Source organism: Heptranchias perlo, chromosome 11 (assembly GCF_035084215.1).
Source record: "Heptranchias perlo isolate sHepPer1 chromosome 11, sHepPer1.hap1, whole genome shotgun sequence".
Lineage (NCBI taxonomy): Eukaryota > Metazoa > Chordata > Chondrichthyes > Hexanchiformes > Hexanchidae > Heptranchias > Heptranchias perlo.
Genome location: NC_090335.1, coordinates 66,717,769 through 66,839,664, shown reverse-complemented (window position 1 = coordinate 66,839,664; position 121,896 = coordinate 66,717,769). Strand labels below are relative to the sequence as shown.

The following is a 121,896-nucleotide window of genomic DNA, read 5'->3' as shown; positions in this document are numbered from 1 at the left end:
CTGAGGGACTGCCGAAGAAGAAGAAGATCTTAGGCTAGGGACTGGGCTCTGGACATTCCTGGTTACAAAATATTTAAGAGGGATAGAGTGGGGATAAAGGGAAGAGGGTGACAGTGTTTATCAAAGATTCTATTATTGCACTAGAATATAGGGATGATATAGGAGATGGTGAAAAAACTGAATCTATTTGGTTAGAGTTAAGGAATAACAAACAAACTGTTACTCTATTGGAAGTGTATTATGGACCACTGAACAGTAGTTAGGAGATGGAGGAAGAAATGTGTAGACAAATTAGAGAAATATGCAAGAACAATGGGGCTATAATAATAGATTATATTAATTATTCAAAGATAGACTTAGGTAAGAGTACTGTAAGTGACAATTGTAAACAATTTTACAACACCAAGTTATAGTCCAGCAATTTTATTTTAAATTCACAAGCTTTCGGAGGCTTCCTCCTTCCTCAGGTGAACGTTGTTGATTTCCAACAACATTCACCTGAGGAAGGAGGAAGCCTCCGAAAGCTTGTGAATTTAAAATAAAATTGCTGGACTATAACTTGGTGTTGTAAAATTGTTTACAATTGTCAACCCCAGTCCATCACCGGCATCTCCACATCATGTAAGTGACAAAGCAGGGAAAGGGTTTCTACAATGTGTCCGGGACTGCTTTCTAGAATAGTATGTTTTTAGTTCAACAAAGAAAGAGGCAATACTTGATCTACTTCAAAAAATGAAGTGGGGCAAGTAGATAAAATACTTGAGAGGAAAATTAGGCAGGGTGTATAGGGCGGCTGATTCTTTACTGCTCAGTTTCCACCACTGCCAAAAGTTAGAATCAGCCCTACAGTTTCAAAGAGATAAAAATGGAACTAGCCTAGATGAACTGGAAAGAGAAATTGACAAATAAGACAATGTACAAATAAAGGGAAATATTCGAAGCAGGACGACCATGGACATGAATAGACATATTCCAGTAAGAAATGAAGATGGTACAAGTTGGATTTCTTTGTATGAGTAATTAAAATTCAAATGAGATTTAAAAAGAGGCAAGGACAAATCTTGGGCTAATCGAAAAAAATCAAGCCAAATAGAGAAATTATAGAGAAGGAAAGAAGATTGGCAAGACTAAGAAAGGTTATGGAGAAAGAGAAGCAGGTAACGTAGGGTGAAATAGTAAAGGATTTTATATACAAACATAAAGTAAAAGAATATTTAAAGAAAGGGTAGTGCTGATTAGAGATGAAAAAGGAATGGGATAATGAATGAGTACTTTGCCTCAGTTTTCACAGAAGAGTGTGGTACTGGGATTGAAAGGGTACAAGAGGAGGAGGTTGAGCAAATAGATAGGATAACTGTAGATAGGAAAGAGTAGTACTGAAAAAAATGTTGGAATTCAAAGTGAAAATGGCATGGGGTGGGGGTGGGGCTGATGGCATTCATCCTAGAATGCTGAAGGAAGTTGGAGAGGAAATAGCAGAGGCTCTGATCATAATCCTTCAAATATCCTTGAATGTTGGTGTTGAGTTGGTGTTGGCTGGCGGAGTGAAATATTAGAATCTGTTTTGCGCAAAAAGGACAATTCTATAAATGAATGTTTTTTTGTGCAGATTAGAGGCACATTCGCCATGTGCAGGAGAACAAAGGTGTGGATTAGGAACAGGAAAGGAATTGGGGGACAGTTTAGAAAATGGGAGAAAATCAAATGAGGTTGTTGCAAAGTCAGTGAGAGAGACCTGGAATGCACCAATGCACTCCCCCCTCCCAAATTATTCCTTAATACAAGTGCAAAAAAAAAGTTTTAAAATAAGACCCTAAAAGTTTTTTTTAAACTATTGTAAATCTGAAATTTATTGGGAAAGAAATTATTGTCACAAATTTATCTTAACAGCAATTTTGCTCCCTAAAATTAAATGTTTGACATATATAGTTAGATAGATATATCATATGAAGGGGAAAAATTTGCAGGGCTATGGGGAAAAAGCTGGGGAGTGGGACCAGTTGGATCGCTCTTTCAAAGAGCCGGCACAGGCACAGTGGACTGAATGACCTCCTTCTATGCTGTATGATTCTCTGATTCTACGTGCTAGAGATCTGGAGGGTTGCCAATGTAACACCTCAGTTCAAAAAGGGAGGAAGGCATAGCCTAGGTAACTATAGACCAGTCAGTAGGTTAGCAGTTTGGGCAGATAGAAGTCAGATGAAATTTAATACAGAGCAATGTGAAGTAATACATTTTGAGAAGAATAAGGAGAAGTTGTATGCGCAATGTAAAATTAATAATGGATAAGTTTCTAAAGGCCATAATATGTGTTAAAATTAATAATGATGTATAAAGACATGGGCTAATTAAAGACAGACAGCTTGGATCCTTACATGTCCAATCATGTTTGACAAACTTAATAGAGTTCTTTGAGGCAATAATGGAGTGTATTGGTAAAGGAAATGCAATGGATGTTGTGTATATGAATTTTCAAAAGGCATTTGATAAGGTGCCACTTGGGAGGCTTGTTGATAAAATTGAGGCAGGTGGTATGAAAGGGAATGTGGCAGCATGGATAAGAAATTGGTTAAAGGACAGAAAACGGTGAGTTGTGGTTAGTAGATGTTTTTCAAAGTAGAGGGATGTAAACAATGGTGTTTCCCAGGGGTCAGTGTTGGGACCACTGCACCTCAATATACATATGGACTTGAGTATAGGGGGTACAATTACAAAATTTGCAGATGACACAAAAATAGGGGGCATGATTCTGTGAAGAAGATGGTAAGTGACTTCAAGAGGACATAGGTTAGCAGTTTGGGCAGATAGATGTCAGATGAAATTTAATACAGAGCAATGTGAAGTGATACATTTTGAGAAGAAGAATAAGTAGAAGTTGTATATGCAATGGCAAAACTTTAAAAGGAGTAGAGGAGCAGATATACTTTTTAAAAGTGGGAGGACATGCTGATAAAACTGTTAAAAGAAAAGCACATGGACTTCTAGGTTTTAGAATAGGTGTATGGAGTATGAAAGCAAAAAGGTAATGCTAACCCTACGCAAATCCTTGATTAGACCACAGTTAGAATACTGTGTCCAGTTGTAATCCTTTCCCATAATCAATAAACCATTTAAAAATGGGGGTAGATATCATAGATGTTCAACTGGTTATGATTAACACATGTAGCAGGTATATCTATATCCTAACAATGGACTATGAATCCAGGTATCTAGGCGCCATTGGGGTCAGGTCCACAGAGGCAGACTTTGCAGCTGGTGCACTGCCTTTCACGGATAGGTTTTCCAGAGTAATGCCATTATTAAGCAGCTTTGAACCACTCTGTATCAACCATAGGCAAATAGACTGCTGGAAAGGTCTAACAACCCTGTGACTGGGATTAAAAGATGTCAGAACTGTTGTTTGCATACATGGAGGTGCCATAAGAATAGACAATGCTCTCCTCTTTTGAGTTAATGTATAGGCACCGAGTTTGTGGCCCACTGCCAGCTATCACAGAGATATAGTAAAGGAAATCCCCTGGTAAGAAGAGTGTAGTGGAGTATGTGCTCATGCTGAGAGAGGACTTGACCATTCAGGAGAATCTGGAGCATGCACAAAGCCACCAGTAACTCTGATATGACCACAATATCAGAATCTGAGAATACTGGATCAGGCAAAACAAGCTCCAGGCTCATTGGGAAGTTCTGTACCGTGGTGGAAAAATGCAGCAATGTAAATCACTTGGTCAAGATACCATTCCAGTGGTTGTCAACCATAACTGCATCACGTGAATATGTTAAAACCTTAGCTCGACCATGAGGTAGTGACCCTATATGTTCTGTCCACGCTGGAGGATGGCAAGGATGATGATTTCATTCATTTGGTAGCCAAGAGCAAAGTTGGCTGTTCAGTGGGGAATGACGATTGTAGCTTCTTGTTTGTCACCTGAATGGAGTAGGCCGGTTGAGAACCTGTTAGAGTTTACAGCCTCTATTCTTGGGAAATCTGGTTATGTGTGGCAAGTTGTTCACAGAGTGGAAAATCTAGAGGATGCTTATCCAGCAACATGCACATCAGTCCCATATAGCATGCAGGAACAGAGAAGAAAGTGCAAGAAATGTTAGAAGCAGGAGCTATTGATCTTTTGGCAGAGCCCCTGGGCTTTGTCAATGCTGCTCACTTCAAAGAAAGGTAAAATGACACGGTTTTGTGTAGATTATGGGAGATTAAGCAGCTGATGCATATCCTATTTCCTGCACAGAGGGTATCCTTGTGAAGCTAGGGGTACCCAACAACTGTATCTGACCAAATTTTATTGGCAGGTTCTGCTAAGTGATGAAGCCATAGTGCATTTCGTTTATGCAACACCCATAGGACTGTATTGGTTTGTGGTTATGCTTTTTGGGATGAAGAATATGTCAGCTACATTACAGCGGCTGGTGGATTCCATCCTTATACAAGCTGGTGTTACGCGCTGATGTAGAAAGTTAATATAGTTATATTTTGCTGGAACTGGGATGAACACCTTCTCCACATTGAAGATTTACTGGCCTGATTCCAGAAGGCAGAGCTTATAGTGAAGGCAGAAAAAAGCTTTGTGGGCATAGTTGAGGCACTGTACCTTGGGTACCAATGAAAGAAAAAAGACTTGCATTTATAAAGCACATTTCACAACTGTAGGATATCCCAAAGCGCTTTTACAGCCAATAAAGTACTTTTGAAGTGTTGTCACTGTTGTAATGTAGGAAATGCGGCAGCCGATTTGTGCACAGCAAGGTCCCACAAACAGTAATGTGATAATGACCAGATAATCTGTTTTAGTGATGTTGGTTGAGGGATAAATATTGGCCAAGGCAGTGGGGAGAACTCCCCTGCTCTTCTTCAAAATAGTGCCATAGGATCCTTTACATCCACCTGAGAGGGCAGACGTGTTGGGGATAACCGAAAGACTTAGTGGATGCCATTGCTTTTTGGCATCATCTGAGAACAAAATGTCCAAGCATTTCTGAGAACAGTAGGTTATTACCGGAGCTTCATTCCAAATTATAACACAGCTACATCTCCAAGAGATCTAGGCTGGGAATAGCATTCGAACCAAATGGGCTGGTCAGCAAGCCGTCAAGACACCTTTAACAAGCCGAAAGGGTCGCTTTGCACAGATCCTGTCCTCGTCAGTCCAAGCTACATCTGGGAGTTTGCAATCCACATGTACCTGTCTGAGGGGGGTATGGGGACTGTGCTGAGCTAGATAAATGGTCAAGGGAGGGAACATCCTGTTTTTTTTACCTGCGCTGCAAGATGTTCCTGTGCGAATTGGCATAGTCAGTGATTGAAAATGAATGTATTAGCATGGTGTGGACATTGCAGATAATGCAGTGTATCTCCATGCATGCGTTTCACGGTATATTCAGATCACAATCCAGTGGTTTGTTTGAATTCAACCCGGGACAAAAACGCGCGTTTGCTACAATGGGGCATTGTGCTGCAGGCATGACATGCAAGGTCAGCAAATAAAAATACATATGGGTTACCTCACCAGGACTGACCCGTGGTGACAACTCACAGGCCGTGAGTACCCCGGAGAACCTCTTCAAAAAGGGGGCATTAAAGTGACAAAATCCATGATATGTGGATAGAGGCAGAACTAGTTTTGTACATAGATGTAATTAATATTTTGTGCTCTGTACAAACATTAAACGAAGGCTGATGAAGGGTCTAAGCTCGCTGTTTGGCTGTGGCGTGTCTAGTTTTCATCTTCAATTTCCCTTGTCCATGCAGCCCGATGTGTGAGCATGGATAGTGAATGTCAGCAATCTACTTGGTTATAAGTATCAGAGCCGCGTCCGTCCCGGTCCCAACCTGTTTTGGGTACTGAGAATAATTGCAATGACTTCTATTGCTGTCCCAGCCTGAGACTGACCAACAACAGAATCTAGAGTTTGAACCTGGGGCTTTACAGGTATGCGTCATTCAGCACCCCACTGTATGATTCAACTACCACTGGGTGATCGAACTCACTCACCATTTCTTTAAAAAAAAAATTAATTTAATGGGAGTGATTATGCCTTCATCAGAATTGCAGGTGATATATATAATATTGTAAGGCTAGCACGAGCTAATTAACGATTGATACCTGACCAGTTTCACTACTTATAACACAAGCAGGCTATGTGTGCAGTCTGAAGCTTGAGCCCGTTCCCCACGCAGTGTGTGCCAGACACATAACTCATGAGAACCGTGTCTGTCACGCCAGCTGATGCGAATGGAGTGAAGACCCGATCGCACGCCTGTTACAAAGCGACAATTTTAATTTATTGTGTGACCGAAAGCACTGTCCTTGCCAATATGGGAAAAAAAAAATACGAAGCCCGGAGGACACCTTTTAAGACCAAGTACATGGGATGAAATAAGTATTCACTGCGGTTTGGGAGGAGGGGATGAGGGTGGATGGTAAATCGTTGCCCCCCTCGGGCTGCAGAGGTGGCTTGTGAGTGTTTAAACTTCAATTATCAAAAAGACTCTCCCGTCGTTTAAATAACCTTCGGGCGATGGGTTCGCCCTGCAGCACGAGTCCGGAGGAGGGAAGCCCATTCTGTCACACCGTTTATATATTTCAGTGGGTTTGTAGGTCATCTTCATTTTTACTCAAACATTTTTTTTTTGTTTGAAGATGTGCAAATAAAACAGGCGCCTTACAATTTAAAAAAAAAATTAATAAAACTTCACTGGTGCAAGTTTATAAGAGATCAGCCTCTTTCCTCACCACCACCCCCCCCCCCCCCAAAAAAAAAGAAAGGTTAGTGTTCATGAACGAAATGAAATGGAGGGATTATGGTTTTTTTTGGGGTGGGTAAGTCTTATAAAAGTTTGCATCGATCTGTTACCAGCTCTTGTGACTAATACAATTATTGTTTTAAGGGCAAAAAAAAAAAATAGTGTAACCTTTGCAGAGACCAACCATAAAAAGCGCCCAGCAGGTTCCATGGCCGACCACTCCCTTTGCAACAAGAGTTACAGCGCTTGTGTGTTTTAAAAAAAAAGCCTCATTTAATTGACAGTTTCCATAGCAACAGGTCCCACCCTATTAATCAGTGCGTCATCCGGGGCATTGAGGCCGACATGGCAACATCCTTAGCGATAAAGGCCCCTCCTTTCCCCTTTGCTAACGTCAGCGCCTCATCCGGGGCATCCGATTTGATTGACAGTCTCTATAGCAACACGCTCCGTCCGCCGCCATTTTGTTATTAGAAGGGGAGAGAGAGAAAAAAAAAATTTTCACGGGCTTTCCCGCCTCGGAATATTTTTTTTTTGAAATTTTTTTTTTCCTCTGAAAATTTCAAAGGCGAGATCCGGAGATTCGGAGAGCGCGAGGAGAAAGTTGAGTTGTCAAAGGGTCGGAGGGGCCGAAGAAATCGGGTTGGCGAGGAGCGCAAGGAGGTGTAAATCGGGTTTGAAAAAAGGCGGCGCCGAGGAGGTGTTTGCTGTTGCGCAGGTTTGTAGTGCGCGCCATTTTGTGAAATAAAAAAAGAGAGGAAAAATAGAGAGAGAGAGAGAGAGAAGAGAGGGGAAAGAGGCACAATTAAAAAAAATAATAACTTACACTGAGGGACGAGGAGGATAAGACGAGCCTAAATTCTCGCACTGGAGATTTATTTATTATTTTCTTTCCCTTTCTCTTCCCCCCCCCCCCCCCCCTTTACCACCCCCCAGAAAGGAGGGGACTGTAAACCCAAGCGGCGGCTTCTCAGCAACGAGAGCGGGCCGGGCGACAGAGGGAGGGAGATAGAAGAGAAACGGGGAGAGGTTTGTGTGACTGTATTTCATTCTAATTCCTCAGCCAGTTTATTCATTTTTTTCACGGCAAGCGGCCTGACACTTATTTAAGACATTGTTATAATTTTTTTTTGGTTCGATTCTCTCTTATTTATTGACGTGTTAGCACAGAGAGAGAGAGAGAGAGTGAGAGGAAGAAGATGGACTCTTTTTTTTGACAGTGTTACTGTACTGTAAGTGGTACAGTATATGCTGCATACCCGAGTGTTATCCACAGGGCACAGCAATCAAGCATGAATTAGAAATTTACAGCACATTATTTTATATATATGACAGTTGTTAGTTATTTAGAGAAATTTTAATCAGAAATTCGGCTTGTGCTTGCTTAGGGAATATTTGGCTGGTATGAACTATCCGATGTACAGTTTAAGAACTCAGTACTGACACCCAGTCTATAGTTGTACATGGTGATTTATTTTTTTTTGCAATGGTCGCATCCATTTAAAAGAAGAAGGATTTAAAAAAAAATCCTGGTCGGGGTGATGTCTGATAAAAATGGCCTTTAAATGTTGTGCTGTAATAGACACAGGGCAAGGGCAAGCCATATAGCATGTTGAATATAATGAAAACGTTTTTAAAAATATGTTTCTAATATGCAGAGAGTGTACAGGTGATATAAACTTTTAACTTGTGTACAGGTGCAAGGTCCTGTGGCAAATTGTTCTACATTGAGAATTATGACAGGGTACAAATGTATGTTGAGATCTGGTACATCTGCAAACAGCAAACTAAAACAGCAGTAGACATAATTTAATTAAAATTGCCTTAAAGAATGGATGTTTACTTAAAGTGTTTCAATGTGGACTAACTTTGGTTTTTACATGTCCAAGGAAACATGTATAAGTTTTGTTTAGATTGTATTGCCAGTGAGATATTTAATCAATCCAATGAAAACTGCCCATAATTACCTTTTTGGGATTAACTTCTGGTCTCCTATGACAGGTTCAGCCCTGAGTCAGACTTGTATTAGGACTCATTTCAGTTGGTCTCATTTTGTAAAAAAGTGGTCCTTCCATAAATATAATCTTTACGATTAGTTTGTTTGATATACTCAGAATATCTTTTTCAGCAGAGGTCCTTACACTGATTATTGGATGAAATTGTGTTTTCTGGTTATGTATAGATTGCTGATGGGGGGGAAAAGAACTATTAAGTGCTAAATGTTTATACTTTTAAATGTGCGTAAACTTTATATATTGATCACATACAGAACTGATACTTTCATTTCAGCACCATGAAATATCAGTTTGTTGTGACATAGAATTAGATTGTCAGTCATGTGACATTTGATTTTTAAAGCTTGTGGAGTTGGAATAGCAGCGAAAAGTTCAGTCTTTATGGCAACATCTGTTTAGAAAGAAAGGCACTGTATGTGGAATTCTTGCATCCTTCTAGCCAGCATCAAAATAAGTTGGGCAAGATTCTGCTCCAGGCTCTGAATATTTACACTATGTTCACATACAGTTTGTAGATGACATGAAATTCAGAAATGTAGTAAACAATGTGGAGGATAGTAACAGACTCCAGGAGGATGTAGGCAGACTGGTGGAATGGGTAGACACATGGCAGGTGAAATTTAACACAGAGAAGTGTGAAGTGATACATTTTAGTAGGAAGAATGAGGAGAGGCAATATTACCAAAATGGTACAATTTTAAAAGGGGTGCACATACACAAATCTTTGAAGGTGGCAGGACAATTTGAGAAGGCTGTTAAAAAAGCATATGGGATCCTGGGCTTTATTAATAGAGGCAAAGAGTACAAAAGCAAGGAAGTTATGCTAAACCTTTATAAAACACTGGTTAGGCCTCAGCTGGAGTATTGTGTTCAGTTCTGGGCACCACACTTTAGGAAGGGTGTCAAGGCTTTTAGAGAGGATGCAGAAGAGATTTAGTAGCATGGTACCAGGGATGAGGGACTTCAGTTATGTAGAGAGACTGGAGAACCTGAAGAAGGTTAAGGGGAGGTGTTCAAAATCATGAAGGGTTTTGATAGAGTAAATAAGATCAAACATGTTACATTAAATATAGCAAATATACAAATACGTCACGTGTTAATATTTTATAAGTGTTCCCAGTGGCAGAAGGGTTGTTAACCAGAAGATACAGATTTAAGGTGATTGGCAAAAGAGCCTGAGACGACACGAGGAAACTTTTTTATGCACCGAGTTGTAATGATCTGGAATGCAGTGCATGAAAGGGTGGTAGAAGCAGATTCAGTCGTAACTTTCAAATGGGAATTGGATAAATACTTGAAGGGAGTTAAATTTACAGGGATATGGGGAAAAAGCAGGGGAATGGGAATAATTGGCTAGCTCCTTCAAAGAGAAGGCACAATGGGCCGAATGGCAGCTTCCTGTGTTGTACCAATATGATACTATGGTGCTTGGATATCTGATTTTTATTTTTATATCTGATTATGCCAGCCCTGGCTTAGTGGTAGCACTTGCCTCTGTCAGAAGGTCATGGGTTCAAGCCCCACTCCAGAGACTTCAGCACAAAATCTAGGCTGACACTCCAGTGCAGTATTGAGGAATTACTGCACTGTTGGAGGTGCCATCTTTGGAATGAGACGTTAAATCAAGGCCTCATCTACCCTCTGAGGTGGATGTAAAAGATCCTATGGCACTATTCCAAGAAAAGCAGGGGAGTTCTCTTTGGTGTCATGGCCAACATTTATCTGTCAACCAATCTCACAAACCGTTTAATTGGTCATTTATCTCATTGCTGTTTGTGGGACCTTGTGTGCAAATTGGCTGCTGCCTTGCCTACACTACATTTCAAAAAGTACTTCATTGGCTGTGGGACATCCAGAGGTAGTGAAAGGCGCTATATAAATACAAGTTCGATCTTTTATTTCTGTACACAAGAATTTGGCTTAATACATTCTAAACATTACTATATTAATGTGTCCATAAGTACACCACAATAAACTCTGCCACAACAAGTCTTTCAGCCTAAAGCTGAAGAATGGATTACTAATTGAGATGGCAATATAAATTGATCTTTGTTATGAATTTTAAAAAGTCAGGCTGGCAAAAATGTACATTTTCTAAATTATTCAATTGGTTATGATGAAACAAGTCCTGTAGAACATGCCACAGGTGAGAATAGATGATGTAAAAACTTGAAAATTTTGCCTGATTTTTGAATTTGATTTCTGTTGACGAATGTGAAGTCAATGTGTTGCAGTATGTACCCAATTGTTGGGTTAATGTTCTATGTGACACTAAGCTCTGCTCCCCTATTACTGTTCTGCTCACCAACCTTCATTGGATCTTTATTCACCTATGCATGAATATCAAAATCCTTGTCCTCATCAAATCTCCACCCTCATCAAGTCCCTCTGTGACCTTGCTTTACAACTCCATTCAGCCCTAGGTTCCTCTTGGCTTTTTCCGCACACTGAATTCTGGCCTTATTTGCGTGCCCCCGTCACTACTTTTGGCTGAAAAGCCTGCAACTGTTTTGGCTCCACACTGGAAAAGTGTCACTATACCCTTCTGCCTTGCTAACTCCTGCCCTTCTGTCAAAATCTCTACCTTTTTGATCTTCACCCTCCATTTCTTGGTGTCTGGTTATTTTCACTCCTGTAAAGCACTTCAGAACATCTTACTGTGTTGTTCTGGTGGTAGCACTAATCCAGTGGATACAGTGTGGTGGACTATTGATGGAGATTAGTTCATAGTCAGTATAAATAGTTGAAACCATATTGCTTACGGCGGTCTGTGTTCAGGAGAAGTTTTTTTTTACAGCATTGCTGTAGTGATCTGTTAATGAATCTCCATGTGTAGAAGATGCTGTTTTTAAAGTAAGTGTGTGTTTACATAGATTCACATTGTACCACAGAACTGACTTCCAGATTGCAAATGTACTTGTGCATATACCTCATACAAGAGAAATATGCTTCTTATTTGGCAGAACTCCATAAAATGGTACTTTTAAAAGCAAAATTGACTTGAGATGCTGTGTTCAGAAGGATGTCAGTATGTTAGTTTGTGTAATTTGTGTGTAAAAGACGACTGTTTGTGAACAGGATAAGCCATATGTTCATGCTTGTATGTTTTTGGTGGTGTAAGCTCTTGAGTTCCTGCAAAGAAAATAAAAATTAACATTACGGATGTGTGTTCCTTTTTTTCCTGTCAAAATTATTAAAATGAAATCATGACTTAATTACAAATATCAATTATCTGACCAAAACACTTTTAGAACTATAAAAATATTATTCATAGTATTCCAAGGAATAACATTTTTTTTGTGACCTCGGACACATGCTGAAAAGATGGTGCATCTGTAAAGCAGTTACATGCAGTACTCACTTTGCAGCAAAAATATTACTGCATGTCATCCAGGGCAATCCAATCTCACTGAGATAAGTCCATGTTTAGTACAAAAATCTGTGTGTGCTATATAGTATTGTACAGAGGCATACCATATTAGAATGACTTACACACTATTGCACTAAAATGTCATCTGTCGTACAAAAGCTGAAGCCTACTGGATATTCTGGACCATCATGAATGTGTTCATGTAGTCGTGTTTTCCTTAAGTGAGTCAGCAGTGCTGATTATGTCACAAAGACAGGACGTGAGAGTGGGATATGAATGAGACACTCGTGCGGATACAGTATAGGCACTTTAGATCAGTACGTTTGTCCCGATCATGGTTAAGATCTTTTCTGTTCGCCTTCATTTTCTCTCTTCTCGTTTCCTCTCCCCCTGCAACCCTATTCAGTAATATGACAATGTTATATTGGTGTTTTTTATTCCATCATCAGCACTGTGTTGTGGATTAGAAGATTCAATTTCTCATTCATCCCATTGGAGATAATTTAACCTGGTTTCATTTTTTTTCCCTGGGAATTATTTCTATCTTAGTTTTTCTTTGTAGAATCTTGAGATTTTACACCAAAAAACTTGCAAGGGTATGGGCATAGTATGTGTGTAGTTGCATTCATATTTTCATTAGGGTTTCAGTAAGTGTAATGGTGAGCATGTCACCAAGTTTCAGAATAGCTTTGGACATAAGAATGGTTGTCGGACTTCACATACTTGCTGATTATTTGCATAATATATTACATGAAATTACATGGCATGAAACAAAATTATGTCTGTAGAGTTTGGCAGAAACAAACCAATATGCAATTTTGGGATAGGTTTAGAATATAACCAGTCAAAATGCCACTTTCTAGCAGTTGTCTGCCAATTGAATAACATTCAGTGTGCTTTACTTTAGTAGACATTGTGTCCTAATTGGACACCAATATTGGTGATGGGTTTACCTATATTGGCATCTTGCACTTTTTCATCACGTTTCTCATCTACTGTATCTTTAGGAGAGTTAATTATTGTATGAATCATTGATTTTGTAATGCATATGTAAATTATGAATCTTGGCATTTTTCCTCCTTTTCAATATGACGTGTAGAAAAAGTCTAGAAAAACTGGCTGAAACACCCCTGCCTGTTAGTGGCAGTAGTTGCCCTTTTTAATGTTAGGATGAGAATGGTGGAAAGCTAAATAAAAATGTCTATCCATGAAAGTAGGGTTTACCATTCTAAGTAATAAAGTATTTACTGCTTACTTTAGTTATCGCAACAGGTGATCAGATCATTACCTGTCTAACTGCATTTAATGTATATTTGATGTACAGTTTTCTTGTAATCAACTGTTTATTTCACTGAAAATTTGTTGCACTTGCATCACAGATGCTTTTAATATCTTTCTGTAAATTATATGCTCATAGACTATTTCCAAATATGAAAGTACTTGAAAGGGGAAAAATCTTTCATGGTTATAATTTAAGGAAAAAAGATGAAATGCTGCTTGTGCCAACCACTGTTTTACTAAAGTTTTTGATCAACCAAGAGAAGCATAATGTGCTTTTAAAAAAAATTACATCAAACTTGTGCACAACTTCTTTGTCTCACGAACCTGCAGGCACAACCAAAATGGTATTAGGGGAGACTTCAAGACTTAAATCTAATCTTGAGTTCAATGCTGTTTATAAATTTGTTGATAATTAGACATATCCTTAACCCCTTTGTTACATGACTATCTTGTGATGTGTTCCTGCCAGCCATTTATTCTGTAATGGTTGTCTGTCAAATTTCACCACACCATGTTTCTAGAGGGACATCTGACTGATGTTGATCAGTAATATTCAATAATTGCCCCAGTGTTGGGAGAACTCATGGACTCATACAAGATTCATTAATAGAAATCATTATTTTTAATACATTTTTTTAAATCCTATTTGTTTTTATTAACTTGCATGTCAAAAGTGTTTGTGACTAAATATGAACCTATTTGTGCATCATTTATTTCTATCCAGTCAATTTTAAATTTTGTTGCATAAAACTAGGACAAAGAACCATATTTTGACTTAATTTTTCAGATCTTGTTGAATAAAATATTATAGATTAATGGAGGTGAGGGATTTAGTAGTTGTGTAAAACAACGAGGCTGATTTGGGTTGTTCCAGCATATAGCTGCTTGCTACAATGTAAATCTTTAACTTATCTTATGATGTAAGGATCGTTGTCAGTGATTTTAGTAAAGAGTAATGATGGGCAATTTTTATTTCTGTGAAAAATGTGTGGGATTGCAATGATACATTTTGCCATTCCAAACTTGAATTTTATCCAAAGAGAGCATTTTGAACTGTGGAAGACTGAGGTTAAGTACTGTTGCTTAGAGGTTTGTCAGTAGTGGTCTGAGCAGTTTGAATTGTTAAAAAGTATATTGCACAAGTGTGTGACTTTTGTTTCTCTTGCCCCCCGCGCCCCTCCCCCATATTCCACTTTAAAAAAAAATGTATTAAATAAAGAACAAATGTATTTATGCAGCACCTTATCATGTCCTTAGGCTATCCCAAAGGGCTTTACAACCATTGAGTTACTTTTGAAAAGCTCACTGTTGCGAAGGCAAGCACGCCAACCAATTTGCATACAAGATCATCTCCTTTCTCTTCGAGTAGTGCCTTGGGATTTTTAACAATGCCCTGAACTACCGGAACAGGAAAACAAAGCTTCAGTTTAACATCTCACCTGAAAGATGGTGCCTTCAGTATTGCACTGTAGTGTCATCCCAGATTAGGTACTCAACTCCTCGAGAGGAGCTTAACTTGATTACCTATGAAGAAAGAACTTGCATTTATATAGTGCCTTTCACAACCTCAAGATGCCCCAAAATGTTTTACAGGCAATGAAGTACTTTTGAAGTGTAATTACTGTTGTAGAAAACACGGTAGCCAATTTGCACACAACAAGTTCCCACAAACAGCAATGACAGATAACTGGTTTTAATAATATTGGTTGAGGGATAAATATTGGCCAGGACACCGGGGAGAAGTCCCCAGTCATCTTCAAGTGGTACCATGGGATTCTTTTACATCCTTGATGGGGCCTCGGTTTAACATCTCATCCGAAAAACGGCGCTTCTGACAGTGCAGCAGCCCTTCAGTATTGCACTGAAGTGTCAGCCTAGATTTTGTGCTCAAGTCTGAAGTGGGGCTTGAACCCATGACCTTCTGAGTCATGGGGAGAGTGCTACCAACTGAGCCATTATATGCATAGCAATACAATAAAACTCACATCTGTAAATGAGGAAAGAAATCACAATTTATGTTCTCACCTGGGGATGCCACAGTCATGATAAAATATAAAGCTATTGTATAAGACAATAGATTTGTTTACTAAAACTTAGTTTAAAAATTGTCAGTTATCAAAGTGTTCAAGTTACTTCATTAAAATCTGCCAGTTGGGCACACAGTGTTGTCCTAGTCTTCAGAGGTTCCTTTGGATTTATGCAAAAAAATACAGAATCCTAGCACTTATAAAGTGACTTGCACTGGTAATATTTTTATTTGAGCTATGCACTTATTAGCTCGTACTAAGTACAGTCAGCTAATTGTGCAGCTTTCAGTTCTTTCCTTAAGGTGTCAGGACAGTTTAAAATTATATTTATGCTTAAGTAGGGTTTCTAGGATTCACAATGCTGTGCTTCAATTCTTTTTTAAAAGGCTAGCTATTGTCTCATTTTCATCCTTTGTACAAAGAAATGGTATTCGTATATTATATGAAGTACCCGAGGTTCTTTTTGTACTCTACTCTGAATATGCCCATTAACATTCTAAAGAAATATTTCCATTCCCAGTATTTCACCTGATCTTATGAGATATCCCTCTTCGAATAATACTGGTGTTTTACCTCATCAGCACTATAATGAGATGGCATTCGAATCGTTAAAACCGCAACATGAGACTTGAATCTGGCATGTTAGGCTAAACGCCCTTTAAGCTTTGACTGAATCATGCAGGACTACCATACATCCTCAAGTAAAGCATGTGCAGCCTGATTGGGATGAAACCAGAGCACTGTGTGCATGCCTTGTTTCTTGCCGTGTACATATTAATATTGGTGCCAATTTGCTGGTCCTCAGGAGGCATTCGGACTTGTACTAGGAACAAGGTTGACCCCATTCAGTTTATGTTTAATGGCTCAAGCTGTTTACACTAGAGTTGATAGAACGTGAAAATGCACACAAGCCCTGTTTTTTTTGGAGGCTGAGAGAACAAGCGAAAAGGTGAGGTCATGGCAGTCCGAGAGAAATTGGTGCACTTTTATTTTGGCTATAATTTGACACCAGATTTACACTGAAACTTGGATGAAATTTGTTTGAAGTTATAAATGTGCCAAATGCATAGATCATTCTCCAAATGTGTAAAATGGAACTATAAAAAATGATTTGAGTATATAAACAGGTATGACCCCCTCATACCTGTTTAGTATGAGGGGTCATACTTTTTCTGTTGTTGTTCTGTATAATGCTGTTTTAATACACATTTACACAAGGAGAAGGATGAATGACAAGAATTAGCTTTTCTTCTACCAAAAACTTAATTCGCTTAGGATCTTAGTTTTGTTATTTCACACTAGTGATTTAAACATTGAAATTAGAGTGCAGTGGTTTAATTCTGTTGGTATACCAGTTTGGCACAGCTTAGGTTGGTAGGATGCAAGTACACTAATTATTTCTGCATGATGTGTTTGTGCTAGGTTAATATAATCAAGCCAGTTATCAAACTGGCAGTTGTGTATGTAATACAGTATTGTGCATTCATTTGTTTTGGTCTGATTACTGGATAGTTGATCAATGATTTGGCTATAAAGTGAACCCTAAATAAGCTGAAGGTTGTTTAATATGACGTTGGTGTGACACTGGGCTTGTTGGCATTATTACAGAGATTGTAACTGCTCCCAGTGTGGAATGCTGCATTTTTACATTGCTGGGTCAACCATTTTGAAAGCAACAGTGTATGAGATGATGGCTGGCGTGACCTTGTCATGGTTGATATTCTGCTATTGGCTGTCCTAATTTTAAGAGTGTTCAGAGACTATTTCCTGGTTTACATTGAGAATCACAGACAAATCTAACATTTAATATTTTCACTTTTTTATCCAAATCAATTGGTAGATTCATTCCAGGTTATATGTAAATTGGAAATAGAGCACAATATCACCTTTTGTGAATGTTGTTTTCATGTTACCCCAGTAATCCATTGAATATTTAATTTCAAGTTTTTCGGTTTGAGTGTAACTTTGGTCATGTTAGTTTTTTTTTAAAGTTTAGGTATATTTCTGTGCAAGTCAATCTCATTCATACCTAATTCCACAATTTTTAAAAATAACCAAATTGTATCATGTTTTAGTAGAAAATTGTCTACTAGTCATCTTTGAGTGTGTTGTGTACTAATTTAGTTATGTTCGTTTTAAGTCAGTAGTGGGTCATTTCATTAAATGCTTTTTACCTTAAATTAATTCATTAGTTTTTTAAAAATGAGAATGAGAAACGGCCATTCAGCGTATCTTTCATTTGTGTGTTTTAGGTCCCCGGTCCAGGACCTTCACTGGCCGCTTTTATCTCCCTTGCAAGACTAGATTAGGTCTGTCACCCTCTTTATAATTCATAGTTTAAAGATCTGATTCTATCCTTACTTCCCTTCAGATATTATCCAGTAAATATCTTTTTGTAAGTGTGCTCATTATGATGGTACGTAGTGCTTCAGCTACTTTTTATTCCACAGCTTGGAAAGTCAGATCAGGACTGAGTTCCCCATCACACTGGAATTATAACTAATTTATTTATTTGGGCTTTGGCTGTCATTTTTTTTGAGATCCAAACCCACCTGGATGAAGAAGCTTGGGCTAGGAGTGTTGAACTTAGGGCCAGTAATGAAGCTTTGGACCCAGTTACTGATGAGTTTAAGATTGGAAATTGAAGGGAAATCTACATTCTCAAAATTTATTCTTAACTCTACAATTTATTTAAAGCAAAAATTCTGTTTTCAGACCTTGCGAAGTCCTATTAAACTAAGCTTTGAAGTATTGAAGCTTTGTTGCAGCCCTACTTCAAACTGAGAATATTTTTGCGATGTAATTGAAATGTCAGTGCTTTACTACAGTCATGCTTGTACTTCATTACACCTGTATATTGTCAAATGTAAACATTTTAGTTTCCTATGTGGTTTTCAAGTGGCAATTGGAAAGCCATGTCATAATAGAAAAGCACAAAATCTTTAAAAGACTATACAAAATTTTACTTTAATGGAAAATGGAATATTTTAGGGATTCACGGGCTAATTTTCTATCTGGGCGGGCTAGAATGCTGTGGTCCTGCATCTTACCTCAAACTTTCAGAAAACCGATGACCTCTTGGATTAAGATTTTTTTTTGTGTGTGCCAAAGGAGCCAACAATCCAACAGCACTTCCTAAGTACATATTTAGTAGCTGCTGCCAGTTCTAAATAAAGCTACATGGACTACAATTTTTTACTGTATTTTTTTTCCTAATAATGTATTCCTGTGGAAAAGGGACATATGTTAGTTCTAGAAGAAGGATTTTAAAGTGTCAGTTTCTTTGCATGCTGGGGGCGGGTGGTGAGGGAACTCGTTTGAAGTTACTTTAAATTTTCCAATCCAGGTTAAGTTTGTAAAATAGGTTTTCTCATATCACTCTGAACTGACGCACAGACTTTGTTTTTATGTAACCTACAGTTGAGGTTTTATTGATTCAAGAAATGGAATGGTCAGTTGGACCCAGTGACAGAAAAATATTTGTCATGGAGTATTACATAAAGCATTTAAAAAAAAACTTGCAAAATTTTGGATGATTAGATCAATAATAGCGTCCTGGTAAAGCTGGTCTTATCAGACTGCAGTGTCTCTCGTATTCCTTCCTTCATTTTCCAGTTTTCTGCTTGCCTTTTATCATAGAATCATAGAATCAGAAGTTACAACATGGAAACAGGCCCTTCGGCCCAACATGTCCATGTCGCCCAGTTTATACCACTAAGCTAGTCCCAATTTCCTGCACTTGGCCCATATCGCTCTATACCCATCTTACCCATGTAACTGTCCAAATGCTTTTTAAAAGACAAAATTGTACCCGCCTCTACTACTGCCTCTGGCAGCTCGTTCCAGACACTCACCACCCTTTGAGTGAAAAAATTGCCCCTCTGGACCCTTTTGTATCTCTCCCCTCTCACCTTAAATCTATGCCCCCTCGTTATAGACTCCCCTACCTTTGGGAAAAGATTTTGACTATCTACCATATCTATGCCCCTCATTATTTTATAGACTTCTATAAGATCACCCCTAAACCTCCTACTCTCCAGGGAAAAAAGTCCCAGTCTATCCAACCTCTCCCTATAAGTCAAACCATCAAGTCCCGGTAGCATCCTAGTAAATCTTTTCTGCACTCTTTCTAGTTCAATAATATCCTTTCTATAATAGGGTGACCAGAACTGTACACAGTATTCCAAGTGTGGCCTCACCAATGCCCTGTACAACTTCAACAAGACATCCCAACTCCTGCATTCAATGTTCTGACCAATGAAACCAAGCATGCCGAATGCCTTCTTCACCACCCTATCCACCTGTGACTCCACTTTCAAGGAGCTATGAACCTGTACTCCTAGATCTCTTTGTTCTATAATTCTCCCCAACGCCCTACCATTAACGGAGTAGGTCCTGGCCCGATTCGATCGACCAAAATGCATCACCTCACATTTATCTAAATTAAACTCCATCTGCCATTCATCGGCCCACTGGCCCAATTTATCAAGATCCCGTTGCAATCCTAGATAACCTTCTTCACTGTCCACAATGCCACCAATCTTGGTGTCATCTGCAAACTTACTAACTATGCCTCCTAAATTCTCATCCAAATCATTAATATAAATAACAAATAACAGTGGACCCAGCACCGATCCCTGAGGCACACCGCTGGACACAGGCTTCCAGTTTGAAAATCAACCCTCTACAACCACCCTCTGTCTTCTGTCGTCAAGCCAATTTTGTATCCAATTGGCTACCTCACCTTGGATCCCGTGAGATTTAACCTTATGTAACAACCTACCACGCGGTACCTTGTCAAAGGCTTTGCAGAAGTCCATGTAGACCACGTCTACTGCACAGCCCTCATCTATCTTCTTGGTCACCCCTTCAAAAAACTCAATCAAATTCGTGAGACATGATTTTCCTCTCACAAAACCATGCTGACTGTTCCTAATCAGTCCCTGCCTCTCCAAATGCCTGTAGATCCTGTCTCTCAGAATACCCTCTAACAACTTACCCACTACAGATGTCAGGCTCACCGGTCTGTAGTTCCCAGGCTTTTCCCTGCCGCCCTTCTTAAACAAAGGCACAACATTTGCTACCCTCCAATCTTCAGGCACCTCACCTGTAGCTGTCGATGATTCAAATATCTCTGCGAGGGGACCCGCAATTTCCTCCCTAACCTCCCGTAACGTCCTGGGATACATTTCATCAGGTCCCGGAGATTTATCTACCTTGATGCGCGTTAAGACTTCCAGCACCTCCCTCTCTTCCAGTACACTCCTCAAGACATCACTATTTATTTCCCCAAGTTCCCGAACATCCATGCCTTTCTCAACCGTAAATACCGATGTGAAATATTCATTTAGGCTCTCACCCATCTCTTGTGTTTCCGCACATAGATGACCTTGTTGATCCTTAAGTGGCCCTACTCTCTCCCTAGTTACTCTTTTGCCCGTTATGTATTTGTAGAAGCTCTTTGGATTCTCCTTTGCCTTGTCTGCCAAAGCAATCTCATGTCCCCTTTTTGCCCTCCTGATTTCTCTCTTAACTCTACTCCGGCAACCTCTATACTCTTCAAGGGATCCACTTGCTCCTGATGGCTCATCCTATCTTGCCATCATTGGTGGTTCCTCTTCATCTCACATGGACTTAATGGTAGGAGCGCTTGCTTAAAATACACAACTGATTTAAAATACAGTACAATAATTAACCATTGCAATATTTTATAACAGCCATTATATTATTGAATTTTATTTGACAGTTTAGTTCCACTTAATTCTGAACAAGAATATTCCTGTGTAATAAGGAAATGTATCCAAAGATAACTGAAAATGGATTTGTTTGCATATAAGTCATATTTTTCCAGTAGACCAATTGAGTTTGGAGGCAGTGGTATTACTTTCCAACAAGTTAGTGTTTTCATATGTGCACAGAATACATTCCATGTAAAATTTAATGGCAGGGACTTTTTCGGGTACAAATTTAAAAATCTGTTTTGTTATTTGCACTTGGAAATACTTGTACTTTGTATTTTATTCATTTATGTATAATTAATCCCATTTTAAGCATTCCTGTTTATTTTTAGTTTTAGAGTAAAATTTGTGTTAGATTGATATTTGTAGAAAACTTGTGTGAACTCTACTTTCTTCAGAATTGCCTGTACTTCTTAACTGTTGGTTTGATAAGCCAGTGTCCAGTATAAATCTGAAAAAACTAAGTACATACCTGGTGAGCACTGAACTTTGCCTTTGATCTGTGCTGTTTTTTTTATCTCCCTTTTGGGCATATGATTGTGTAGATATACATTAGAGAGCTACCACCTTTCCTGAATGCAGGTAAAAACTGCATTCTAAATAGTGATCATATAAATATAACAGATTGCATTCCTTGTCAGTAACATTTAGAACAGAATGCTATTGTAGATAACAGACCTTACCCAAAAATGAGTAGAATGGTTGCTTCCTATTTGTATATTGGCTTATATCATCCTGTTCCTCACATCATAGCAACAAATGAATATTGCTATATTGACTTGCGTCCCTTTGTAATATCACTATTGGGTATCCCCAAAGTGCTCTTTGGATAATTTTCCATGAAAATGTAGTACTATTTGTGTTTTGGTTACTGTGTCATGTAAGGTTTATTTCCATTATTGGTGGAATGTATGCATCGGTGTGTTGTTAAGGGCTGTCACAAGATTTTTTTTTTGGAGGGGAGTAGGAGAAGGAGAGAAATAGTTATCAAGTAAAGTAACCTTTTTCACTTTTTATGAATGGTTATTAATTCAACGTGGGTCATTAGTTGGTGATTTTTTTTAAAAATCATGTAGCGAGAGGTTAATGGGTATAAGATTATTAAATTGCACTATAGTTGAAAGGCAGGGAGAAGCCAAATAGTTGCAGTGGATAGGCAGGAATTGAGCTTACTCCTTGTTATAAGTCGGATAGCCTGGTGGTGAAGGATAGAATACTAGAGCCTGGTCTTCAGTTGTTTCCAAGTCTTTATTCACAGAGCTCCACATTACACATACCACACCCTAGATAAACACACACTCATATATGGATACAAGAGGGTCCCAATTGATACACACCACCTGAATACAATTAACACTAATTGATATCACATGGATACAATTAACACCCCTGCCTAAACACTTGGAGTAATCTGTAAAAGCTAGGGAACAAATGTAGACTAACTTGAAACGGTTAGTATTGAAATTAATCACATTTTATTTGTGGTTGATTAGTGATCCAACTAGCAGTCAATATATAGTACAAAATGTTACTTGTTCCCTAGTGTAGTTTTTATCACTGTTTAGATCTTGATTGTCTGGTGCAGAACTATGGAGATATTTTTTTCAAAAAAAATCTCTTGTCATAGCAATTCCAGATTGATATTACCACTTACTGTTTGTCTATGGTTATAGTGATCAGATTTTAATGTGGCTGATGTTGGCTTGCTCTAGCAATATGTGTATAAATTATTCTTAGGCATGAGAAATCAGTACAGATGTTCTGTGTGCCTAAATATATACTGAAGTAGGATTTATTTTCTTTCCAATTTTTTTTGTCTCACCTTTTTTTCTCCTGAAAGTGATTGCTCCTTTTGGGGGTACCGTTCCACGGGCATGTGATAGCTTTTCTAAGTCACTATGTCTCAAGTGTGCCTTGCTGTAAATATTGGCAACTGTTGGGGGCTATCACAGTCAAGCCTGATCCTGCCTTGCCTGTCATGTCAACACATGACAGTCCAAGGATTAAACCTGGGACTTTTTGGTCTGCATGGCTCAATGCCAGAGATAAGAAATTTTAACTTGAGATTTTATGTGCATCTGTTTGTTTTAGCACCTTCGTAGAGTGCCAACTGTAAAAGGTTAGCTGCATTAATGATAAATAAACTATGCCATCCTACAGCTACCCTAAACATGAGCTTAAATTTCATATTGAAATGCATGACCTAATCATGCAATAATCTAATTGCTGCTAAAGGGCACTCACATATGCTGTTTGAGTAAAATCTATGGTTAACCTTGTGCTGACAATTTCTCCTAGAAGTATCTCAGAATTTCTTGTCTTCTAGTTGTAGAAATGAAGGAGAAAAATTACTGACCCAAACATAGTGGGATAAAGTTTCCACTTTGGGTGCAATCGGGAAAATGCGTCCGAAATTGTGCTGGTTAAGTTACAGTTCAAGTTTCCGTTATGATGTATGATCACACATGTAAAATTTTTCATGGACCAGCTCAATTAGGCATTGTAATAGAACGTAATTTTTTTTTCTTTGCATTAAAAAATATTCAATGATGTATTTGAGTGGTAACATGGTGCAGTTTTATTAATACATCTGAAAATGGGCTTATCACAAAAAATAAGCATTTTTAATGTGTCCAGTCCTCCACCAGCGAGTAACCTGATTTTAACTATACTGAACCATTTACTCGATTCATTGGTGTACACTAGTCAGTTTCTTTGGCAAATTAAATATTTTTTGATATGTAAAAACGTTTAAAACGTGCCTACACACCAAAGAAAATGAGCGCAATTTGAAGAGCCTTCCCTAACCAGCGCAATTGGCGGAAACTCGCAATGTTGACCTGGGGGTGTGGCCAGTTTTGTGGTCGGAGCCTGATCCAGGCAAATTGAATCTTAAACCAGTGTAAAAGTTTGCGGAAACCCTTAGAGTAAGTGATTTTGGGCGTAACTCACTCACGTTTAAAATTCCACGATCTTATGAGCTGGTTCGGCCAATGGCCCTGGAATCTGGGCGCGAAACAAGTGGAAATTCTACCCCAGTAATTTTAGATTGGCTATGTGTGGTGAAAATATTTTAATTTGATTAATTGAAGAAACCAATATGGATTTGGCATTGTTATATGGGTTTGCCTTGAAAAATAGCTAGTGCACTTCGATTAATCATTTTTTGTGAACAAACAAAAAAAGGATTTTCTTTGATCAGTTGTGTTTCAAAAGATTTTAATCAAATTTCATAAATGGTTCATCATACAGTTTTTCTTAGACCAATAAAAAGCTATCACTGCCTCATATTGAGTGTTCTTCCAGTTGTATAGAAACTAAAGTATTTTCCAGGAGAGAGAGAACTAAGAGCATAACTCTCCTGAATTTACTTTTACGTTGGTTTCCCTGTGAACTGGTGGCAAAGGGGAAGCACAGGCTGACCATACCATGATGTTTTGGCAAGCATACATATGCAGAATATTGACATCATAGTGTCAATATACAGATATTAGATATCTTTGTGCCTAATAACTCCATGATCACCACTGAAACCTGCATTATTTTTACTACCTCTTGTTAGACCAGTAGCAGCCAGGAAGACCCACTGAAAAGTATGTTTTCCTTGCCACTGGTCTCAAAGTTTTTACCTGGCCACTGGCAGTGCAGAATAATGCTACAGAAGCTAGTGGCCAACGGACAGTAGAAAATCATCTTAAATGACAGTGTGGGAAAGTATTTGAGATCAAAGTAGCAATAGAAACAATGAAATATTACTCGGGTGTGAAATATTTGGACAATCGCTAAGTCATGTATTAGCCAAGAAGTTAGTAATGAGTGAGATACATTCTACATTGTCAGTTCATAAGTTTATATGGAGAAGCTTTATGATTCTAAAAGTTCACTTTAACATATTCTTTCAGCAACACCTCTTGTCAAATGAAAAGTTCAGTAAGATCAGATTTTTACACTTGTTCAAGGAACACTGCGAGTCATGTTATCAGAATTTCTCTTCGACCCGTATTTTAGTATTGATGTATTGCTGTCATAAAGCATTGGTCACAATTTAGTCTAACTACAACTGTTGCTAGCCGATGGTGTTACTTCATTTTTAGTTGTGATGGTGTGGTCGAACACCATGTATTTGTGTTGTACTTGTGTATAAGCTCTAATCACTGTTTTATTTTCAGTGGTTTTGATGCCAGATGGCAGCTGTGAACTTTAATAGGAGTTTTTTTGTTAATAACAGTATCAAATTCATGAGTGTGACCTGTTAGGATGGTAGTAAATATACATAGAACAGTAGGAACTAATAAGGACTAGTTTTATTTGTCTTTCCCCTGTCCCCTCTCATTCTTGTCACAGTTGTAATGCCTACTAAACCTGTTAGCATGGGTTGCCAGATAAAAGTAATTATGAAGAATGTTTATGAACTATGTTGGATTTAAAGCGTAATCTAGACACATCACAGTTGAAAGAAAGATCGTCTTGGACTTAGGACACGTGTCTTTTTTCTCGCCATCCTTGTCCAAACCAAATTTCCACAATGTAATGAATGCTCTGTTTAGATTTTGTGACTGATAGGATTCCACTTTGGTGTGAACCCCTCACATCAGCATGGAAGTTTAACCCTCTGGAAATGGAATTCATATTTGTACGATACTAGTAATGGTAATATATTTTCCATGTTTGCACTGCTGCAAATAACTGGTACTAGGCATGAGACTACTGAAATCTGAATGGGTACCAATGTAAGGGAGTCATTCCAAAGTGAAAGGGAATAATAAATTAATTGTGTAAATGGGTAAACCGGTGCTTGAATTTGTGCAGTTGCATTAAAATCCCTAGTGTTTGACTTGCATTTATGTAGGCAAACACAGCACAACAAGGCCCTAAATACAAATGAGATGAATGGCCAGTTATGTGGTGGTAATGGAGGGAGGAATGTTGGAATGTCTGGATACAAATTGTTCCTCTTCAAGTAGTGCCATGCAAGTTTTTACATTTATCTAAGCAGGCAGATGGTGCCTCCATTGAACACCTCTTCTACATCGGAGATGCTATTTTTCAGCACTCCTTCAATAATGTCATTTAACCTAAGGTGCTTCTTATGTCATCTTTAGTACCTTACGTAGTGTAGTCCATTGGCTTCTCAGAGCCAGCTCCCCAAATAATGTCATTATCATTCTGATTAAATGTAAAGAATCAAACAGAAATGCAGGGAAAATGGGTGTCACTATTTTGTAATTCCTTTTTTTTAATGTAAAGAGATGTTTATGCTCGTAGCACCTATTGAGTTTCCATACTGAACATTAGATTGATGAGGAACAATATTAACTAATTAATAGTGTTAAAATTAGTTATTTTCTCACTTTTGTGATGTCAAAATTTCCCAAGCATGGAAGCTGCTAACATTTCATCAGGATTCGTGTCACTAATTCCATCTCTTCCAGTTGTATTTTTGTTTTAATTTCAAATTTACCTTTTCTTTAAGTTGGACTTTGAGAAATAAGGTATAGAAGAGCTTGCTGTCTTCTCCCCTCATAACCTTATTTCCCAAAAAAACAAACTAATCTTTCTTGTGGGTATGTGAGCAACTTTTACAGATTAAAAAATTGACTAAAACTGGCTCTAAAAACCTTCTTTTGACTAGTGAACCCAGAAGAATTATGACTGCATGGTGCCATCGTAGAAGTGAACAGACCTATCTAATGTATTGGCTCATTGCTAGCATAAAAAATTTAGCCCATTTTTGGATGCTGCAAGCATTACATGCACGTAATTTCACTTTGCTTTACTATATAGCAGTGTAGAGTTGACAGGACAATTCAACATTGCAAGCTCTGCGTAATCGAAACAGGTGCTGGTTTCAATTCAGTACCTGCAGTGCAACAGGAACATTATATGACTTGTAGTACTCAACAGCTAGTACTATTTAAACGTGGACTAAATCTGGTCTTTATGCAGGTGTTCTGTCTGGCTTATTGGCCATCTGTTCCTACAAAACCTTCCCTCCTGCAAGTTATGATACTTGGTACTTGTATATAGCAACTCAATTTCTATCCAATGCTGTCAAGTTATTACGCTCAAGTCCTCATAATGGATCAGTTTGTAAACACACGGTATTATAGTGCTGAGCCTGTTGGGTTCCAGATTGGACTCCCTGGTCACTGCTGAGTTATTCGGTATATGATGAAGCAGAAATGCAGGCACTAAGCTTGAACTTGCGTGAAAGAGAGAAATACAGTCAGAGTTTCCATTTCTGATTGCTGTCCAGTGATCCCTACCAGAAATGTGCATGTGTTGGATGAGGAGAATATCGAGGGTTGGAGTTGGCTTTGATAAACTTTCCTTACCTCCTTTCCCCCACAGTGGTTGATTAACTTACTGTCACTCAGCCATTTTGTAAGCCTAAAAATACTATGTGGGTAACGTACCAGAAAGCTGTAGATGCCTATGGAACCAGCATGAGTAAGACCTTCAAAAGAGAATTATGTACCTAGAGTGACTCTGATGAAGCTCACTCCAGCATACCATTGACCTAAGACTGTGAGCTTCTACTACTTTCACTACAGCAACATGATAATTCATTTACACTTACTAGATTTTAGCTGTTTTTGTGTTGCGTTTAGTGGGATGCTTAGGCCGTTGGCTTCTGTTGCACAGGTTCACCCAGCAGCAGCAATGGTGGAGTTTTTACCGGGTCTTCCTAGCAGCACGCCTAAGAGAATCTGGCAGATTTACTTTGGGGTTGCTGACAGCTTTGCGAGAATCACGCATTGGAAGTTGGCAGCCCTAGCACACTACTAAGTACAATGTAAAAGCAGCTATTGTCTCAGTCACCACATTAGTATCTTCTGTTTCTAGGAGACACTCCAGGAGGCAGATTAGAAGTGTGCTTTCTTTTGTATGTCGCCCCTGTCTTCAGCCCCCACCACAAACTTAATTCTGTTACCATTGATGCCGTTCTATTCCTTGGGAACTCTCATGCTGAAACTGACTTGGTTCAACAGAACATTTAGATTTCCCTCAGCTGAGCTTTGAGCATCCTATCATATCCATCACTAAGACAGCCTACTTCTACCTCTGCAACGTTGCCCACTTCTGTCCCTATCTCTATCCCTCCGCCACTGATAGTTATACTTACCGTTGTCACCTCCAGACTTAATTACTCCAACGCTGTCCTTGCTGACCTCCCATCATCCATAAACTCCAACTTGTCCAAAATATGTATTTTTGTCCCGCACAAAGTTCAGCTTACCCTGTCCTCGCTGACCTACACTAGCTCTCCATCCCCCAATGCATTAAATTCAGTATTCTTGTCTTCAAGTATAAATTTCTAAATGGGCTTGCTCCACCTTATTTCTGCAATCTCAACCAGCCCTATTTTCCTACCTGAATGTTCCATTTCTCTGACTCTGGTCTTCTTTGCATCATCCTCTTCCTTCACCCCCACTATTGATGGCAGAGCCTTTTGCTCTCCCTAAACCCCTCAATCTCTTCACCTTCTCTGACCAAGCTTTCAGTCACCCCTTCTAATCTTTCTCTACCTAGTTTGATGTTTGATTTCCTTATACCAATTTGTGAAACACTTACGATACTACTTTATGCCTTTGTTTGCAGACACTGCTGTAAACCATTAGAGATAATGGACCATGTTGCTACAAGCAGATGTGAGATCTTTTAGGCTGCATTTAAATGGTCACTGTTGCATCAGTGCAAGTGGTCTGAGGTGGACATCAATGCAGAAGTGGTAGTTTAACTTGTAAGACTAACGAGCACTCTAAAGCCCCAAAATGTGAGACCCTTGCTAGGAGATGTCTCTTACCAATTTTGAGTTCCCAAAGAATGCAGTATAAGTCTGGGCTTGAGGTACAAGATTCAGCTATAGCTGAATCCACTTTGACTTTGTAGCAGGTCAAGCAACTATTGCCTTTTGCATCCGTTTTTTAAAAACAAATGTTCAAGCCTAGCTATCTACAAGATGACTTTAGGGCTAATACATCTGAAATAAATTGTTTATAGTCGTAGCTCTGGACGCTTGAATTATGTAGAAGAAATTTGGGTTGACTGGACTAACTAACTGACTTTACATTGTTGTAATGCTTTTGAAATCTGAAATGGCTTTTTTGCTGAACAAGTTACCTCTTCCTCTCGGCACCAAATAATTTTTCATCAGACATGTGGTTCCATAGGTTTTGCAGCACTTGTTCTTTCTCTAGACAATTAATATTTTGGTTTTGCCTTTGTTCCTACTTTGGCACTAGTGAAAACTATTGCAGTACTTTAAAGAAATCATTTTTTTAGGCGAGTGAGAGAAGACATACTTTCTACAAAATTGGTGCGGATTTCAAAATGATTGCACTCTGATGATTTAAGTATCTTGGGCATTTTTGTCCATGATAAGGATCTAATTATGACTTTGAAGGCTTATGCCAGTAAGATGATCACAATACCAAAAAGGACGTAAATTGGTCTGGAAGATTCTATGAATTAACTCATGAAGTATACTGGTTTGGAGGGTGGGGTTGGGTGAAGAGAGAAGCAATGTGGATGAACAACTTCTTCTGCCTGATAAAGAAGCTAAATACTGCAAAATGCTAGAAATTTGAAATAAAAGCCTGAAAAAGCTGGCTGACCCCGTATTTTTCCATTCTTTTCAGGTTTTTGCCTGCGTTGATAAAATAATGTGAAATTTCGTAGGTGGGAGGCCTTTTTAAAAATAAAAGTTGTAGGATCTCCTTTATGCTAGCAATGATAATTGCATTCCTAACAAAAGCTTAAATTCAAGATACTGCTAACTGTTTTGGCTATTTCCATAATAATGAAAACTATAATCTTCCATAGTTTTACTGTAAAATAAGTTTTTTTCCCCTGAAATTCGAGAGGATTAAAATCTGTGACTATAAGTAGAGATGTTCTCTGCCAACTTAACATTGCATCTGTAAGGCTCACTTTTAATCTTGCTTGACCCTGTACCATAATGTCTTCACACTATGGCTGCAATTATACCAGCCTGAGATCTTTAGCAGTGGAGGGCAAAGCTCAGCTAGCAAAGTGTATGCACAGATCTGTTTTTTAATGCCAGTCGACTGCGAGCAGGAGAGTGCTATTTCGTAAGATGACTGTGCAATACGTTTGTAACGTGCCCTGGAGGTCCAGTGAACAGCCTGAGCATTTATTAAACCTGATTTCATACTGCAGAGGAGTTATATTCCACAGGATGCCAAGCTCAATTGATGAGGTTTGTGTTAGTGCATTCTGGAGTCAGATCAGGGTCTCGACTTATGCTGTCACGTTCACATTGATGTGCACCCAAAACCACTTTGCACGTACCAGTCTTTGTATGTGTATGTATTAAAATAGCATCACTAAATTATCACTTTAGGATTGATGGCCAGATTTACATACCTATTAAACATATGTTAAGCAGATTTGTTTGTAAATATTAATACATAGAGAATGCTTCAACTTGACCAGCATTTTTCAGAGAACTATTGAATTTTCACAGTCAAAATTGATTGGGACAGGTAGAATAAAATTTAAAATGGACAAATTAAACCACACAAAAGCAAAGAATACAATTAAACATTGTTGCCAGAATAAGAGCAGCATTTGGAATAAGATGTTTGAGTTAGAGGTGTATTTAGTGGTAGGCAATTATGGTTGAAATCCCAAACGCATGGCTTTCCTCCATAAGGTGGGAGTAAATCCAATGTAATGGGGTACATGATGTTTAAGGAAGGATAGAAAAGATAGTAGAGTAGGAATGGTAGCTTTAGATCTTCAGAAAAAGATGAAGTGGGGGATGCTGAATCAGTATCCTAGGAGAAAATGCAAAGCAAATTAGTTTGGTTCAAATTAACAAGCAAGTGGATGACAAGGTTAACAATAGGGTTCTGCTGTAGACTCCCTAGGCGGGCTAAGAAAAATGACAATATGTAGCTTCCCATAGGGCGTACTTGGCCGTAAAAAGATAGGACAGGTTTGGTTAGCTGCTAAAAATTACAACAATGCTGCAGACGCCAGATCACCTGTGAACAATGTCACAGATGAACTGCCTGTAAGCACACAAGCATAAGTACAGACAATACATTGTAATAATAAGTGACTTCAATTAACCCAATTAAAGTAATGTCCAAGTGGAAGTGAGCTAGAATCAGAATTAGCGAGTGTTGTCAGGAAGCAATCGTATACCCTGTATGTTACTACAAGTAATTTGCATCAAGATTTACTTGTTGAGTGATGAGGGCAACCGCCACAATAACCGCCTTTTGGGATGGTCACTTATTCATTTAACTTCCCTGTTTTTTTTAGTGGTCCTTCTCAGCCAATGCCTTCTTGTTACCAATTCGCCAATCAGTGGAAACGATCTTTCATTGTTTACTCTCAAAACATGTAATAATTTTGAAAATCTCTATTGGTTTCCTTTCAGTTTATCTGTTCCGGTGAGAAGCTGCAGTTTTTCAAGCCTTTCTTCACAACTATAACCTTTCATTCCTGGTATCATTCTAGAGAATCTTTACACTTTCCATCACTTTAATATGTTTCCTGTAATTAAGCACTAGAATTACAGTGCATGAATTGTGGCCAAACCATATCTTGTACAAATTCAATACCACTTCTTGCTTTTATATTCAAACCATGTATATAAAATCCAGATTACCATTTTCTACTTTGATTTCTGCCTTTGATAATCAATTTGTACCCTTAGATTTCTCTGGTTCCTTCTTGGGCTTAAGAATCTTATCATTTTCTTTCACTATTTTTCCAAACATGTGCGAAGAACATTAGAAATAGGAGCACGAGTAGGCCGTACGGCTCCTCGAGCCTGCTTCGCCATTCAATAAGACCATGGCTGATGTCTACCTCAGCTCCATTATGTGACTTCATATCTTGCTGCATTGAACTGCACCTGCCATCTATTTGCCCACTCCACTAAAATGTCTGCTCCATAGTCTTCCTCACAATTTTCCATACCTCTAATTTAGCATCATTAGCAAACTTTGATATGCATTTGTTCCAATGTCATATCAGTTGAAATAAACTAAAAAGAGCTACCAACATAGATTCTTGGGCACGCCACTTGCCACATCCCCTCCAATTTGAAAAATGTCCATTTACATTTAATCTTTGTTTTATTTACCTGTCTTTTATGCAACTATTCTATATTATACGTTCAATTTAATATGGTATGCCTTAATTTTCTTAAGCCTCTTGTGTGGCGTTCCCTTTATGCTCTGAAAATTACCATGATTTGTCCGTTACAAATCCTTTCTGACTGTTTCTTGTTAGCCTTTCTCATGATTTATGGATTTTGGATATTTACTCACAACCGAAGTACGACTCACTGGCTTATAATTTCCTAGCTATCCATTTCCCCTTTGTTGACCTGGGGGTAACATTTGCCACCTTCTAATTGTTTAGTAATATTCCTATTTACAAACATTTTGGAAAAATATAGTTAGTGCCTCCACAATCTCCTCACTAAGCTGCTTCAGTATTCTGTGAATCTACTTTTAGTTCTGTTATTTTTTTGTTGATCGCGTTCTTCTGAATATTTATTATCTCTGTAGTAGCTCTTCCAGCTAGCTTCTTGTCAGGTACTCCTTCAGACCCACTTTCATCTTCCAGTGTAAACACTCTCCAGTATAGAGTGTCCCATCCTTTCTTTACCTATTGTTTTACTTTTGTGCTTACAAATGTCCTTGTTATTTCCCTTTATGGTGACTGCTAATCTTCCATAATGTAGAATAAATTCTGAATCTTACTCCAAAATAAATTAGAAAAGGAGGAACAGTGGGTATAAATTATACTGGTGCTTAAATAGTTAAATAATGGTTGCATAAACTTGGCTTGTATTCCCTTAAATTTAGAAGGTTTGAGTGTGATCTAATTGAGGTGTTTGAAATGATAAAGGAATGCAATAGGGTAGATAGAGAGAAACTTTTTGTTTCTTCTGGTGGGGGAATCCAGAACAAGGGGACACAATCTTAAAATTAGAGTTAGGCCATTCAGGAGTGAAATTGGGAAGCACTTTTTCACACAAAAAGTAGTGGATATCTGGAACCCTCTTCCCCCAAAAGTTTGTGGATGCTGGGTCAATTGAAATTTTCAAGACTGGGATCGATAGATTTTTGTTGGATAAGGGTATCAAGACATGTAGATCAAAGGTGGGTAAATGGCGTTGAGGTATCGATCAGCCATGATCTGATTGGATGACAGAACAGGCCTGAGGGGCTGAATGGCCTATTCCTGTTCCTTCGTTCCTATAAATTATTGAAAAATTGTTTTAAAACCGAAAATAGGAAGAGTGATTAAATATTTGGCACCATCTCCCTGGCAGGTCAGTGGAAGCAGAAAAATGAAAGTTAAAAAAGCAACCAGATACTGAAATGGAAAAATTGGAGGACTGAAATGATGAACTTTGGGTTAAATGGCTTTTTTTCATCCTTGAGTTTTTGTTTTGTTTTTATGTTCTGAGATTTAAACCCTCTCTTACATAACGCTGAGCAAGGGTGTATAACTATTTTTGGGACCTGTTTTGGAGGAGGAAAACAATTCAGTGCGTATCAATCTTTTCCTCACTGAGTGGGTCACTGAATAGTTGGCTTGGGGATTTTTCCATTTTGGTCTTTGGGGTGACACTTGGCCCAAGTTTTCCTTTCTTCTCTTCTCACCCCCCCCCCCCCCTTAAATTTAGCATTTGCTTTTTCTTATGGGCTCCCAGAGAGGGTCTGTAATTTAATTTACTTTGTAATATTGCACAGGAAGAGGGAAAGTTAGGGTTGAACTATGCACAGATTGTCTGATCAGTTTGCAATCACACACCTGCCAATAATGTCATGGTTTCTACCGACAGTGGATCGATGAGACTATGTCATGTTTGCACAGCTTCAAGTACATTCAGCAAAGTCCGAGGTTGGCTGCAATCAGCTGAACTTGAGGGTTGTCTCTGGTTTAAAATTCCTATTGGTTACATGCTCACAAATAACATGAATCCTATAAAACTAATGCTCAAACAACATTCCAGAAATGAAAACTGGACTTTTACATAAAGGTGTATATTGAAGGCAATTGGTGAAAAAGAACATATAAAAGAAGTTTCCTGTGTGTGCAAGTGGAGTGGCCATATTTCAGGCATTTACTTAATCTAACAGTTGCATTTCTAGCATCATTGAATGTACTGACTTGATCTAGCAGGTTCATAATTTCAGATGTGGAATTGTCAAAAGTAGAACAGAAGTGGGAGTAAATTTAATATAACATTTGTATTAAGCGGTTTGAATGCAGAGGTTTAAAAATGTTAAAATTTAGGAAAGCATAACACAACATAATCACAAATGAATATATTCACAAAGGAATGTTTGTGGAAACAGTCTTTGAATTAATAGTTGTATTGATGTATTCTTCATTGTTGCTAAACATGCAAACTTTCCAGATTGTTTCATTCACAAAGCCATATCTTAACAAGTCTGCTTATTACAGAGTCATATTTTTGAGTGGTGTTGTTGATTCGTATCTTAAAACATTTTGATTCGCTCCAGGTGGACTTGTATGGGTGCATACATATTTTTAACATTATGGGCATCCCATTTCTCTCCATCAAACATAACAGCTTGATGAGAAGCTTTAGAAAATTGTAGTTCACTGATGTTGTCTTTTTTAATGTCAGCATATTGTGGAGCTAGTAACTAATTAGCATTTAGTCACTACTTTTGGCACATTCTGATATTTTAAAATAATTTCTACATTCCCCCCTCGCATTTATTAATTCATTTTTCTCTTTGTAGAGCGCTGTGGTTTTGCTGCTGGATCCTCCACAGAGAATGATATGAGACTCGACAGAAGAAGACAATGCACACAGGTATTTTCACCTTTACGTTACTTTGGGTTTTGTCCCTGAGGCAAGTACCAGGAAGCAACTTGAATCAGCAAAATCTTGTCTTTGTACATCAGATGAACTGATTTGCCTGGTCAAATCAGAATTGATCATACCTACTAATTCTTAACTTTGCACTTGATGGAAAAGTGTAGTGTCATTCGACACAACGAATGAAAGGCCTTGGAGAGGGTGCACAGGAGATTTACCAGAGTGATACCAGGGATGAGGGACTTCAGTTATGTGGAGAGACTAGAGAAACTGGGAATGTTCTCCTTAGAGCACAGAAGGTTAAGGGGAGGCTTAATAGAGGTATTCAAAATTATTAAGGGTTTTGATAATGCAGATAGAGAGAAACTGTTTCTAATGGAAGGAGGGTTAGTAACCAGAGGACACATTTAGTATAATTGGTGAAAGAACCAGGGGAGATGAGAATTTTTTTACACTGTGAGTTGTTAGCAACTGGAATTCATAGCCCAAATAGGTGGTGGAAGCAGATTTAATAGTAACGTTCAAAAGATAATTGGACATATATGAATAGGAAAAATTTGCAGGGCTGTGGGGAAAGAGCAGGGGAGTGGGACTAATTGGATAGCTCTTTCAAAGAGCTGGCACGGGCACAATGGGCCGATTGGCCTCCTGTGCTGTATGATTCGTTCTTAGCTCAGGATGTATCTGGTTGTTTGAGTCAGTAATTTCTGTCCTTGCCATATTTACTGTACAGTATTTTCCCACACCAGAATCATTGTGTAACAGAGCAAACCAAAGCTTAATTGGGATTGTGTTCATCTTTAACAAATCTGGCACCCCTTTTAAAATAGTTTCAAAAGCAAATTAGCTGAAGTATGTTGGATTGCAGTGGTGTATGAATTTAAAGCTGCAACTGAACTTAACTCCATAATCAAGTAATATGAATTAGATCTACTGGTTGCATTAACTGCTGTCTGTACTTTTGTGTTGAAATACAGGTGCAGCATGATGTGACTTTTGCTGATGCAGCAGTGTAAGAGCAATTCCAGAAAGTGTTTATGTTGGGGAACTGGAGCACTGAGAGACTAGGTAGCTGTTATGTGGTGTCTGGTCTAACAGGAGTTGCTGATCCTGCCAGAAATCTAATGGAGCCACTGTTGCCAGAGACCCAGACTGTTTGAGAGAAGCAGCTGCTGTGAGGGAGATGTGGGTGTAGTTGCACAAAACTGTTCTATAGGAAGAGGAGGAAAATAGCCCCTTCTGGGTAACTGGACCCTGGAAGATGCTGGAGAGAAGAATTGGCTGCAAAGGATACAGTCGCTTAGATTTTTAGAAATTTATTTGTAGGTCTATCGTGTTCATTTTTCATGTATTAAGCAGGTTCTGACAGGCTAGAGAATGTTGCACTAATTGCAAAAATGGGGTGAAGATAATGTGATTTGTGGAGTGCAATATGTTACTAACTTCCCACACTGCACCTTTGAATATCTTATTCTAAATTATCATGACAAAGATGCTAATAAGATTAGTTGTATCACTAACCCGAGCCAATTAGTAGCACTCTTAAGTATATGGTGCTTATTTTACTTGTTGCAGAAGAATCTAAGAATGTTTTGTTTGTTTTTTTACATTCAAACTTTTCCTGAACTTTTTTCCCAGTCCAATAAAAATTGTTTCAATTACAATGAAACATAATTGCTCATTTTGAGTTGAAAACTGTGGGTTCAATATGCAGACATATCGAGCAGTAAGAGAACTTGAACATTAATAACAGAACACATCCATTTATAAAAGCGAATATAACAGCTGCTCTTTTTTTTCCAAATGCTTTAAATACATTCATTTTGACTGGTAATAGCGTAATGTATTGGTAATTTTGAACAGGAAAAACCCACAATAAATGTACCATCTGCTTTCCCCCTACCATATTAACTATGATGGATCTGTAGAAAACGTTTTAAAAAGCCGTAAGTCAGGATTTATTTTTGCTAAACAAATTAATCCTATTGTGTTTGCATAATATTATACCAGTTTAATAGTGATCTTGTTCATAACAGTTATTGGGACTGTACTTTGTAGTAAGAGTTGTGCCCAAAGCTTCATAAGGGTGGTGAGTTTTGAAACTGTACATATTCATTTGCACCATATGGTGTCCATTAAATCTCTTGAATGTTTCTGAAGTTTGAGACTCTTGCTTTTATATTCCAAGTATAACTTGAAATTTTCAGTTGAAGACTAGAAAATAAATTGTCACCTGTCTATCCAGTAGAAATTAATGGTGTAGGTTGTTAAAAGTTTTGTCATACACAAGAATTAATATTTGTGCTGTTTGAAAAAGGTAGAACCCACCTCTTGTGTAAGCTGTACATTCATGGTAGTTGGTAAATGTTCAAATCTAGCTTTTTTTTTTGAAAGCTCGGGATGTAGATGACACTGGCAAGGCCACATTTATTGTCCGTCCCTAGTTGCTCTGAGAAGGTTCTGGTGATGGGGCTCCCACAATGGTGTTAGGGAATTCCAGGGTATTCACCCATTGACAGTGAATCCCTGGTGATGTATTTCCAAGTGACAAGATGTGTGCCGTGAAGGAGAACTTGGAGGTCATGGTGTTCCCACAGCATTGCTACTCTTATTCTTTTTGGTGGTAGAGGCTGCATGGGAGGGAGTAGCTGTTGCAGTAACCTTTGGAGATTTGCTGCAGTGCATCCAGTAGATTGTACATACTGCAGCCACAGTGGAGGGGATGGATATTGAGCCGAGTGAACTGCTCTGTCCACAATGGTCCAAGCTTCTTGTGTTGCACCTGCACCCCATCCAGGGTAATGGTAATACTCCATCACACGCCTGAGCTTTGGTAGATGGTACATAGGCTTTGAGGGCTCAGGTGATGAGCCAAGTATCCAGCCTTTCCCATGCTCTTGTTGTCACAGAGTTAATATGACTGGTCCAGTTAAGCTTCTGGTCACTGGTGAACCTCAAGGTCACGGGATCCAAGGTGAGGTAGCCAATTGGATACAAAATTGGATTGACAACAGAAGACAGGGTGGTTGTAGAGGGTTGTTTTTCAAACTGGAGGCCTGTGACCAGCGGTGTGCCTCAGGGATCGGTTGGGTCCGCTGTTATTTGTTGTTTATATTAATGATTTGGATGAGAATTTAGGAGGCATGGTTAGTAAGTTTGCAGATGGCACCAAGATTGGTGGCATTGTGGACAGTGAAGAAGGTTATCTTGGATTGCAACGGGATCTTGATAAATTGGGCCAGTGGGTCGATGAATGGCAGATGGAGTTTAATTTAGATAAATGTGAGGTGATGCATTTTGGGAGATCGAATCGGGCCAGGACCTACTCCGTTAATGGTAGGGCGTTGGGGAGAGTTATTGAACAAAGAGATCTAAGAGTACAGGTTCATAGCTCCTTGAAAGTGGAGTCACAGGTGGATAGGGTGGTGAAGAAGGCATTCGGCATGCTTGGTTTCATTGGTCAGAACATTGAATACAGGAGTTGGGATGTCTTGTTGAAGTTGTACAAGACATTAGTAAGGCCACACTTGGAATACTGTGTACAGCTCTGGTCACCCTATTATAGAAAGGATATTATTAAAGTAGAAAGAGTGCAGAAAAGATTTACTAGGATGCTACCGGGACTTGATGGTTTGACTTATAGGGAGAGGTTGGATAGACTGGGACTTTTTTCCCTGGAGAGTAGGAGGTTTAGGGGTGATCTTATAGAAGTCTATAAAATAATGAGGGGCATAGATAAGGTCGATAGTCAAAATCTTTTCCCAAAGGTAGGGGAGTCTATAATGAGGGGGCATAGATTTAAGGTGAGAGGGGAGAGATACAAAAGGGTCCAGAGGGGCAATTTTTTCACTCAAAGGGTGGTGAGTGTCTGGAACGAGCTGCCAGAGGCAGTAGTAGAGGCGGGTACAATTTTGTCTTTTAAAAAGCATTTGGACAGTTACATGGGTATAGAGCGATATGGGCCAAGTGCAGGCAATTGGGACTAGCTTAGTGGTATAAACTGGGCGACATGGACATGTTGGGCCGAAGGGCCTGTTTCCATGTTGTAAACTTCTATGATTCTATAAGGTGTTGATGGTGGTGCCATTGAAGGTCAAGAGGAGATGGCTGGGCTTTCACTTGTTCAAGATTGTCATTACCCAGCACTTATGTGGTACAAATGTTACCTGCCACTCGTCAGCCCAAACCTCCATGTTATCCAGGTCCTGCTGTAGGCTGGTATGGGCTGCTTTATTATTGGAGAAGTTGTGAATTGAAAAAGTATTCCAGATTATGCTGGGCCTCTATATTAGTAGCCCCAGTGTCAGAAATTGCATGATCTCAATAGAGCCAGAAAATTGTGTAACTATTTGGTGTTGAAACCAATGTGAACTGTCTACACACACAGTGGGTGAATTCATCCATTGTCAGACTTTAGAGAACGCCCAGTGGAACAGGGGTTTGTGATTTTATATCAAAATTGAAGAAGACTGCAGAATGACTGTAAAAGGAATAAAAGCAATCCTACTGTTTTCCCTCCTCCCCTGCCAAACATAGTGTTTGCATTCTGTTTGTCATACAAAATATACATGTTTTGTAGTGTTTAAAATGTTGTTGTAGCAATTTGTAGCTTCCTTGTGTCTCAATTTTTTTTGATAATTAGACATTAATAATTAGGTAACTATGATTTGTCAATGTATGTAATGTTGAGAGCAGGTCTTGCTCTTGTCACCAATGGTAACAAATGGTACAATTTTTGGATATGAGCCAGTTTTATCCCTGAATCAGAAGATTTGTGGGTTCAAGCCTCACTTCAGAGACTTGAGCACATAATCTACTTTGACACTTCAGTGCAGTACTGAAGGAGCATTATTGCCTTGTAATTTAAGTGTCTGATAAGTGTAGTAAAACCACCTGAATGTATGAATATTGAGGAAGAAGTTAGGGTTAACAGAACCTAATATGGCATGATCTGCTAGATAAGGGAAACATTTTTTAAATACAATTTTTGTAAATGAATGTTTCCCATAATTAAACAAATGCAAAGTGGGAGATACAAAATACCCATGCAAGACTGCATGTACATCATAGAGACACTGATGTAGAAGGCTCATGTATGAAGAATGGCCACTGGTCTGCTGTTACCTGTGCAAGTGTACTTAGAATCATAGAATGGTTACAGCACAGAAGGAGGCCATTTGGCTCATCGAGCTCGTGCCGGCTCTTTGTAAGAGCAATCCAGTTAGTCCCATTCCCCCACTCTTTCCCTGTAGCCCTGTAAATGTTTTCCCTTCAAGTATTTATCCAATTCCTTTTTGAAAGCCACGATTGAATCAGCTTCCACCACCCTTTCAGGCAGTGCATTCCAGATCATAACTACTCACTGCGTAAAAAAAGTTTTGCCTCATTTCGCCTTTGGTTCTTTTGCCAATCACCTTAAATCTGTCCCCTCTGGTCCTCTAACTTCACCAGGAGTCACCACCTTTAGAAGACAGAAAATTTGGGAATTTTTAAAAATAAAGATGTACTTTTTAACAAAAAAGCTGCACTTACTTACATTATTATCCAGTGCAGTTGATCAATTATGCAAACATCAAAGCTGTGGCTTTTGAAGTGACCAGATCCATTGGGAGACAAAGAGCTGTCCTTGTTTATTCAACTAAAAATTAAATTGGTCCTGCTGAATCTATATCCCACTAGTTTTCTGAGAACAAATTGCTGATTTAAAATGATTAGCTACTCAATTTTAGGAATGTTTCTTCTCTAAATTTCCCGTCCAATTTTTTCTTGTGAAGGCAGCAATAGTTGCATGAGTGGTGGTGGCTTTTCAATACTTAGACATTTGGGCACACGTGAATAAACATTAAAGGGTTTTTATTCTGTTTGGATAAATGGTGGAACTGATAAATTCTAACATCCCCATAAATGCACATTGGATAGTAATCAGTAGAAGTAACTCCATCCATCGCTCTCCTCTTTAGTCCAGGAATGCTAAAGCCAACTGTATCTCCTGAATGCTGGAATGGTGGAGACAGACTAACATAGTGCAGATCAGAGACTATCCTGAACATCTATAGTCCCAACAGCGGAGTACAAGACTATGTAAACTATGTTACTGCTGCGTCATCAGGGATGGTTGCATTTCAGGAGTATTGGAAAGAAAACCAAGAACTTGTATTTATATGGCACATTATCACATCTTCAAGATTTAGGTGCTGGCCTTGGCTCAATGATAGCACATTCATCCCTGAATCGGAAGATTTGTGGGTTCAAGCCCCACTCGAGACTTGAGCACATAATCGAAGATGACACTTTAGTGCAGTACTGAGGGAATGCTACGCTGCTGGAGGTGCCATTTTTCATGAGATGTTAAACTGAGGTCCCATATACACTCTTGGATGGGCCTAAAAGATCCTGTGTCAATATTTGAAGATCTGGGAAATTCTGCGTCCTGATCAAAATTTCACACCCAGTGAATTGTTTTTGAAGTGTAGTCATTGTTACACAGGCAAATAGGGTAGACAATTTGCACACAGCAAGACTTAAAAGCAGTAAATGAATTTGAGTGACCAAGTAATCTGCTTTTTGACGGTGTTGATTAGCCAAACCTAGCAATTTCTCTCCTCTTTAAATAATGCCATTGGAAATCTTTCATGGCCAGCTGAATAGGAATAAGGGGCCTTGGTTTAACATTTCACGCAAAAGACTGACACTGTAGCATTTCTTCAGTATTGTACTGAAGGTTATGTGCTCAAGTAATGGAGTGGGGCTTAAACTCTTAACGTTCTGACTTGTGCGAGAGTGCAACCAATTTATTAGGTTTATGAATTTGGCTCTTAGGGCTATGTGTTGTTCCAATTCAATTTCTTCAGTAAGGATGTTTCCTCAGTTCTTTGCCTAACTGCTAGATGGAGTGTGATCTTAGAAAAGAAGAAATAATTCCTACCAATCTCCCATTTGGGATGCCCCTTTTGCTTGTTAATACAAGTTAAATGGCATCTAATAATTTGGGGGGGTGGGGCACGAGGAAGAGAGAAAGAGGCAAGATGAAGAACACATTATTATTATTATTCCCCATTATTTTGGTTTTCTGTTTTGTTGTGTGAGCCCCTAAGCAAGCTGATTCTGCCTACCTCCAGGTCAGCCGGAATGACAGACAGGATAGTGAGTCTATTGCTGTGGGATGCTGAGTGTTGTATTGGTTGCTTTTCCATGAGCTGCTTTGATATTTGCAGTGAGTTTGCACATTGGTGGGAATGCACAGCTGCAATCTGCCCACCAACAGGAACCTGCAGGAGTGTGCTTGTAATTTTAAGATATTATACTTGTTTGCAGATTAGATATGTAGCACTGTCAAAAGCTTTAGTTAAGGCATACTGCTCCTACTGGGTTTATAATGATTAAAAAGATGCTGCACTACTTAATGCCAAATGTAAAATCACATGCCTAAACTGCTTTAGAATGTGATATTACCATCCTAAACTTGTAGTGGTAGTTCAGCTTCTCCAAAAACCATTTTGCATTTGAGTCTCTACTTGTACAAGCGTTTTGATACCAATGTGTTCTGCTGTCATTGCAGATGATCAGATACGGTATTGGATAATTTTGTTAAGACTCTTCCGGATCAATGAGTACTATTTGTTTGGCATCAGGAAGTGTTTTATTTATTAAGTGTTTTCCCTTGGAGGGAGGGCAAAGCACCAATGCAATAAATTTTGAAGTATCGAAGATGAAAATGCCAGCATGATGTTGGCTTTAGTCTCTGCAGGTGTAACCCTAGTCAGGAAAAAGTATACTGATACCGTTCAAGCTCTTTGTACTCTGTAATGAAAAGGTGTGGAGCATGACTCCAAACATATATATTTTGATTTGCATGTCTCTGTTTTCACTACACGCTATTATGGTGAATTAGCATTTTGCTGCTGGTTTGTAATCCGTAATTTATGGAATTTCCGATTGTGTATATAGTTTATTCTGGTAAAAATTGTAAATATTCTCCTTTGTATCTTTGCTAGCTCCTTGTTGCTACTTCAGGGGTTAAAAGCAACTTGGAATTGTGACAAAGCACAATTTTAATTTCTTGTTTACTTCTTGTTTTCCTATTGGGCACCACTAGGCAGCTGTACCTTAGCAACAGAAGTATTTTATTAACATATCTTGCTATGATTTGACCAGCAAGTTTGAAAGGCAGCCAATCGTCTGGTGCTGTTGCTGTGGTAGGCTATGCTAATTAGGTGCTGTTGCTGGGATCAGGGTGGTTACTTTGTGCAGTTCTGCTGCATTGTGTTGCCTGGCAGAGAGACGTTGATAAACGAGCAGTTAATGATCTGCAGCGGTCCTGCTTACTGCAGGCAGGCGGAAATTTAAAAGTAGGACTGAGAAGATCTAACTGCAGGGCAAGTGTTTTCAGAAGCTCTGTTTATACACCACATCCAAGCTTCCGAATAGTAGTAATGTTTTCCCCGTTTTGTGTGTGTGTGTGTGAAAGTAAAAACACATTGAGGTTTCTTTTATTAAAGCTAAATTTAACTATGAAATTTATGCATTAGCTTTAGCCATCCTTCCATCTCACTTTTAAAACATTTTACAGGGTAATAAAGTACTCAGTGATTATGTCCCGTTCTTGTCGTCCTCCTCCCCCCCCCCCCCCCCCAAAAGACATTTTAAAAAAATTATTTATATCTGCAGATTTGTTTTTTTTAAAAATTGTGCAACAAATCTTGTTAACCTTTGGTCTTTTTTGTGCTTAATTTTTGTTAATAGTATGAGTCTGAGCCAGGAAGCTTAAATTGGGTTACAAGTGTGCTTCTGTACATTTCTGAGGAAAGGAGGAGTGAACTTGCATTTATATACTACCTTTCATGACTTCAGGACGCCCAAAGCACTTTCACAGCCAATGAAGTTCTTTTGAAGTGTGGTCACCATTGTAATGTGGGGAAAGTAACTTTGGAAAGCCACTTGATGTGTAACTAGAATTCCAAAACCCTTCAGCAAAATTTCACAGGAAAGGCAAGGGTTCCACGTAAGCTTAGTGGTGGAAATTCAAGGTAAAACTTGGAAATGCATAAGAAATTGGTTGACGGCAAGGAAGAGTGGGCACTTATTAGGGTAGGGATATTTGGGGGGGGGGGCGGAAGTACCAGTAAGCTAGATAAAATCTTAAATGGATGGAATAGTGGCAGTTGAATATGAAGGAGTAAGGTATTGCATGTTGGAAGAAAAAGTGGGTTACATATGTACTCTACAGTGTTGAATTAGCTATAATAACATTGAAAGATCTAGGAGTGTTAGTGGACTTGGCACTTAATATGTCAAGTCATTGTAGAGCAGCAATCAATAAAGTGCATGGAATGCTCAACTCTTACTACTAAATCGGTACAGTATAAGTTAGAGGATGAAATGCTGAAACTATAGTGTTTTGTTGAGACCGCACCTTGTTCCATTTTGTTTATGAAGACACGGGAAACATTGAAGCTTTGGAGGCAATGCTGAGAAGAACTGCATGGCTGAATTTCCAATTTTGGAGAATTAAGTTTTGAGGCAAGACTAGAGAAATTTGTACACTTAAGCCTTGAAAGGATCTGATCACAAGGAAACCTTAGATATAAAGAGTACAGAAAGGGTAAATTGGAGCACAATTTCGAGATAAACTTTCACAGCAGGACAAAAGGCCAAAGTGGTAAAAGGGAAATTCAGCATTGATGTCAGGACGTTCTTTCATGCAAACTGTGATGAATATTTGAAAAGTAGTGTAGTGGAGGCAAAAACCTTGTAATAATTTAAGACACAACAGTTAGATGTTCTGTTCGGGGGTAGAGTCCGTAAATTGTTCTGCAGTCGTGGATTCAGATGACTTTCTTCATCAATGTTTGTCTTCTGATATATTCTCCCTGTTACTGTTGCCAGAAGCCTTTCACGAAGAGAATGGGATGATGTGATACAAGTAAAAGTAGTGATTCATGTGTTTTTGCTGTAGTTTTTGTCTTCACGCTTTTTAATTAAATAGCTGAAAAAGAATTTTCATATAGTGTCCACCTGATCCATGCAGTTAAATGCTTTAATGATCGTTTAATTTTAAATTGGGTCACTTTTTTGTTTAATTTCAGCCCATTTTGTGTCACTTAATAACGGTTTGCTAAATGTACAGTAGTAAATATGTCCAAAATTGACCTGCAACTAATCTATTAAGCAAATTGTGTGTTGTTAAGTAGAATATATGGAGAGGACTGGTGGATTATTCAAAATAAACCCTTTGTGGGTAGCCTATTTATGCTTTTGAGTTATGCGGTTAGAGCCAAGCAATTTATTTTGCATAGTCATTAACATATATCCTCTATATAATATAAATGTTTTAAAAAATTTAGTATTGTCCTTAAACCACAATTTTAAGTGATACTTCTTCCAAATACACATTTTTCAGACTTTTTAAAAAGCCCTTATGCTTCTAGTTCACTCAACACAAACTGTCAAGACTTAATTATTCTTTTTATCTGTATATATTGCAAATATATACAGTGAAGACTAGTTACAGAATTTAAATTGCTCGGCTTGACCATTGAGGGAATCCACCATTGCATCCTCTGAATAGAATCCAAATCATCCAAGTCGTCATCCCTAACTAAACTGTTCTCTAGCAGCATTGTCAACAGATGATGTCACCCCCATTGACAGAATCAATCACACATGCCTCCTGAAAGGATACTGTTGTTGAGTTACTTGCTCATAGGACAGCTCCAGACTAGAAGTGAAAACCATTTTAGTGTTGTTTTTGAATTAGCTGAACTATAATGGTAAATGCTGTGCTGCACAGTATGTCATCTTGACTTCAGTTGAGAAAAATGATAACGACTGATTGCCAGCTCAAATAATCAAATGGATGTGTCAGAGTTTGTAGGGAGAAGTTTGGATAAAAGTAGTTCTTTCTCATCAACGGTGACAATCCTTTATTAAAATTCTTCAGTGAAGCCATAGTGATTCTAAAAATCTTTCAACCAAGTAATGGTCTTCCTGAAAGTTTTATATCTGGTATTTTGAAGATTTTTTCCCCCCAAGATTTTGAATTATTTTGTTAAAATAAAGGAACAATATAATTTGTCTTATAACTGGTTTTAAATTATTGGGTAGTGTCATAATATATAAATGCTCCTTATATTCAAAGCCTAAAATAGGGAGCAACTGTTCAAATACTCCGCAGTCTAATTTGCTTGTAGATGCGGTTTGCAGTTCTACAGCTGCCCAGCAACTAAGAATTATGTGAAACTCTTAATTGCTTGTATCATAATTAAAATTAAGGGTATTCGCTCCAGCAGTATATTTGGGGGAAAATAATACAGGTTCTATCTTCAGCATGAATAATCTGACTACTTGGCAGACTAATGTTTTAAAATTTGTATGCGTGTTTGTAAGATTTCTTTTTAGGTCTTTGTATGTGACTGATGTGATCCAGAATGAAGATTTTAAAATGGGGCACAGTGGGTGTTTGTGGGCTCAGAATTTCACTGGGTATGCCAAGATGGAGTAGAATCTACTATCAATTCAGTCATTTTTTTTTATTTGAAAAATTAAGCACTTTCGAATTAAGAATAGACTATATAACAATATGGCAAGTGTTTGTATTCATAATTGATTGCAACTTGATATTTTTGTCTTGTTCATTTAGCAGCTTAAATATTAATCCTGTGTTTTTTCCCTTGTACACACAAAACCTACGTCCTAAATATGTCTGACCTTGCACAGTTCCTTTACTTGGCCTCCGAAGGCTCCTTTTCTATCTTGGCTCACAAGTGTTATGTATTGGTTTAGATTTTGCATTAAAGAATTGGAACGGGCAGGATTTATTAAAGCTAGCTGGTTACTTTTTCCCCCTTTTGATGAATGCCACCAACTATCTCCATAAAGGTGCGGGAAGAAAAATGATAATTCCCGAAAGTTGATTGAAGTACAACAGGATAAACGACTATTTGACCAAGATGGGAAACTAGTAAGAAAAAGAAAGCAATAAAGAGCAAATGATCAAAATAGAGGGGTAGAATTGAAAAAAATTAAAACAAAATATATGGAAAGGTTATTTTCCAGTTGTGCTAGCAGGGAGGTGGATATTTTTTCAAATATTTTTAAGTTGGTTTGTCTTTAAAATAAAACTTTTTTCCCTTTTGAAATCTAGAATGTCATCGACTAGTTTCTTCTTGTATTTTAACTGATCTCATCAGACAGTATATTTTCAGCCTGCTTAAAATGATGCTTGAAAGCAGCATTTGAATCAAAATCTTCAGAAAAATGCTCCAAATGCCATCTTACATACAAATCATTATAAAAAGAAAAGCTGGGAGGGGTAGGGCCATTCTCCATTTACATCTTTTATCTGAGTAATCTCATCTCTGCAAATTAGTGATTGGTCATAATTTTAATTTTTTTTTCGAGTTTCTCCCCCTTTTCTGAAGTCACTGACTTATTCTGTGGTGCATGGGTGTCAGCAGCTTCCAGCACTAAGTGGCCATTCTTCATGTAGAAGTCTGCAGATTATATGTTAGTAGGCTGTTCAGTTGGAGTTTTGCATTATGCTCACCTGAACTTCACGTGCAAATGTTTTAGGGTTTACTTAACAATCTGTAGGTTTTGTTCATGGGGGAGGAAGTAAGCAGGTTTCCTTTGGAATCAAGATGGCATGCCTGTAATGGAACCTTCAATTGCAGATTCATAGAAATACATAGAATTTACAGCAGAGAAACAGGCCATTCGGCCCAACTGGCCTATGCTGGTGTTTATGCTCCACACGAGCCTCCTTCTTCATCTAAGCCTATCAGCATATCCTTCCATTTCTTTGTCCCTCGTGTACTTATCTAGCTTCCCCTTAAATACGTCTGCTATTCTCCTCAACCACCCCTTGTTCCAAGTTCCACATTCTAACCATTCTCCGAGTAAAGACGTTTCTCCTGAATTCCCTATTGAATTTATTGGTGACTATCTTATATTTATGGCCCCTAGTTTTGGACTCCCCGCCCCCCCCCCCCCCCCCCCGAAACTGGAAACATCTTCTCTACGTCTACCCAATAAAACCCTTTCATAATTCTAAAGACCTCTATCAAGTCATCCCTCGGCCTTCTCTTTTCAAGAGAAAAGAGCCCCTGCCTATTCAGTCTTTCCTGATAGGTATAACCTCTCAGTTCTGGTACCATCCTTGTAAATCGTTTTTGTACCTTCGCCAGTGCCTCTATATCCTTTCTGTAATATGGAGACCAGAACTGTTCACAGTATTCCAAGTCTAATCAATTCACTCGTATGATACATCAGCAAGGAAAGTCCAGAGTTCTCCAGGGTGCTGTTGATTATCCAGCCAGGCCGGCTCACTCGTAGAAAGAAAGGGAGCTGGAATTCAAACCTCCTGGTTCTATATAGTCGTGCAAGCCAGTGCCCTAATGGGGAGGTTGGACCTGATTAGATAAGATGTGGAGATGCCGGTGATGGACTGGGGTTGACAATTGTAAACAATTTTACAACACCAAGTTATAGTCTAGCAATTTTATTTTAAATTCACAAGCTTTCGGAGATTTCCTCCTTCCTCCTCCTTCCTCAGGTAAATGATTAGATAAACAGAGGGAAGGTTACCTGTTCTCTGTGCTGGTAAGCAGCATGGTTTTAGTTGATTAAATTCCAGCAGTATACCTGGAGGGTCCCTAGGCATTGACTTTTCCCACCTGCACCTAAGCACACTCAATTTAAATTGATTGTATCCTTACAGGAACAGTGTGCACATCATATTGGGCAAATAGAAACTGCACTTGTGGATTTATCAGTAGCTTGAAACATTGTGATGGGTTTCCATGCTACCAAATGAAAAAGATTTCCAACCCCTCCCCTGCCCTTGGGCTAAATTCCAATTATGCTGACGCCAATTTTAGTGTCTGAAACTAGCTAACGTCACAAATCAGGGATTAAATCTAGGCCTTTGTTGATTTGCACTACCCAATATCTCACTGGCAGTAGATACATCCACTGAGCCATCTCTGGAGCTTGTATAACTTTAAAAAAAAAATTTATTGACTAAAACATTTTTGCGACAGGGTTTTCTTTTATTAATTCACAGGATGTGGGCGTTGTTGACAAGGCCAGCAGTTATTGCCCATTCCTAGTTGCCCTTGAGAAGGTGGTGGTGGGCCTTTACTGAATCACTTCATTGTAGATTGATACAACTGAGTAGCTTGATAGGCCACATTAGAGGGCAATTAAGAATCTACCATGTTGGAGTCACATATAGGCCAGACCAGGTAAGAACAGCAGGTTTCCTTCCCTAAAATAATTAATGACAATCGGACAGCTTTATGGTCTGTTTTATTGGTAACTGCTTTTTATTTCCAGATTTTTAAAAGAAACAGAATTCAAATTCTCAAACTGCCATGCAGGGATTTGATCGTGCATTCTCTGGGTTATCAGTCTGAGCCTCTGAATTGCTAGTCCAGTAACATAACCACTGTGCTAGCTTAACGATATATCTTTGCATAAGGGAACGCAGGAAATTTTTTTTTTAATAAGGGGAAAATTTTCAGGGCTGTGGGGAAAGAGCATGGAGTGGGATTAATTGGATAGTTCTTTCAAAGAGCCTTCACAGGCACGATGGGCCAAATGGCGGCCTCCTGTGCTGTATCATTCTATGATTCTATGAATGTGCAAAGCTGGTTGTCCAAGGGTTCAGTAAAGTCAATGTATGAATGTATATTTAAAAATCCTATGCTTGAATTATCCCTCGAAGTCCAAAAGTTAATAAGAGGATATTTATTCCCAAATTAAGCTGTCATGTAAACTTAATGAGTTTGAAATATTGTGTAATGTAGTTATACTGGATATAAACCCTACACACATCTGTACTGCGATTTCTGATTTTAAAGCGAAATTAAAAAAATTGGTACCAGCATGGCTACTTGATTTTGTCAGAATCGCCATGCTAGTCTTAGGAATCTAGAATTTCAATTGTTAGGGATTTGTCCAAATGACACCCAAGGATACAAGAAGAAATAATGGTGTATAACAGGAATCTTTGATACTTATGAGGTAATGGATCTTATGAAAGTAAACATTTTTCATGGGTGGTATTATTGAAGTTTAAATGGCTAATTTCCTTTTTCTGCATTGATGGTCAATCTAGATACATTTACCAACAGTATTTTTGTTCATATCAGATTTGGATTTTAGCTCAATTCCTGGTTTTCAAAAGGGAAAAAACAATTCTACATAGAATGTACAGCACGGAAAAGGCCATTCGGCCCAACTGGGCTATGCTGGCATTTATGCTCCACACGAAACTCCTCCCTCCCTACTTCATCTAACCCTATCAGCATATCCTTCTATTCCTTTCTCCCTCTTGTGCTTATTAGCTTCCCCTTACATGCACCGATGCTAGTCGCCTCAACTACTCCTTGTGGTAGCAAGTTCCATATTCTAAGCACTCCCTGGGTAAAGGAAGTTTCTCCTAAATTCCCTATTGGATTTATTAGTGACTGTCTGTCTTATATATTTACGCCCCCCTAGTTCTGGTCTGTAACATTTGCTGATCAACTTAGTTCAAATTTGTGATCCAAAAGAAAATCGAAATGCGGTGCTTCATCTTGAACTTTGATTATATCATGTCATAGAGAGTCATAGAGTTATACAGCACGGATAGAGGCCCTTCGGCCCATCATGTCCGCGCCGGCCATCAAGCCCAGTCTAATCTAATCCCATGTTCCAGCATTTGGTCCATAGCCTTGTATGCTATGGCATTTCAAGTGCTCATCCAAATGCTTCTTGAATGTTGTGAGGGTTCCTGCCTCCACAACCCTCTCAGGCAGTGAGTTCCAGACTCCAACCACCCTCTGGGTGAAAAAGTTCTTTCTCAAATCCCCTCTAAACCTCCCGCCTTTTACCTTGAATCTATGCCCCCTTGTTATAGAACCCTCAACGAAGGGAAAAAGCTCCTTAGTATCCATCCTATCTGTGCCCCTCATAATTTTGTACACCTCAATCATGTCCCCCCTCAGCCTCCTCTGCTCCAAGGAAAACAAACCCAATCTTCCCAGTCTCTCTTCATAGCTGAAGCGCTCCAGCCCTGGTAACATCCTGGTGAATCTCCTCTGCACCCTCTCCAAAGCGATCACATCCTTCCTGTAGTGCGGCGACCAGAACTGCACACAGTACTCCAGCTGTGGCCTAACCAGTGATTTATACAGCTCCATCATAACCTCCTTGCTCTTATATTCTATGCCTCGGCTAATAAAGGCAAGTATCCCATATGCCTTCTTTACCACCTTATCTACCTGTTCCGCCGCTTTCAGGGATCTGTGAACTTGCACACCAAGATCCCTCTGACCCTCTGTCTTGCCTAGGGTCCTCCCATTCATTGTGTATTCCCTTGCCTTGTTAGTCCCTCCAAAGTGCATCACCTCGCACTTTTCCGGGTTAAATTCCATTTGCCACTGTTCCGCCCATCTGACCAACCCATCTATATCTCATTGAAACATACAAGATTGAGGGGGCTCAACAGGGTAGATGCTGAGGTTGTTTCCCCTGGCTGGAGCGTCTAGAACTAGAGGGCATAGTTGCAGGATAAGGGGTTGGCCATGCAAGACTGAGATGAGGAATTTCTTCACTCAGGGTTGTGAATCTTTGGAATTGTCTACCCTGTGGTTGTGGATGCTGAGTCATTGAATATGTTCACAGCTGAGATAGATTTTTGGGCTCTAGGGGAATCAGGGGATTAGGCAGGAAAGGAGTTGAGGTCAAAGATTAGCCATGATCTTATTGAATGGTGGAGCTGGCTCGAGGGGCTGTATGGCCTATTCCTATTTACGTTCTTCGAACCTGGTCATTTACCTCATTGCTGTTTGTGGGACCTTACAAGCACAAGATGGCTGCCAAGTTCCCCTCCAGGTGACTACACTTCAAAACTACTTCATTGGCTGTGAATCACTTTAGGACACGAGGCAGGGAAAGGTACTATATGAATGCAAGTTCTTAACTACAGTGAAGATTGAGACATGACAAACTTACACAAATTATTTCCTGAGTGAGAATTTGGTGTTAAATCCCTTATCATATGTGGTGATTAATTGACAACGGTCTCAAAGCTGCAACAGTTCTAGAAGATAGGATATGTTAGCACAGCTATCTTGTATTTTACCTGCTTTGAAACACCGACTTTGATGATAGAACCGTTGAGGACATGGTACCTGACTATACGGTTGCAAAGTCATCACAGCAGCAAAGTAGCGGACCAATAATGGTTGCTCCCATCAATTGCTCAGTAACAATGACAATTTCTCTTTTTGGAGGCGGGTGGGGGGATAGTGTTCAACAGTTCTGATAATCCTTGAATATTGAGGAATTTGAACCTGCTATAACTTTATTATACTGATATGTGGTTCAGTTACTCTGGAGTAGCAGTATTGTCTGACAAATCAAATGGGGACTAAAAATTAGTTTGCTTTTATATTCTCCCTTCTGTTTGCTGATTCATTCAGTATTGTGAAAGCACTTGAGGCCACTGGCCAAAGCTCACAACGTCTCCACATTTGGAGGTGATGAGAGCTTTTCCTGGATGGCATACTGTGTATGTGTTTGGTTTATTGTGCCTGTGAGAGTTTCACAGGTTCAATCCCTAGTTTATTATTCCAAAATAGATCCCTCTTTGTGTACAGACTTTTTTACTGTTTCTCTTATCTTCCATCATGTCTCTTCAATGGATTTTTAATTATCTTCATTTCATCCCTTAAACAGTGAAGTGTTCAACAGGATAAATAGTTAATGCCTGTGTGAATAAACATTACTATCCTACTACAAGCAACACTCTGGTTATCTTCCAGAGTCAGCTATATCACAGATTATATGGCTTGTGGCAGGGTCAAAAACATTTTTTTAATATAAAATTGTTAATCCATTTTCTCTCCCTCCTCTCCTGAAGGTGCTAACTCTTGCTGAGGTATTTTTCACAGGTAGCTACAGTTCTGTACCCAAATGGCCATTCTTTGACCGTTATGGCAGGCTATTATATCGCAGCATGTATCACAACAGAGCCTGATCCTGTCCAATTGCATATGCAGCTTGGCTGCCACTCTTAACCTGAGTTCTATGACCCCCACATTTCTTCTTTGGCTACTTCCTTTCCTCCAGCCCTGCCCCTTCTACATCCCCTTTTCTAGTACCATGAGCCTCTGATTCTTCTCCCCAGTCAGCATCAGTGCCTAGCCAACCTTTACTCCCGCCAATTCCAGACTCCAGTCCCTCTTGAATTACTTGACAGCCTCCCTCTTCTTCCCCCTTGGTATTCTCCACCACACATATTGCGAGAATGCAAATTTTCTCATGTTCTGTTTCCATTGATCAGCTCACTCCTTACAGGTTATTCCTCATGTCAACTTTTCCATTTCCCTCCCCACCAGTGAGTCATCAACTACTGTCCTCCACATCGCCTTATCGTTGATGAATTTATTGACCTCCTGACACTGACCAACTTCTCTCTCTCCAAAGCTTCCCCATCTGCCTGCATATTGCATTACTTCATCCATCCAAACTGCAGTGGTGGTATAACTGATGGTGTCAAGTCGAGACTCTGTTGCCACTTCCCTGGCAATTTCCCTTAGCATCTTCTAACTCTCATTTATAATCATCTACCACCTTCCTCCTTCACACTAAGTGACTCCGTATCCTCAGTGATTTGGATCTAAACTCCTTGATCCCACTCTCTTCTGACTTCTCTTTTCTCCTGTCCGTACAATAATCTCACCCTTCACATGAATTCTCCAATTTACAACCACTCTATTGATCTTGCCGTCTTATGCGGCCTCTCCTTCTCCTGAGAGCTTGACCATAGACTACTATTCCCCCACCATTTCCTTGCTTCTTTTAGCACCCATATCTCTTTACCTTCATCCAACCCCACTACCTTCATCCTTTGTCTCATTGGGAAAAAAATCCCCAGCTTCTTTACAATTTCATCCTTAAACTTCCAACTCCTGTGGTCCACCACCCATCATGACACCTTTGGTACTGTTGACCTGCTCAACTGTTCCTTTTGTCTCTGTTTTCTATGCTCTAGTTACCACAGACTCACCGACTGTCTCCTGCTGTTAGTTCCCCCTTGTACTGTCCTATCTTGGCTCCTTTAAGCCTGAGGGCTGCAAACCTGAGTGTACCTGGCACACAACTGGTCTAACAATTCATCACTATATCTGTGCCAATCACATTAAGCTCTAATGTGCCTCATTCCACTTGGCCTAATTCTCCTGTTGTTTATGAATTGTCCTGGAGGACAGAGTCAGCCCATGGTTCCTTTTCTTAATCAAGTCCTTCTTGTTCTTCAGCTCCAAATGAGGCGTGAACAGATCATAAAGAAAGTACTTGAATTAATAAGCATCTTTCATGTCCTCAGGACCTCCCAACTGCACCTAACACCAGATGAAACTTAAACAGGTCATCTCTGTCCTTGTCCAACTCCACTGTCCCCCTCTCCTCCAGTGTAACAATTTCAAAATCCTTGTCTTTGCCATCATTTGGCTTTCATGTCCTTATTTCATCCTACCTCTTCAATCTTCTCCAGCCCTACATTCCAGCACACACCTTTCACTCTTCTAACTTAGCTCTGTTGTCCATTTCCCTTCCCTTTGCTCCACTATTTATGGCAGAGCTGTAAGACATCTTACCCCTACACTCTGGAACTCTCTCCCTAAGCCGCTTTACCTTGCTGTCTATTTTCCATACTTCAAAAGTCACCTGTAAATTTAGTCTTGCTTTTGCTGTCATCTCCTAGTTCCCTGCTCTATGTTCATTGTCTCTTCTTTTAATGTGTTTTGGGCATTTTCTTTTCTGAAATGTGCCATATGGTGGTGGTTGTGATTATTGTTGTAAAAATTTGCCTGATCCTAAATTGTATTACTTAGCATATCAGTTTTGTTGACCCAATTTCGGCTTTCAAACGTAAGTTCTTAGCATTGTTGCAGCTGATTAGATGCTGATCATAATCTCAGTTGGTTCTTTAACATTGTTGGGAGAGCGGTAAATGGGAAACCTAGTCATAGGGAGGGGGAGAAATTGTTCAGATCATGACCGTTAAGAGATTTTGGTGTTGGGTAGTAAATATGGTTCAGGGCATTGAGAAAGAATCCAATGACAAGCTTGGAAACTGACAAATGATGGACATGAAAGCTTTGTTGCCAACAAGGCTGAACCTTTGTAACAGAACCAGCCAAGTTAATATTGTTATATTAGCTTCTTAAATAAACACTTTTGTTTGACAAAGCAATCTCATTAGAGTGCAGACAGACTCCTGCCTCTGAAATTAGGCTTGGTGTTTCCAGACCGCCTGGAAGAATGTACCAAAATCATATTTTTCAAGTATTTCAACTAAGTATATTGTAATTTTTTTATTAATCTTGTACTAAGTCATTTTGGATCTCAACACTGTAAAACAGAAACTAGTTTGTCCTGTAATTTATATTCCGCATACAGTATAACCTATTCATAGATTTCTACATCAAAAGTAAAATACTGCAGATGCTGAAAATCTGAATAAAAACAGAAAATGCTGGAGAAGCTCAGCAAGTCAGGTGGCATCTGTGGAGAAAGAAACAGAGTTAACATTTCGGGTTGAAGATGAAAGTTCTGACAATAGGTCTTCGATCTGAAGTTTCTTTCTGCACAGAGACTGCCTGACTTGCTGAGCTTCCTCCAGCATTTTCTGTTTTTATACCATAGATTTCTACAACTGACCAAGGTTATATTCAGAAAACTCAAATATTTGTTTATGGCAAAAATATGAGCATTGGAAAAATATGAGTTAATAAATGAAAGCCAGCACAAATTTGTTCAAAGAAAATCGTGTTTGACTAACTTGATTGAGTCCTTTGATGAAGTAACAAAGCAGGTTGATAAGGGTGGTGCAGTTGATCAAAAGCAAAATACTGCAGATGCTGGAAATCTGAAATAAAAACAAAGTGCTGGAGAAGCTCAGCAAATCAGACAGCATCTGTGGAGAAAGAAACAGAGTTAACATTCAGGTCGAAGACCTTTTGTCAGAACTGAAGGATGTTAAAAGAGTTAGTGATCAAGCAAGTACAGAGCCAGGAAAAGGGTAGGGGAGGAAAGAACAAAAGGGAAGGTCTGTGATAGGGTGGAGGGCAAGAGTGATTAAATGACAAAAGGGATGATGGTGCAAGGCAAGGAAGGTGGTAATGGGACAGGTTAAGAAAGAAAAGATTGGTCAGGAGTAGCTCTAAATGGCAGCAGCAGAACCATTAGCAGCACTAGCTGCCCCAAAAAATGGGGCCGCACAACACCAGGTTATAGTCCAACAGCTTTATTTGAAATCACAAGCTTTCGGAGCTTTGCTCCTTCGTCTTCACCTGACGAAGGAGCAAAGCTCCGAAAGCTTGTGATTTCAAATAAAGCTGTTGAACTATAACCTGGTGTTGTGCGACTCCTTACATTTGTCCACCCCAGTCCATCACCGGCATCTCCACACCAAAAAATGGGAGCAGTGGTTATGATCTGAAGTTATTGAAATCAGTGTTGAGTCCGGAATGTTGTAAAGTGCCTAAACCAAAGATGAGGTTCTGTTTCTCAAACTTACGTTGAGCTTCATTGGAACGGAGTAAGAGGCCGAGGTCAGAGTGGGACAGGGAATTAAACTGGCAAGCGACCGGAAGCTCAGGATCACGCCTGCAGACAGAGCGGAGGTGTTCAGCAAAGCGATCACCCAATTTGCATTTGGTCTCCCCAATGTAAAGGGGACCACCTTGTGTGCAGCAAATACAGTATACTAAATTGAAAGAAGTACAAGTAAACCACTCCTTCACCTGGAAGGAGTGATTGGGGCCCGGGACGGTGGGAAGGGAGGAGGTGAAGGGGCATGTGTTGCATCTTCTGCGCTTGCACGGGAAGGTGCCATGGCGAGGAGAGCAGGTGTTGAAGGGTGGTGGAAGAGTGGACCAGAGTGTCGCAGAGGGAGTGGTCCCTTCGGAATGCAGAGAGGGGAGGAGAGGGGAAGATGTGTTTGGTAGTGGGATTGCCCTGGAGGTGGTGGAAATGGTGGAGGATGATACGTTGAATGTGGAAGCTGGTGGGGTAGAAACATAGAAAATAGGAGCAGGAGTAGGCCATTCGGCGCTTCTAACCTGCTCCACCATTCAATATGATCAGGGCTGATCCTCTATCTCAATAACATATTCCCGCTCTCCCCATACCCCTTGATGCCTTTTGTGTCTAGAAATCTATCTAGCTCCTTCTTAAATATATTCAGTGACTTGGCCTCCACAGCCTTTTGTGGTAGAGAATTCCACAGGTTCACCACCCTCTGAGTGAAGAAATTTCTCCTCATTTCAGTCCTAAATCTCCTACCCCGTATCCTGAGACTGTGAGCCCTCGTTCTGGACCCCTAGCCAGGGGAAACATCCTCCCTGTATCCAGTCAGTCTAGCCCTGTCAGAATTTTATATGTTTCAATGAGATCCCCTCTCATTCTTCTAAACTCAAGTGAATATAACCCGAATCGACCCAATCTTTCCTCATACGACAGTCCTGCCATCCCAGCAATCAGTCTGGTGAACCTTCGCTGCACTCCCTCTGTAGCAAGTATATCCTTTCTTGGGTAAGGAGACCAAAACTGCACACAATACTCCAGGTGTGGTCTCACGAAGGCCCTGTATAACTGCAGTAAGACATCCTTGCTCCTGTACTCAAATCCTCTTGCAATGAAGGCCAACATACCATTTCCCTTCCTAACTGCTTGCTGCACCTGCACGTTTGCTTTCAGTGACTGGTGTACAAGGACACCCAGGTCTCTTTGTACATCAGTATTTCCCAATCTATCACCATTTAAATAATGCTCTCTTTTTCCTTCCGAAGTGGATAACTTCACACTTATCCACATTATACTGCATCTGCCATGTATTTGCCCACTCACTCAACTTGTCTAAATCACCTTGAAGCCTCTTTGCATCCTCCTCACAACTCATGATCCCACCTAGTTTTGTGTCGTCATCCAAATCCATTGATATATATTGTGAATAGCTGGGGCCTAAGCACTTATCCCTGCGGTATCCCACTAGCAAAGAGAGGACATGAAAAAATCTTAGCTAGTAAGATTAAAGAAAACCCAAAGATGTTTTATCAGCACATTAAGAACAAGAGGATAGCTAAGGAAAAGATGGGACCTATCAGGGATGATAAGGGTAGCTTGTGTGTAGAAGCAGAGGATGTGGGTAGGGTTTTAAGTGAATATTTTGTCTCCATATTCACAAAGGAAAGGGATGATCTGCACGTAGTAATTAAAAAGGAGAGGCGTGAAATATTGGATAAGGTAAACATAACGAGAGAGGAAGTACTAGAGGGACTGGAATCCTTGAAAGCTGATAAGCCACCAGGGCCGGATGGATTGTTTCCTAGGCTATTAAAGGAAGCCAGGGAGAAAATAGCGGATGCTCTGAGGATCATTTTCCAATCTTCACTCGATACAGGGGAGGTACCGGAGGACTGGAAGACTGCAAACGTAGTACCATTGTTTAAAAAGGGTATGAGGGAAAGGCCGAACAATTATAGGCCAGTCAGTCTTACCTCGGTGGTGGGCAAACTATTAGAATCAATTCTGAGAAATAGGGTAAATTGTCACTTGAAAAGGCATGGTTTAATCAGGGATGGTCAGCATGGATTTGTTCAGGGAAGGTCAAGAGTTACAAATCTGATTGAATTCTTTGAGGAAGTGACCAGGAGGATTGATGAGGGTAGTGCAGTGGATGTTGTTTACATGCATTTTAGTAAGGCATTTGACAAGGTCCCACATGGCAGACTGGTCAGAAAGGTAAAAGCCCATGGGATACAGGGAAATGTGGCGAATTGGATCCAGGAAACAAAGGGTAAAAGTCGATGGATGTCTTTGCGAATGGAAATCCGTTTCCAGTGGTGTGCCACAGGGCTCAGTGTTGGGTCCCTTGCTGTTTGTGGTATATATTAATGATTTGGACTTGAATGTAGGGGACATGATTGGCAAATTTGCAGATGACACAAAAATTGGCCATGTAGCTGATAGTGAAGAAGATATCAATGGGTTGGTGGAGTGGGCGGAAAAGTGGCAAATGGAGTTCGACCCAGAGAAGTGTGAGGTAATGCACTTCGGGAGGGCAAACAGTAAAAGGGAATACGCAGTAAATGGGAATATATTGAGAGGGATAGAGGAAGTGAGAGACCTTGGAGTGCATGTGCACAGGTCCCTGAAGGTGGCAGTACAGGTAGATAAGGTTGTGAAGAAGGCATACGGAATGCTCTCCGTTATTAACTGAGGTATAGAATACAAAAGCAGGGATGTAATGTTGGAACTGTATAAAACGCTGGTAAGGCCACAGCTGGAGTATTGTGCGCAGTTCTGGTCACCACATTACAGGAAGGATTTAATTGGTCTGGAGAGAGTGCAGAGAAGATTTACAAGAATGTTGCCTGGGCTTGAAAATTGCAGCTATGAGGAGAGATTAGATAGACTAGTGTTGTTTTCCTTGGAGCAGAGGAGGCTGAGGGGAGACTTGATTGAGGTATACAAAATTATGAGGGGCCCAGATAGAGTAGACAGGAAGTACCTGTTTCCCCTAGCGGAGAGTTCAAGAACTAGAGGACATAGATTTAAACTGATTGGTGGAAGGATTAGAGGGGACATGAGGAAAAACTTTTTTACCCAGAGGGTGGTGGGTGTATGGAATTCACTGCCCAAATTGGTGGTAGAGGCAGGGACCCTCAACTCTTTTTAAAAAGTACCTGGGCCTGCACTAAAGTGCTTTAAGCTGCAGGGCTACGGACCGGGTGCTGGAAGGTGGGATTAGAATGGGCACCTTGTTGTTCGAGCTGGCGGGGACACGATGGGCCGAATGGCCCCCTTCTGTGCTGTGTCTTTGCTATGGTTTAAGTATGTTTTTTCTTACATTATACCTATTAGCATCAACGTATTAAGCAAGTCCAGTGACAATACTGGTCTATTCCGCTTGTAACTTTTTTTTAAGTGAAACTAATTGGATTAGTCGGTTCTGTAGCAAGTTTCCTCTAAAATGAATGCATGGAATAACTGGCTAATTGCTTACCAATTGCTGCTCATGTGTTGCAGTACTTAGTTGAGTCAGGTAAGTTTACCTGAATTAGCACTCAAAATATTGTGTGCATTTTTCAGCAACACTGTGTGTGTGTATATATATATATATATATATATATATACATATTATATAGCAATGGTTAAGTCAATGTCAAGGCCACAAACGGGCACTATCCAACTGCACAAATTGTTGGATATTGCCCCTTTGTGGCCATCTGAGATTTGACTTGACCATTACTATACATGGTGTCACTGAATTCACTAGGGTTACCTACATATTGATCTGGCAATGTTTAAAAACAAAATGTTTCACAATTTTTGTTGTTGCAACCAGGACAGTTAAGTATTTGCTTCAGACAGTGTCAATCTCTTGGATGAGAACCTGTACAGAAAGCTCCCACCATTTTCTCATATTATTCTCTGGATCCAAACAAAGGAGATGGTAGTAATTGTTGTAACTCCATAGCATGGGAATCAGTACTTGCCTAAATGAGGCAAGCGTCCAAAACTAGTACAAAATCTATGTTAATTCCATGGAATCCAACATCTGTTATTATCAGGGATGTCCAAACTACAGCCCATAGATCATTTCCAGCCGTTGAACCCTGAGCATTCTGGCCCACGAAGCGGGACAACTAAATTTTTATTTGCACTGGTATTTCTCAGTTGCTAGTTTCACCTTTTTGAATTTCACTGCCCTTGCGGTTTGGAAAGGGCAGTTCTTAGTGTTGTTGCCTCATTGATGATCGATCCTAAATCATAACATCTAAATACGTTTGTATGTGTAATTTGAGATGTATGCAAATTAATATTGATTTAACTTTGTGAATATTGATCTAAATTTGATGTGGTCCTCAAAACTCCATTGTGGATGTTTAGGCTGCCCATGAAGGCAAAAGGCTTGAATGCTCATGTTCTTTATACTAATTGGGTAAGAGGAGCAAAGAAGATTAATGTTTCTTTAAAATTGCATGCTTCTGATGACTTCACAGTATGCACCGGAGAAGGCACAATTGCTGCTTTGCCAATGATCTGTTTTAATTTATTGGCATTCAGAACCAACTGTTTGGGATGGAGATAGAGAATAGATGGTTTGCCTATGTAGTAGATTAACACTACAGTAAGAAAAGGCACTGGTGCTGACATCAAACTTTTTGGCCAGACATCTAGACTATATAGGGCGTGCAACTCAAAGCCCTTCAGAAATGGATTCTTGTGGTTCCCCCCCTTGGCAGGGAATGAAATGTTAAATGTATAGGCAATGTGTGCCTAATCAAGATTTTACCAATCCCGCACTCATAAGTTGCACATTAGCCCACAGTTCTTGCTGAAAATAACATGGCAAACAAGTAGTGCTTTTTAAAAACGACCAAGTAATGTTTTTAAGAAAAAACAGTATTAATTGCTAGCAGCTAATATGCAAGAAATTACAATATTCAACTGCTACTTATGACTGGAAATTGATTGAATCAATTTATTGTATTAAAGTTTAGTGGTTCCAGTCTCTCTCCTGTCGGTCCTTGTTTTGTGAGGAAGCGCTTGTAAGACCTGTGGCAGCTGGCATAGTAGAAAACTTTTCTTGCCACATAATCTTGGTTCTAGATGTGTAGCAGCACAGGTTATGGTCTTGCTTGAGATGGGCAGCTTCAAGTAGTTGCCCACTCTTGACCAACTCACATTGCTCCAGAACTTGAGGACATCTCTTACTCTTAAAGCTTGTGGCATTCTTTGAGCCATGGCAGATGATGCAGACTTTGGGGAGAATGTGAAAAGATCGAACTGCTTGGTCAAGTCCAGAATGAGCATGCAGTACCCTTGTTTGCTTCTTGTCAGGCTCTGATGAACATAAGAAATAGGAGCAGGAGTAGGCCATACGGCCTCTAGTCTGCTCCCCCATTCAGTCAGATCATGGCTGATTTTCGACCTCAACTCCACTTTCCCGCCTGATCCCCAGATCCCTTGATTCCCCTAGAGTTCCAAAAATCTATCTATTTCAGTCTTGAATATGCTCAACGACTCAGCATCCACAGCCCTCTGGGGTAGAGAATTCCAAAGATTCACAACCCTCTGAAATGGCTCTCCACTCTCTGTGCATGGACTTTTATCGGCTGCTGAAAATAGAGAGAAAGGGAAAACTCATTAAGAACACTGAATATAAAGAACAAGTTATCAAGCATTAAAATATTATATAAGCCAAAGATGTACAAATGGAAAGTGAGACTTCATTTTTAAAACTGCAAGAAATTGTAAGCTTGTTCATTCGCTTGAGTTTGTTTGACTATTGTTCAGTTTTCATAATAAAAATATCACATAAATTTAAACATTCTGCCTACCTGCAACGGATGCAGCTTCATGCTTCTCCTGGGCAACTAAACGCTGTTCCTGTTTTGATGAATTAGTGAAATACTAGTAGCATTTTTGATGGCAACCAGTGTTTTCGGGCATAGGAATGTTCCATAGATTATGATCTTGCATAAAGCACTTCACTATTTCAGCCTGATTTCCGACCAAATCTCTACACTATGTAAAAATGTTGTCCATGTTGATTCAGTGAACGGTCTGATATCTCCAACAATATTGGAGATGTTGACATAACACCTTTTAATTGAAGAATTTATCGCTACCAAATCGGCCATAATAAGGAATGCTTTTTTGAATTCTGAAGGATCACTTATAGATTCTGAAAGCTCATTCATAAACAGATCTGTTTCTAGGTTCTGCTGCTGTTTGTACCACGTAGCATGGTTTTTTTTTTGTCATGTGCTGTAACTCTCTAAAACAGCACTTCTCATTGGTTGATACGATTCTGATTTACCGAATTCATGATTTAATTAGACAAACGGGCTGGCTCGATCATTCATTTTAGTAACCTAAAACGATTTTTTCCAATGAAATGTACACGAGAATGTGCAAACCAGATACGCAGGATCAGTTGGAAGGGTAAATCTTACAATATTATCGCGATTTCAAGGGGCTTTCAAATTCTGCCACTGAGGGGACCACAAGACTAAGAGCTACGATTGGACACCCGACCATCTAGTATGTTTACTTTATTCCTCCAGTCCAATGGTCTTTTCAGATTAACTACTCTATATCCATCCATCTATGTTAAAAATTGTTGTGTCTGCAGTATTGTTGTGAGCCTCTATTGTTCCAATTGGTGTCCCATGGTTAGCATGGACGAATCAGATTGTCAGAAAATAAATTCCATCTGTTTTCAGCTTTCATTTCCTGCGGTCCCCAGTTAATACTCTACCCTGAGCTTTTTGCTGTCTCTGTCCAGCCTCTCCTCCTGGGAATTGGCTCTGCAGTTGGGGTAAGCTATGGCCACTTATGTGCTGCTTTCTATTAAGGCCTACCCTGATTGTTCTGGCTCTGCTCACTCCTTCCATCACTGTTGTTTTAGGAGCATCCAGGTTCCTCACCAGTCTTGTCTCCATGCTTGCTTCCTGCTACTTCTTCCTAGTACCCTAGCCTCCTACTAAGGCCTCTATACCTCTACTCCCTTCCCTGGCTGTGTGCTCCCTCATGCTGTCAACCCCTGCTGAATCCCCCCATATTCCTCCACTCCCCTGCGTACCTTCTCTCTGAACCCCATGCTGACAAGTCCACTTCCCCTCGGAATCTGCTGCTTCTGCACTCCCTCCCAGCCTCCGTCTTCCTGCTCCTTTCCATCTCCAGCCTCAGGGTGTACAGCCTCATCACTTCTCCAGCCCCTAATTCCCTCCCTATCCAGCATGTCCCTTTGCTCCTTTCCAGACTGAGCCTCCAGTTTTTTTCACCTATGCATGTTGCAGTAGCCCTCTATGCCAGTCAGGATGACGTCTATGGCTTCATTGTGACAGCGACAGGAAGATTGTCCAGCCTGCAATAGACGTGCATTCCATGCTCCATTCTGGTTTTTCCCCACCCCACAAACCTAGAGATAGAGGGATAACATAAAGTGTGCAAGACCCATACTTAAAGAAAAGACCGACAGGAAGTGGGACATGAGCACAGAGACATAAACAGGAAGTGCAGCAATTTTTGTTGTGGTCCATGAACAACACCAAGGGAGATAAAATAGTTGAAAACTATTAATCTTGCACGTGGATGATTCTCTAAGAAACTCACTTAGGATCTTTTTTCAGGACAGAATCCAACATTTCAATTAATTCCAGCTCAGAGTTTAATTTTCATGTCTTTTTCATGCTTTTGAGTGAAACAGATCTTCTCATGATGCTCAAAAGCAGTGCATCATGGATTGAGGACCAAATTTTCCATTAGCTCGATGGCCGTCAAATGTTTTGTATAAAGTAATCCATGAAAAATGTCTTTTTGTGTAGCTTTTTCCAGGTTTTTTTTCTGCAGAGGAGCTTTTTTAAAAATAGTGGTCACTGTTTCCACAGTTAACCCGATAAGTAAAGGTACCACCCTATAGCTGTACAGATCAGAAGGTTCCAGGTTAGGTTCCTGGTCTCTACAATGTTAGCTAGATGATATCTAGATGGTGCTGCAGCATTCGGGACCCAACAAATGGCCTCAGCATTTCTGGACTAGGGAGAGGGTAAGGGAAAATCAGCCAGAGTTTCCACTCCTTATTGCTATCCTGTGACTCCTGCTGAAGTGTATTTGTGCAGACGTTGGATGGAAACTGGATTTGGCTCAATTTTGATGTCTTCCAGAGTTGAATACTTGCTGTCCAGGTCTAAACATGAAGAAAGAGTGAAGTACTGGAGGGCTCCTGTGCAACTGTACTCCAGTAAGAGTCAATGATTACAGGAGAGGTTATTAGAACTAAGGTTAATAACCAAGTAACAAAACAACTTCTGATTAATACCCTTATAGCTTTTCATTTTTTTTCTTCCTCAGGCGGAGAGACCTCAGCATGCAAACCTTCAACCGTTCGGCTTGCACCTTCATTTTCCTTTCATGCTGCTGGCCTTCAAATGGCTACGCAGGTGCCTCATTCTCACCAGCAATACAGTGATCGTCACCAACAGACTATAAATGACCAGCAGGTGCCCGCATTATCCTACACTGACCAACTTCAGCCAGCCACAACTAATCAGGTATGGACCCCAGTTTGAGATCATGCATTGCAGATTTACTTCTGCAATGTTTTGCTAGTTTCAGAATCCATCAGATTTATTGATGAACTAATATATTTTCGAGGTCTTTGAAAATCAGGCAGAAAAAAGTACCATATGCACTGGATTTTTCAATTTGCACCTCGACATTTATAGAAACTATTAGCTCTTAAAATATTTCTAAGAGGTTCAGATTTTACTATCTCTTTTTCCTGATTTTCATAGACCTTCAGAATAATGCACCTTTTGAAAGTACAGAGAATACTTTTCCATTCTATATAGGGATCATCTGATGAAATTTAATGGGGATTTTCAATTTCAACTGTTGACTGAAAAAATGTTTGTTCTTGGATATCACCTTGAATGCACTGCCTGAAAGGGTGGTGGAAGCAGATTCAATAGGGAATTGCATATATACTCAAAGGAAAAATTTGCAGGGCACGGGGAAACAGCGGAGGAGTGGAACTAATTGGAAAGCTCTTTCAAAGAGCCGGCACAGGCACCATGGGCCGAATGGCCTCCTTCTGTAATGCAAGATTCTATGATTACAAAACAGCCAGTTTATTAATAAGTAAAGTGTGGCCAATCTTTTTATTTCACGATTATGATACATAAACTTTCTAGCATGGTTTTGTTGTTATTTATGTACAGTGACTTATGAAGGCATGCTCCTTGTAAATTATAAATATTGTCCTATTTCAGGTGATGCCTGATGTTGTCATGTTGCAGCGGCGAATGCCCCAAACTTTCCGCGACCCTATCACTGCTCCGCTGAGGAAACTCTCTGTAGATTTGATCAAAACGTACAAACACATTAATGAGGTAAAGCTCATATTTTTAAGGTGTTCTATTTTTGAACTGTATTGATAAATTTCCTGTATTTGACGGTAGACATTGAAATATCTGTCACTCATCTGAGGTAATTCTACTTGTGATTTAAACCCATCCTTAAATAACAAGTGACTTATTCTCAGAGAACTTCTAATATTCACATTTGAAGGTGCTTACTAGTTTATTAAAGAATTGATTAGATATTTTAAATTAGCAGTGCAGTACTTACCACCTTCTTCACAGTTCCAGGCTGTCCGTCTCACTCATTTGTGCAAATACAGCTAGTGGGTCAGCGATACCGATTGCATTTACCTTTGAACTGTTTGGTATTGCAAGCTTTCTTGGAGCAGTTCAGGTATTGGAAACAGGTTCTGGATCGACCCTGATTCTCACCAGCCCTTTGAAATTTGAAGAACTGTTCAGCCAGGTGATTTTGGAGGTGAGATGAGGATATGTCTCCAAGGATTGTGATGGGAGGGATCTCCTGATCTACAATTTGACTGAAATGTTTCTCTGTTGGTTAAACTATTCTAATGGGAGGTTCAGATGTTCTGGAGCAGAGCTGTTGCTTTCAGCTCAAAGAAACCAGATAATTTTTGTGCTGTTAGAGGCAGAGCCTGGAATCTGTTGTCAGTGGGGAGTTATGAAGAAAGGAAGGGAGCAATACAGAGAAATAAAGTCAATATGTGAGGCATACAGAGTGGGAGACATATATACAGAAAGAAATGGAAAAAAGGACAGATATGAAGAGAAAGAGAAACAGTCAAACACCGAATGAAGAGAGGAAACAAGGAAGGAAAGACACAGCAAAAGGGACAGAGAAAGAATGATGAGAGTTGGAGATAGAGATAAAGACAAAAAAGTTTGCTGGAGGCATACAGAAAAGGAAGAACGAGTGAAAGGTTACAGAAATACGGAGGCACATTTTATTTTTACCTTCACTTTTCTTTGAACAGAAGTTCAGCCAGTGATTATATTTATGAAGACATTATTCATTGTACATTAAGTTTATTATTTGAATGAATACCTTAGAACCCATTATTTTGGTCATTCAGAATAAAGGTAGTTTGTGTATGACTGAATTATTTTTAAAATCAAATTCAATTTATATATGGTTTCCTGTAATCTGGTCACAAACCAATGTACCATTCTAGAAAGCATAAGAATCAAAACATATTTTTTACATCTCCTGCTTCAGAAGAAAACCATTATGACTTTTTTAATGCTGTACTTGATCTTTACTGCTATGAGCCACATGTGGTTTTAAAGTGTGGCTTTGATCATTTCTTAGTGCATGGGAGTAGTAGTTCATCCCTGACTGAAAAAATGACACACATTTAAAATTTGTAAAAAAAAAATTCTATGGTTGTGTTGACTACACAAGTGACATAAAATATTAGTCTTGTGATATTATAGAAACAACCTCGGAATGTTACAATTGGTGTATAAAATTACATGAAAATAATGTCTGTGTTCTAACATAAAGAGAAGAATGTAATTTTCAGAATACAAGGGGGTAAAATGTACTTTTATGTTGGAATTGCTTAACCACTGCTTAATGATCATGACAAACACATGGGATTCAGGGTTATTAGAAATGTGCCAAGGAAATACTGTGGATAGGTGGGCTGGATGCATTGAAGCTCTTCTCCTTCCTGAAACTGTTACTATGACCTTTTCGAGAAGAATGCATCCCGGTGGCCCCACCAGTGGCCTAATTGTGTAGAGGTACCATTAGCGTAGTACTAAGCCATACGTTCAGCGCACAACGTCCAAGATTCAGTTTGTGGCCCCTTCAGTGTTAGTTGACAAAACTGGGATGCTGCCACTGCCTTAATGCATTAGTGCACTGGGGCAGCTGCAAGAATACTTTCTTCTTGAAAAGGACCTCCATAAACATTTCCCAACAGCAGCCAGAAGGCCCATGACCGGTGGTCAGTTTAAAAGGCCTCTTAGGGCGTCAGCTGTGTTCTTGCTTCCATCCTGTTTCCTGCACACAGCCCATCAACTTAAAGCGTATTTGGGGTGTCCTTGTCTGGTGCCTAAGAAGAGATGGGACCTGGAAAATCGGAAAAAATTTTTACTTGTAATATTATGTATTTTTTTTTAAACTGGGTGGTTCCAGGCAATTTCTGTTGCAACTCGGGCTTGTTCCAAACACTCTTTACTTGTGCTCACTGTAAAAGGTAGCTCCCTATAAACCAAAACTTAATCTTACATGTGGAGTGAATGGGGATGTATTGTGCCTCGGATAATAATCTTTCCTTTTGCTATGAAGCTATATTGGAAATGGTATGGGTTGCCCATTGTACATTCCTGACATCTCCAAAAAGGTGGAAAAATACCATGGTGTCATCACACGTTTTTCCACTGAAACTGCTAATTTGAATGTCATACATAATTTTTTTTACAGAAGCAAGAATAAAACAGCAGGTGACATTGCAGTACAGTACTTAACCAGTGCATTAGAATGTATTTCAGAATTCTTAGTGTCTGTTTTTCAGAGTCTTTCTGCTAATGTTTGGATGGTTGTTATACTGGGGCACTAGGCATCATAAAGTTCTGTTTTGCTGCAGTGACTTTGGTTTCGGTTTATAGGAAGCTACCTTTTACAGTGAACACATGTAAAGAGTGCTTGGAGCAAGCCGGAATTGCAACAGAAATTGCTTGGAACCACCCAGTTCAAAAAAAAAATATAGTGATAATGCAGGTAAAATTTTTCCTATTTCCCTGGCCCCATCTCTTCGTAGGTGCTGGACAGGGACAGTACATCCCAAGTGCGCTACACCTGTCGAGACCGAAGTATGCTTTAAGTTGATGGACTGTGTGCTAGGAAACGAGATGGAAGCAAGAACACAGTTGACTGCCTAAGAGGCCTTTTAAACTGACCATTGGTCATAGACTTTCTGGCTGCTGTTGCTAAATGTTTTTCAAGAAGAACATATCCATACAGCTGACCCAGTGCTCCAGTGCATTAAGGCAATGGCAGCAGCCCAGCTTTGTGACATGCAGTTCACAAAAGTGAACCAAAGATGAGCTGCTACATCAGGGCCTTATGACTAAAGAAGCCATTCATATCACGTGTTCATTTTGAGACAGTGGAATATTCCCCGATGGGGCAGCCTTACAAAAAATGTTTCTTGTCTCCTCATAGTGGCAAGTTTGCGTACACTGTCTGAGGAATCAAGTTAATTTTGTCTTGAAGTGGGTTTGTTGGCATTTAGCATTTAATATAGGCAGAGTGAGTCTCCTTTGCAACTAGAACCCATACTTCGGACAGCGTCTGTATATATTTATCCGCACATGCATAAACCCAAGAAGCCAATGGAAAACCCTCCGGAAAGCAGTTAACAGAAACCAGCTTAAATTTGTCAATATGTGATGCCTTCAGAGTTGTATATTCACAAAGCAAGGTCTGAAGCTAATAGGACAAAGGAAGACTTAACAGAAATGCCAGGCAAGATTTCCATTTTAAAAATCCTTGGTCTCTCTGTAATTTAAATTAAAAGATGTAGCAAATGTTTTATAATTTGAAATGGAACAAATCCCCATTGCTGTTATAATGATAAATCATATCAAAGGGTTCAGGTGGCATCACCATCTGAACTTTCCCTCAGTTTATAATTTCAACTGAACCTCTTACCCAATATTATTTTCTTGAAATCATTCCCACTATTCATTGTTTTCTCCAGTGGCTTGACACAAATAAATTATGTTGCATACAGTTTCTTCACAAAAGAAATTGCCAGTGTATCAGATGTGTAAGCAAATTCTACCCAGCTTGGTATGTGAGAAAACAAAGCACCTAGCCTTTTGACAAATCTAGTCATTGTTGGTTCTTCCTCATCAACAAACGCATGCTTCGAGCTCAAGTATAAAGGCTATTATTTTGTGTGTTTCAGGTGTACTATGCAAAGAAGAAAAGGCGGCACCAGCAGGGTCAAGGAGATGATTCAAGTCATAAGAAAGAAAGAAAAGTGTATAATGATGGCTATGATGATGACAACTATGACTACATTGTCAAAAATGGGGAGAAATGGATGGACCGTTATGAAATTGACTCCTTAATTGGGAAAGGGTCCTTTGGACAGGTGAGCACTGAGTGTTATAGGTGAACTAATTGCCCTTTAGATTGAGTTTTCCACAGTGAGAAAATAATTTAAATCTGAGCATGTTCAACTGACAAGATTACAAATTGCATCCACTAGGCATAGATTGGCTCCTTTTTCTCCCCAGGTATTCACCCTCTTTCTGCTAGTTGTAATATTTTGTGCTGATCTTTGACAAGACAATGAACATCAGGAGAATAATTTTCCTTTTCACCCCTCCGCCTCCTACTTAAGTTGAAACGGTGATTAGGTTCAGTTCTAAACTCGAATTGCAGTGTGTTTCTTGTTGCTCATGTGACAGCCGTGTCTTAAACGTATAGGAATGTCAATTGAAATGTTAACCAGCTGCTTTCTCAGATTACAAATTTTCTACACTATTCCTACACGTAAAAACTATTTTATTGCATCAGGCTGTTGCAATTCCCGTCTGGATAGAATTACCCAAGATAAATAAAGTAACTTAAAAACAAGGAAAAATTTCTTAGATCCTGCAGGGGATCACAGAAGATAAGACTTCCTAATGTCAATGGTCTGAGGTCCTTTCAGTTTCAAAATGATTTCAGTTCAGAGTTCTGATCTAATAGCTGAAGATGACCCTCAATTCCACTCATAGTATTGTAAATGTAAATTGCTTTGCTATCATTCTCTATTGGCATTTAACATCTTTGTCAGTTCCAGCTCGTCATAGTGACCAAATGCTTTTAGATTTAGTTACTCTTCGATGATCTGTCTGTGTTCTTACCTGCATAGATTTTGAAAAACTTGGTAGGTGCTGTCTCAGATGTGGGACATGAACTATGGCAGGAAATGGTGTATACGTTAGTGGAACTTAACCCAGGCCTGTTGCCTTCTTTCACACTCCTAGTTCAACATCCAGCATACACCCACAGACTTGAGGGGGAGAGAGAGTTGAGGCTTTCATATCTGGATCTGACTTCCCTCATATTAAACTTTTGTTGATGAATGTTCAGCATTTCTTGACAGAAAGATCTTTTTTAATTTAGTCATCAGTTTGACCAAGGTATCACCTCGTGAACACACTTCACAAAACAAGTTATTCCCAAATCTCTTAATCAGCGATTGCTTTAGTGCAAAGCATACATTGAAACTGCTAAATTCCAGCTTACAGTGCTAACGTTTAACTTTGGGGGCATAGTACAATATTTCTGTAGGATGCTCAGATCTGTTGGGTCTCTTTTTTTTCAAACTCCTAACCTGATAGCTACTGTTTTCCTCTTTACTCAATGTTATATGATGCCCATTTCTCACTGCAGATATCTTAGTATGCTGTCTCTAGTAGGACATTACAGACCGTAGCACTAGCAAACCTTCTCCAGGTTTAGCCTCAACTTCCCAAAGTAGCATTTTAGAAATGAACCCTTTTTTATACTTGGTCCAAAGTCCCCTGAGGCACAATGTTTTGATAGATGAAAGTCATGTGGATTTTGCATGTTCATTAGTATCAACTCTACTCTCTGTTTCACTGCAGAGTGTGAGACTATTGGATATTAGAAACCATTTCAAAAGATTATGTTGTCTGTTTAAAAATAATTTCCTTATTTGAGTTATAAGTTCAGAAGTTTCATCTCATTGATTGAAGGTGACTGTTTTGTGCCTCTCAAAAGCTTTTGATTACGTTTTTGGTTAAGAGGAGCTCCTTTTTCCACCATCCAGTGCTATAATAACTTCTGTGGGACTGCAGGCCCTTATTTGAACAGATGTGTTTGCAATGACAAGTCAATACTTATTTGGATATTCTCTAGATAGTAGGTATTTGGTTGGTATCCACAGATCTCCAGAATACATACTTATTTACATGTTCCATTGGAAAAAGCAAGATGATTCTTCATTTTTATAGTCAAAAAAAGTGAATTGTGGAAAAAAGCATTTTCAAAAAGAATCCACTGCAAGCCATCATTATTCAGCCTACAGATACGATATCAAATGGAATGTTAAGTACAAGACTGGGTCTTGTCAGGGAATCTGGTAACAATACCAGATTTAGTTTTGTTTCATTTAGAATTGTCTTATGTTCAGTCAGATCATTATTGTGAAGTATAACATTTTGTACAAACAAATCTCTCCAGATAGTTTGTTAACCCTTCACTCTCTTGCTTTACTTGTAGGTTGTAAAAGCGTATGACCGTGTGGAACAGGAGTGGGTAGCAATAAAGATCATAAAGAACAAGAAGGCATTCCTAAACCAGGCACAGATTGAGGTTCGGCTGCTTGAGCTGATGAACAAACATGACACTGAGATGAAGTACTATATAGGTAATGACAAACTATTTTGCTTTAAATTTACATGCAGTTATTATGTTATGTATATTGTGCCCAGTATGGATAAATGCAAGTCTAAAATGTAGTTACCTCTGCTTGATGTGTTGCTCAGTTCAGTGCTTGTAGTAATTCTGATACCAATTATAAATGCTAAGGTCATTTGAAAATTATTATTGAATTATATTTTATAATGGCTTCTACTAGACTTAGTTTCTCAGGTACTACATAACGATGTATATTTTTACTTGTCCCTGTTCCATTTAATAGTTATACTGGTCACTTTTAAAATTAGTGCCTTTTTACTTAGCTCACCTTATAAGATACTTACTTTCAACTTAATATAAAGAAATGTTACATATACAAAGAATGAGAGCAGTAAAAGCTGGTTTATCTAAATGCAGATTAAAATGGCTCAAGCTGCGGTTTCCAGTAAGTAGCTGGCTTAATTCTTTTCAAAGTTCAGATAGGGACTTCCAAAAGACGGCAGTCATGCAGTTTTCTGGAAGTTTGTCTGGCAGATTTTTTTACTTTTAACTTCACAAATAGTCAAAGACCAAATCAAATTCTAAAGACATTTTTGAACAAATATAACAAATGGTCACTGTTAATAGCTTCCCTTACAGATGTTCCTCTAAAACAATAACCTTTTTAGATTCTGGGTTACTTTTGCAAAACTGGTGTTCTAGAAACTACCCGTCATTACTTCCTTTTAATCTTGTGAATTAGTTATTTAAATATAGATATGGTTGGGCTTTGACAGTGACTGAAGAACTAACGAATCCAGGGCAGCCATTCTTGACAGTTATGTCAATCTTTTCAATTTAACTGGCTGAAACCAGCTTCAAAGACTCTTTTTTCAGCCAATCAAAAACAACTTTTTGAATGTTGCTTCCACCTAAAACATGGTAGGAGCCAGATGGAAGAAGGAAATGGGTAAGGAAAGTGCCCATTTTTGCTGAGTTTGGTTGGATTGGCAAGGATGAAAGTGAAGTTAAAGTAATTGAGATAATGAAAAAAATGACTAAAGAAATAATGGGGCAAGCAGAAGTGTTCAAAAATGTTTTTTTTAGTTTATGGCAAAATAACAATAAAGCATCTGAGCAGTTTTTATTACGATATTGTTTACTTCAAGGTCATAGTGTGAGGTGAGATTTTTTTAAAAAATGGTTGGCCTGGCAAGGAAAACAGAATTTTTACCTAAGTACCTTTTTGACGTGCAGCACTGGCTTCCTGTCAGTCTGCCTCAAATTTATGCTTTCATAAATAAATGTGCAAGAACTTTTAGTGTTCTGCCAAATGTAATTTAGACCGTGGTATCCTGTTGAAAATAGGCATGCTGGGAAACCTTTGCTTGAAGAATCATCTTCATGCTGCTATGAAAATAAAGTACATTGTAGTACAGTATATTGCAAAGAACACTTGCTTTTTATGAGCTGAATGTGTGGAGAAACCTTTCCCTATGGATTGTAGAAATCAATTTTTGAAGCAGTTTTTCAAAGCTGATCTCTAGACGCATTCTGTATTTTTAAGACTGGCAGACGTTGGGTTTCGTTGAACTTCAACAAACAATTGTTCGGGTTCACAGCATGAGTCAGTTTCTTTTTGGTAACTTGTCTGTTTTCAGTTTTAGTGAAATGTAATTAACAGTCCAATCCATACACTGCATTTGTACTTTTTGAAATGCTTTTCAAAGCTACCTGAGTTGATGTGCATATTTACAGGAATATTTTGTGACCGTTGTTTCTTTTTCTCATTTTATTTTTAGGTTGTCTTTGATCTTTATACTTAACTTATTGTCTGGATTGTTTCTGACTATAAGGGGCAGAATGTAAATCATTTTTCCATCACAATTGTCAACTATAACGTATTTGATCAACACGATAATTCAGTGCATTAGTCTGAGTGGGGAAATGTCTTCTTGGAAACATGGAGAAATAATGTATTTATTAACTTCAATAAACCATATCTTGTACAAATTCTCCAATTGTACAATATATGCAGCATGTGTATAGTAGCTACTGACAGTTAACAATTGGATAATATGTAATTGTTTCGTTTTTGAATAGTTGCATGAACAATGTGCTTAAATATGCATTTTACTCCCTCCTCTACAGTTCATCTGAAGCGACACTTTATGTTTCGAAACCACCTCTGCCTTGTCTTTGAGATGCTGTCCTACAACCTGTATGACTTGCTGCGCAACACCAATTTCCGTGGTGTTTCCTTGAATCTTACACGGAAATTTGCGCAGCAGATGTGCACTGCTCTGCTCTTCCTTGCTACACCAGAGCTCAGCATTATCCATTGCGACCTAAAACCTGAAAACATCTTGCTGTGTAATCCCAAACGGAGTGCTATCAAAATAGTTGACTTTGGCAGCTCCTGTCAACTTGGACAGAGGGTGTGTATTATTACTTTATGGCTTTTACATGCACTTTGCTGCTCCTAAGATTAGCTTTGAATTTAGGGCACGCTTGCGTTTTGAGGAAATGGACCATTGCTGGTAAATATAGATACCATAGTATCCAGAAGAAACTGATTTATTTTGACCTGATAGAGATTTGGTCTTTTTATAGGTAAAACTGTTATTTTTTTAAAAACCAAAAGCTTAGAAAATACAGCAAGAATATGCTTTTTGAAAGTAGTTGCAGACCTGCAAAGAGTTGCTTGCTACTCCTATTTATGCTCTTACATAGGTTGTGTAAAACAATACTTCAAACTCCTCCGTAGATAGTTGTGTATATACATATGGTTTTTATAAACAAACCATATAAGGGGAGGAGTTTTAATTACTGGCCTCCCATCCAACTATCATTTTACGCAAGAATGGTTCCTAAAACATCACTGCTAGTCACAAAATGATTCTATGAAATTGTTTTCACAATCCTCATCATGCAGGAAGTCTCGAGCGACTTTATAATAAGGAAGAAATGGATATGGTGGACACCATGGAGAGGGAAAAGAGAGAGTGATAGAGAGACTAGGAATGGAAACCAATGGCACGGTTGAAGAGTGGAGTTTTGAGGTTTTTGAAAGTGGGAGGGCAGGAGGGAGTATTCCAGAGGACAGGAATATAGCGGCTGCCAATGATGGAGCAGAGGAAACGAGGAGAAATCTTGTGTTAGAAGAGCGAAGAGTGCACACAAGTATGCAAGGCTGGTGGAATCACCAAGAAAGGGAGGGGCAAGGCCGTGAAGAATTTTGAAAACAAGGATGACAATTGTGAAGTTGATATTCTGGAAGGGAGTCTGAGCTTGGAGAGGATAGATATGATAATGTGGCACTTAGTGTGGGTGAGTATGCTAGCTCCAGTTTTTTGGATGAGTTGAAGCTTGTGGAAGTAGAAGGGCCTTTGGGTAACTGGGATTTTGGTGGTAGAATGGGAGAGATGGGGCAGAGACAGGCAATATTGCAGAGCTGAAAATAGTTTTGGTAACGGTGTAGGAGGAAGCTGAGGTTGAGCAGGATGCCATGGTACCGTACTTCCTAACTCAGTTTGAGATGGCTGCTGGGATGATTGCTGGCTCACGTCAGTATCTCAGCACCTCTGGCCCAAAGAACATGGCTTCAATTTTGCTGATTTTCAGTTGGAGGAAATTATGGCTTGTACAGGTCTTGATATCAGATAGGTAATTTGTGTCTGTGGCAACAACCTTTGGTTCAATGGAGGAGGGAGCAAAGTAGAACTAGGTATTGTCCTGATATGTGGAAGCTGACTTTGCTTCCAGATAGTAGACAACGAAGAGGAAGGGGGCCAAGGATGGACCAGTGGCATGCAGCAGAGTTACCTGTGTAATCAGAGGAGGAGAAGCCATAGACAGCAAAATAGCGCCTGCGTTGTCATTTAAAACTCTCAGGAGAGATTAATACTTGAGGGTGGAGTGGTCAGCTGTTGAATGTGGTCAGAGATAAAGGAGGATCCGAAGAGATAGGGAGTTACACGCGATGTTGTTTGTGATTTTAACCAGTGCAGTCTTAATACTGTGGGTGAGACAGAAGCCAAATTGGAATCAGGAGTAGAAAGAGAGGTGTGAACGTAATTGCACGCCACAACATATTACATGACTGGGGCAGAAGGGAAGTTTTGAGATGGAGCAGTGATTGGAAGGGTTTAAGATAGATTCCTTGAGAGGAACGATGACGGTGGTTTTGAAGGAGGTGAGAACATTGCCAGTTGAAAGAATCAGTTTGATGCGCATGGGCATAAGGTTAAGTTCGGTGGGCGGAACCTGGCATCATGGGTGGGGAGTCGACTGAGCAGGTGGAAGGCTTTATGGATGAGATAAGTGAGCTCAATGGAAAAGGGGGGAGAAACTACAAATAATGGAATGGGGAGGGGATCACAGTTAGCTGGAGTGCAGATGAGGGAGCTGAGAGTTTCAGACAGTCTGGAGCATCGGTGCAATCAGGTGGCAGTAGCTGCAATGTGGATGGGCTTCATTCTGGACTGCTTTAAATTATGTCTTTTACTTGAAATGTAAACTTAGATTTTTACCCTAAATTTTATCTTTTGATCAAGAAAAATAATTAGAAATAATTTGTATTTCAATCAGAATGATTAATAATTATATTTCCAGGAGTTCCAGTATTAACTGTTGTGTTTTTATATTGTAGATATACCAATACATTCAGAGTCGATTTTACCGTTCACCAGAGGTGCTGCTAGGAATGCCGTATGACCTAGCTATTGACATGTGGTCACTAGGTTGTATTCTGGTGGAGATGCACACCGGAGAGCCTCTCTTCAGTGGAGCTAATGAGGTAGGAAAACAATTTAAAACAAAATCATACCACGTAACAGGCAGTCATAATACTGGAAAGGCAAATACAGAGAAAGGTTGTGTGAAAGGATGAGAAAACCCAGATGCACTGTTTTCTTTTAAATGTGTATAATCTGTAAAATGCAGTGGATCTTTCTTTTGACAGTTTCATTCTTTGATAGAGTTGTACAAAGTGCTATTGCTTCCTTACTGCTAATCAAGTATGCAGTAATCTTACAGTATACCTTAATCCTACATTATATCTCTCTGAGCAGTCATGAGCAGAAGTGATAAAATAATTAACGTGTGTCTTGCACTCATGTATTCAGTGGCTTTTTTTGTTTTTTAAGAAAAGGTTATGGCCTTGCTGTTGTAGGTGCATCCCCTACTTGGAAATAAAATTAGATCAATCAGCTGAGCTGCCCTTGTTCACATCCCCAGCATTTGGCCATGGAGCAATTCAGCAAAGGCTTTGGTATTGAAATAGTTTTGCCCGCGGGATAGCACATGGCCTGGAGAGAGAGAATCTTTTTTAAAAGTCATTTCGAAGTTGCAGCAAGCCTTTTTTGTGATTACAGTGATGCTTAAATGGGACATTTTTGAAAGGGCTTGCTTTGAACTTTTTTGTTTAATTTTTTTAAAAACATATGCCTGCTGCAAAAGATTTAACTTGTCTTAAAGTGGAAGGCAGGTGTTTTGCTTCACTTGACTGGCAACTTGGGTTTTTATAGCTGTAACACCCATATGAGGCCTGCCTGAATGTTGTATGAAAAATAATACTTATATATAAAGTGCTGTTGTATGCATTTCATGATTTGCTAATTTAAGCCTTCCACCCTGGGGGGTCAAGATTAAACACGCAATTAATAATGGATATAATGGCTTGAGAGTTTGCTAATTTGTCATTGCACCTGGTTACAGGTAAGGTCCTAGATTAGACATGCTTTTCAGAAGGATCAGAAAGGAATACAGCATATCCATTTTTTAAAGTAATCATAGTTTCCCCTTTTAAGAAAAAAGGCTTTCATTTTCAGACAAAAATTTTATTTGCCAAGTATTTTGAAACTTGACAAATTTATCACATTGGTGACTACATTCTTCTTTCTTGCTGGTTCAGTATCAAAGTTTCCCAGTAAAATAGTCAGATGTTGGCAACCGTACCCTTGTGGTGCAAAACATTGCCCATACTAATTGCAGGGGACAGTTTTTATTTTAAAAAAATTAAATGTAATGAGTAATTTTTCCCTCCATAGAATCCTGGCCACTTGAGTTACATTTTCTCTGTAGAGATGATGGGAGTGAAGAGGGATCACTATTGATATGAAGAAATACTGTTGTGTTGCATTCTGTATTTTTCTGTGACACATTGATACACTATTCGTAATGACTGGAAGAGAATTTTTAGTAAATCATGTAGTATAAATATCCTCTGATGAGGTTGTAGATCAACATGACAAACTTGAGTAAACTATTAAATGATTTTTTTCTTTTAAAGTGGATAAACAAATGGCCAAATTTGGATGACTTCAGCTTTAAATTTGATTGCCCCTTTTTAATCAAAGTGTGCATTTTCTCTGCCCATTTCTCTGCATCAAGTTGGTTCAGCATCCAGCTTCAGTCATATACAGGATAAATAGGGATTTAGAAGTGTCTGTGTAAAATTGTAAACATGTGTAAGTCTTATATCCATAATAGTCTACTGTTGTAAGAGGTTTTTCGCACGCTCTATCTCTGTCTCCTGGGAACGTCCTTTACCCAAAGAGCGGTTAGAATGTGGAACGCACTACCACAAGGCAAATAGCGTAGTTGCATTTAGGGGGAAGTTAGATAAACACATGAGGGGGAAAGGAATAGAAGGGTATGCTGATATGGCTCGATGAAGGAGGCATGTGTGGAGCATAAATGCCGGCATAGACCAGTTGGACTGAACGGCCTGTTTCTGTGCTATAGTTTTGATGTAACTTAATGGGGGGGAAAAAGAAAAATTCAATAGGACCTATTATTGGGTGCGGGTAGCACGATCTGCTATTAACCCACGCCCATTTCTTCCTGCGCAGGCAGGACAAGACTTTGGTCCAGCCTTAGTACTTACCTTCAAGCAGCGTTGGAAATCAGCATTGACACGAGGATTCAGTGCAATTTGCACTTTCCATCAGCAAGGGGTGCTCCCATCTCTTGGAGGGAGGATGTCACTTAAAATCTCTTAAAGGTAGCCGGTAGCTGTTGTTTGCCAAAAATAACAGTCTGCTGTCTGCACGGAGTCAGAATGGAGATCAGACATCGCACACACAAAACTCAGATGTAGGTCCCGTCCCTTTGTTTACACACTGATTAGTTATGTTCAAACATTGAATAAAGGTTACGCACTACTAAATCCCACATCCTCCAGTCTGCACATAAGACCTCACACCAGATGCTGATCTGAGTTTGCACCGGGCCTGTGAGAGAGCGTGCACCAAGGTTCTCTGCTGATGTACTAGAGGCCTTAGTGCAGGAGGCGGACAGAAGGAGGGACATCCTATATCCGCGGTGGGGAGCAAGAAGCCTCCAGACATATGCTCCTGAGGTAGGGTGGGACAAAGTTAATGCCAGGTGCATAGCACCACGAACATGGATGCAGTGCAGGAAGAAGTTCAGTGCTTTGACACAAGTGGTCAAGGTGAGTGAGGTCAACTGTCAAGTGGCACCTCCTACCAACTACACCACTAGCCGCATTCACTGCTCCAAGTGCGACACCTCCATCACCCACGTAATAACAGACTCTTTCCATCAGTACTCAACTCTTCCAATTGGATGCTTCCTCTCACCCTCACACATTACCACTGTTGCAAGCCACCCACCCACAACTCACAGGTCGCACACACTGGCAGCTATTCAACAATGACAGGCACATCACCCAGACACATGTCCCTCTTTTTTGCAGGAGAAGGTGGCGCATAACGGGAGGCAAGTGGCAGTGGCATTTAGCCCCTCACGCCTGTTCCGCCATTCAGTGAGATTGTGGCGGACCTGTGACTGAACTCCATATACCCGCCTTAATCCCGTAACCCTTAATACCCTTGGTTCACAGAAACCTATCAATCTCAGATTTAGAATTCATAATTGAGCTAGCATCAACTGCTGTTTGCAGAAGAGCGTTCCAAACTTCTCCCACCCTTTGCGTGTAGAAGCATTTCCTAACTTCACTCCTGCACATTCTGGCTCTAAATGTTAGGCTATGTCCCCGCATCCTAGTATTGAAGTATAGGAGACCTCCAAAAACAGTTACAAATGTCTCGGCAGCCAGAAGCAATAATCCAGCCACTAACCTGTAAATCCTGCATGGTCCCTTTAAATAGTGCTAGTAGGGCTCTTCCAGGCACTAAGACATGTTCAGATGGTCAGGGTTAAGACTGTGCGTTGGGTTGCGCGTTAGACACCATTTTGGGACTTATCACTTTAAATCAGCTTTGCACACTGTATCCATTTTCTCCTTACTTTACATGCAGCTGGTGTTCAGTATTTGCGCATGAGCTATTACCTATACCAAGATGGCATCCGGCGTACGTCATGCTGGAAACGTGCATGCGCAGCCAAGGCGCCATCTTGGATGTTCAAGAGGCCGTGTAGCGCCAAAACAACGGGTGCTACAAGGCCCAATTTAGCGCCCAATATATCTTTCCATCTCCCATTATCTCTGTCTATCTCTGGTGGGGCCTCTGGGAGGAAAAAATGTTGAAAATTAAAAAATAATAAAAGAAGCCAAATCATAACTAAAATCTTGGACTCCACTGATGGATGTTTGACATCAGTCTTCATGCTCAAATGAGCTGTAATGTAACGTGGATTTTGAGCCATTTACTGAAAGTATGTATCCCAGACATTTGAGTTGGAGTTGCACTTTTTCCATGAGCATAATAGAAGTTAGAAGGGCATTTATTGGATAATGAACACAAATGATGCAGCTTTTTGTTGCATAAATAAAATAAATAACATTCATTTCGTAGCTTTTGAACAAACAAAACACCAGTTAAAGCAAAAGTATACACCTCCTACACAAACCTATATGACGTTAACGGTAGTGACTTTCCAGGAAATAGTTCTATTTATAAACTTGTGGATCCCTTGAAGAGTATAGTGATTGCCAGAGTAAAGTTAAGAGAGAAATCAGGAGGGCAAAAAGGGGACATGAGATTGCTTTGGCAGATAAGGCAAAGGAGAATCCAAAGAGCTTCTACAAATACATAAAGGGCAAAAGAGTAACTAGGGAGAGAGTAGGGCCTCTTAAGGATCAACAAGGTCATCTATGTGCGGAACCACAAGAGATGGGTGAGAGCCTAAATGAATATTTCACATCGGTATTTACGGTTGAGAAAGGCATGGATGTTAGGGAACTTGGGGAAATAAATAGTGATGTCTTGAGGAGTGTACATATTACAGAGAGGGAGGTGCTGGAAGTCTTAACGCGCATCAAGGTAGATAAATCTCCGGGACCTGATGAAATGTATCCCAGGACGTTATGGGAGGTTAGGGAGGAAATTGCGGGTCCCCTAGCAGAGATATTTGAATCATCCACCGCTACAGGTGAGGTGCCTGAAGATTGGAGGGTAGCAAATGTTGTGCCTTTGTTTAAGAAGGGCGGCAGGGAAAAGCCTGGGAACTACAGACCGGTGAGCCTGACATCTGTAGTGGGTAAGTTGTTAGAGGGTATTCTGAGAGACAGGATCTACAGGCATTTGGAGAGGCAGGGACTGATTAGGAACAGTCAGCATGGTTTTGTGAGAGGAAAATCATCTCACGAATTTGATTGAGTTTTTTGAAGGGGTAACCAAGAAGATAGATGAGGGCTGTGCAGTAGACGTGGTCTACATGGACTTTAGCAAAGCCTTTGACAAGGTACGGCATGGTAGGTTGTTACATAAGGTTAAATCTCATGGGATCCAAGGTGAGGTAGCCAATTGGATACAAAATTGGATTGAAGACAGAGGGTGGTTGTAGAGGGTTGTTTTTCAAACTGGAGGCCTGTGACCAGCGGTGTGCCTCAGGGATCGGTGCTGGGTCCGCTGTTATTTGTTGTTTATATTAATGATTTGGATGAGAATTTAGGAGACATGGTTAGTATGTTTGCAGATGACACCAAGATTGGTGGCATTGTGGACAGTGAAGAAGGTTATCTAGGATTGCAACGGGATCCTGATAAATTGGGCCAGTGGGCCGAAGAATGGCAGATGGAGTTTAATTTAGATAAATGTGAGGTGATGCATTTTGGGAGATCGAATCGGGCCAGGACCTACTCCGTTAATGGTAGGGCGTTGGGGAGAGTTATAGAACAAAGAGATCTAGGAGTACAGGTTCATAGCTCCTTGAAAGTGGAGTCACAGGTGGATAGGGTGGTGAAGAAGGCATTCGGCATGCTTGGTTTCATTGGTCAGAACATTGAATACAGGAGTTGGGATGTCTTGTTGAAGTTGTACAAGACATTAGTAAGGCCACACTTGGAATACTGTGTACAGTTCTGGTCACCCTATTATAGAAAGGATATTATTAAAGTAGAAAGAGTGCAGAAAAGATTTACTAGGATGCTACCGGGACTTGATGGTTTGACTTATAGGGAGAGGTTGGATAGGCTGAGACTTTTTTCCCTGGAGAGTAGGAGGTTTAGGGGTGATCTTATAGAAGTCTATAAAATAATGAGGGGCATAGATAAGGTCGATAGTCAAAATCTTTTCCCAAAGGTAGGGGAGTCTATAATGAGGGGGCATAGATTTAAGGTGAGAGGGGAGAGATACAAAAGGGTCCAGAGGGGCAATTTTTTCACTCAAAGGGTGGCGAGTGTCTGGAACGAGCTGCCAGAGGCAGTAGTAGAGACGGGTACAATTTTGTCTTTTAAAAAGCATTTGGACAGTTACATGGGTAAGATGGGTATAGAGGGATATGGGCCAAGTGCAGGCAATTGGGACTAGCTTAGTGGTATAAACTGGGCGACATGGACATGTTGGGCCGAAGGGCCTGTTTCCATGTTGTAAACTTCTATGATTCTATGAACTTATGAAGATAAAATATCCACTTAGAGTACTTTTCATCTCCCCATAGTTCAGAGGTACTTGTTGAAGGCCAGAACCCTTGATTTATGAAGCAGAAATGTTAGGTAATTGCTGTTATGCTCTTGAATGTGCTTTAAAAAATTTAAACTTGACTTTCCATTGTAAATGAGTTCCATAGTAATCATGACTGGAATGGCAAAAAAGCCCATCAAAATATACAATAATTTTATGCAAAATAAACTTGAAATTTTATATTTGCATTGATTTGTGAGCTGACAAGAAATGGGCATTTTTATTCTGGAATGGGGTAACTCTGGAAAATTGAACATTTTTGGGACATTGGATGGGAGTTGAAATTGTGATTTACGATATTGTTGCCATTATGCAAAATAGACCTTGTTCTGCTTCGTTTTTGTAGGATTTCAATTTTTTTTCCATTGATCAGTTCAAGTTGAAAGATTTGCCATTCATGTGCAACTAAAATTTTGTGTCAAGTTCTTTGGTTAGAGTTTGTTAAAATGTGCTCCCTGTTGGGACATTAACTATATTTAGTTTTGATTGGCAAAATGTTGACTGAGTAAAGTTATGCTGAGCATTAGCTATGCTGAGCATTAACTATGCAATTCCACTTCAGATTAATATTTAGAAATGAAAACAAGGCTCCAGAGATTAATTTAGCATTAACACAGGTGTGTGTGTGTTTTCCACTGATCATCATGATTGAGCTTATTTTTTCCCTGTCAAGAGAAGACACATTGTCTTAACCAAATCCACTAAATATAAGCTTTGGTAAGGTATGACTTTTTATTGTGAGTAGACCTTCATAGCTTGCTCAACTGTGACCTGATTTCTGTTTCTTGACATTACCATTCCTATTCTCTACATGTCTCCTTAGGTGGACCAGATGAATAAAATTGTAGAAGTTCTGGGAATCCCCCCATCTCACATTTTAGATCAGGCTCCCAAAGCACGGAAATTCTTTGAGAAGTTGCCTGATGCCTCATGGACAGTGAAGAAGACCAAAGATGGCAAGAGGGTGAATATCAAGAGTAACATAAAAAAAATTGGAAACACAGTAAGGAATTGAACTTATTTTAAATACAATTCATAATAGTTATATACAACGTGGGGTGGGGCAGGGGGTACTTTTTTTTTCATTTTTTAATCCTTTAAATAGGAGAGTGCGGTGATCTGAATTGTTAACTTCATTACCGCCATTAATGACACTCCCAGAACTGCTGAACAAAAAGTTCAGTGGTATGATGTGAGTAGGTAAATGCTAGTGTTTAAGCTCATTATATATTTCTAAATTTGTTGTAATAATAAAGTGAGCATGCTTTTTGTTTCCTGGGAGGTTTGTTTATTCATTGCAGCTAGATAGTGGAGGACAGACATTACTGTACTGATTAGTTGTTAGCGACAAAGATATTTGATGGAATACTTTGACAACTATTAACTCCTGGCTTTAGCCGTAACCACAGATTTTCTTAACTTAGATGTTAAACCATATGCTAAAGATTATAATCATGATGGAATGAAGTGTGTTTCTGGCAGCACACCCAAATGCACACTTCTATGGAGAAAGTTTGGAAATCCAATGAAAGTTATTGGTAGGATTTTCCTTGCTTTTGTGCTACTTCAGCGATGGTAATGTGGCAGGGACTCTTACCACTGGATGCCTGCCCATTTTATAGTCTGCTATGTGGCGCCAGTCCGTGTAAGCACCCACCCATATATGGGCAGGCATGTTTAAATTAGGCGGTAATGGCGGAGTGGTGGTGTATGTCACAATTTTTGCTACTGTCACCTTTGCAACTCTAATGTTAGTGATGCTGGTATGCAGAAGGTGTCTGGTGTTGGTAGGGCAGGTAATGCATGCAAAAAATGTAAATGATAACATTAGTGTTCATAGTGAATGCATGCGAAACTGATGGCATGAGATCTGAAATTTGAAATCTTGTTTGAAAAATGGTGCTGGTGTTTATAGCTGCTGAAGATGTTTGACTCCTGCAACAGTGGCAATTTTGTGTTGGCCCCCCTTCCCCTGGCAGGGATATTATAAGCTGAAAATATCTAAATGAGGCTAACCCTGGGAAATTCACTGCAGCCAGTCAGCTTAATTTAATGCTAGTGACTTGTATGTAAAATTGTGACACCTGAATGTAGCTATGACTGCAGTAGGGAACTTCATACTATTTCAGTGAATTCTAGTTCAGCTGTAACTTCACATTGTTTGTAAATACATTTTATGTAAGTGCTTCAAGGGGAATATTACTGGAAGGAAAACTACTTTTAACATGTAGTTTTTGCTCCACTATGTAGTGTTTTTAATAATGGGAGGGGTGAATTAATCACTGAAGACCTCATCTGCCCGTTAGAAAAAATCTAGTTCCCTCATTGACAACAAACCAGAAAAGACCTCCTCTGTTCACTTACGCAGTCTAACGATGATTGGCTCTCATAGTATTTATCTCAGCTTAGCTGCTGCTTCGAAGGCATCAACAATGCAAAAATTTAGTACATTTGGGTCATCCAAAGAGCTATTTCCTAGCTTTTATTATTTCTCTCTAGCTACATAGCGAGGAGAGAAATACTTTTCTCTGTCACGGCTAGATTCCCCTTTTAAATTGTTTTTAACCTACTGAGTTTGTTTGCAAAATGCTTTTTTTATATATAGATAGAAAACTGATGTTTGTAGAAACACACAAAATTGAACATTGGAAAGTGGAAGTTTATTATCTTAATTGATGGGATTTTTGAAATTGGCTTCATAATTTTATACCCTTTCTGATTGTTTCTGTCCATTCACCAACACGGCTAAGATCTTGGCCTGTGATCTGCTTCCAAGCATCTGCCAGTAATGCTCTACGACCAGCTGTTGAAGGTACGAGAGTGGTTCAGTGTGACGAGCAGATTCTAAGTGTCTTTTTTAAAAGAAACCTTCTTCCTCCGTATTGGGAAGTGCGTAACTTTTGCTTGTTGCCTCCTTGCAAACAGCATAGCACAAATCTGGGACTTGCCACGTACATAATTGCAAGTATAAATTCATGCCTCGTCACTTGGTGATGCAACATGTTGGAGCACCAAGTTGCTGCATGGTCCACATTATTAAGTTTAATTCTGATTGTGGAGCTGATGTCTTACTGAAGCCCTCAAAATTCAGCTTACATTGATTATACAGATGTGTAAGATAATCTTCTGTCCCAGTGCACTGTTTCCGTTAGTAAAGTAGAATTTATCACTATCAATACCTTTTCATTATAGGAATATAAACCACCTGGAACTCGAAAACTTCACAATATCCTTGGAGTAGAAACTGGTGGTCCTGGTGGACGCCGAGCTGGAGAGTCGGGCCACACCGTAGCGGATTATCTGAAGTTTAAGGACCTGATTCTGAGGATGCTGGACTTCGACCCTAAGACCCGGATAGCCCCCTATTATGCACTGCAACACAGCTTTTTCAAAAAGACAGCAGATGAAGGGACAAACACAAGTAATAGTGTATCAACAAGTCCTGCCATGGAACAGTCACAATCTACAGGCACCTCTTCTAGCACATCCTCGAGCTCAGGTACACATCTACAAAAGATAGTATAGATTGTAAACTACTTCAATATTTTCTTCAGACTTTCTTTTAATTGCTTGAAGGAATGATCGTTATTAGGTGAATTTTTGCTGTCCTTAAGGTGAGGACCATTAGTGCTGGAGAATGGAATATTTCGTCTCACTTTTGGGATCCGTTATCTGCCTCGGATGTAGAAGCGGTCAGATGCAAATTGTAGATTGCTCAATTCAGAAGAGCACCCCTATGGCAATTGTGTGAATGTTTCTATATCTGGACAGTGTGTGATATGCTCTTTGAGATTAAGTCTTGGGTGCGATTTCCAGAACCATCTTTTGAGTGAGATTGTCAGTTTGTCAAATTCTGAGCAGTTTTGAACATGTTGCCCAAACTCATTTTTGTGCTTTGAACTGTTAAACCTGATGAGAGAGGAAGCTTTTAAGTTTGGGTAGCATTGTATCCTGTCCCAAAAATGAAAGGACAGTCTGCTAATCCAAGGAATGGGTTTTGTAAAGTTGTTTTACGTTTTACAAAGGAGGATGAGAACAAATGCATGCAACTTGGTGAGATTAAAAACTCCAAGTTTAAGCTACAGATTCCAGCTTAATAATATTTGATAAGGATGTCACAGTAAGATAAATGCATATATATAATTATTGCCGTTTCCTCACTCCAAGGTCATGGTAAATGTGATGCCTCATTTGAACAAAGGGGGGCAAATACTCAGCAAGTGCAATTAATAGCATTTCCAAATATCAGGATTACCTTATTTTTAATGAAAGTAAAATTTTTCAATTGTAGATAGGCAACATCATGAAATAAGTTTTATCAAAGTGTTCTTTTTCCAAAGGGCAAAAACATGTGGGGTATGAAAGGAAAATTCACTTAGTTACACGATTTGCTAGTTATTAAAATGACCTTTATGTTGTTTGGAAGGTGCTCACATGTATATTTCAGTACTGAGAACGTGCAGGGTCTGTGCCTCTAACAGGAATTGTATGTAAGCATATCTAAATGTATTTCTGCTCCAGTATGTTCAAGCTACAATATTCCCCAGTATCATTATTAAATTTGAAGTTCCAATATTTCTTCTTTAATCCCTGTCTGTCACTGTCTGCTATACCACACCCCTGCAAAAGATGGAAGGAGGCAAAAAAATCCTCAAAGAGAATGCAAGTCTGAGAAGTAGAGTGCATTTTTGATTGGGGTCCCTTTCCTTTACACTGGATCAAATATACACAGATAAGATTTTAATTTTGACTTCTTTTCCAAACATCAATTTCCTTATCTGTAGGGAACCTTATAGACCTGGTCTCCAACCTTGCCAGGCCATTGGGTGACACATTTTCCATATAAAATGGGGGGAATATTTGGAACAGCTTAACTTCCCCATAGACTTGCATTTTCCTTTAAGCTTGTTTCTGTATATTTTTAAAACATGCATACGCACACACTTGAGTCTATTCCAAAGCAGTGACGCATCTTGGTGTGGAGATAAGAATTGACAAACTAAGCATCATTCTTGTGGTTAATGACTTCAAGTCAGTCCCTTTTTGTGTTACTGCTATGTAATTCATTGCAAATTGTGCATTAGCCTGTGTTTAATCTGTGAACATGTGACATGCTAAAACAGTAAATGCTTCTGCTTACTGTTGAGTATTTTGTCCAGTACTTTACACTTATGGATGCAAAACCAAAGCTAAGATATTAACAGTATTTTAATGGAAAGCTTGCAGTGTTTTATGTGATGTTGCAGTACAATTAAAGGGTATGTACACAATTTCAATTGATTTGACATGATACCAATACACTGACATGATTTTCCCCCTTTTCTCTCTCTCTTCTTCACCCCCCCCCCCCTCTCCGCCACCCCATCCCACACCACACAAGTAACACTTTGTTTGTGTGTTATACTTTTTTATGAAGCATATACTAATGCTCATCTTTAACAGGTGGCTCTTCTGGGACAAGTAATAGTGGAAGGGCAAGGTCAGACCCAACGCATCAGCATCGGCATAGTGGTGGGCATTACAGCGGAGCTGTCCAGGCCATGGACTGCGAGACACACAGCCCACAGGTGAGCTCTGTGTTTGAAAAAAGTCTCCAGTGCTCCCTTCACATCCCTGTCGTTGCAGGCTTGAGTCCAGCGATGTCTGACGCTTAATTCTGTCAACCACACATGTGATTGGTTTAGTCAGTTCTGTCAGGTTGCTTGATGGGAACTTTCCAGGCAAGCAACGTGTCGTATCTCAGGTGAGAAATAGAACTGATGTCTGCATTATTCTATGGTAAACGTGCCTCCCATCAACAGGCACAGTGGCATTAGCAAAAGTGGCCATGGAAAAAAAAACTAGTAACCACACCTTCTTAGCTGAAGAAGGATTTGTAGAGGCAAGCAGCCTTAAAGTGAGGGGGCGCGGGGAAGGGAACACCTTGGGGGAAATTGTCTGCAGTGTCTCATTTCATTACTTCTAGTGTGTAAAGGAATGCGATTCTCTTTTTTTATTTTGTCCTTAACATTTCAAAAACATTTTTTGTTACTCCTGATAACGAGGTATTATTTTGCCCATTCATGCACGATTTGTGTACAACTACATTTATTATCCTAAGCCATTCTGTGATCCATCACTACATGAAATACAATTTTATTTTGCTATTAACAGCAACCTGTCCATGTTCTGTGTATTTTTGTGACTGATCTAAAATACTTTTTTGTTTTAAAAATTTATATCATCAAATCCCATTTTGTGATTTACAGTTTTACAGGTATGTATTATACTTGTATCACATGGGTGTTAACTATAGCGTTAGATTAGGGATGAAATGCTAATTTATTTAAAACTAGCTTATACTTGAGGTATGTCTTGGTTATTATGGTTCCACTGATACTAAACTATATTTAATTAACTTGTGGTTTTAAAATAAAATCCATATCGTTTTGTTTCAAAGTTGGCTTGTAAGTTTTGATATAATGATGTGAAACAATGAACTTTTTTTTACTGTGCATTCTTGAAATGTAGGTTCGACCACAGTACCCTGTGGCATTGGGATGGACACCTGGTGATGCTACTACACAGGTCACGGTTGAAACTCATCCAGTTCAAGAGACATCGTTCCACATTGTTCCCCAACAGCAGAGTGCATTACACCACCACCACTCTAACAGCTCCCATCACCACCTCCACCATCATCACCACCATCACCATGGACAGGCCATGAGCACCCGGAACAGGCCACGAGCTTATAACTCCCCAACAAATGGCTCCGCTGCCCAGGACTCGATGGAAGTGGGACATAGCCACCACTCCATGACGTCCTTGTCTTCCTCAAACTCCTCTTCGTCCACCTCTTCTTCATCTGTTTCTGGCTCTCAAGCTTATCACAACCGGCCTGTTGTTGCCAATACTTTGGACTTTGCCCAGAATGGCACTGTGGACGTTAATTTGGGTACATACACCAATCCCCGTCAAGAGACGGGAGTGTCTGGCCCGCAAGTGTACCAATTCTCAGCAACAGCAGGTCCTGCCCATTACATGACAGAAGGGCATTTGTCAACGCGGCAAGGAATGGATAGGGAGGAGTCTCCGATGGTAGGTGTTTGTGTGCAGCAGAGTCCCGTCGCAAGCTCGTGACTACACTGAGATGGGGTTTGTTTTTGTTTGTGTGTCTTCAAGGTGGGGGTTTTAACAAAAAAAAGTGCATTGAGAACAGTGCTGCTTTGGAACAAAGGAAACTGAATGGACAGGTCAAGAGCGCAGAGCTGATTATATTTTTAAATTGAAAAGGAATTTGCTAATGGACTGTGGAGTGAAAGTGCTTAAGACTGGATTCATGCCCAGAAACCACCTTACACTTCATGTTATGGGTCACCCTGAGGTGTAGCCTCACCTTAAGCTACAATTCTCTTACACAGCATCCCCGCCACCTGTGTTAGCACAACTTGGCATGGGTGAAGTAGCAGCATTAGTTTAAAAGCCACCTGGAAAAAAAAGAAACGGAACTGCAGATTGTTTCTGTGAACAATCAACACTCTTCAGTCTTTCCTGACCTATTTTGTGTCAGCTTTTTAAAAAAAAGTCCCCATATACCAGAACATCCTAACACGATCCTGTGATGTGCTGCAGCAGAGGAGGCTTGATAAAGTGGAGCTTGCTGCCATCAGAGCAGTATATGAACTGAGAGGACACTGTAAATGGAATTTCAAAAGCACATCTGGCATGCTGAGTGGTGGTTAGTAAAACATCCTTGTTCTAATCGTACAGAAGCTTTGAGTGGAGATTTTTTTTTGGCCCTCATCGGTTGAATCATTCAAAGGCTCTGAGTAGCGATTGAACATTCGTTTTGGTCTGGTCATTAAGATGCAGTGAGTGGCAATCATCTGGTCATTCTTGGCCTGTTACTTACATTATTCTGAGTGGCAGTTGGATATGCTTGGCCTTTCGATTTTGGACATTGACTGAAAAATCGTTTTAAAAGAGGCTGAGCTTATCATTTAACATGCCATTGTGCAGAGGTCATTGAACTTTCAGATAGTCCTTAATTTTTAAAAAAGCAAGCATGGGTAATTAATGAGGCCTTTGTTGGAGATAAAATTGACCCTATCCCACCTTTGCTCTCTCTCTTCCCCCCTCCCCACCACCAGTTGCAGAGATTGAAGAGGTCATGTGTGTCAAAGATTACTTCCTCTGTTATAGGTCACAGAAGTAGCAATCTCAGTTTGCTGGAAATAGCTGTAACTGTGTCCTTTCTTAGACTCTTTTCTCTCCCCCTCCCGCCCCATCTTAAATTTTGTTTCTTGCTTTTCCTTCAGCACGTGATTCCCCCACAACTACTTCTGCGCAAAGACAACTCCTGTTCATTGTGAACATTTTTAAAATGCAGAATTTTATGTGACTGCTCTCGCCTCACGATTATGCTGTGAATTTTACAAGAATTTATTTTCCTTTTTTGATAATTTATTGTACCAAAGCTGTTTTTATAGCACATAGATGTCTGTAACCAATAATGTAGCAGTTCTGCACTTTTGACAAGATATATTTAGATCATTTTTCTTTTTAAATGTTAATTATAATTATGGCTATACCTATTGCTTAACAAAACTGGAACTGATAGCTTTATGCAGTATTTTCACAGCCTAAATATGTTGTAGTCTCATTTTACTGTCTTTTTCACCCCAAAAGGGATTCCTTTAAAACCTGAGGAAAAAATTCTCATTTTATGCAAGTCCAATTATTAGATGTTTGTTGGCAGGTCTTGGGACCTCAAGTATTCATTGATACAGACCAGTTAATTAGATGAGGTCTTGTTCAAGTAAGTACGTGGGAAGGACCAACCATTCACAATGCAGTTGGTGCAGAATGATCAGTCTAGTTTTGTGCTAATACCCATATATTTTAATGGACCACTCTGTGTATTGCGCATGCTAAATAAGAGACTCATCTGTAAAAACTTTTAGATGGTACAAACTCACCTGAGCCAAAATAAGCCATTTTTCTTATTTTAAAAGGCACATAAATCTGTGGGCAGAAATTGCAGTATGACCACTGCAACTGTATGATAACTGCAACCTCTTAATAAAACTTGAAGACAAGATGTCATTAAAAAGGCTAGCTTAACTTGGGGCTTATTTTAATGTAAATAAGCAGTGATTGTAAGACCTGACACCAGATTTTACTGATAGATTGGTTATTGGCCTCTGCAACTGGTCCTTGTAAATTAATAATTTTCCTGTTAGTGTGTAATCTGAAACAGATCTCTGTAATTAATAAATGGATCTATGGCCATACCTTCTGATCCAACTGGATCAGTACCAGGGAGGGGAAAAGCAGTCCACTTTCAGTCTGCAGAGGTGTTGGCAGCCTATGTAATTTGAATCCATTTTCACCGGTTGCCAAGCTATAATAGCTGGCCTGTGCCCAGTGATCGTTGTTCAGAGGAATCCAGTCAAATGTTTGGTAGCTTTGACTTCAGTGTCAATTGGTCATTGACTGTAGACATTTTTCTACAGGTTGGACAACTATGTACGGTATGATTTTACTCAAATCAACTATAATGGTACATCTTTTTATTCCAAATATTGTAAAACTGAAGCATGGAATAAGCATATAAGTGATGTGGTACAATTATTATTCACTCACTGCTGTGACTGTAGATCTGTCCTTGAATGTTGGGAAGTGGATTCCAGAGTGATGGGACATTGGATAATAGCCCTGTCGAGGGCTGAATTCAATTTTTTGAGGGAGTGTTGATGGCTAATAGTTGCTGCTGGCCTGTTAAGATGCTTAGATCTTCATTGGCACAAGCCCAGAGATCAAAACCTCGCTTATTTTGAACACCAAGGTCAGAGAAGCGCAGTGTACTGTGTCATGGTGCATTATATTGAATCTTAAAGTTAGGATCTTGGATGTTAAAATATCAATGGTCAATGCTGACTCACTCTATACCTAAGTTAGGAGGAGTGTTTAATGCAGTATCATCAGCTGTCAATCTAATAAATGCCAAATACAAATAGCTACTATGTGAGATCAGTTTATAAATCAAAACTAGTCAGATTTGTACCTGAATCATAACAGTTAACATCTGTATTACAACCAGTCACTTAATATGCACACTTTTTTTTCCTCGTGTGTGTGTGTGTCTCTTGTCTTGTGTCTGCGTGTGTCTCATTTGTGTCATGGCACTGCCTTGCTCTAGGCACTCTCATCTCAGCATGTGCTCTTGCTCGTATCTCTCCCTTTCTCTCCTGTCTCGCCTCAATTTACAGTCCAGTTTTGTTTGCTTGACTACACAGTTTGGTTACAGGACTTCTGACTGTGCATTGTAAACATAAACAGCATGGAAAAAGGTTAAGTACCTGTGTCCAGAGATTGTAAGACCTAGTCAAGACTTGCTGTGTATATTGTAATATGTTAAATGACAAAAGACAAGCCCTTTGTATTATAGTCATGCAGTCTTATGTATGATAAATAATTGAACAATTGGTCCTCATACTGTCATTTTGTGTGTGTGATTTATTTCTAAGTTTCAAAAACTCTGGAGAGCTCACAAAACAGATTTTATCTCAGTTTTTTTGATTAAAATATCGCCGGCACAGACCAGTTGTACCGAATGGCCTGTCTCTATGCTGTAAGTTCTATGTAATTACCAAAAAAAGCATAGTACAGTCAAATGGTGAAGATCCATTAGAGTTGTTATTTGGACAGTATATGCTTGTACAAGTTGAATCAGGATACCTTATGCATATGAATGAATCATTTCTGACCTGCAGTTCTTCCATTTTTTTTTATTTTACTCTTTCTGCCAACAAATACCTCTTGGGTTAAATGCTATTTTCCCCCTCATGTTCCCAAGCCACTTCATAGCCAGCAGTTAAAAGTGGTATGGGTTGAATCCTCTGGTTTTCTTTCTTTCCTCCATCTGGTGAACTGTACCTCTTTTTGCCACCATTTCTACCAGATGGCCCAGCTGAGGTTAAAAATCTTAACTTGCTATTGGGTTCATCTTATTTCCTGTTACTCTAACACAATGTATGTTAAACCATTTAGCTTTACTTTTTGGGGGCGGTAGGTGTAGGGGGAAGGAAGAGAACAAGTGGGAATGTAATTTGCTTTGTCTCCACCTTTTTATAAAAGTGCTGCATCACAATGAATGAATAAATTACACAGGTGAACAAGTGATTTGCAGTATTTGCAAAAAAAAAAGTAGAGACTCTCACCACTGGTCAACCATTTGTTCTGTGGATGGAAGTCATTCTCAAACACCACTGATTTTCAAAAGTAAAAACCAAAGTGTTTATTTCACACATGTGAATTGCACTAGAGGCAAAGGGTTACTTGCACCCCTTTCACAAATGACACAATGAAAATGCAAATTATTCACCAAATGTTAGTCGCCAGTTGCTCCATTGTTAAAAATAATTCAAGTCTAGTTTAATTACCACTGCCCCACCAAAAGAGGGTTGTTGATACTCTTGTGTATAGTTGAATTTTTTTTCCACAATTTTTATGATTACTGCAGAAGTTTTCCTTGAGGATTAGTATATCTTCGAATGCCTCCATTTGGATTCTCAAGTGGCTAGTTTTACTTCTGGCTGATGACCCATCCAAAGCTCAAGAGTAAACATCACTGAGGACTGGGATTTAAACTGGAGTTCAGCGCTCATGTCATAGCTACTGAGACCAGGCTGCTGCTTTATTGCTGCTTGGCCAATAGTCTTAATACGTTCATTCAGTAATTATGTAAAAATACCAAAGATATCAAGGCTGGCTGGCTTACTTGCTATTGTTTATAGACTTGTACAAGAAACAAATTATCAGTGATTATGCAGCCAAATAACTACAGTGCTACCATTATGGAAGTATATTCTTTCTCAGTAATGGCTTCAAGTTCATGGTTGTGTGTGTGTATATATATATATATGAAGGGGAGAAGGTGGCAGAAAATATGGTTTTCACGCATTCTGAGCACAAGCAAGGCTATCACTGCATGAAAAATAGCATCAAGGATACATCATCGCTGTGACATTGAAACATTTTTAGCATTTTCACAGAAGCTGAGAGTTTTTAGCAAATTCAATGCTGAGCTGGAAATGATACCTCATAATGTTTACATGCCCACAAATCCTGACTAATGGCCTCAAGTTTAAAACCTTGCTGAATTTTTACAGCCTTTCTCGTATGCTATTCATTTATCATTAAAAAGTGGAATATTTAATATTTTTGCTTGTGTGATTACTATAACTCAAAAGATTTAACTGCCAAAAGTGTTAAATATAAATTTGGTATTAAAGTTAAATAAAACAACCGCCTTATACTTACAGACCACACCCCATTCCCTTGTTAAGCCCTTCTCCAATCCTCAGCTCGGTAAACTGAGGCTGGAGCTAGCTTTAACTCATTTCCCTCCAACGACCTGGTTGAAATTGGGTATGCACCGAGAGCACTGTCCATGTTTTTCATTGTTTAACATGTCTTGCCACTAGCTTACCGTACAGACCTTACCAGATTAATGTATTTTTTTTCAGCTTAGTTAAACAAAAAAATCCTTAAATGTTAGGAAATTTGAGTAAAGGACTGGAAGAGGAAATGCGTCATTGGGGCGGAGTAAGATTAGATCAATTCGCTGACCTCGCTTTGAGATTTTACTTTCCCTTTCGAAGATGAGCATTAGTGAATTAATCACTTGACTGATGACAGTGGGAGTCGTCTGTGGGTGGTCCTCGACGTGCTCAAGAACCTGCACAAGTGAGCTTCGGCCCAGATGACTGAGCACTGTCAGTTGAGCCCAGTAGGGAAATCTAACCTAATCTTCTGGCTACCCGTGTTTGCTCAGGTGCTTAAAAGGTCAATGCCGTTATCTCAAACCGTCGTTGGCAATTAGCATTAGGATCCCCTTCCCTTCCCTTCACCCCTACCACTGACTAGCCCACCCCCCAATATTTGAAAAGCCGACTCTAGCCTCCTTAGCAAGTCCTACCACGAAGGAAAAACGATCCTGTTAAAATGAGTGCAGCACTCATCGTTAATGTTCCCTCCTGCTACCAGTTATGGGAGGGGGTGCGGGGAGGATTTCCGCTGCATGCTATTTGTATCGAAATCAAACCCGTTCTTCAAGACGCAGTTTTATGATTTCCACAAATAGCCAACTGCAGAAATCCCCCGGTCTTTCCTTACAGTGCAGGCTGAAGCGCTTCTCGGGATCTTGGGTGGGTGGGGGCGACTCAAGTTTTCATGCACTCACCTGCAGTAATTTTGGCTGCGGCCTTTGCCATGTTGATTACAGAAAGAGAATGCCCGTCTCCCGTGGATCGCGTTCAATAATTCCGCAGGCTGGAATATTCTCCCTCACTGAACTGATTGCAAATTTAGGCAGGTATTGCCACCCTGCTCCGCTCTTATGTTGCACATGCAAAAAGCAGCACTGCTGCCTCCAGCCACCCCCAAACCCAGGTCACATCCACCAATGCCAGTTGCAGCAAAGACCCCAACACTCTTCCCCACCCAACATCCATAGACTCCCCAAAGTGGCTCTGTTTGGGATGTAGATGATACCAATACTGACACCAGTTTGGTACTGCCTTCGACAGTGCAGGCCCATGGGATACAGGGAAATGTGGCGAATTGGATCCAAAATTGGCTCAGTAACAGGAAACAAAGGGTAAAAGTTGATGGATGTCTTGCGAATGGAAATCTGTTTCCAGTGGTGTGCCACAGGGCTCAGTGTTGGGTCCCTTGCTGCTTGTGGTATATATTAATGATTTAGACTTGACTGTAGGGGGCATGATTGGCAAATTTGCAGACAACACAAAAATTGGCCGTGTAGTTGACAGTGAAGAGGATAGCTGTAGACTCCAAGAAGATATCAATGGGTTGGTGGAGTGGGCGGAAAAGTGGCAAATGGAGCTCAACCCGGAGAAGTGTGAAGTAATGCACTTAAGGAGGGTGAACAGTAAAAGGGAATACGCAGTAAACAGGAATATATTGAGAGGGATAGAGGAAGTGAGTGTCCTTGGAGTGCATGTGCACAGGTCCCTGAAGGGGCAGTACAGGTAGATAAGGTTGTGAAGAAGGCATACGGAATGCTCTCCGTTATTAGCCGAGGTATAGAATACAAAAGCAGGGATGTAATGATGGAACGGTATAAAACGCTGGTAAGGCCACAGCTGGAGTATTGTGCGCAGTTCTGGTCAGCACATTACAGGAAGGATGTAATTGGTCTGGAGAGAGTGCAGAGAAGATTTACAAGAATGTTGCCAGGGCTTGAAAATTGCAGCTATGAGGAGAGATTGCTTAGGCTGGGGTTGTTTTCCTTGGAGCAGAGGAGGCTGAGGGGAGAATTGATTGAGGTGTACAAAATTATGAGGGGCTCAGATAGAGTAGACAGGGAGTACCTGTTTCCCCTAGCGGAGAGTTCAAGAACTAGAGGACATAGATTTTAGCTGATTGGCGGAAGGACATGAGGAAAAGCTTTTTTACCCAGAGGGTGGTGGGTGTATGGAATTTGCTGCCTGAATTGGTGGTAGAGGCAGGGAACTTCACCTCTTTTTAAAAAGTACCTGGACCTGCACCTAAAGTGCTGTAAGCTGCAGGGCTACGGACTGGGTGTTGCAAGGTGGCATTGGAATGGGCACCTGGTTGTTCTTCAAGCCGGATTGGACACAATGGGCCGAATTGGCCCCTTCTGTGCTGTATCTTTTCAATGGTTCTAGGCCTGCTTCTTAGTAAGAACTGCCATCGCATTGAAGGACAAGCTGATCAGGCTGTTGAAAAAACATACAGAATCCTTGGCTTTATAAATAGAGACAAAAGAGTACAAAAGCAAGGAAATAATGCTAAACCTTTGTAAATCAATAGTTAGGCCTCAGCTGGAGTATTTTGTCCAATTCTGGGCATTAGGAATTTAGGGATGTCAAGGCTTTGGGGAAAGTGCAAAGAAGGTTTGCTAGAATGGTACCAAGGATGAGGGATTTCAGTTATGTGGAGAGATTAGAGAAGCTGGGATTATTCTCAGCGCAGATAAGGTTAACAGGAGATTTAATAAGAGGATTTCAAAATTATGAAGAGTTTTGATAGAGTAGATAAGGAGAAACTTTTCACTGGCAGAAGGGATGCAGATTTAAGATAATTGGCAAAAGAACTAGCGGGAGATGAGGCAAATTTTTTTTACGCAGTAAGTTATGATCGGGAATGCCTGAAAGGGTAGTGGAAATAGATTCAGTGGTAACTTTCAAAAGGGAATTGTATATTTACTTGAAAAGGAAAAATCTGCGGGGCTATGGGGAAAGAGCAGAGGAGTGGGAGTAATTGGATAGCTCTTTTAAAGAATCGACACAGGCATGATGTGCCGAATAGCCTCCTGTAAGGTTCTATGATTTGGTTTGGCTGATGCTACCATATCCACCAGAGCCTCTCCAGGATTGTCAATGTTGCAATTACCCTGCACTTCAACCTAAACCTTTTTCTCCACCCCAACAGTATTACAACCCTGTTCACTTTGGGATCCCAGAGTTTCTCTCCTTCTCACAGGCACAACTCCTGCTGCACAGCTGAGAACCAGAGGCTCCACACTGTATGAGATCACCCAGGTGGTCCTTATGGGCCATGTCATCATCTTTGGCTCTGGGAAGAGTTGTAGAAAGTTGCAAAACCAGATACCTGGAATGAAAGATAAGATTTGGAAAGCGAACACAGAAACCATTGAACTGAGCACTGACAGGGGCCCTGATACCAATCAGAGGTGTGAAGCAAGTAGTCTGTTCTCAAACTGTGCTGAAAAGCTCCTTCAGCATGCCAGTGCTAAATATAAAGAGGATGATAAAAGAAAGGCTTGCATTTATATAGCACCTTTCATGACCTCAGAACGCTCCAAAGTGTTTTATAGACAATTAAGTACTTTTGAAATGTAGTCACTGTTGTAATGTAGGACAGGTGTGTGCTGCTGTAAAGGCAAAGCAAAATTGTTGCAATAATTAAGAAAACTGACTATAACCCCATCTCAGACCCCTTGTAGATCAACAGAACATTTTCAAACTGGTAGACACCACTCTACACCCCCAAGTCCCAGGCCTCACAACAAGAAAACACATTACATTTTGCTGAAGGATTGAATAAATATTGTGAGTATCCCAGTCTACCCAGCAAAATCCAACTGGCATTAAGAACCTTCCAGTCTGGGAAAGCTTAGGGGCCACTGGATACCTTGTAGAATTTTACAAGATTCTAAATCTTATGCGCACCCTCCTCCTGTTTAAAACCTCTCCTCTACGTGTTGGAGACAAACACGCTCCAAGATACCTTGAAAACAGCCACAATCATGTTAATACATTTTTTAAAAGGAAGGAACGCACCTCATATGCATCATATAGACTCATATACCTTCTCAATGCTCGACTACAAAATGTTGACCAAGGTCCTGGCTTCCAAATTGGATTGAGTTATCCTTGAGCTAGTCAATGCAAATCCAACAGGCTTTATATGAGCTATATCTTGAGGGCTAATGCTAGGTGTCAATTCAATGTGATACATTATTATTGTAAAAAAAGCAGAGTAGAAATTTGTCACATTAGATAAGTGAATGGCCTTTGATGACACTTCCATGAAATGATTAAATTCACGTACTCACCCCGTATCTATAATGGCATCAATGGCCATAGCTCCTCTGCATTTCCAAATCCACTGAGACATTATCAGCAATGTTCCTTATCTCTTCACCCTACATATACAGTTCCTGGCAACGTGCATCAGAATAACCCCAGACATCCATGGCCGACAGGCTGGGGGAACCAAACCTGAAATATTGCTATATTCTGGGATTAAAAAAGGCTACTTGGTTTACAGAAGCTGGTCTTTCTGGTACTTATATTTTGCCAGCCTTGTATACAACAACATTTGAATGCCTCAAATGCTTCTGATTTTATTACCTTGCTTGGCAGATATCAAATATTGACATCCTTTGAATAAATACATTTTTTCTACTAATCTTTTAAATTTATTCCTTTGGTCCTACTGAAGTAATTTTCTGGGTTCACCTTATCTATATAATTTAATACTTTAATATACTTCAATGAGGTTCCCTCAGCTTTCTCTCTTGATTGTAGAGCTTAAGCTTCCTTAATTTTTCCTCTGAGCTCATACATGGACTTCAGCAAAGCATTTGACAAGGTACCGCATGGTAGGTTGTTACATAAGGTTAAATCTCATGGGATCCAAGGTGAGGTAGCCAATTGGATACAAAATTGGCTTGACGACAGAAGACAGAGGGTGGTTGTCGAGGGTTGTTTTTCAAACTGGATGCCTGTGTCCAGCGGTGTGCCTCAGGGATCGGTGCTGGGTCCGCTGTTATTTGTTATTTATATTAATGATTTGGATGAGAATTTAGGAGGCATGGTTAGTAAGTTTGCAGATGACACCAAAATTGGTGGCATTGTGGACAGTGAAGAAGGTTATCTAGGATTGCAACGGGATCTTGATAAATTGGGCCAGTGGGCCGATGAATGGCAGATGGAGTTTAATTTAGATAAATGTGAGGTGATGCATTTTGGTAGATCGAATCGGGCCAGGACCTACTCCGTTAATGGTAGGGCGTTGGGGAGAGTTATAGAACAAAGAGATCTAGGAGTACAGATTCATAGCTCCTTGAAAGTGGAGTCACAGGTGGATAGGGTGGTGAAGAAGGCATTCAGCATGCTTGGTTTCATTGGTCAGAACATTGAATGCAGGAGTTGGGATGTCTTGTTGAAGTTGTACAGGGCATTGGTGAGGCCACACTTGGAGTACTGTGTACAGTTCTGGTCACCCTATTATAGAAAGGATATTATTAAACTAGAAAGAGTGCAGAAAAGATTTACTAGGATGCTACCGGGACTTGATGGTTTGACTTACAGGGAGAGGTTAGACAGACTGGGACTTTATTCCCTGGAGAGTAGGAGGTTAAGGGGTGATCTTATAGAAGTCTATAAAATAATGAGGGGCATAGATAAGGTCGATAGTCAAAATCTTTTCCCAAAGGTAGGGGAGTCTATAACGAGGGGGCATAGATTTAAGGTGAGAGGGGAGAGATACAAAAGGATCCAGAGGGGCAATTTTTTCACTCAAAGGGTGGTGAGTGTCTGGAACGAGCTGCCAGAGGCAGTAGTAGAGGCGGGTACAATTTTGTCTTTTAAAAAGCATTTGGACAGTTACATGGGGAAGATGGGTATCGAGGGATATGGGCCAAGTGCAGGCAATTGGGACTAGCTTAGTGGTATAAACTGGGCGACATGGACATGTTGGGCCGAAGGGCCTGTTTCCATGTTGTAACTTCTATGATTCTATGATTCTATGATTCTATTTTATACTTAGAGTTAGTTTTGTTGCTGTACTCATGCAAATGTCCAAATGCATCCCTTTTGAAGCATAGTGACTAAATTTTAAACAGTGTGGCCTGACCAGGACATTATAAAGCTTCAGCATATGTTCTAGACGTGTACTACATGATTCTGGCTATGTATCCCAATGAGTCAGCACAGCTCATTTGGTAGAACTCTCACCTGAGTCAGAAGCTCCAGGATTTGAGCATATAATCTAGGCTTCAATTACAGTACTAGGGAAGTGAAGCATTTCAGGGTTGCTGTTTTTTCAAGGCCCCTGTCCCCGATCAGGCAGGCATAAAAGATCCCAAAGTACTATTTGAAGAGCAGGCAGATCTTCCAATGTCCTAGCCAACATTCTTCCCTCAACCAACACCAACACCATAAATAGAAATGGACTAACCAGTCATTCATTCATTTGTGGGACCTCGGATGTCTCACTTATCTATACACCAATAACTACACTTCAAAAGTAAATTCAGGCCATTCTGAGGACATGATAGGGTGCCATATAATTGTGTGTCCTTTTTATTTGTTTTTTAAAAATTGCTTCTGCATATTTCTTGACTTTGAAGTGATGAGTATCTAAATCGCTCATTGTGCAATTATGTTGCTCACTTTTTTGATCAGTATGCTATAATTTACATTTCTCTATAAATTTTATTTGATATTTGTGTCAAATTATGTAACATCTAAATCCTTCCCACCCCCGCCCCTGTCGAAACATTGTACTGGCAGGGTGGCCTGCACCCTTGATGTCAACTTGCTTTCTTCTGCCAGCTGCTGGGCCACTGGAGCCTCCTTCACTTTACAGTTTTTCATGTTTCTCTTTCCATCAGCCCACTCCCCCACCCCTTTAGCTATTCATACAATCTCTGACCCACATTTTTGTCTTTTACTTCTCTCATTATGCCTCCTCACTTCTGCCATTTAACCACCTCCTGCTTGCCACGTAAGCACTTTAAAAGTCATTCATTTCCTGTGTGTGATTTCCCCTCCCCCTTCCCCTTCTCCTCTGTAATATCTTCCAATTCCAATGAAGGGTCTTTACCTGAAACACTAACTTGTCTGTTCTATCCACAGATATCCCCTGACCTGTTCACTGTTTCCACATTTTCTGGTATTTGTTACAAAAATTTCAGAGCTCCCTACATGGAATGTCAGAAAACATACAGCACTGATGCTCCAACATCTGTGCAGGCATGTTCGAGGGTTTCATGAACCTGCAGAGCACCATGAAGTGAATGTCAACTCCAGAGCACGATGCTGGGGAGCCCCCAAGCGTAGAGAGCCCAAGTGCTGATGCAGTTTCACTCACTAACATTCTGTCTGGCACTATTGAGACCTTGGACTCCAATTTACAAAGGCTCTTCTGGTCTACGGAGGCTAGGGAAACAGCGTGAGAGTACCTTGATGAAAGGCTTCATGCTCTTTAGTGGTAGTCATGGGCCTGTCCCAATACAGATCTCTGGTCAACCACAAGAGGCAGCTGGAGTATGGCAGATGGAGAGACAGATGAGGACTTCAACCTCTTAGGGTGAGAGACCATCTGCTGCTCTCAGCTGCCCCCCTCAAAAGATTGCAGAATAAGCAGATAAGTAACAGGAGCAACTGACCAGTGCGCAGACTGAGGTGCTGGCAGTAGTGGTAAGAGCAGCTTATGACCCAACAAGGTATTCACTACAGGTCTGTAAAGATGGAGTGAGGCTGCTGTCCTTGTCTATGTACCAGAAATGAGGGTTCTAAACACAGAGTCAAAACATTTGCAAGTTTATTATGGGTTACATGAACATACAGACAACATGGCAGTGCTTTGATGTAGAAGGTCACGTTACAGTCGTTGAGCTCAACTTTCTAGATCTCTTCTGTTTCATCTAATCTTACTGTACAATTTTGCCATTTTTATATCTCTCTAATGACATTACCTCACATGATCTTTATGCACTTTACATCAGTCCTCACCAGTCTTTTTCAAGAAGTTCCAGGTTCTCTCACTATCCATCTTAGTTTCTGACGTCCATGGTCCTGAAGGCTAGCAGAAATTATTGGCGTTTAGAGTTAGCGAGGCAAAGAAGACATTATCATGACTACGCTACATATGTTACTTTCTAGGCATGCATAAACAGTGATAAAGTCCAAATCTAAATGTCATCAATGTGTAACTCGAACTCGAGATCAGGCTGCTTGTGACCTCTGTGAAGATTGCACTGTCAGCTAAGTCTGCGGGCTTTTTAATTGAAAGCTTAGCATAAAATGGATTCCTTTACTAGCTCATGTTCCCCAAACAATATTGGTGTTGAGGCCAAACATCTTGGGATGGCAGTGAAGGCAGCGTAATTTGACCCAGCATGTTAGATGGGACGAGTGGAGTATAGAGGACTGTTCATGTTGGGGCTCCAGGATTGTTTTTAACTAAAAACCTGATTAATCAGCTCTTGACGCATGAGTCTATCTGACCGTGCATCATCGTGGGCCACTTCTCCTTCATTCTCTTCCACCTCCTCCTCTACTTTCTTCTGCAGGTAAGGTGCGGGCTCACCTTCTGGTCCCTTTGGTTGCAATGGACTCCCTTCTTCTGATGGCAAAGTTGTGCAAAATACAGCAGATACAAATAAGCAGTACAAACACAAATCGACCCCACCCGATCGGTCCAGACAACGGCAGTGCTGCCTGGAATTTGAATGGAAACACGAGCCTTATTGCACTTTCTTTTAGACTTGATTTGGGGATTTTGGACTGATGTCATTAGCCAGGGCAGCAAGGGTCCCTCAAGAGTCCATTGAGTTCTGTACTATCATAAGGGATATTCGACCGAGGTCTTTTGGTTCAGGCTGATTGCTACTTGCTCCCAAAATAACTGTTGTGAGACGTGACCCGAAGAAATTGTTGATGACAACAAATGTCTTTATTGCTGAAAGATGGAATAGAAGCAACAGGTGAACAAGGACATGGGTAAACTAAATTGTCCTGTTTGGAAAAGTGGAGTGCAATATTTCTCAGTAGTTTTTGAGAGAAAATTCACCGTTCTCCTTTCTGTTTGGATTGTGCAGAAATTGGCTGAAGGTGTAGGAAAAGTGTAGGAAGTCACTGCTTCCAGGGCTCCGCCAGCCCCACCCTGAATCAGCCGATAGGAAATGCAATAAGAGCAGCCCGAGATCGGCTGATTTCTTTCCCACCCATCCACTCACCGCGAAGAAGCTCTTGGCTTCTGTTCAGCTCCTCCCCACAGTGGCACATCTGAGTTGGACAACTCAGCGGCATGTCAACCACTGGTTGATGGCGGCACGGTGCTAGGTAGTGTGATAACTGCAATGCCCCATTTCAAATGTGATTTCAATTTACAGTGGTGGAAAGAAGGTTCGCTAATGAGAACTAGAGTAAGTCGGGATGATATATCACACGAGTGGAAAACAATCCCAGCAGTTTCGATACGATTTGTGTCTTTTCATAGCTGTTCTTGCACTCATTGAGATAATTGATGTCGATGCTGGGAATCAAATGCTAATTTGATTTTTTTTTTTGAGTTGGGTGTCAGCAGCACGTCCAGATAGTGGGAAGAGTGCCTCAATAATACGTGTGTAAGAGTTCCAGGATCTGCTTAGGTAGCTACTATTCTTCCTCTTCCCCATTGTATTCACTTTGTGTAAATCGCCATGCCATCTTTTCTCATTATTTCTTCCTCCCCCATCGTTGGCCAGTTTTTCTCTCCTCTAGTTGCTGGTACTGAGTTGTGTATTTTGAAAGACTGCATTGGGAACCAAGCATCTATCCAGACCTATACAGACCAGTTGTTTCAGTCGAGTTGGTTCATGTCCACTTTCCAGCAAGGATCACTGGACAGTAATGAAGAGTAGGAACCCTGGCTGATTTCCTCCACCCGAGAACGCTAGCGCCGACAATACTGCCTCACTGCTGTCCTGCCGGAAATCAGATTACACAGAATAGAACAGGGATAGAATTCAAGTGGAATCTGTTTTATTTAAAATCTCTATCAAAGTCTTGCTTCACGATTCTTACTTTCCTTATCAGCCACTAGCTCCTTACGTTATCCCTTGACAACATAATCCAGAAGTTGAAGGTCATTTTCATACTTCAGTGTTATGTTTTACGTTTCAGTGTGATATGCCCTAAATTGAACTTACTGACGCTATGTTTTGCTCTGCGTAATTATATTACAGGAATGCTATAGAAAATATAGGCGCTGGAAAACAAACAAAACCATCAAGACATTTGACCCCAAAGTGCAAATTTGCTGCAAACATTCAAAAGAAATAAATAAAGACTTGCATTTATATAACTCCTTTCACGACTCCAGGACGTCCCAAAGCGCTTTATAGCCAGTGAAGTACTTCTGAAGTGTAGTCACTGTTGTAATGTATGAAACATTGCAACCAATTTGCCCACACCAATCTCCCACCAACATCATTGTGATAATGACCAGATTATCTGTTTTAGTGATATTGGTTGAGGGATAAATATTGGCCAGGACACCAGAGAAAACTTTTTTGCTCCTCTTCGATTTAGTGTCCTGGGATATTTTAGGTCCAGGAGTTCCTGGAGGAGGCTGCTATAGCTGTGTGGAAAAGTTAAGTTGAGCTGTCGGGTGATGTCTCTCATGATCATTGTTATCTCCTAAAACTCGTTTTTAATCGCCTTGGAGAGTTGAAGAGGAATTTCAAAGAATCCTTTTTCCCTGAATTGGCTGAGGGTTTTTTTTTTCTAACTTTTTTTTACCATCTCCCAGGAAATTATTACATGGCTGTTGGTGGGTGGGGAACATTGGGAGTCGTCGCATTGCCTCGTTGTACCACGATTGAATGGGACAGACTTGATGGACCAACTGGTCTTTTTCTGTCCGTCTTTGTTGTACGTTAGTAAAAGTAACTTGCTTGTTATTATGAAGTTAAATGATGCTTCCACGGTAACCCTTGCACAGAAATGTTAAATGAGTAGCTGTCATGTGAAAAAACATTTGTCACTGTGTTTGTTAGGTAGCATCAGCAGACAATTGTCCTCAACGGGAAATCTAATAGCCTGGAGGTGATACAAAGGTTTATCCTATGCAAAACAATGGTGTTTCCCATTTTAACTCACCTTTAATACAATTGCATAATAAGCACTTGCGATCAATGCATACGTTATGTGGGTATATAAATATTGTGCAAAATTCATTAACGTAAGTTTCGTTTCTAGATAAATAAATCAGCTAAAGAGAGTTCGAAAACCATGAATTAAGGTGGCAGTGACACATGATCTCATTTTATGAGTAGCCCGACAGATTTGATTGCGGTGTCAATGTCATTACACAGAAAGCATAATAGTTTTATATGGCAGCACCATCTGTAAACTCAAACCTGTAATCATTTATCATTAGCTGTTGCATGCCAGAACGCTACTCACCTCTAGTCACATAAAAGAGCTCCAATGGGTACTGACCAAGCATCCAAGGATAATTGCTATGTCATGTTAATCACATGCCACATCCATCCTTCCTGAGACTTATCAAGTTGGGTATGAGGGAACCTCTGAGTTTGTGTTATCAATTATTTCTATGTGGGCCAAAGAGGGGATTATGCAAGATTAACATTTACTGTCCATGTTACTGAATTGGGCAAAAAGTGTGTTGCTCGTTTCTTCCAACATTGCAGCAGAACGTTACACTAGTATTGAGTTATCTTGCTGTAAGTGATTCTCATTTCACTTACTTTGTGAGTGTAAGCCGTTGAAACATGTAAACAGAGTATTAACCTATTGATGTCAAATTGATTTGATAAAATATTATGATATATCTTATGAACTCACATATGTACCAACTAGTCACCAATTCGTGAGCCTGGCAGTGTATCAGAATTTGCTGACAAAGGAAGTGTGGAATGGGTTCCTCTCTCCTCAACGGCACAGGATTTTCCTGTTAGCTGTCCATTTCTTCCTATTTCTAGTACAGCCTTGCCATCGGACGTAGCACTGCAATATAATCTAGTGTGTGGAGACAAAACAATGCTGGTGACAAATGTAAATGGCCACTTGCTGTGGTGCTTGATGAACTGGCTGACAATTTGTTCCGGCAGGCTGAGATGCACATAACTGGTGTATCCAATGAATTCTGCTGAGATCAACTGTGCATGCACTGTGTGGTCTGATCACAAAACTATATTTTTTATCTGCTCTCGGGAAGTGGGCAATGCTGGCAAAGACCCCATTTATTGCCTATGACCAGTTGCCCTGAGAATATGGTAATGGACCTCATCCATGAACTGCTGCAGTCCTTGATTTGATGGTGCTCCCACCACGATGTTAGATAGAGAGCTTCAGGATTTTGATCCAGTTTTGCTGAAGGGCGACATATGTCAAGTCAGGATGATGTATGACTTGGAATGCATTTCCACAAGTCCCTGAAGGTAGCAAGACAGGTAGATAAGGTGGTTAAGAAGGCATACGGGATACTTTCCTTTATTAGCTGAGGCATAGAATATAAGAGCAGGGAGGTTATGCTAGAACTGTATAAAACACTAGTTAGGCCATAGCTTGAGTACTGCTCACAGTTCTGTTCACCACATTGCAGGAAAGATGTGATTGCACTAGAAAGGGTACAGAGGAGATTTACGAGGATGTTGCCAGGAATGGAGAATTTTAGCTATGAGGAATGATTGGATAGGCTGGGGTTGTTTTCTTCGGATCAGAGGAGGCTGAGGGGTGATTTAATTGAGGTGTATAAAATTATGAGGGGCCTAGATAGAGTGGATAGGAAGGACCTATTTCCCTTAGCAGAGAGGTCACGAACCAGGGGGCATAGATTTAAAGTAATTGGTAGAAGGATTAGAGGGGAGCTGAGGAAAATTTTTTTCACCCAGAGGGTGAGTCTGTAACTCACTGACTGAAAAGATGGTAGAGGCAGAAACCCTCATCACATTTAAAAAGTACTTGGATATGCATTTGAAATGCCGTAACCTACAAGACTATGGACCAAGTGCTGGAAAGTGGGATTAGGTTGGGTAGCTCTTTTTCGACCAGCACAGACACAATGGGCCAAATGGCCTCCTTCTGTGCTGTAAATTTTTCTATGTTTCTATGGTGTTTCCATGACATTGCCGCTCTTGTTCTTCTTGGTGGTAGAGCTAGTAAGGCAGGGATGTGCTGTCGAAGTAAGGTTGGTGAGTTGCTGCAGTGCATCCTGTAGGTTGTACATATTTAAGCCACTGCATGCCATGAAGGAAGGTGTTGATATTGAGTCCTGGACACTTTAAGCTATTTTTATAGCTCCTCTCCTCCCTCCTTTCCTCTTTCCCTCTCCTCCCTCTCCTTCCTTTCCTCTCCTCCTCCCCCGCCTTCCCTCTCCTCCCTCCTTCCCTGATGGGGTTTGATAGGGTAGACATAGAGAAAATGTTTCCACTTGTGGAGGGAGTCCAAAACTAGAGGTCATGAATATAAAAGAGTGGCTAATAGATCCAATAGGGAAATCAGGAGAAACTTCTTTACCAAGGAGTAGTAAATGTGCTACCATAAGGAGTAGTTGAGGTGAATAGCATAGAAGCATTTAAGGGGAAGCTAGATAAGCACATGAGGGAGAAAGGAATAAAAGGGTGTGCTGATAGGGTTAGATGAAGTAGGGAGGGAGGAGGCTCGTGTGGAGCATAAACGCCGACATAGACCAGTTGGGCCAAATGGCCTGTTTCTGTGCTGTAGTTTTGATGTAGTCGATGTTTGGCAGGGTGCCATTGCTAGTGTTACTGCTTCGACGCTTGAGTCTTGCGCAGACGGCAGCAACTCCAGGGGAAACTTGCCAGATTCACAAAGGCTGGTGTCAGGGAAGACTTTTTTTTCGAGAGTTCTTCCCAGTCACCAGCCTCAGTAGATCCAGCCGATGTACTTTTGGACTGTTACCGACTGCATGAAACCCGCAGGTTGACAGCTGGTGCCACTAACAGCTTAGTGTAACCAATATAAAAGCAGCCCGGTGATCCAATTGTAACTCAAGGTATGGATAGTGGAAACTCTGGAGATCTGGGGTTAGGCTCCAGTGTTAACAATAACTGCATAATTAATGTTATTCTTTGGTTATGGACACAAAGTTTCACTTCACATATTAAAAAATAGATTTTTTTAATGATCCCAAATATGAGTTTTAAGAGATCTTGTAATAAGGATAAATCTCTGTCAATGCATGCTCCTGGCACGGAGCCTCATCTGTTCTTATTGAGAAATCGCCACCCATTGATGGGATGGGCCTTGGTCCCATGATTCCCCATTATATGGTCCAAGCAGGCGAGGCTCCGCACCAGGAGCAGACGTTCGTAACACTTACCGTTTATTGAGCTCGTAACAGATTTTTGTGACAGACGTGCGTCCAAACTATTAGTAAGCATCCTTAAAGCAAATTCACTAAGACATTGTTCTACCCAGGGACTCTGACTGTATACCAGGCATTTAAACACGATTATGTAAATTAGTCTAATTAACACAAATCGTTATTATGTCCTTAATAGCTTCATAAATAAAACCTCCAGTTTGAGTTCTAGGCAAACGCCTATTTATATGTAAATTAAATCTAGTTAATATGAATCCATAGTAACATATTAAATACATGTTCTGGGTTTCATAAAGGGAGGTTTAGTGTTTGTTTTTTGGAGTTAAAGGAAAAAATATTTTATCAAATAGTCTATGCAAATTAAATCTAATCACTTAGTGTATAATGGGTTCGTGGCCGTTGGGAATTGGATTAAGATTTCATAAAATTTCATTTCTGCCTTACCGTGTAAACCATCCATTGCAAAGGAGTGTACAAATATCCTCAGCTGTTCATGAAGTAGCAAGGCAGTTCCTTCCTTGATAACCTTAGTGTTTCAACAACAACAGAAGTGCTGGCTCATTCACAACCTGGTGTCAGATAAGGGTGGTAGTGGAGAGGTGAAGCTAGGTATCGTCAGTTTACATATGAAACCCAAGCCCATGCTTACCCATAATATCACAGAGACAACACACACATAAGGAATGGGAAGGGGTCAAGGATGGAACCTTGTGGGGACATTGGAGGTGAGCATGCAGGCACGAGAAGAGAAACTATTGCAGGAGATGTGCTGGTGATTTTGGGACAGGCAAAGATGAAACTATGAGCGGCACTGCCATGGAGATGGACCACAGAGGAGAGATGATGGAGCATAATGGTATAGTAGACAATATCAAGGGTTGCAGAGAGGTCAAGAAGGAGGACGAGGGATAATGTATTATAGCCACAACCATTTATCATGTTGTTGGTGAATTTGAATAGTGTGGTCTCAGTGTTGTGAATGAGATGGAAATCGCATTGAAGGTAGAGGTGGGCATTGAGCTCGGTGTGCGGATATTACACAGTGTGCTGAGAGTTCGGTACGTGTGGGAGTTGAAGGGTTAATCTCTTTAAATCTAGTGCATATTGCTTCAACTGTTTAAGGTCAATTTAAAAGTTTAAATTTCTAAGTTTCTGTCAGGTGTGGGAGTTGAAGGGTTAATCTCTTTAAATCTAGTGCATATTGCTTCAACTGTTTAAGGTCAATTTAAAAGTTTAAATTTCTAAGTTTCTGTCAGGCTTCAGCAGAGAGCTGCTGTAGCAAGTTAATTGGTTAGCTAGATTCAATTGGTCCCTGAAGGTGGGGCAGGCCTGACTCATCTGAGTCTCAACTGTAGAAATACAGGGGCCTGTCAGTGCGGACTGCACGGTGTGCGGATATTACACAGTGTGCTGAGAGTTCGGTACGTGTGGGAGTTAGGTGAAGTGGGGGAAGGAGGTGCTGCTTTGCCTTGCTTTTCCTGCAGAGCGGTAGTGGACCTGAGAGCGGTGAGCGGCGGGAGAGAGCGAGACCAGAGCGGGGATAAAAACAGCGCGGAGAGAGCGAGACCAGAGCGGAGATATAAACAGCGCGGAGAGAGCGAGAGTCCAGTCGGTGTGCGGCGGGAGAGAGCGAGACCAGAGCTTACTCTGAGAGCGAGACTCTGAGACCAGCGGCAGTTCGGGGTGACGTCACCAGTCAGAAAGTGACGCAGCACAGGGGAGGCAGCTGATTGGTGAGTAGGTTCAGGTGAGTATTTCTACCATTTTACTGTAAGTAAAGTAATAAGAAAGGGAAGATCTGCAGGTTTTATAGCAGATCGTGTTTTTTTTTTAGTGAACCTAGGTCCCTAGTATAGTTAACATTTTCTAATTTCAACGTAATTTAAAAGGGGTAACTCAGCTAAGGCAAGTCATGGCAGCAGACCTCGCACCCGTGATATGCTCCTCCTGCAAGATGTGGGAAGTCATGGACACTACCAGTGTCCCTGCCGACCATGTGTGCGGGAAGTGTGTCCACCTGCAGCTACTGACCGATCGTATCTCGGAGCTGGAGCTGCGGGTGGACTCACTGTGGAGCATCCGCGATGCAGAGAAACTCGTCGATAGCACGTTTAGCGAGTTGGTCACACCGCAGGTAAAGGGTATACAGGCAGGAAGTGAATGGGTGACCACCAGGAAGAGTAAGAGATGCAGGCAGGTAGTGCAGGGGTCCCCTGTGTCCATCCCCCTCTCAAACAGATATGCCACTTTGGATGCTGTTGGGGGGGATGACTTATCAGGGGAAGGCAGCAGCAGCCAACTTCCTGGCACCACGGGTAGCTCTGCTGCACAGGCTGGGAGGAAAAAGAGTGGCAGAGCTATAGTGATAGGGGACTCAATTGTAAGGGGAATAGACAGGCGTTTCTGCGGCCGCAACCGAGACTCCAGGATGGTGTGTTGCCTCCCTGGTGCAAGGATCAAGGATGTCTCGGAGCGGCTACAGAACATTTTGGAGGGGGAGGGCGAACAGCCAGCTGTCGTGGTGCACATCGGCACCAACGATATAGGTAAAAAAGGGGATGAGGTCCTAAAAGCAGAATATAGGGAGTTAGGAGGTAAATTAAAAAATAGGACCTCAAAGGTAGTAATCTCAGGATTGCTGCCAGTGCCACGTGCTAGTCAGAGTAGAAATAGGAGGATATTTCAAATGAATACGTGGCTAGAGGAATGGTGCAAGGGGGAGGGATTCAAATTCCTGGGACACTGGAAACGGTTCTGGGGGAGGTGGGACCAGTACAAACCGGACGGTCTGCACCTGGGCAGGGCCGGGACCGCTGTCCTAGGAGGAGTGTTTGCTAGTGCTGTTGGGGAGGGTTTAAACTAAAGTGGCAGGGGGTTGGGAACCTGAGCAGGGAGAGAGAGGAAAGCGTAACAGGAAGGGACAGAAGGTATGGAGTAATAGGTAAAGTGTTAAAAAAGGAAAAAGCAAGAACTAAGCGTCACAAAACAGATTTGAAAGTTCTTTATCTGAATGCACGTAGCATTCGTAATAAAATGGACGAGTTAACGGCACAAATAACTACGTATGGGTATGATCTTGTGGCCATTACAGAAACATGGCTGCAGGGTGACAACGACTGGGAATTAAATATGCCAGGGTATTTAACAATCAGGAAGGACAGGCAGGAAGGAAGGGGAGGTGGGGTGGCTATGTTAATAAAGGAAGGAATCACTGTAATACAGAGAAATGATATTGGGACAAAGCATCAAGATAATGAAACAGTTTGGGTGGAGATAAGGAATAATAAGGGAAAAAAAACATTAGTGGGCGTAGTATATAGGCCTCCTAATAGTTGCAACTCTGCTGGAAGAAGTATTAATCAGGAGATAGTCGGGGCATGTAATAAGGGAACAGCCATAATTATGGGGGATTTTAATTATCATATTAACTGGACAAATCAAATTGGGCAGAGCAGCCTTGAGGACGAGTTCATTGAGTGCATCAGGGATGGATTTCTTGAGCAGTATGTAACTGATCCTACAAGGGGGCAGGCAACCTTGGACCTGGTCCTGTGTAATGAGTCAGGATTAATTAATAATGTCCTAGTTAAGGATCCCCTTGGAACGAGCGACCACAACATGGTTGAATTCCATATCCAATTAGAGGGTGAGAAGGTTGATTCTCAAACAAGCGTACTGAGCTTGAATAAAGGAGACTATGATCGTATGAGAGCGGAATTGATTAAAGTGGACTGGGAAAATAGATTAAAGGGTAAGACGGTACATGAGCAGTGGTGTTCATTTAGGGAGTTATTTTACAACTTTCAAAATAAATATATTCCACTGAGGAAAAAAGGGTGTAAAAGAAATGACAGCCATCCGTGGCTAAGTAAAGAAATCAAGGATAGTATCCGACTAAAAACAAGGACATATAAGGTAGCCAAACTTAGTGGGAGGATAGAAGATTGGGAATTCTTCAAAAGACAGCAAAAAGTAACTAAAGGATTGATTAAGAAAGGGAAGTTAGATTATGAAAAGAAATTAGCAAAAAATATAAAAACAGATAGCAAGAGTTTCTATAGTTATATAAAAAGAAAAAGGGTGGCTAAGGCAAACATAGGTCCCTTAGAGGATGAGACCGGGAAATTAATGGTGGGAAACATGGAGATGGCAAAAATGCTGAACAAATATTTTGTTTCAGTCTTTACAGTAGAGGACACTAAGAATATCCCAACACTGGACAAACAGGGGACTCTCGGGGGGGAGGAGCTAAATACGATTAAAATCACTCAAGAGATGGTACTCAGTAAAATAATGGGACTCAAGGCGGATAAATCCCCTGGACCTGATGGCTTCCATCCTAGGGTCTTGAGGGAAGTGGCAGTAGGGATTGTGGATGCTTTGGTGATAGTTTTCCAAAATTCCCTGGAGTCAGGAGAGGTCCCGGCAGATTGGAAAACTGCTAATGTAACACCGTTATTTAAAAAGGGTAGTAGGCAGAAGGCTGGAAATTATAGGCCAGTTAGCTTAACATCTGTGGTGGGTAAAATTTTGGAGTCTATTATTAAGGAGACAGTAACGGAACATTTAGATAAGCATAATTTAATAGGACAAAGTCAGCATGGCTTTATGAAGGGGAAGTCATGTCTGACAAATTTGCTTGAGTTCTTCGAGGATATAACGTATAGGGTGGATAAAGGGGAACCAGTGGACGTAGTGTATTTAGACTTCCAGAAGGCATTCGACAAGGTGCCACATAAAAGATTATTACTTAAGATAAAAAATCACGGGATTGGGGGTAATATTCTGGCATGGGTGGAGGATTGGTTATCCAACAGGAAGCAGAGAGTTGGGATAAATGGTTCATTTTCGGACTGGCAACCAGTAACCAGTGGTGTTCCACAGGGGTCGGTGCTGGGTCCCCAACTCTTTACAATCTATATTAACGATTTGGAGGAGGGGACCGAGTGCAACATATCAAAATTTGCAGATGATACAAAGATGGGAGGGAAAGTAGAGAGTGAGGAGGACATAAAAAACCTGCAAGGGGATATAGACAGGCTGGGTGAGTGGGTGGCGGAGAGGGCCCAGGGGCTATGTGGCCGGGTCCTGCTCCGACTTCTTGTGTTCTTTAGATTTGTGGTTGGGATCAGATCAGCCATGATCTTATTGAATGGCGGAGCAGGCTCGAGGGGCCGATTGGCCTACTCCTGCTCCAATTTCTTATGTTCTTATGTAAACATTCCAGAAGGAAGGGGAGGTTGGAAAAGGGGTAGTAGCTAGAGAGGACAGAAGGTTGACTGTAGTCTCTTTAAAGAGCTGGGTGATTATGGCGGTTTTGAAAGTAGAGAGAACAATTTAAACAGCAAATTACTCACAATTTTCCTAGAAAACTGGCCTTGGGCCAATTTGAAGACATTCAAGCCACAAAGAAATTGCTGCCAGGTGGGTACTACTCTGTACTCAGCTAGTAGTAATCTAAAATAGCACCCAGCACACTCTCGCCCTTCAGGAGAGGGTTCCATCTCATATCAATTTAAGACTGAACTGAGGAAATTCTTCACACAAAGAATGAATAACATATGGAATACACTTCCAGATAGATAAATGCAAGCAAAACCTCTGGAATCATTTAACAAACCATTGAATTTTACAATGGGGTGATTTTAAGGTGTTTCTGGATGGGAGAACGAAGATGGACCAAATGTCTTTTCTCATGCTGTGATATTAAATAAAAGAGTGCTGATCTGCAAAGGATACAAGGATGGATTTTCCTGACCATTTTCCAATTTTCCAAGGTATAAAGGTCAGGGAAAAGGACACATTTGGTAGTAATTTGGTATTTAAATTGGAGGCATTGTTCTCTCCACTTTCAAAACCGCCATAATCACCCCACTCCTTAAAAAGCCTACCGTCAACCCTTCTCTCCTCTCTAACTACTACCACATCTCCAACTTTCCCTTCCTCTCTATGGTTCTGGAACATATCACCACCAAGCTCCGTGCCCACCTCTCCCTTCAATGCGATTTCCATCTCATTCACAACACTGAGACCACACTATTCCAAGTCACCAACAACATGGTTAAATGGCTGTGACTCTGATGCATTATCCCTCGTCATCCTCCTTGACCTCTCTGCGGCCCTTGATGTTACTCCGGGATTTCTGGCGCTTTCCCCGCCGTGAGGAGATGGAGCTGGGCTAATCCATGGAGAAGACTCAGGCCCATTGGAGTCACGTTAATAGGGCAGTAACCGGCATTCCCGGCCTTCTGCCTCATTTCCGGAAGGATCATAGGCTGCGCAGACCAGTGCAGGGACTCCGAGAGAAACACAATGTTGTGGCCTGTCCCTGAACCCACCAATTGAGGTTCTGCAGAGGTCCTGGGTGCAGGCTGGTCAGTCAAAGGTAAGGATATTCGGGTCTAACTGGGACTTTCTGGCCACTTATCTCCTGATGCAAGCCTATGCTTCGAATTTTTGTCCCTGCCATCGGCACTAGAGGGATGACTGTTGGGGGAGGATTTCCATGGGGTTCGGACATAACTTGGACGGAAGATTGGCGAAAACCTTTGAGAAATAGCGTAGTCATTCTTTTGCCATTTCTCTTGGGCTTCCGCTGATCCCCCACCAGAGAATCTCTGAAAATTCCAGGCGATTGCCTTTACATTTTCAGAGAGATGGGGGAGAACTTTGTACAGAAATTCATTGTCCATTTTACCTCCTCTTTGAATTGAAATATCAATCATTCTACAAAGGAAGCACTCTGCAGATGCAATTCCCTCTAGTTAGTCATAGAATCATAAAAAATTTATGGCACAGAAGGAGGCCATTAGGCCCATCGTGTCCGTGCCGGACAAAAATGAGCCACCCAGCCTAATCCCACTTTCCAGCACTTGGTTCATAGCCTTGTAGGTCACGGCACTTCAGCTGCACATCCAGGTCCTTTTTAAATGTGTTGAGAGTTTCTGCCTCTACCACCCTTTCAGGCAGTGAGTTCCAGACCCCCACCACCCTCTGGGTGAAAACATTTTTCCTCTGCTCCCCTCTAATCCTTCTACCAATCACTTTAAATCTATGCCCCCTGATTATTGACCTCTCTGCTAAGGGAAATAGGTCCTTCCTATCCACTCTATCTAGGCCCCTCATAATTTTGTACACCTCAATTAAATTACCCCTCAGCCTCCTCTGTTCCAAAGAGAACAACCCCAATCTATCCAATCTTACCTCATAGCTAAAATTCTCCAGTCCTGGCAACATCCTTGTAAATCTCCTCTGCACCCTCTCTAGTGCAATTACATCCTTCTTGTAATGTGGTGACCAGAACTGTACACAGTTCTCAAGCTGTGGCCTAACAAGTGTTTTATACAGTTTCAGCATAACTTCCCTGCTTTTATATTCTCTGCCTTGGTTAATAAAGGAAAGTATTCCATATGCCGCCTTAACCATCTTATCTACCTGTGCTGCTACCTTCAGGGATCTGTGGACATGCACTCCAAGGTCCCTGACTTCCTCTACACCTTTCAGTATCCTCCCATTTATTGTGTACTCCCTTGTCTTGTTTGCCCTCCCCAAGTGCATTATCTCACACTTCTCCAGATTGAATTCCATTTGCCACTTTTCTGCCCACCTGACCAGTCCATTGATATCTTCCTGCAGTCTACAGCTTTCCTCCTCACTTTCAACCACATGGCCAATTTATGTATCATCTGCAAACTTCTTAATCATTCCCCCTACATTTATGTCCAAATCATTAATATATATCACAAAAACCAAGGACCTAGTACTGAGCCCTACGGAACCCCACTGGAAACAGCCTTCCAGTCACAAAAACACATGTCGACCATTACCCTTTGCTTCCTGCCACTGAGCCAATTTTGGACCCAACTTGCCACTCTCCTATGGACTTGTACTTTTTTGACCAGTCTGCCATGTGGGACCTTGTCAAAAGCCTTGCTAAAATCCACGTAGACTACATCAAGTGCACTACCCTCGTCGACCTTCCTTGTTACCTCTTCAAAAAATTCAATCAAGTTAGTCAGACATGACCTTCCCTTAACAAATCCATACTGACTGTCCTTGATTACTCCGTGCCTTTCTAATTGACGGTATATCCTGTCCCTCAGAATTGATTCCAATAATTTGCCCACCACCGAGGTTAGACTGACTGGCCTTAATTACTCGGTCTGTCCCTCGCTCCATTTTTAAACAATGGTACAATGTTAGCAGTCCTCCAGTCCTCCGACACAATGCCTGTATCCAGTGAGGATTGGAAAATGATGGTCAGAGCCTCTGTTATTTCCTTCTTGCTTCTTTTAGCAGCCTGTGATACATTTCATCCGGCCCTGGTGATTTATCTACTTTCAAAGATGTTAATCCCCTTAATTGCCAATTTTGGATCCAACTTGCCACTCTCCCTTGCATCCTATGGGCTTGTACTTTTTTGACCGGTCTGCCATGTGGGACCTTGTCAAAAGCCTTGCTAAAATCCACGTAGACTACATCACGTGCATTACCCTCGTCGACTACCTCTCTCACTAATTTTATCCCATCCAATATTTCACACTCTTCCTCCTTAACTACATGTCTGCACTTTTGCGAAGACAGACGCATTCATTAAGAACCATACCAACATCTTCTGCCTCCACACATAGGGTACCTTTTTGGTCTCTAATAGGCCCTACTCTTTCCTTAGTTAGCCTCTTGCTCTTAATGTATTTATGAAACATCTTTGGATTTTCCTTGATTTTACTTGCCAATATTTTTTATGCCCTCTCTTTGCTTTCCTAATTTCCTTTTTAATTTCACCTCTGCACTTTCTATACTCCTCTAGGCTTTCTGTAGTATTGAGTTCTCAGTGACTGACAAAAGCTTTCCTTTTCTGCCTTATCTTACCCTGTTTGCTCCTTGTCATCCAGGGGGCTCGAGATTTAGCAGCCCCACCCTTTTTTTGTGGGAACATGTTTATACTGCACCCCTTGAATCTCCCCCTTGAATGCCTCCCACTGCTCTGACATTGATTTACCTTCAAGTAGCTGTTTCCAGTCCACTTTTGCTAAATCACTTCTTAGCTTAGTAAAATTGGCCTTTCCCCAAATGAGAACTTTAACTTTTGTTCTATCTTTGTCCTTTTCCATAACTAAGCTAAAACTAACTGAATTATGATCACTACCACCAAAATGCTCTCCCACTGATACTCCTTCCACCTGCTCAGCCTCATTTCCTAAAACTAAATCCAGAACTGCCCCCTCTCTTATTGGGCTGACTAAAAAAGTTCTCCTGAATGCAATTTAAGAATTTTGCACCCTCTATACCTTTTACGCTGTTTGTGTCCCAGATAATATTAGGATAGTTGAAATCCCTTACTATTACCGCCCTACTGTTTTTGCACTTCTCAGAAATTTGCCTACATATTTGCTCTTTTATATCCCTCTGACTGTTTGGGAGTCTATAAATACACTCCCAGTAGTGTGACTGCCCCTTTTTTGTTCCTTAGCTGAACCCATATGGCCTCATTTGATGATCCTTCTAACATATAATTCCTCCTCACAGCTGTAATTGTTTCTTTAACCAATATTGCCATCCCCCCCGCCGTTTTTATCCCCCTCTCTATCTCGTTGAAAACCCCGTAACCAGGAATGTTGAGCTGCCATGCCTACCCCTCTTTAAGCCACGTTTCTGTAATTAAGATATCGTACTGACACGTGTCAATCTGTGCTGTTAGCTCATCTGCTTTGAAGAACAACCAGGTGCCCATTCTAATCCCACCCTCCAGCACCCGGTCCGTAGCCCTGCAGCTTAAAGCACTTTAGTGCAGGCCCAGGTACTTTTTAAAAGAGTTGAGGGTCCCTGCCTCTACCACCAATTCGGGCAGTGAATTCCATACACCCACCACCCTCTGGGTAAAAAAGTTTTCCTCATGTCCCCTCTAATCCTTCCGCCAATCAGCTTAAATCTATGTCCTCTAGTTCTTGAACTCTCCGCTAGGGGAAAACAGGTACTTCCTGTCTACTCTATCTGGGCCCCTCATAATTTTGTATTCCTCAATCAAGTCTCCCCTCAGCCTCCTCTGCTCCAAGGAAAACAAACCCAGCCTATCCAATCTCTCCTCATAGCTGCAATTTTCAAGCCCTGGCAACATTCTTGTAAATCTTCTCAGCACTCTCTCCAGAGCAATTACATCCTTTCTGTAATGTGGTGACCAGAACTGCGCACAATACTCCAGCTGTGGCCTTACCAGCGTTTTATACAGCTCCTTCATTACATCCCTGCTTTTGTATTCTATAGATTGGCTAATAACGGAGAGCATTCCGTATGCCTTCTTCACAACCTTAACTACCTGTACTGCCACCTTCAGGGACCTGTGCACATGCACTCCAAGGTCTCTCACTTCCTCTACCCCTCTCAATATATTCCCGTTTACTGCGTATTCCCTTTTACTGTTTGCCCTCCCTAAGTGCATTACCTCACACTTCTCTGGGTTGAACTCCATTTGCCACTTTTCTGCCCATTCCACCAACCCATATCTTCTTGGAGTCTACAGCTATCCTCTTCACTATCACTACACGGCCAATTTTTGTGTCGTCTGCAAATTTGCCGATCATGCCTCCTACATTCAAGTCCAAATCATTAATATATACCACAAACAGCAAGGGACCCAACACTGAGCCCTGTTGCACACCACTGGAAACGGATTTCCATTCGCAAAGACATCCATCGACTTTTACCCTTTGTTTCCTGTTACTGAGCCAATTTTGGATCCAATTCGCCACATTTCCCTGTATCCCATGGGCTTTTACCTTTCTGACCAGTCTGCCATGTGGGACCTTGTCAAATGCCTTACTAAGATCCATATAGACAACATCCACTGCACTACCCTCATCAATCCTTCTTGTCACTTCCTCAAAGAATTCAATCAGATTTGTAAGGCATGACCTTCCCTGAACAAATCCATGCTGACTATCCCTGATTAAACCATGCCTTTTCAAGTGACAGAATCAATACTGAGAGATAGGATAAACTAATAGTTTGCCCACCACCGAGGTAAGACTGACTGGCCTATAATTGTTCGGCCTTTCCCTCGTACCCTTTTTAAACAATGATACTACGTTTGCAGTCTTCCAGTCCTCCGGTACCTCCCCTGTATCTAGTGAGGATTGGAAATGATCCTCAGAGCATCCACTATTCCCTCCCTGGCTTCCTTCAATAGCCTAGGAAACAATCCATCCGGCCCTGGTGACTTAACAACTTTCAAGGATTCCAGTTTCTCTGGTACATCCTCTCTCATTATGTTTACTTTGTTCAATATTTCATACCTCTCCTCTTTAACTACTACGTCCGGATCATCCCTTTCCTTTGTGAATACGGTGACAAAATATTCATTTAAAACCCAACTCACATCCTCTGCTTCTACACACAAGCTACCCTTATCATCCCTGATAGGTCCCACCTTTTCCTTAGCTATCCTCTTGTTCTTAATGTACTGATAAAACATTTTTGGGTTTTCTTTAATCTTACTAGCTAATATTTTTTCATGCCCTCTCTTTGCTTTCCTAATTTCCTTTTTTACGTCATCCCTGTACTTTCTATACTCCTATAGACTTTCTGCAGTATTTAGTTTTCTGTGACAGTCATAAGCTTTCTTTTTCTGCTTTATCTTGCCCCATATACTTCTAGACAACCAGGGGGCTCTAAATTTGGCAGTGCCACCCTTTTTCTTTGTGGGGACGTGTCTGCATTGTACTCGTAGAATTTCACTTTTTAGTGCCTCCCACTGGCTTGCCACTGATTTCTCCTCAAGTAGTTGTGTCCAGTCCACTTCTGCCAAATCACCTCTTAGATCTGTAAAATTTGCCTTCCCCCAATTTAAAACATTTACTCCTGATTTAACTCTGCCCTTTTCCATAATAATGCTAAAACTAACTGAATTGTGGTCACTATCCCCAATATGGTCACCCACTGTCACTTCACTCACTTGCCCATCTTCATTTCCCAGGACTAAATCTAGAATTGCATCCCCTCTTGTTGGGCT

General features: G+C 40.3%; 1 protein-coding gene across 3 annotated transcripts; it reads left to right on the top strand.

Moving 5' to 3' along the window:
• Window positions 1–7,232: 7,232 nt before the first annotated feature.
• LOC137327459 (dual specificity tyrosine-phosphorylation-regulated kinase 1A) lies at window positions 7,233–93,726 on the top strand. 3 transcript variants are annotated; one of them, XM_067993308.1, is made up of 12 exons: window positions 7,233–7,472; window positions 34,958–35,031; window positions 64,957–65,156; window positions 65,877–65,996; window positions 69,908–70,096; window positions 72,241–72,388; window positions 74,509–74,795; window positions 77,009–77,155; window positions 84,073–84,213; window positions 86,442–86,748; window positions 88,692–88,816; window positions 89,760–93,726. In XM_067993308.1, exons 2-12 carry the CDS (start codon window positions 35,022–35,024, stop codon window positions 90,369–90,371), a joined length of 2,286 nt encoding a protein of 761 aa, XP_067849409.1. In that variant the 5' UTR covers window positions 7,233–7,472; window positions 34,958–35,021; the 3' UTR covers window positions 90,372–93,726. The 3 variants fall into 3 exon arrangements, with proteins under 3 accessions (XP_067849409.1, XP_067849407.1, XP_067849408.1); XM_067993306.1 differs by having other exon boundaries at window positions 84,073–84,252; XM_067993307.1 differs by lacking the exon at window positions 7,233–7,472 and adding an exon at window positions 7,532–7,783 and having other exon boundaries at window positions 84,073–84,252.
• Window positions 93,727–121,896: the final 28,170 nt, after the last annotated feature.

Coding starts and splice junctions, on each gene's coding strand:
- LOC137327459 (XM_067993306.1), top strand. Junction 72,389..74,508: donor TGAGATGAAGTACTATATAG/GTAATGACAAAC, acceptor CCTCCTCTACAG/TTCATCTGAAGCGACACTTT. Junction 86,749..88,691: donor TAGCACATCCTCGAGCTCAG/GTACACATCTAC, acceptor CATCTTTAACAG/GTGGCTCTTCTGGGACAAGT.